This window comes from Phyllobates terribilis, unplaced genomic scaffold (assembly GCF_046119375.1).
Source record: "Phyllobates terribilis strain yellow unplaced genomic scaffold, ASM4611937v1 Scaffold_43__1_contigs__length_10536358, whole genome shotgun sequence".
Taxonomy (NCBI): domain Eukaryota; kingdom Metazoa; phylum Chordata; class Amphibia; order Anura; family Dendrobatidae; genus Phyllobates; species Phyllobates terribilis.
Window position 1 is genome coordinate 4,914,507 of NW_027362803.1, and position 144,179 is coordinate 5,058,685.

Below are 144,179 nucleotides of genomic sequence, written 5' to 3' on the forward strand. Positions count from 1 at the left end.
GTCGCCGTGACGACCATTATGACATCATCGTCGCCATGACGACCATTATGACATCATCGTCGCCATGACGACCATTATGACATCATCGTCGCCATGACGACCATTTTGACATCACCAAAGCCATGACCACCATACTGACATCATCGTCGCCATGACGACCATTCTGACATCACCATTGCCATGACGACCATTATGACATCACCGTCGCCATGACGACCATTATGACATCACCAAAGCCATGACCACCATACTGACATCATCGTCGCCATGACGACCATTATGACATCATCGTCGCCATGACGACCATTATGACATCATCGTCGCCATGACGACCATGATGGCAACACCGTCGCCATGACGACCATTATGACATCATCGTCGGCATGACGACCATTATGACATCTTCGTCACCATGACGACTATTATGACATCACCGTCGCCATGACGACCATTATGACATCATCGTCGCCATGACGACCATTATGACATCACCGTCGCCATGACGACCATTATGACATCACCGTCGCCATGACGACCATTATGACATCATCGTCGCCATGACGACCATTATGGCAACACCGTCGCCATGACGACCATTATGGCAACACCGTCGCCATGACGACCAGTATGATATCATCGTCGCCATGACGACCATTATTACATCATCGTCGCCATGACGACCATTATGACATCACCGTCGCCGTGACGACCATTATGACATCATCGTCGCCATGACGACCATTATGACATCATCGTCACCATGACGACCATTATGACGTCATCGTCGCCATGACGACCATTATGACGTCATCGTCGCCATGACGACCATTATGACATCATCGTCGCCATGACGACCATTATGACATCATCGTCGCCATGACGACCATTATGGCAACACCGTCGCCATGACGACCAGTATGACATCATAGTCGCCATGACGACCATTATGACATCACCGTCGTCATGACGACCATTATGACATCATCGTCGCCGTGACGACCATTATGACATCATCGTCGCCATGACGACCATTATGACATCACCGTCGCCATGACGACCATTATGACATCACCAAAGCCATGACGACCATATTGACATCATCGTCGCCATGACGACCATTATGACATCATCGTCGCCATGACGACCATTTTGACATCACCAAAGCCATGACCACCATACTGACATCATCGTCGCCATGACGACCATTCTGACATCACCATTGCCATGACGACCATTATGACATCACCGTCGCCATGACGACCATTATGACATCACCAAAGCCATGACCACCATACTGACATCATCGTCGCCATGACGACCATTATGACATCATCGTCGCCATGACGACCATTATGACATCATCGTCGCCATGACGACCATTATGGCAACACCGTCGCCATGACGACCATTATGACATCATCGTCGGCATGACGACCATTATGACATCTTCGTCACCATGACGACTATTATGACATCACCGTCGCCATGACGACCATTATGACATCATCGTCGCCATGACGACCATTATGACATCACCGTCGCCATGACGACCATTATGACATCACCGTCGCCATGACGACCATTATGACATCATCGTCGCCATGACGACCATTATGGCAACACCGTCGCCATGACGACCATTATGGCAACACCGTCGCCATGACGACCAGTATGATATCATCGTCGCCATGACGACCATTATTACATCATCGTCGCCATGACGACCATTCTGACATCACCATTGCCATGACGACCATTATGACATCACCGTCGCCATGACGACCATTATGACATCACCAAAGCCATGACCACCATACTGACATCATCGTCGCCATGACGACCATTATGACATCATCGTCGCCATGACGACCATTATGACATCATCGTCGCCATGACGACCATTATGGCAACACCGTCGCCATGACGACCATTATGACATCATCGTCGGCATGACGACCATTATGACATCTTCGTCACCATGACGACTATTATGACATCACCGTCGCCATGACGACCATTATGACATCATCGTCGCCATGACGACCATTATGACATCACCGTCGCCATGACGACCATTATGACATCACCGTCGCCATGACGACCATTATGACATCATCGTCGCCATGACGACCATTATGGCAACACCGTCGCCATGACGACCATTATGGCAACACCGTCGCCATGACGACCAGTATGATATCATCGTCGCCATGACGACCATTATTACATCATCGTCGCCATGACGACCATTATGACATCACCGTCGCCGTGACGACCATTATGACATCATCGTCGCCATGACGACCATTATGACATCATCGTCACCATGACGACCATTATGACGTCATCGTCGCCATGACGACCATTATGACGTCATCGTCGCCATGACGACCATTATGACATCATCGTCGCCATGACGACCATTATGACATCATCGTCGCCATGACGACCATTATGGCAACACCGTCGCCATGACGACCAGTATGACATCATAGTCGCCATGACGACCATTATGACATCACCGTCGTCATGACGACCATTATGACATCATCGTCGCCGTGACGACCATTATGACATCATCGTCGCCATGACGACCATTATGACATCACCGTCGCCATGACGACCATTATGACATCACCAAAGCCATGACGACCATATTGACATCATCGTCGCCATGACGACCATTATGACATCATCGTCGCCATGACGACCATTTTGACATCACCAAAGCCATGACCACCATACTGACATCATCGTCGCCATGACGACCATTCTGACATCACCATTGCCATGACGACCATTATGACATCACCGTCGCCATGACGACCATTATGACATCACCAAAGCCATGACCACCATACTGACATCATCGTCGCCATGACGACCATTATGACATCATCGTCGCCATGACGACCATTATGACATCATCGTCGCCATGACGACCATTTTGACATCACCAAAGCCATGACCACCATACTGACATCATCGTCGCCATGACGACCATTCTGACATCACCATTGCCATGACGACCATTATGACATCACCGTCGCCATGACGACCATTATGACATCACCAAAGCCATGACCACCATACTGACATCATCGTCGCCATGACGACCATTATGACATCATCGTCGCCATGACGACCATTATGACATCATCGTCGCCATGACGACCATTATGGCAACACCGTCGCCATGACGACCATTATGACATCATCGTCGGCATGACGACCATTATGACATCTTCGTCACCATGACGACTATTATGACATCACCGTCGCCATGACGACCATTATGACATCATCGTCGCCATGACGACCATTATGACATCACCGTCGCCATGACGACCATTATGACATCACCGTCGCCATGACGACCATTATGACATCATCGTCGCCATGACGACCATTATGGCAACACCGTCGCCATGACGACCATTATGGCAACACCGTCGCCATGACGACCAGTATGATATCATCGTCGCCATGACGACCATTATTACATCATCGTCGCCATGACGACCATTCTGACATCACCATTGCCATGACGACCATTATGACATCACCGTCGCCATGACGACCATTATGACATCACCAAAGCCATGACCACCATACTGACATCATCGTCGCCATGACGACCATTATGACATCATCGTCGCCATGACGACCATTATGACATCATCGTCGCCATGACGACCATTATGGCAACACCGTCGCCATGACGACCATTATGACATCACCGTCGCCATGACGACCATTATGACATCATCGTCGCCATGACGACCATTATGACATCACCGTCGCCATGACGACCATTATGACATCATCGTCGCCATGACGACCATTATGGCAACACCGTCGCCATGACGACCATTATGGCAACACCGTCGCCATGACGACCAGTATGATATCATCGTCGCCATGACGACCATTATTACATCATCGTCGCCATGACGACCATTATGACATCACCGTCGCCGTGACGACCATTATGACATCATCGTCGCCATGACGACCATTATGACATCATCGTCACCATGACGACCATTATGACGTCATCGTCGCCATGACGACCATTATGACGTCATCGTCGCCATGACGACCATTATGACATCATCGTCGCCATGACGACCATTATGACATCATCGTCGCCATGACGACCATTATGGCAACACCGTCGCCATGACGACCAGTATGACATCATAGTCGCCATGACGACCATTATGACATCACCGTCGTCATGACGACCATTATGACATCATCGTCGCCGTGACGACCATTATGACATCATCGTCGCCATGACGACCATTATGACATCACCGTCGCCATGACGACCATTATGACATCACCAAAGCCATGACGACCATATTGACATCATCGTCGCCATGACGACCATTATGACATCATCGTCGCCATGACGACCATTTTGACATCACCAAAGCCATGACCACCATACTGACATCATCGTCGCCATGACGACCATTCTGACATCACCATTGCCATGACGACCATTATGACATCACCGTCGCCATGACGACCATTATGACATCACCAAAGCCATGACCACCATACTGACATCATCGTCGCCATGACGACCATTATGACATCATCGTCGCCATGACGACCATTATGACATCATCGTCGCCATGACGACCATTTTGACATCACCAAAGCCATGACCACCATACTGACATCATCGTCGCCATGACGACCATTCTGACATCACCATTGCCATGACGACCATTATGACATCACCGTCGCCATGACGACCATTATGACATCACCAAAGCCATGACCACCATACTGACATCATCGTCGCCATGACGACCATTATGACATCATCGTCGCCATGACGACCATTATGACATCATCGTCGCCATGACGACCATTATGGCAACACCGTCGCCATGACGACCATTATGACATCATCGTCGGCATGACGACCATTATGACATCTTCGTCACCATGACGACTATTATGACATCACCGTCGCCATGACGACCATTATGACATCATCGTCGCCATGACGACCATTATGACATCACCGTCGCCATGACGACCATTATGACATCACCGTCGCCATGACGACCATTATGACATCATCGTCGCCATGACGACCATTATGGCAACACCGTCGCCATGACGACCATTATGGCAACACCGTCGCCATGACGACCAGTATGATATCATCGTCGCCATGACGACCATTATTACATCATCGTCGCCATGACGACCATTCTGACATCACCATTGCCATGACGACCATTATGACATCACCGTCGCCATGACGACCATTATGACATCACCAAAGCCATGACCACCATACTGACATCATCGTCGCCATGACGACCATTATGACATCATCGTCGCCATGACGACCATTATGACATCATCGTCGCCATGACGACCATTATGGCAACACCGTCGCCATGACGACCATTATGACATCATCGTCGGCATGACGACCATTATGACATCTTCGTCACCATGACGACTATTATGACATCACCGTCGCCATGACGACCATTATGACATCATCGTCGCCATGACGACCATTATGACATCACCGTCGCCATGACGACCATTATGACATCACCGTCGCCATGACGACCATTATGACATCATCGTCGCCATGACGACCATTATGGCAACACCGTCGCCATGACGACCATTATGGCAACACCGTCGCCATGACCACCATTATGACATCACCGTCGCCATGACAACCATTATGACATCACCAAAGCCATGACCACCATACTGACATCATCGTCGCCATGACGACCATTATGACATCATCGTCGCTATGACGACCATTATGACATCATCGTCGCCATGATGACCATTATGACATCACCAAAGCCATGACCACCATACTGACATCATCGTCGGCATGACTACCATCATGACATCACCGTCGCCATGACGACCATTATGACATCATCGTCGCCATGACGACCATTATGACATCACCGTCGCCATGACGACCATTATGACATCATCGTCGGCATGACGACCATTATGACATCATCGTCGAAATGACGACCATTATGGCAAGACCGTCGCCATGACGACCAGTATGACATCACCATTGCCATGACGACTATTATGACATCACCGACGCCATGACGACCATTATGACATCACCAAAGCCATGAGCACCATACTGACATCATCGTCGCCATGACAACCATTATGACATCATCGTCGCCATGACCACCATTATGACATCATCGTCGCCATGACGACCATTATGGCAACACCGTCGCCATGACGACCATTATGACATCATCGTCGGCATGACGACCATTATGACATCATCGTCACCATGACGACCATTATGGCAACACCGTCGCCATGACGACCAGTATGACATCATCGTCGCCATGACGACCATTATGACATCATCGTCGCCATGACGACCATTATGACGTCATCGTCGCCATGACGACCATTATGACGTCATCGTCGCCATGATGACCATTATGACATCATCGTCGCCATGACGACCATTATGGCAACACCGTCGCCATGACGACAGTATGACATCATCGTCGCCATGACGACAATTATGACATTACCGCCGCCGTGACGACCATTATGACATCATCGTCGCCGTGACGACCATTATGACATCATCGTCGCCGTGACGACCATTATGACATCATCGTCGCCATGACGACCATTATGACATCACCGTCGCCATGATGACCATTATGACATCACCAAAGCCATGACAACCATATTGACATCATCGTCGCCATGACGACCATTATGACATCATCGTCGCCATGACGACCATTATGACATCACCAAAGCCATGACCACCATACTGACATCATCGTCGCCATGATGACCATTCTGACATCACCATTGCCATGACGACCATTATGACATCACCGTCGCTATGACGAACATTATGACATCACCAAAGCCATGACCACCATACTGACATCATCGTCGCCATGACGACCATTATGACATCATCGTCGCCATGACGACCATTATGACATCATCGTCGCCATGACGACCATTATGACATCATCGTCGCCATGACGACCATTATGACGTCATCGTCGCCATGACGACCATTATGGCATCACCGTCGCCATGACGACCATTATGTCATCACCGTCGCCATGACGACCATTATGACATCATCGTCGCCATGACGACCATTATGGCACCACCGTCGCCATGACGACCTTTATGACATTATCGTCGCCATGACGACTATTATGACATCACCGTCGCCATGACGACCATTATGACATCATCGTCGGCATGACGACCATTATGACATCATCGTCGACATGACGACTATTATGACATCACCGTCGACATGACGACCATTATGACATCATCGTCGCCATGACGACCGTTATGACGTCATCGTCGCCATGACGACCATTATGACGTCATCGTCGCCATGACGACCATTATGACATCATCTTCGGAATGACCACCATTATGACATCATCGTCGCCATGACGACCATTATGACATCATCGTCGCCATGACGACCATTATGACGTCATCGTCGCCATGACGACCATTATGGCATCACCGTCGCCATGACGACCATTATGTCATCACCGTCGCCATGACGACCATTATGACATCATCGTCGCCATGACAACCATTATGGCAACACCGTCGCCATGACGAAAAGTATGACATCATCGTCGCCATGACGACCATTATGACATCACCGTCGCCGTGACGACCATTATGACATCATCGTCGCCATTACGACCATTATGACATCATCGTCGCCATGACGACCATTATGGCAACACCGTCGCCATGACCACCATTATGACATCACCGTCGCCATGACAACCATTATGACATCACCAAAGCCATGACCACCATATTGACATCATCGTCGCCATGACGACCATTATGACATCATCGTCGCTATGACGACCATTATGACATCATCGTCGCCATGATGACCATTATGACATCACCAAAGCCATGACCACCATACTGACATCATCGTCGGCATGACTACCATCATGACATCACCGTCGCCATGACGACCATTATGACATCACCGTCGCCATGACGACCATTATGACATCACCGTCGCCATGACGACCATTATGACATCATCGTCGCCATGACGACCATTATGGCAACACCGTCGCCATGACGACCAGTATGATATCATCGTCGCCATGACGACCATTATTACATCATCGTCGCCATGACGACTATTATGACGTCATCGTCGCCATGACGACCATTATGACATCATCGTCGCCATGACGACCATTATGACATCATCGTCGCCATGACGACCATTATGGCAACACCGTCGCCATGACGAAAAGTATGACATCATCGTCGCCATGACGACCATTATGACATCACCGTCGCCGTGACGACCATTATGACATCATCGTCGCCATGACGACCATTATGACATCATCGTCGCCATGACGACCATTATGACATCACCGTCGCCATGACGACCATTATGACATCACCAAAGCCATGACAACCATATTGACATCATCGTCGCCATGACGACCATTATGACATCATCATCGCCATGACGACCATTATGACATCATTGTCGCCATGACGACCATTATGACATCATCGTCGCCATGACGACCATTATGACAACACCGTCGCCATGACGACCATTATGACATCATCGTCGGCTTGAGGACCATTATGACATCATCGACGAAATGACGACCATTATGGCAACACCGTCGCCATGATGACCAGTATGACATCACCATTGCCATGACGACTATTATGACATCACCGTCGCCATGACGACCATTATGACATCACCAAAGCAATGACCACCATACTGACATCATCGTTGCCATGACGACCATTATGACATCATCGTCGCCATGACGACCATTATGACATCATCGTCACCATGACGACCATTATGACATCATCGTCGCCATGACGACCATTATGACATCACCGTCGCCATGACAACCATTATGACATCACCAAAGCCATGACAACCATACTGACATCATCGTCGCCATGACGACCATTATGACATCATCGTCGCCATGACGACCATTATGACAACACCGTCGCCATGACGACCATTATGACATCATCGTCGGCATGAGGACCATTATGACATCATCGACGAAATGACGACCATTATGGCAACACCGTCGCCATGATGACCAGTATGACATCACCATTGCCATGACGACTATTATGACATCACCGTCGCCATGACGACCATTATGACATCACCAAAGCAATGACCACCATACTGACATCATCGTCGCCATGACGACCATTATGACATCATCGTCGCCATGACGACCATTATGACATCATCGTCACCATGACGACCATTATGACATCACCGTCGCCATGACAACCATTATGACATCACCAAAGCCATGACAACCATACTGACATCATCGTCGCCATGACGACCATTATGACATCATCGTCGCTATGACGACCATTATGACATCATCGTCGCCATGATGACCATTATGACATCACCAAAGCCATGACCACCATAATGACATCATCGTCGGCATGACGACCATCATGACATCACCGTCGCCATGACGACCATTGTGACATCACCGTCGCCATGACGACCATTATGACGTCATCGTCGCCATGTCGACCATTATGACATCATCTTCGGAATGACCACCATTATGACATCATCTTCGCCATGACGACCATTATGACATCATCGTCGGTATGACGACCATTATGACATCATCGTCGCCATGACGACCATTATGACATCATCGTCGCCATGACGACCATTATGGCAACACCGTCGCCATGACCACCATTATGACATCACCGTCGCCATGACAACCATTATGACATCACCAAAGCCATGACCACCATACTGACATCATCGTCGCCATGACGACCATTATGACATCATCGTCGCTATGACGACCATTATGACATCATCGTCGCCATGATGACCATTATGACATCACCAAAGCCATGACCACCATACTGACATCATCGTCGGCATGACTACCATCATGACATCACCGTCGCCATGACGACCATTATGACATCATCGTCGCCATGACGACCATTATGACATCACCGTCGCCATGACGACCATTATGACATCATCGTCGGCATGACGACCATTATGACATCATCGTCGAAATGACGACCATTATGGCAAGACCGTCGCCATGACGACCAGTATGACATCACCATTGCCATGACGACTATTATGACATCACCGACGCCATGACGACCATTATGACATCACCAAAGCCATGAGCACCATACTGACATCATCGTCGCCATGACAACCATTATGACATCATCGTCGCCATGACCACCATTATGACATCATCGTCGCCATGACGACCATTATGGCAACACCGTCGCCATGACGACCATTATGACATCATCGTCGGCATGACGACCATTATGACATCATCGTCACCATGACGACCATTATGGCAACACCGTCGCCATGACGACCAGTATGACATCATCGTCGCCATGACGACCATTATGACATCATCGTCGCCATGACGACCATTATGACGTCATCGTCGCCATGACGACCATTATGACGTCATCGTCGCCATGATGACCATTATGACATCATCGTCGCCATGACGACCATTATGGCAACACCGTCGCCATGACGACAGTATGACATCATCGTCGCCATGACGACAATTATGACATTACCGCCGCCGTGACGACCATTATGACATCATCGTCGCCGTGACGACCATTATGACATCATCGTCGCCGTGACGACCATTATGACATCATCGTCGCCATGACGACCATTATGACATCACCGTCGCCATGATGACCATTATGACATCACCAAAGCCATGACAACCATATTGACATCATCGTCGCCATGACGACCATTATGACATCATCGTCGCCATGACGACCATTATGACATCACCAAAGCCATGACCACCATACTGACATCATCGTCGCCATGATGACCATTCTGACATCACCATTGCCATGACGACCATTATGACATCACCGTCGCTATGACGAACATTATGACATCACCAAAGCCATGACCACCATACTGACATCATCGTCGCCATGACGACCATTATGACATCATCGTCGCCATGACGACCATTATGACATCATCGTCGCCATGACGACCATTATGACATCATCGTCGCCATGACGACCATTATGACGTCATCGTCGCCATGACGACCATTATGGCATCACCGTCGCCATGACGACCATTATGTCATCACCGTCGCCATGACGACCATTATGACATCATCGTCGCCATGACGACCATTATGGCACCACCGTCGCCATGACGACCTTTATGACATTATCGTCGCCATGACGACTATTATGACATCACCGTCGCCATGACGACCATTATGACATCATCGTCGGCATGACGACCATTATGACATCATCGTCGACATGACGACTATTATGACATCACCGTCGACATGACGACCATTATGACATCATCGTCGCCATGACGACCGTTATGACGTCATCGTCGCCATGACGACCATTATGACGTCATCGTCGCCATGACGACCATTATGACATCATCTTCGGAATGACCACCATTATGACATCATCGTCGCCATGACGACCATTATGACATCATCGTCGCCATGACGACCATTATGACGTCATCGTCGCCATGACGACCATTATGGCATCACCGTCGCCATGACGACCATTATGTCATCACCGTCGCCATGACGACCATTATGACATCATCGTCGCCATGACAACCATTATGGCAACACCGTCGCCATGACGACCATTATGACATCATCGTCGGCATGACGACCTTTATGACATTATCGTCGCCATGACGACTATTATGACATCACCGTCGCCATGACGACCATTATGACATCATCGTCGGCATGACGACCATTATGACATCATCGTCGCCATGACGACCATTATGACATCACCGTCGACATGACGACCATTATGACATCATCGTCACCATGACGACCGTTATGACGTCATCGTCGCCATGACGACCATTATGACGTCATCGTCGCCATGACGACCATTATGACATCATCTTCGGAATGACCACCATTATGACATCATCTTCGCCATGACGACCATTATGACATCATCGTCGGTATGACGACCATTATGACATCATCGTCGCCATGACGACCATTATGACATCATCGTCGCCATGACGACCATTATGGCAACAGCGTCGCCATGACCACCATTATGACATCACCGTCGCCATGACAACCATTATGACATCACCAAAGCCATGACCACCATACTGACATCATCGTCGCCATGACGACCATTATGACATCATCGTCGCTATGACGACCATTATGACATCATCGTCGCCATGATGACCATTATGACATCACCAAAGCCATGACCACCATACTGACATCATCGTCGGCATGACTACCATCATGACATCACCGTCGCCATGACGACCATTATGACATCACCGTCGCCATGACGACCATTATGACATCACCGTCGCCATGACGACCATTATGACATCATCGTCGCCATGACGACCATTATGGCAACACCGTCGCCATGACGACCAGTATGATATCATCGTCGCCATGACGACCATTATTACATCATCGTCGCCATGACGACCATTATGACGTCATCGTCGCCATGACGACCATTATGACATCATCGTCGCCATGACGACCATTATGACATCATCGTCGCCATGACGACCATTATGGCAACACCGTCGCCATGACGAAAAGTATGACATCATCGTCGCCATGACGACCATTATGACATCACCGTCGCCGTGACGACCATTATGACATCATCGTCGCCATGACGACCATTATGACATCATCGTCGCCATGACGACCATTATGACATCACCGTCGCCATGACGACCATTACGACATCATCGTCGCCATGACGACCATTATGGCAACACCGTCACCATGACGACCAGTATGATATCATCGTCGCCATGACGACCATTATTACATCATCGTCGCCATGACGACTATTATGACGTCATCGTCGCCATGACGACCATTATGACATCATCGTCGCCATGACGACCATTATGACATCATCGTCGCCATGACGACCATTATGACATCATCGTCACCATGACGACCATTATGGCAACACCGTCGCCATGACGACCAGTATGACATCATCGTCGCCATGACGACCATTATGACATCATCGTCGCCATGACGACCATTATGACGTCATCGTCGCCATGACGACCATTATGACGTCATCGTCGCCATGATGACCATTATGACATCATCGTCGCCATGACGACCATTATGGCAACACCGTCGCCATGACGACAGTATGACATCATCGTCGCCATGACGACAATTATGACATTACCGCCGCCGTGACGACCATTATGACATCATCGTCGCCGTGACGACCATTATGACATCATCGTCGCCGTGACGACCATTATGACATCATCGTCGCCATGACGACCATTATGACATCACCGTCGCCATGATGACCATTATGACATCACCAAAGCCATGACAACCATATTGACATCATCGTCGCCATGACGACCATTATGACATCATCGTCGCCATGACGACCATTATGACATCACCAAAGCCATGACCACCATACTGACATCATCGTCGCCATGATGACCATTCTGACATCACCATTGCCATGACGACCATTATGACATCACCGTCGCTATGACGAACATTATGACATCACCAAAGCCATGACCACCATACTGACATCATCGTCGCCATGACGACCATTATGACATCATCGTCGCCATGACGACCATTATGACATCATCGTCGCCATGACGACCATTATGACATCATCGTCGCCATGACGACCATTATGACGTCATCGTCGCCATGACGACCATTATGGCATCACCGTCGCCATGACGACCATTATGTCATCACCGTCGCCATGACGACCATTATGACATCATCGTCGCCATGACGACCATTATGGCACCACCGTCGCCATGACGACCTTTATGACATTATCGTCGCCATGACGACTATTATGACATCACCGTCGCCATGACGACCATTATGACATCATCGTCGGCATGACGACCATTATGACATCATCGTCGACATGACGACTATTATGACATCACCGTCGACATGACGACCATTATGACATCATCGTCGCCATGACGACCGTTATGACGTCATCGTCGCCATGACGACCATTATGACGTCATCGTCGCCATGACGACCATTATGACATCATCTTCGGAATGACCACCATTATGACATCATCGTCGCCATGACGACCATTATGACATCATCGTCGCCATGACGACCATTATGACGTCATCGTCGCCATGACGACCATTATGACATCATCGTCGGCATGACGACCATTATGACATCATCGTCGCCATGACGACCATTATGACATCACCGTCGACATGACGACCATTATGACATCATCGTCACCATGACGACCGTTATGACGTCATCGTCGCCATGACGACCATTATGACGTCATCGTCGCCATGACGACCATTATGACGTCATCGTCGCCATGACGACCATTATGACATCATCTTCGGAATGACCACCATTATGACATCATCTTCGCCATGACGACCATTATGACATCATCGTCGGTATGACGACCATTATGACATCATCGTCGCCATGACGACCATTATGACATCATCGTCGCCATGACGACCATTATGGCAACAGCGTCGCCATGACCACCATTATGACATCACCGTCGCCATGACAACCATTATGACATCACCAAAGCCATGACCACCATACTGACATCATCGTCGCCATGACGACCATTATGACATCATCGTCGCTATGACGACCATTATGACATCATCGTCGCCATGATGACCATTATGACATCACCAAAGCCATGACCACCATACTGACATCATCGTCGGCATGACTACCATCATGACATCACCGTCGCCATGACGACCATTATGACATCACCGTCGCCATGACGACCATTATGACATCACCGTCGCCATGACGACCATTATGACATCATCGTCGCCATGACGACCATTATGGCAACACCGTCGCCATGACGACCAGTATGATATCATCGTCGCCATGACGACCATTATTACATCATCGTCGCCATGACGACCATTATGACGTCATCGTCGCCATGACGACCATTATGACATGATCGTCGCCATGACGACCATTATGACATCATCGTCGCCATGACGACCATTATGGCAACACCGTCGCCATGACGAAAAGTATGACATCATCGTCGCCATGACGACCATTATGACATCACCGTCGCCGTGACGACCATTATGACATCATCGTCGCCATGACGACCATTATGACATCATCGTCGCCATGACGACCATTATGACATCACCGTCGCCATGACGACCATTACGACATCATCGTCGCCATGACGACCATTATGGCAACACCGTCACCATGACGACCAGTATGATATCATCGTCGCCATGACGACCATTATTACATCATCGTCGCCATGACGACTATTATGACGTCATCGTCGCCATGACGACCATTATGACATCATCGTCGCCATGACGACCATTATGACATCATCGTCGCCATGACGACCATTATGGCAACACCGTCGCCATGACGAAAAGTATGACATCATCGTCGCCATGACGACCATTATGACATCACCGTCGCCGTGACGACCATTATGACATCATCGTCGCCATGACGACCATTATGACATCATCTTCGGAATGACCACCATTATGACATCATCTTCGCCATGACGACCATTATGACATCATCGTCGGTATGACGACCATTATGACATCATCGTCGCCATGACGACCATTATGACATCATCGTCGCCATGACGACCATTATGGCAACACCGTCGCCATGACCACCATTATGACATCACCGTCGCCATGACAACCATTATGACATCACCAAAGCCATGACCACCATACTGACATCATCGTCGCCATGACGACCATTATGACATCATCGTCGCTATGACGACCATTATGACATCATCGTCGCCATGATGACCATTATGACATCACCAAAGCCATGACCACCATACTGACATCATCGTCGGCATGACTACCATCATGACATCACCGTCGCCATGACGACCATTATGACATCACCGTCGCCATGACGACCATTATGACATCACCGTCGCCATGACGACCATTATGACATCATCGTCGCCATGACGACCATTATGGCAACACCGTCGCCATGACGACCAGTATGATATCATCGTCGCCATGACGACCATTATTACATCATCGTCGCCATGACGACCATTATGACGTCATCGTCGCCATGACGACCATTATGACATCATCGTCGCCATGACGACCATTATGACATCATCGTCGCCATGACGACCATTATGGCAACACCGTCGCCATGACGAAAAGTATGACATCATCGTCGCCATGACGAGCATTATGACATCACCGTCGCCGTGACGACCATTATGACATCATCGTCGCCATGACGACCATTATGACATCATCGTCGCCATGACGACCATTATGACATCACCGTCGCCATGACGACCATTACGACATCATCGTCGCCATGACGACCATTATGGCAACACCGTCACCATGACGACCAGTATGATATCATCGTCGCCATGACGACCATTATTACATCATCGTCGCCATGACGACTATTATGACGTCATCGTCGCCATGACGACCATTATGACATCATCGTCGCCATGACGACCATTATGACATCATCGTCGCCATGACGACCATTATGGCAACACCGTCGCCATGACGAAAAGTATGACATCATCGTCGCCATGACGACCATTATGACATCACCGTCGCCGTGACGACCATTATGACATCATCGTCGCCATGACGACCATTATGACATCATCGTCGCCATGACGACCATTATGACATCACCGTCGCCATGACGACCATTATGACATCACCAAAGCCATGACGACCATTATGACATCATCGTCGCCATGACGACTATTATGACATCACCGTCGACATGACGACCATTATGACATCATCGTCGCCATGACGACCGTTATGACGTCATCGTCGCCATGACGACCATTATGACGTCATCGTCGCCATGACAACCATTATGACATCATCTTCGGAATGACCACCATTATGACATCATCTTCGCCATGACGACCATTATGACATCATCGTCGGTATGACGACCATTATGACATCATCGTCGCCATTACGACCATTATGACATCATCGTCGCCATGACGACCATTATGGCAACACCGTCGCCATGACCACCATTATGACATCACCGTCGCCATGACAACCATTATGACATCACCAAAGCCATGACCACCACATTGACATCATCGTCGCCATGACGACCATTATGACATCATCGTCGCTATGACGACCATTATGACATCATCGTCGCCATGATGACCATTATGACATCACCAAAGCCATGACCACCATACTGACATCACCGTCGCCATGACGACCATTATGACATCACCGTCGCCATGACGACCATTATGACATCACCGTCGCCATGACGACCATTATGACATCATCGTCGCCATGACGACCATTATGGCAACACCGTCGCCATGACGACCATTATGGCAACACCGTCGCCATGACGACCAGTATGATATCATCGTCGCCATGACGACTATTATTACATCATCGTCGCCATGACGACCATTATGACATCACCGTCGCCGTGACGACCATTATGACATCATCGTCGCCATGACGACCATTATGACATCATCGTCGCCATGACGACCATTATGACATCACCGTCGCCATGACGACCATTATGACATCATCGTCGCCATGACGACCATTATGGCAACACCGTCGCCATGACGACCAGTATGATATCATCGTCGCCATGACGACCATTATTACATCATCGTCGCCATGACGACTATTATGACGTCATCGTCGCCATGACGACCATTATGACATCATCTTCACCATGACGACCATTATGACATCATCGTCGGCATGACGACCAGTATGACATCACCGTCGCCATGACGACCATTATGGCAACACCGTCGCCATGACGACCATTATGACATCATCGTCACCATGACGACCATTATGACGTCATCGTCGCCATGACGACCATTATGACGTCATCGTCGCCATGACGACCATTATGACATCATCGTCGCCATGACGACCATTATGACATCATCGTCGCCATGACGACCATTATGGCAACACCGTCGCCATGACGACCAGTATGACATCATAGTCGCCATGACGACCATTATGACATCACCGTCGTCATGACGACCATTATGACATCATCGTCGCCGTGACGACCATTATGACATCATCGTCGCCATGACGACCATTATGACATCACCGTCGCCATGACGACCATTATGACATCACCAAAGCCATGACGACCATATTGACATCATCGTCGCCATGACGACCATTATGACATCATCGTCGCCATGACGACCATTTTGACATCACCAAAGCCATGACCACCATACTGACATCATCGTCGCCATGACGACCATTCTGACATCACCATTGCCATGACGACCATTATGACATCACCGTCGCCATGACGACCATTATGACATCACCAAAGCCATGACCACCATACTGACATCATCGTCGCCATGACGACCATTATGACATCATCGTCGCCATGACGACCATTATGACATCATCGTCGCCATGACGACCATTATGGCAACACCGTCGCCATGACGACCATTATGACATCATCGTCGGCATGACGACCATTATGACATCTTCGTCACCATGACGACTATTATGACATCACCGTCGCCATGACGACCATTATGACATCATCGTCGCCATGACGACCATTATGACATCACCGTCGCCATGACGACCATTATGACATCACCGTCGCCATGACGACCATTATGACATCATCGTCGCCATGACGACCATTATGGCAACACCGTCGCCATGACGACCATTATGGCAACACCGTCGCCATGACGACCAGTATGATATCATCGTCGCCATGACGACCATTATTACATCATCGTCGCCATGACGACCATTATGACATCACCGTCGCCGTGACGACCATTATGACATCATCGTCGCCATGACGACCATTATGGCAACACCGTCGCCATGACGACCATTATGGCAACACCGTCGCCATGACGACCAGTATGATATCATCGTCGCCATGACGACCATTATTACATCATCGTCGCCATGACGACCATTATGACATCACCGTCGCCGTGACGACCATTATGACATCATCGTCGCCATGACGACCATTATGACATCATCGTCACCATGACGACCATTATGACGTCATCGTCGCCATGACGACCATTATGACGTCATCGTCGCCATGACGACCATTATGACATCATCGTCGCCATGACGACCATTATGACATCATCGTCGCCATGACGACCATTATGGCAACACCGTCGCCATGACGACCAGTATGACATCATAGTCGCCATGACGACCATTATGACATCACCGTCGTCATGACGACCATTATGACATCATCGTCGCCGTGACGACCATTATGACATCATCGTCGCCATGACGACCATTATGACATCACCGTCGCCATGACGACCATTATGACATCACCAAAGCCATGACGACCATATTGACATCATCGTCGCCATGACGACCATTATGACATCATCGTCGCCATGACGACCATTTTGACATCACCAAAGCCATGACCACCATACTGACATCATCGTCGCCATGACGACCATTCTGACATCACCATTGCCATGACGACCATTATGACATCACCGTCGCCATGACGACCATTATGACATCACCAAAGCCATGACCACCATACTGACATCATCGTCGCCATGACGACCATTATGACATCATCGTCGCCATGACGACCATTATGACATCATCGTCGCCATGACGACCATTATGGCAACACCGTCGCCATGACGACCATTATGACATCATCGTCGGCATGACGACCATTATGACATCTTCGTCACCATGACGACTATTATGACATCACCGTCGCCATGACGACCATTATGACATCATCGTCGCCATGACGACCATTATGACATCACCGTCGCCATGACGACCATTATGACATCACCGTCGCCATGACGACCATTATGACATCATCGTCGCCATGACGACCATTATGGCAACACCGTCGCCATGACGACCATTATGGCAACACCGTCGCCATGACGACCAGTATGATATCATCGTCGCCATGACGACCATTATTACATCATCGTCGCCATGACGACCATTATGACATCACCGTCGCCGTGACGACCATTATGACATCATCGTCGCCATGACGACCATTATGACATCATCGTCGCCATGACGACCATTATGACATCATCGTCGCCATGACGACCATTTTGACATCACCAAAGCCATGACCACCATACTGACATCATCGTCGCCATGACGACCATTCTGACATCACCATTGCCATGACGACCATTATGACATCACCGTCGCCATGACGACCATTATGACATCACCAAAGCCATGACCACCATACTGACATCATCGTCGCCATGACGACCATTATGACATCATCGTCGCCATGACGACCATTATGACATCATCGTCGCCATGACGACCATGATGGCAACACCGTCGCCATGACGACCATTATGACATCATCGTCGGCATGACGACCATTATGACATCTTCGTCACCATGACGACTATTATGACATCACCGTCGCCATGACGACCATTATGACATCATCGTCGCCATGACGACCATTATGACATCACCGTCGCCATGACGACCATTATGACATCACCGTCGCCATGACGACCATTATGACATCATCGTCGCCATGACGACCATTATGGCAACACCGTCGCCATGACGACCATTATGGCAACACCGTCGCCATGACGACCAGTATGATATCATCGTCGCCATGACGACCATTATTACATCATCGTCGCCATGACGACCATTATGACATCACCGTCGCCGTGACGACCATTATGACATCATCGTCGCCATGACGACCATTATGACATCATCGTCACCATGACGACCATTATGACGTCATCGTCGCCATGACGACCATTATGACGTCATCGTCGCCATGACGACCATTATGACATCATCGTCGCCATGACGACCATTATGACATCATCGTCGCCATGACGACCATTATGGCAACACCGTCGCCATGACGACCAGTATGACATCATAGTCGCCATGACGACCATTATGACATCACCGTCGTCATGACGACCATTATGACATCATCGTCGCCGTGACGACCATTATGACATCATCGTCGCCATGACGACCATTATGACATCACCGTCGCCATGACGACCATTATGACATCACCAAAGCCATGACGACCATATTGACATCATCGTCGCCATGACGACCATTATGACATCATCGTCGCCATGACGACCATTTTGACATCACCAAAGCCATGACCACCATACTGACATCATCGTCGCCATGACGACCATTCTGACATCACCATTGCCATGACGACCATTATGACATCACCGTCGCCATGACGACCATTATGACATCACCAAAGCCATGACCACCATACTGACATCATCGTCGCCATGACGACCATTATGACATCATCGTCGCCATGACGACCATTATGACATCATCGTCGCCATGACGACCATTATGGCAACACCGTCGCCATGACGACCATTATGACATCATCGTCGGCATGACGACCATTATGACATCTTCGTCACCATGACGACTATTATGACATCACCGTCGCCATGACGACCATTATGACATCATCGTCGCCATGACGACCATTATGACATCACCGTCGCCATGACGACCATTATGACATCACCGTCGCCATGACGACCATTATGACATCATCGTCGCCATGACGACCATTATGGCAACACCGTCGCCATGACGACCATTATGGCAACACCGTCGCCATGACGACCAGTATGATATCATCGTCGCCATGACGACCATTATTACATCATCGTCGCCATGACGACCATTCTGACATCACCATTGCCATGACGACCATTATGACATCACCGTCGCCATGACGACCATTATGACATCACCAAAGCCATGACCACCATACTGACATCATCGTCGCCATGACGACCATTATGACATCATCGTCGCCATGACGACCATTATGACATCATCGTCGCCATGACGACCATTATGGCAACACCGTCGCCATGACGACCATTATGACATCATCGTCGGCATGACGACCATTATGACATCTTCGTCACCATGACGACTATTATGACATCACCGTCGCCATGACGACCATTATGACATCATCGTCGCCATGACGACCATTATGACATCACCGTCGCCATGACGACCATTATGACATCACCGTCGCCATGACGACCATTATGACATCATCGTCGCCATGACGACCATTATGGCAACACCGTCGCCATGACGACCATTATGGCAACACCGTCGCCATGACGACCAGTATGATATCATCGTCGCCATGACGACCATTATTACATCATCGTCGCCATGACGACCATTATGACATCACCGTCGCCGTGACGACCATTATGACATCATCGTCGCCATGACGACCATTATGACATCATCGTCACCATGACGACCATTATGACGTCATCGTCGCCATGACGACCATTATGACGTCATCGTCGCCATGACGACCATTATGACATCATCGTCGCCATGACGACCATTATGACATCATCGTCGCCATGACGACCATTATGGCAACACCGTCGCCATGACGACCAGTATGACATCATAGTCGCCATGACGACCATTATGACATCACCGTCGTCATGACGACCATTATGACATCATCGTCGCCGTGACGACCATTATGACATCATCGTCGCCATGACGACCATTATGACATCACCGTCGCCATGACGACCATTATGACATCACCAAAGCCATGACGACCATATTGACATCATCGTCGCCATGACGACCATTATGACATCATCGTCGCCATGACGACCATTTTGACATCACCAAAGCCATGACCACCATACTGACATCATCGTCGCCATGACGACCATTCTGACATCACCATTGCCATGACGACCATTATGACATCACCGTCGCCATGACGACCATTATGACATCACCAAAGCCATGACCACCATACTGACATCATCGTCGCCATGACGACCATTATGACATCATCGTCGCCATGACGACCATTATGACATCATCGTCGCCATGACGACCATTTTGACATCACCAAAGCCATGACCACCATACTGACATCATCGTCGCCATGACGACCATTCTGACATCACCATTGCCATGACGACCATTATGACATCACCGTCGCCATGACGACCATTATGACATCACCAAAGCCATGACCACCATACTGACATCATCGTCGCCATGACGACCATTATGACATCATCGTCGCCATGACGACCATTATGACATCATCGTCGCCATGACGACCATTATGGCAACACCGTCGCCATGACGACCATTATGACATCATCGTCGGCATGACGACCATTATGACATCTTCGTCACCATGACGACTATTATGACATCACCGTCGCCATGACGACCATTATGACATCATCGTCGCCATGACGACCATTATGACATCACCGTCGCCATGACGACCATTATGACATCACCGTCGCCATGACGACCATTATGACATCATCGTCGCCATGACGACCATTATGGCAACACCGTCGCCATGACGACCATTATGGCAACACCGTCGCCATGACGACCAGTATGATATCATCGTCGCCATGACGACCATTATTACATCATCGTCGCCATGACGACCATTCTGACATCACCATTGCCATGACGACCATTATGACATCACCGTCGCCATGACGACCATTATGACATCACCAAAGCCATGACCACCATACTGACATCATCGTCGCCATGACGACCATTATGACATCATCGTCGCCATGACGACCATTATGACATCATCGTCGCCATGACGACCATTATGGCAACACCGTCGCCATGACGACCATTATGACATCACCGTCGCCATGACGACCATTATGACATCATCGTCGCCATGACGACCATTATGACATCACCGTCGCCATGACGACCATTATGACATCATCGTCGCCATGACGACCATTATGGCAACACCGTCGCCATGACGACCATTATGGCAACACCGTCGCCATGACGACCAGTATGATATCATCGTCGCCATGACGACCATTATTACATCATCGTCGCCATGACGACCATTATGACATCACCGTCGCCGTGACGACCATTATGACATCATCGTCGCCATGACGACCATTATGACATCATCGTCACCATGACGACCATTATGACGTCATCGTCGCCATGACGACCATTATGACGTCATCGTCGCCATGACGACCATTATGACATCATCGTCGCCATGACGACCATTATGACATCATCGTCGCCATGACGACCATTATGGCAACACCGTCGCCATGACGACCAGTATGACATCATAGTCGCCATGACGACCATTATGACATCACCGTCGTCATGACGACCATTATGACATCATCGTCGCCGTGACGACCATTATGACATCATCGTCGCCATGACGACCATTATGACATCACCGTCGCCATGACGACCATTATGACATCACCAAAGCCATGACGACCATATTGACATCATCGTCGCCATGACGACCATTATGACATCATCGTCGCCATGACGACCATTTTGACATCACCAAAGCCATGACCACCATACTGACATCATCGTCGCCATGACGACCATTCTGACATCACCATTGCCATGACGACCATTATGACATCACCGTCGCCATGACGACCATTATGACATCACCAAAGCCATGACCACCATACTGACATCATCGTCGCCATGACGACCATTATGACATCATCGTCGCCATGACGACCATTATGACATCATCGTCGCCATGACGACCATTTTGACATCACCAAAGCCATGACCACCATACTGACATCATCGTCGCCATGACGACCATTCTGACATCACCATTGCCATGACGACCATTATGACATCACCGTCGCCATGACGACCATTATGACATCACCAAAGCCATGACCACCATACTGACATCATCGTCGCCATGACGACCATTATGACATCATCGTCGCCATGACGACCATTATGACATCATCGTCGCCATGACGACCATTATGGCAACACCGTCGCCATGACGACCATTATGACATCATCGTCGGCATGACGACCATTATGACATCTTCGTCACCATGACGACTATTATGACATCACCGTCGCCATGACGACCATTATGACATCATCGTCGCCATGACGACCATTATGACATCACCGTCGCCATGACGACCATTATGACATCACCGTCGCCATGACGACCATTATGACATCATCGTCGCCATGACGACCATTATGGCAACACCGTCGCCATGACGACCATTATGGCAACACCGTCGCCATGACGACCAGTATGATATCATCGTCGCCATGACGACCATTATTACATCATCGTCGCCATGACGACCATTCTGACATCACCATTGCCATGACGACCATTATGACATCACCGTCGCCATGACGACCATTATGACATCACCAAAGCCATGACCACCATACTGACATCATCGTCGCCATGACGACCATTATGACATCATCGTCGCCATGACGACCATTATGACATCATCGTCGCCATGACGACCATTATGGCAACACCGTCGCCATGACGACCATTATGACATCATCGTCGGCATGACGACCATTATGACATCTTCGTCACCATGACGACTATTATGACATCACCGTCGCCATGACGACCATTATGACATCATCGTCGCCATGACGACCATTATGACATCACCGTCGCCATGACGACCATTATGACATCACCGTCGCCATGACGACCATTATGACATCATCGTCGCCATGACGACCATTATGGCAACACCGTCGCCATGACGACCATTATGGCAACACCGTCGCCATGACGACCAGTATGATATCATCGTCGCCATGACGACCATTATTACATCATCGTCGCCATGACGACCATTATGACATCACCAAAGCCATGACCACCATACTGACATCATCGTCGCCATGACGACCATTATGACATCATCGTCGCCATGACGACCATTATGACATCACCAAAGCCATGACCACCATACTGACATCATCGTCGCCATGATGACCATTCTGACATCACCATTGCCATGACGACCATTATGACATCACCGTCGCTATGACGACCATTATGACATCATCTTCACCATGACGACCATTATGACATCATCGTCGGCATGACGACCATTATGACATCACCGTCGCCATGACGACCATTATGGCAGCACCGTCGCCATGACGACAAGTATGACATCATCGTCGCCATGACGACCATTATGACATCATCGTCGCTATGACCACCATTATGACATCATCTTCGCCATGACGACCATTATGACATCATCGTCGGTATGACGACCATTATGACATCATCGTCGCCATGACGACCATTATGACATCATCGTCGCCATGACGACCATTATGGCAACACCGTCGCCATGACCACCATTATGACATCACCGTCGCCATGACAACCATTATGACATCACCAAAGCCATGACCACCATACTGACATCATCGTCGCCATGACGACCATTATGACATCATCGTCGCTATGACGACCATTATGACATCATCGTCGCCATGATGACCATTATGACATCACCAAAGCCATGACCACCATACTGACATCATCGTCGGCATGACTACCATCATGACATCACCGTCGCCATGACGACCATTATGACATCATCGTCGCCATGACGACCATTATGACATCACCGTCGCCATGACGACCATTATGACATCATCGTCGGCATGACGACCATTATGACATCATCGTCGAAATGACGACCATTATGGCAAGACCGTCGCCATGACGACCAGTATGACATCACCATTGCCATGACGACTATTATGACATCACCGACGCCATGACGACCATTATGACATCACCAAAGCCATGAGCACCATACTGACATCATCGTCGCCATGACAACCATTATGACATCATCGTCGCCATGACCACCATTATGACATCATCGTCGCCATGACGACCATTATGGCAACACCGTCGCCATGACGACCATTATGACATCATCGTCGGCATGACGACCATTATGACATCATCGTCACCATGACGACCATTATGGCAACACCGTCGCCATGACGACCAGTATGACATCATCGTCGCCATGACGACCATTATGACATCATCGTCGCCATGACGACCATTATGACGTCATCGTCGCCATGACGACCATTATGACGTCATCGTCGCCATGATGACCATTATGACATCATCGTCGCCATGACGACCATTATGGCAACACCGTCGCCATGACGACAGTATGACATCATCGTCGCCATGACGACAATTATGACATTACCGCCGCCGTGACGACCATTATGACATCATCGTCGCCGTGACGACCATTATGACATCATCGTCGCCGTGACGACCATTATGACATCATCGTCGCCATGACGACCATTATGACATCACCGTCGCCATGATGACCATTATGACATCACCAAAGCCATGACAACCATATTGACATCATCGTCGCCATGACGACCATTATGACATCATCGTCGCCATGACGACCATTATGACATCACCAAAGCCATGACCACCATACTGACATCATCGTCGCCATGATGACCATTCTGACATCACCATTGCCATGACGACCATTATGACATCACCGTCGCTATGACGAACATTATGACATCACCAAAGCCATGACCACCATACTGACATCATCGTCGCCATGACGACCATTATGACATCATCGTCGCCATGACGACCATTATGACATCATCGTCGCCATGACGACCATTATGACATCATCGTCGCCATGACGACCATTATGACGTCATCGTCGCCATGACGACCATTATGGCATCACCGTCGCCATGACGACCATTATGTCATCACCGTCGCCATGACGACCATTATGACATCATCGTCGCCATGACGACCATTATGGCACCACCGTCGCCATGACGACCTTTATGACATTATCGTCGCCATGACGACTATTATGACATCACCGTCGCCATGACGACCATTATGACATCATCGTCGGCATGACGACCATTATGACATCATCGTCGACATGACGACTATTATGACATCACCGTCGACATGACGACCATTATGACATCATCGTCGCCATGACGACCGTTATGACGTCATCGTCGCCATGACGACCATTATGACGTCATCGTCGCCATGACGACCATTATGACATCATCTTCGGAATGACCACCATTATGACATCATCGTCGCCATGACGACCATTATGACATCATCGTCGCCATGACGACCATTATGACGTCATCGTCGCCATGACGACCATTATGGCATCACCGTCGCCATGACGACCATTATGTCATCACCGTCGCCATGACGACCATTATGACATCATCGTCGCCATGACAACCATTATGGCAACACCGTCGCCATGACGACCATTATGACATCATCGTCGGCATGACGACCTTTATGACATTATCGTCGCCATGACGACTATTATGACATCACCGTCGCCATGACGACCATTATGACATCATCGTCGGCATGACGACCATTATGACATCATCGTCGCCATGACGACCATTATGACATCACCGTCGACATGACGACCATTATGACATCATCGTCACCATGACGACCGTTATGACGTCATCGTCGCCATGACGACCATTATGACGTCATCGTCGCCATGACGACCATTATGACATCATCTTCGGAATGACCACCATTATGACATCATCTTCGCCATGACGACCATTATGACATCATCGTCGGTATGACGACCATTATGACATCATCGTCGCCATGACGACCATTATGACATCATCGTCGCCATGACGACCATTATGGCAACACCGTCGCCATGACCACCATTATGACATCACCGTCGCCATGACAACCATTATGACATCACCAAAGCCATGACCACCATACTGACATCATCGTCGCCATGACGACCATTATGACATCATCGTCGCTATGACGACCATTATGACATCATCGTCGCCATGATGACCATTATGACATCACCAAAGCCATGACCACCATACTGACATCATCGTCGGCATGACTACCATCATGACATCACCGTCGCCATGACGACCATTATGACATCACCGTCGCCATGACGACCATTATGACATCACCGTCGCCATGACGACCATTATGACATCACCGTCGCCATGACGACCATTATGACATCATCGTCGCCATGACGACCATTATGGCAACACCGTCGCCATGACGACCAGTATGATATCATCGTCGCCATGACGACCATTATTACATCATCGTCGCCATGACGACCATTATGACGTCATCGTCGCCATGACGACCATTATGACATCATCGTCGCCATGACGACCATTATGACATCATCGTCGCCATGACGACCATTATGGCAACACCGTCGCCATGACGAAAAGTATGACATCATCGTCGCCATGACGATCATTATGACATCACCGTCGCCGTGACGACCATTATGACATCATCGTCGCCATGACGACCATTATGACATCATCGTCGCCATGACGACCATTATGACATCACCGTCGCCATGACGACCATTACGACATCATCGTCGCCATGACGACCATTATGGCAACACCGTCACCATGACGACCAGTATGATATCATCGTCGCCATGACGACCATTATTACATCATCGTCGCCATGACGACTATTATGACGTCATCGTCGCCATGACGACCATTATGACATCATCGTCGCCATGACGACCATTATGACATCATCGTCGCCATGACGACCATTATGGCAACACCGTCGCCATGACGAAAAGTATGACATCATCGTCGCCATGACGACCATTATGACATCACCGTCGCCGTGACGACCATTATGACATCATCGTCGCCATGACGACCATTATGACATCATCTTCGGAATGACCACCATTATGACATCATCTTCGCCATGACGACCATTATGACATCATCGTCGGTATGACGACCATTATGACATCATCGTCGCCATGACGACCATTATGACATCATCGTCGCCATGACGACCATTATGGCAACACCGTCGCCATGACCACCATTATGACATCACCGTCGCCATGACAACCATTATGACATCACCAAAGCCATGACCACCATACTGACATCATCGTCGCCATGACGACCATTATGACATCATCGTCGCTATGACGACCATTATGACATCATCGTCGCCATGATGACCATTATGACATCACCAAAGCCATGACCACCATACTGACATCATCGTCGGCATGACTACCATCATGACATCACCGTCGCCATGACGACCATTATGACATCACCGTCGCCATGACGACCATTATGACATCACCGTCGCCATGACGACCATTATGACATCATCGTCGCCATGACGACCATTATGGCAACACCGTCGCCATGACGACCAGTATGATATCATCGTCGCCATGACGACCATTATTACATCATCGTCGCCATGACGACCATTATGACGTCATCGTCGCCATGACGACCATTATGACATCATCGTCGCCATGACGACCATTATGACATCATCGTCGCCATGACGACCATTATGGCAACACCGTCGCCATGACGAAAAGTATGACATCATCGTCGCCATGACGACCATTATGACATCACCGTCGCCGTGACGACCATTATGACATCATCGTCGCCATGACGACCATTATGACATCATCGTCGCCATGACGACCATTATGACATCACCGTCGCCATGACGACCATTACGACATCATCGTCGCCATGACGACCATTATGGCAACACCGTCACCATGACGACCAGTATGATATCATCGTCGCCATGACGACCATTATTACATCATCGTCGCCATGACGACTATTATGACGTCATCGTCGCCATGACGACCATTATGACATCATCGTCGCCATGACGACCATTATGACATCATCGTCGCCATGACGACCATTATGGCAACACCGTCGCCATGACGAAAAGTATGACATCATCGTCGCCATGACGACCATTATGACATCACCGTCGCCGTGACGACCATTATGACATCATCGTCGCCGTGACGACCATTATGACATCATCGTCGCCATGATGACCATTATGACATCATCGTCGCCATGACGACCATTATGACATCACCGTCGCCATGACGACCATTATGACATCACCAAAGCCATGACGACCATTATGACATCATCGTCGCCATGACGACTATTATGACATCACCGTCGACATGACGACCATTATGACATCATCGTCGCCATGACGACCGTTATGACGTCATCGTCGCCATGACGACCATTATGACGTCATCGTCGCCATGACGACCATTATGACATCATCTTCGGAATGACCACCATTATGACATCATCTTCGCCATGACGACCATTATGACATCATCGTCGGTATGACGACCATTATGACATCATCGTCGCCATTACGACCATTATGACATCATCGTCGCCATGACGACCATTATGGCAACACCGTCGCCATGACCACCATTATGACATCACCGTCGCCATGACAACCAATATGACATCACCAAAGCCATGACCACCATATTGACATCATCGTCGCCATGACGACCATTATGACATCATCGTCGCTATGACGACCATTATGACATCATCGTCGCCATGACGACCATTATGACATCATCGTCGCCATGACGACCATTATGACATCACCGTCGCCATGACGACCATTATGACATCACCAAAGCCATGACCACCATACTGACATCATCGTCGCCATGACGACCATTCTGACATCACCATTGCCATGACGACCATTATGACATCACCGTCGCCATGACGACCATTATGACATCACCAAAGCCATGACCACCATACTGACATCATCGTCGCCATGACGACCATTATAACATCATCGTCGCCATGACGACCATTATGGCAACACCGTTGCCATGACGACCATTATGACATCATCGTCGGCATGACGACCATTATGACATCATCGTCGCCATGACGACCATTATGACATCATCGTCGCCGTGACGACCATTATGACATCATCGTCGCCATGACGACCATTATGACATCACCGTCGCCATGACGACCATTATGACATCACCAAAGCCATGACAACCATATTGACATCATCGTCGCCATGACGACCATTATGACATAATCGTCGCCATGACGACCATTATGACATCATCAAAGCCATGACCACCATACTGACATCATCGTCGCCATGACGACCATTCTGACATCACCATTGCCATGACGACCATTATGACATCACCGTCGCCATGACGACCATTATGACATCACCAAAGCCATGACCACCATACTGACATCATCGTCGCCATGACGACCATTATGACATCATAGTCGCCATGACGACCATTATGACGTCATCGTCGCCATGACGACCATTATGACGTCATCGTCGCCATGACGACCATTATGACATCATCGTCGCCATTACGACCATTATGACATCATTGTCACCATGACGACCATTATGGCAACACCGTCGCCATGACGACCATTCTGGCATCACCATTGCCATGACGACCATTATGACATCACCGTCGCCATGACGACCATTATGACATCACCAAAGCCATGACCACCATACTGACATCCTCGTCGCCATGACGACCATTATGACATCATCGTCGGCATGACGACCATTATGACATCATCGTCGCCATGACGACTATTATGACATCACCGTCGCCATGACGACCATTATGACATCATCGTCGCCATGACGACCATTATGACGTCATCGTCGCCATGACGACCATTATGACATCATCGTCGCCATGACGACCATTATGACATCATCTTCACCATGACGACCATTATGACATCATCGTCGGCATGACGACCATTATGACAACGCCGTCGCCATGACGACAATTATGACATCATCGTCGCCATGACGACCATTATGGCAACACTGTCGCCATGACGACCAGTATGACATCATCGTCGCCATGACGACCATTATGACATCATCGTTGCCATGACTACCATTATGACATCATCGTCGCCATGACGAACTTTATGACAACATTGTTGCTATGGCAACCATTATGACATCACCGTCGCCGTGACGACCATTATGACATCATCGTCGCCGTGACGACCATTATGACATCACCAAAACCATGACAACCATATTGACATCATCGTCGCCATGACGACCATTATGACATCACCAATGCCTTGACTACCATACTGACATAATCGTCGCCATGACGACCATTCTGACATCGTCGCCATGACGACCATTATGACATCATTGTCGCCATGACGACCATTATGACATCATCGTCGCCATGACGACCATTATGGTAACACCGTCGCCATGACGACCATTATGACATCATCGTCGGCATGACGACAATTATGACATCAACGTCGCCATGACGACTATTGTGACATCACCATCACCATGACGACCATTATGACATCACCGTCGACATGACGATCATTATGACGTCATCGTCGCCATGACGATCATTATGACGTCATCGTCGCCATGACGACCATTATGACATCATCGTCGCCATGACGACCATTATGGCAACACCGTCGCCATGACGACCATTATGACATCATCATCGGCATGACGACCATTATGACATCATCGTCGCCATGACGACCATTATGGCAACACCGTCGCCATGACGAACAGTATGACATCATCGTCGCCATGACGACCATTATGACATCATCGTCGCCATGACGACCATTATGACGTCATCGTCGCCATGATGACCATTATGACATCATCGTCGCCATGACGACCATTATGGCAACACCGTCGCCATGACGACAGTATGACATCATCGTCGCCATGACGACAATTATGACAACACTGTCGCCATGACGACCATTATGACATCATTGTCACCATGAAGGCCATTATGACATCACAGTCGCCATGACGACCATTATGACATCACCGTGGGAATGATGACCATGATGACATCATCGTCGGCATGACGACCATTATGACATCATTGTCGCCATGACGACCATTATGACATCATCGTCACCATGACGACCATTATGACATCATCGTCGCCATGACGACCATTATGGCAACTCCGTCGCCATGACAACCAGTATGACATCATCGTCGCCATGACGACCATTATGACGTCATCGTCGCCATGACGACCATTATGACATCATCGTCGCCATGACGACCATTATGACATCATCGTCGCCATGACGACCATTATGGCAACACCGTCGCCATGACGAACAGTGTGACATCATCGTCGCCATGACGACCATTATGGCAACACCGTCGCCATGACGAACAGTGTGACATCATTGTCGCCATGACGACCATTATGACATCACCGTCGCCGTGACGACCATTATGACATCATCGTCGCCGTGACGATCATTATGACTTCATCATCGCCGTGACGACCAATATGACATCATCGTCGCCGTGACGACCATTATGACATCATCGTCGCCATGACGACCATTATGACATCACCGTCGCCGTGACGACCATTATGACATCACCAAAGCCATGACAACCATATTGACATCATCGTCGCCATGACGACCATTATGACATCATTGTCGCCATGATGACCATAAAGACATCATCGTCGGCATGACGACCACTATGACATCATCGTCGCCATGACGACCATTATGACATCATCGTCGGCATGACGACCATTATGACATCATCGTCGAAATGACGACCATTATGGCAACACCGTCGCCATGATGACCATTATGACATCACCAAAGCCATGACAACCATATTGAGATCATCGTCGCCATGACGACCATTATGACATCATCGTCGCCATGACGACCATTATGACATCACCGTCGCCATGATGACCATTATGACATCACCAAAGCCATGACAACCATATTGAGATCATCGTCGCCATGACGACCATTATGACATCATCGTCGCCATGACGACCATTATGACATCACCAAAGCCATGACCACCATACTGACATCATCGTCGCCATGACGACCATTCTGAGATCACGATTGCCATGACGACCATTATGACATCACCGTCGCCATGACGACCATTATGACATCACCGTCGCCATGACCACCATACTGACATCATCGTCGCCATGACGACCATTATGACATCATCGTCGCCATGACGACCATTATGACATCATCGTCGCCATGACGACCATTATGACGTCATCGTCGCCATGACGACCATTATGACATCATCGTCGCCATGACGACCATTATGACATCATCGTCGCCATGACGACCATTATGGCAACACCGTCGCCATGACGACCATTATGGCAACACCGTCGCCATGACGACCATTCTGACATCACCATTGCCATGACGACCATTATGACATCACCGTCGCCATGACGACCATTATGACATCACCAAAGCCATGACCACCATACTGACATAATCGTCGCCATGACGACCATTATCACATCATCGTCGCCATGACGACCATTATGACATCAAAAAAGCCATGACCACCATACTGACATCATCGTCGCCATGACGACCATTCTGACATCACCATTGCCATGACGACCATTATGACATCACCATCGCCATGACGACCATTATGACATCACCAAAGACATGACCACCATACTGACATCATCGTCGCCATGACGACCATTATGACATCATCGTCGCCATGACGACCATTATGACATCATCGTCGCCATGACGACCATTATGACATCATCGTCGGCATGACGACCATTATGACATCATCGTCGAAATGACGACCATTATGGCAACACCGTCGCCATGACGACCAGTATGACATCACCATTGCCATGACGACTATTATGACATCACCGACGCCATGACGACCATTATGACATCACCAAAGCCATGACCACCATACTGACATCATCGTCGCCATGACGACCATTATGACATCATCGTCGCCATGACGACCATTATGGCAACACCGTCGCCATGACGACCATTATGACATCATCGTCGGCATGACGACCATTATGACATCATCGTCGCCATGACGACCATTATGGCAACACCGTCGCCATGACGACCAGTATGACATCATCGTCGCCATGACGACCATTATGGCAACACCGTCGCCATGACGACCAGTATGACATCATCGTCGCCATGACGACCATTATGACATCATCGTCGCCATGACGACCATTATGACGTCATCGTCGCCATGACGACCATTATGACGTCATCGTCGCCATGATGACCATTATGACATCATCGTCACCATGACGACCATTATGGCAACACCGTCGCCATGACGACAGTATGACATCATCGTCGCCATGACGACAATTATGACATTACCGCCGCCGTGACGACCATTATGACATCATCGTCGCCATGACGACCATTATGACATCACCAAAGCCATGACAACCATATTGACATCATCGTCGCCATGACGACCATTATGACATCATCGTCGCCATGATGACCATTATGAAATCACCAAAGCCATGACCACCATACTGACATCATCGTCGCCATGACGACCATTCTGACATCACCATTGCCATGACGACCATTATGACATCACCGTCGCCATGACGACCATTATGACATCACCAAAGCCATGACCACCATACTGACATCATCGTCGCCATGACGACCATTATGACATCATCGTCGCCATGACGACCATTATGAAATCACCAAAGCCATGACCACCATACTGACATCATCGTCGCCATGACGACCATTCTGACATCACCATTGCCATGACGACCATTATGGCAACACCGTCGCCGTGACGACCATTATGACATCATCGTCGGCATGACGACCATTATGACATCATCGTCGCCATGACGACTATTATGACATCACCGTCGCCATGACGACCATTATGACATCATCGTCGCCATGACGACCATTATGACGTCATCGTCGCCATGACGACCATCATGACATCATCGTCGCCATGACGACCATTATGACATCATCGTCGCCATGACGACCATTATGACATCATCGTTGCCATGACTACCATTATGATATCATCGTCGCCATGACGAACTTTATGACAACATTGTTGCTATGGCAACCATTATGACATCACCGTCGCCATGACGACCATTATGACATCATCGTCGCCGTGACGACCATTATGACATCATCGTCGCCATGACGACCATTATGACATCACCGTCGCCATGACGACCATTATGACATCACCAAAACCATGACAACCATATTGACATCATCGTCGCCATGACGACCATTATGACATCATCGTCGCCATGACGACCATTATGACATCATCGTCGCCATGATGACCATTATGACATCACCTTTGCCATGACGACCATTATGACATCACCATTGCCACGACAACCATTTTGACATCATCGTTGCCATGACGACCATTATGACATCATCGTTGCCATGACTACCATTATGACATCATCGTCGCCATGACGACCTTTATGACAACATTGTTGCCATGGCAACCATTATGACATTACCATCGCCATGACGACCATTATGACATTACCATTGCATGACGTCAATTATGACATCATCGTTGCCATGACGACAATTATGACAACACTGTCACCATGACGACCATTATGACATCATTGTCACCATGAAGGCCATTATGACATCACAGTCGCCATGACGACCATTATGACATCACCGTGGGAATGATGACCATGATGACATCATCGTCGGCATGACGACCATTATGACATCATTGTCGCCATGACGACCATTATGACATCATCGTCACCATGACGACCATTATGACATCATCGTCGCCATGACGACCATTATGGCAACTCCGTCGCCATGACAACCAGTATGACATCATCGTCGCCATGACGACCATTATGACATCATCGTCGCCATGACGACCATTATGACGTCATCGTCGCCATGACGACCATTATGACGTCATCGTCGCCATGACGACCATTATGACATCATCGTTGCCATGACGACCATTATGACATCATCGTCGCCATGACGACCATTATGGCAACACCGTCGCCATGACGAACAGTGTGACATCATCGTCGCCATGACGACCATTATGGCAACACCGTCGCCATGACGAACAGTGTGACATCATCGTCGCCATGACGACCATTATGACATCACCGTCGCCGTGACGACCATTATGACATCATCGTCGCCGTGACGATCATTATGACTTCATCATCGCCGTGACGACCATTATGACATCATCGTCGCCGTGACGACCATTATGACATCATCGTCGCCATGACGACCATTATGACATCACCGTCGCCGTGACGACCATTATGACATCACCAAAGCCATGACAACCATATTGACATCATCGTCGCCATGACGACCATTATGACATCATTGTCGCCATGATGACCATAATGACATCATCGTCGGCATGACGACCATTATGACATCATCGTCGGCATGACGACCATTATGACATCATCGTCGCCATGACGACCATTATGACATCATCGTCGCCATGACGACCATTATGGCAACACCGTCGCCATGACGACCATAATGACATCACCGTCGCCATGACGACCATTATGACATCATTGTCGCCATGACGACCATTTTGACATCATCGTCGCCATGACGACCATTATGGCATCATCATCGCCATGACGACCATTATGACATCATCGTCGCCATGACGACCATTATGACATCATCGTTGCCATGATGACCATTCTGACATCACATTTGCCATGACGACCATTCTGACATCACCATTGCCATGACGACCATTCTGACATCACCGTCGCCATGACGACCATTATGACATCATCGTCGCCATGATGACCATTTTGACATCGTCGTCGCCATGACGACCATTATGACTTCATCGTCGCCATGACGAACATTATGACATCATCGTCGCCATGACGACCATTATGACATCATTGTCGCCATGATGACCATTAGGACATCACCGTCGCCATGACGACCATTATGACATCATCGTCACCATGATGACCATTATGACATCACCGTCGCCATGACGACCATTATGACATAACCGTCGTCATGACGACCATTATGACAACATTGTTGCCATGGCAATTATTATGACATCACCTTCGCCATAATGAGCATTATGACATCACTATTGCCGTGACGACGAATATGACTTCATCGTTGCCATGAGACCATTATGACATCATCGTTGCCATGACGACCATAATGACATCATCATCGCCATGACGACCATTATGACATCACCTTCGCCATGACGACCTTTATGACAACATTGTTGCCATGGCAACCATTATGACATCACCGTCGCCATGACGACCATTATGACATCATCGTCGCCATGACGACCATTATGACGTCATCGTCGCCATGACGACCATTATGACATCACCGTCGCCATGATGACCATTATGACATCACCAAAGCCATGACAACCATATTGACATCATCGTCGCCATGACAACCATTATGACATCATCGTCGCCATGACGACCATTATGACATCACCAAAGCCATGACCACCATCCTGACATCATCGTCGCCATGACGACCATTCTGACATCACCATTGCCATGACGACCATTATGACATCACCGTCGCCATGACGACCATTATGACATCACCAAAGCCATGACCACCATACTGACATCATCGTCGCCATGACGACCATTATGACATCATCGTCGCCATGACGACCATTATGACATCATCGTCGCCATGACGACCATTATGACAACACCGTCGCCATGACGACCATTGTGACATCATCGTCGGCATGACGACCATTATGACATCATCGTCGAAATGACGACCAGTATGACATCATCGTCGCCATGAAGACCATTCTGACATCACCATTGCCATGACGACCATTATGACATCACCAAAGCCATGACCACCATATTGACATCATCGTTGCCATGACGACCATTATGACATCATCGTCGCCATGACGACCATTATGACATCATCGTTGCCATGACGACCATTATGACATCACCAAAGCCATGACCACCATACTGACATCATCGTCGGCATGACGACCATTATGACATCACCGTCGCCATGACGACCATTATGACATCATCGTCGCCATGACGACCATTATGGCAACACCGTCGCCATGACGACAAGTATGACATCATCGTCGCCATGACGACCATTATGACATCATCGTCGCCATGACGACCATTATGACGTCATCGTCGCCATGACGACCATTATGACATCATCGTCGCTATGACGACCATTATGACATCATCGTCGCCGTGACGACCATTATGACATCATCGTCGCCATGACGACCATTATGACATCACCGTCGCCATGACAACCATTATGACATCACCAAAGCCATGACAACCATATTGACATCATCGTCGCCATGACGACCATTATGACATCACCAAAGCCATGACCACCATACTGACATCATCGTCGCCATGACGACCATTCTGACATCACCATTGCCATGACGACCATTTTGACATCACCGTCGCCATGACGACCATTATGACATCACCAAAGCCATGACCACCATACTGACATCATCGTCGCAATGACGACCATTATAACATCATCGTCGCCATGACGACCATTATGGCAACACCGTTGCCATGACGACCATTATGACATCATCGTCGGCATGACGACCATTATGACATAATCGTCGCCATGACGACCATTATGACATCATCAAAGCCATGACCACCATTCTGACATCATCGTCGCCATGACGACCATTCTGACATCACCATTGCCATGACGACCATTATGACATCACCGTCGCCATGACGACCATTATGACATCACCAAAGCCATGACCACCATACTGACATCATCGTCGCCATGACGACCATTATGACATCATAGTCGCCATGACGACCATTATGACATCATCGTCGCCATGACGACCATTATGACGTCATCGTCGCCATGACGACCATTATGACATCATCGTCGCCATTACGACCATTATGACATCATCGTCACCATGACGACCATTATGGCAACACCGTCGCCATGACGACCATTCTGGCATCACCATTGCCATGACGACCATTATGACATCACCGTCGCCATGACGACCATTATGACATCACCAAAGCCATGACCACCATACTGACATCCTCGTCGCCATGACGACCATTATGACATCATCGTCGGCATGACGACCATTATGACATCATCGTCGCCATGACGACTATTATGACATCACCGTCGCCATGACGACCATTATGACATCATCGTCGCCATGACGACCATTATGACGTCATCGTCGCCATGACGACCATTATGACATCATCGTCGCCATGACGACCATTATGACATCATCTTCACCATGATGACCATTATGACATCATCGTCGGCATGACGACCATTATGACAACGCCGTCGCCATGACGACAATTATGACATCATCGTCGCCATGACGACCATTATGGCAACACTGTCGCCATGATGACCAGTATGACATCATCGTCGCCATGACGACCATTATGACATCATCGTTGCCATGACTACCATTATGACATCATCGTCGCCATGACGAACTTTATGACAACATTGTTGCTATGGCAACCATTATGACATCACCGTCGCCGTGGCGACCATTATGACATCATCGTCGCCGTGACGACCATTATGACATCATCGTCGCCATGACGACCATTATGACATCACCAAAACCATGACAACCATATTGACATCATCGTCGCCATGACGACCATTATGACATCATCGTCGCCATGACGACCATTATGACATCACCAATGCCTTGACTACCATACTGACATAATAGTCGCCATGACGACCATTCTGACATCGTCGCCATGACGACCATTATGACATCATTGTCGCCATGACGACCATTATGACATCATCGTCGCCATGAAGACCATTATGGTAACACCGTCGCCATGACGACCATTATGACATCATCGTCGGCATGACGACAATTATGACATCAACGTCGCCATGACGACTATTGTGACATCACCATCACCATGACGACCATTATGACATCACCATCACCATGACGACCATTATGAGATCATCGTCGCCGTGACGACCATTATGACATCATATTCGCCATGAAGACTATTATGACATCATCGTCGGCATGACGACCATTATGACATAATCGTCGCCATGACGACCATTATGACATCATCGTCGCCATGACGACCATTATGACATCATCGTCGCCATGACGACCATTATGGCAACACCGTCGCCATGACGACCATTATGACGTCATCGTCGCCATGACAACCATTATGACATCACCGTCGCCGTGACGACCATTATGACATCACCAAAGCCATGACAACCATATTGACATCATCGTCGCCATGACGACCATTATGACATCATTGTCGCCATGATGACTATTATGACATCATCGTCGCCATGACGACCATTATGACATCATCGTTGCCATGATGACCATAATGACATCATCGTCGGCATGACGACCATTATGACATCATTGTCGCCATGATGACTATTATGACATCATCGTCGCCATGACGACCATTATGACATCATCGTTGCCATGATGACCATAATGACATCATGGTCGGCATGACGACCATTATGACATCATTGACGCCATGACGACCATTATGACATCATCGTCGCCATGACGACCATTATGACATCATCGTCGCCATGACGACCATTATGTCAACACCGTCGCCATGACGACCATAATGACATCATCGTCGCCATGACGACCATTATGACATCATTGTCGCCATGACGACCATTTTGACATCATCGTCGCCATGACGACCATTATGACATCATCATCGCCATGACGACCATTATGACATCATCGTCGCCATGACGACCATTATGACATCATTGTCGCCATGATGACCATTCTGACATCACCTTTGCCATGACGACCATTCTGACATCACCATTGCCATGACGACCATTATGACATCACCGTCGCCATGACGACCATTATGACATCACCAAAGCCATGACCACCATACTGACATCATCGTCGCCATGACGACCATTATGACATCATCGTCGCCATGACGACCATTATGACATCATCGTCGCCATGACGACCATTATGACATCACCTTTGCCATGACGACCATTATGACATCACCATTGCCATGACAACCATTTTGACATCATCGTTGCCATGACGACCATTATGACATCATCGTTGCCATGACTACCATTATGACATCATCGTCGCCATGACGACCTTTATGACAACATTGTTGCCATGGCAACCATTATGACTTTACCGTCGCCATGAAGACAATTATGACAACACTGTCGCCATGACGACCATTATGACATCATTGTCACCATGAAGGCCATTATGACATCACAGTCGCCATGACGACCATTATGACATCACCGTGGGAATGATGACCATAATGACATCATCGTCGGCATGACGACCATTATGACATCATTGTCGCCATGACGACCATTATGACATCATCGTCACCATGACGACCATTATGACATCATCGTCGCCATGACGAACATTATGGCAACACCGTCGCCATGACAACCAGTATGACATCATCGTCGCCATGACGACCATTATGACATCATCGTCGCCATGACGACCATTATGACGTCATCGTCGCCATGACGACCATTATGACATCATCGTCGCCATGACGACCATTATGACATCATCGTCGCCATGACGACCATTATGGCAAGACCGTCGCCATGACGAACAGTGTGACATCATCGTCGCCATGACGACCATTATGGCAACACCGTCGCCATGACGAACAGTGTGACATCATCGTCGAAATGACGACCATTATGACATCATCGTCGCCGTGACGACCATTATGACATCATAATCGCCGTGACGACCATTATGACATCATCGTCGCCATGACGACCATTATGACATCACCGTCGCCGTGACGACCATTATGACATCACCAAAGCCATGACAACCATATTGACATCATCGTCGCCATGACGACCATTATGACATCATCGTCGCCATGATGACCATAATGACATCATCGTCGGCATGACGACCATTATGACATCATCGTCGCCATGACGACCATTATGACATCATCGTCGCCATGACGACCATTATGACATCATCGTCGCCATGACGACCATTATGGCAACACCGTCGCCATGGCGACCATTATGACATCATTGTCGCCATGACGACCATTTTGACATCATCGTCGCCATGACGACCATTATGGCATCATCATCGCCATGACGACCATTATGGCATCATCGTCGCCATGACGACCATTATGACATCATCGTCGCCATGATGACCATTCTGACATCACCTTTGCCATGACAACCATTCTGACATCACCATTGCCATGACGACCATTCTGACATCACCGTCGCCATGACGACCATTATGACATCATCGTCGCCATGATGACCATTTTGACATCATCGTCGCCATGACGACCATTATGACTTCATCGTCGCCATGACGAACATTATGACTTCATCGTCGCCATGACGAACATTATGACATCATCGTCGCCATGACGACCATTATGACATCATCGTCGCCATGATGACCATTATGACATCACCGTCGCCATGACGACCATTATGACATCATTGTCGCCATGATGACCATTATGACATCATCGTCGCCATGACGACCAATATGACATCACCGTCGCCATGACGAACATTATGACCTCATCGTCGCCATGACGACCATTATGACATAACCGTCGTCATGACGACCATTATGACAACATTGTTGCCATTGGAATTATTATGACATCACCTTCGCCATGATGAGCATTATGACATCACTATTGCCGTGACGACGAATATGACTTCATCAGTGCCATGATGACCATTATGACATCATCGTTGCCATGACGACCATAATGACATCATCATCGTCATGACGACCATTATGACATCACCTTCGCCATGACGACCTTTATGACAACATTGTTGCCATGGCAACCATTATGACATCACCGTCGCCATGACGACCATTATGACATCATCGTCGCCATGACGACCATTATGACGTCATCGTCGCCATGACGACCATTATGACATCATTGTCGCCATGACGACCATTATGACACCATCGTCGCCATGACGACCATTATGGCAACACCGTCGCCATGACGACCAGTATGACATCATCGTCGCCATGACGACCATTATGACATCACCGTCGCCGTGACGACCATTATGACATCATCGTCGCCGTGACGACCATTATGACATCACCGTCGCCATGATGACCATTATGACATCACCAAAGCCATGACAACCATATTGACATCATCGTCGCCATGACGACCATTATGGCAACACCGTCGCCATGACGACCAGTATGACATCATCGTCGCCATGACGACCATTATGACGTCATCGTCGCCATGACGACCATTATGACATCACCGTCGCCGTGACGACCATTATGACATCACCAAAGCCATGACAACCATATTGACATCATCGTCGCCATGACGACCATTATGACATCATTGTCGCCATGATGACTTTTATGACATCATCGTCGCCATGACGACCATTATGACATCATCGTTGCCATGATGACCATAATGACATCATCGTCGGCATGACGACCATTATGATATCATTGTCGCCATGACGACCATTATGACATCATCGTCGCCATGACGACCATTATGACATCATTGTCGCCATGACGACCATTTTGACATCATCGTCGCCATGACGACCATTATGACATCATCATCGCCATGACGACCATTATGACATCATCGTCGCCATGACGACCATTATGACATCACCGTCGCCATGACGACCATTATGACATCACCAAAGCCATGACCACCATACTGACATCATCGTCGCCATGACGACCATTATGACATCATCGTCGCCATGACGACCATTATGACATCATCGTCGCCATGACGACCATTATGACATCACCTTTGCCATGACGACCATTATGACATCACCATTGCCATGACAACCATTTTGACATCATCGTTGCCATGATGACCATTATGATATCATCGTTGCCATGACTACCATTATGACATCATCGTCGCCATGACGACCTTTATGACAACATTGTTGCCATGGCAACCATTATGCCATTAACGTCGCCATGACGACCATTATGACATCACCATTGCATGACGTCAATTATGACATCATCGTTGCCATGACGACAATTATGACAACACTGTCGCCATGACGACCATTATGACATCATTGTCACCATGAAGGCCATTATGACATCACAGTCGCCATGACGACCATTATGACATCACCGTGGGAATGATGACCATAATGACATCATCGTCGGCATGACGACCATTATGACATCATTGTCGCCATGACGACCATTATGACATCATCGTCACCATGACGACCATTATGACATCATCGTCGCCATGACGACCATTATGGCAACACCGTCGCCATGACAACCAGTATGACATCATCGTCGCCATGACGACCATTATGACATCATCATCGCCATGACGACCATTATGACGTCATCGTCGCCATGACGACCATTATGACATCACCAAAGCCATGACAACCATATTGACATCATCGTCGCCATGACGACCATTATGACATCATTGTCGCCATGAGGACCATAATGACATCATCGTCGGCATGACGACCATTATGACATCATCGTCGCCATGACGACCATTATGACATCATCGTCGCCATGACGACCATTATGACATCATCGTTGCCATGACGACCATTATGGCAACACCGTCTCCATGACGACCATAATGACATCATCGTCGCCATGACGACCATTATGACATCATTGTCGCCATGACGACCATTTTGACATCATCGTCGCCATGACGATCATTATGGCATCATCATCGCCATGACGACCATTATGACATCATCGTCGCCATGACGACCATTATGACATCATCGTCGCCATGATGACCATTCTGACATCACCTTTGCCATGACGACCATTCCGACATCACCATGGCCATGACGACCATTATGACATCACCGTCGCCATGACGACCATTATGACATCATCGTCGCCATGATGACCATTTTGACATCATCGTCACCATGACGACCATTATGACATCATCGTCGCCATGACGAACATTATGACATCATCGTCGCCATGACGACCATTATGACATCATCGTCACCATGATGACCATTATGACATCACCGTCGCCATGACGACCATTATGACATCATTGTCGCCATGATGACCATTATGACATCATCGTCGCCATGACGACCAATATTACATCACCGTCGCCATGACGAACATTATGACCTCATCGTTGCCATGATGACCATAATGACATCATCATCGCCATGACGACCATTATGACATCACCTTTGCCATGACGACCTTTATGACAACATTGTTGCCATGGCAATTATTATGACATCAGCTTCGCCATGATGAGCATTATGACATCACTATTGCCGTGACGACGAATATGACTTTATCGTTGCCATGACGACCATGATGACATCATCGTTGCCATGACGACCATAATGACATCATCGTCGCCGTGACGACCATTATGACATCACCAAAGCCATTCCTACCATATTGACATCATCGTCGCCATGACGACCATTATGACATCATTGTCGCCATGAGGACCATAATGACATCATCATCGGCATGACGACCATTATGACATCATCGTCGCCATGACGACCATTATGACATCACCGTCGCCATGATGACCATTATGACATCATCGTCGCCATGACGACCATTATGACGTCATCGTCGCCATGACGACCATTATGACATCATTGTCGCCATGACGACCATTATGACATCATCGTCGCCATGACGACCATTATGGCAACACCGTCGCCATGACGACCAGTATGACATCATCGTCGCCATGACGACCATTATGACATCACTGTCGCCGTGACGACCATTATGACATCATCGTCGCCATGACGACCATTATGACATCACCGTCGCCATGACAACCATATTGACATCATCGTCGCCATGACGACCATTATGACATCACCAAAGCCATGACCACCATGCTGACATCATCGTCGCCATGACGACCATTCTGACATCACCATTGCCATGACGACCATTATGACATCACCGTCGCCATGACGACCATTATGACATCACCAAAGCCATGACCACCATACTGACATCATCGTCGCCATGACGACCATTATGACATCATCGTCGCCATGACGACCATTATGACATCATCGTCGCCATGACGACCATTATGACAACACCGTTGCCATGACGACCATTATGACATCATCGTCGGCATGACGACCATTATGACATCATCGTCGAAATGAAGACCATTATGGCAACTCCGTCGCCATGACGACCATTATGACGTCATCGTCGCCATGATGACCATTATGACATCATCGTCGCCATGACGAACATTATGACATCATCGTCGCCATGACGACCATTATGGCAACACCGTCGCCATGACGACCAGTATGACATCATCATCGCCATGACGACCATTATGACATCACCAAAGCCATGACAACCATATTGACATCATCGTCACCATGACGACCATTATGACATCATCGTCGCCATGACGACCATTATTACATCACCAAAGCCATGACCACCATACTGACATCATCGTCGCCATGACGACCATTCTGACATCACCATTGCCATGACGACCATTATGACATCACCGTCGCCATGACGACCATTCTGACATCACCAAAGGCATGACCACCATACTGACATCATCGTCGCCATGACGACCATTATGACATCATCGTCGCCATGACGACCATTATGACATCATCGTCGGCATGACGACCATTATGACATCATCATCGCCATGACGACCATTATGGCAACACCGTCGCCATGACGACCAGTATGACATTATCGACGCCATGACGACCATTATGACGTCATCGTCGCCATGACGACCGTTATGACGTCATCGTCGCCATGATGACCATTATGACATCATCGTCGCCATGACGACCATTATGGCAACACCGTCGCCATGACGACAGTATGACATCATCGTCGCCATGACGACCATTATGACATTACCGCCGCCGTGACGACCATTATGACATCATCGTCGCCGTGATGACCATTATGACATCATCGTCGCCATGACGACCATTATTACATCACCGTCGCCATGACGACCATTATGACATCACCAAAGCCATGACAACCATATTGACATCATCGTTGGCATGACGACCATTATGACATCATCGTCGCCATGACGACTATTATAACATCACCGTCACCATGACGACCATTATGACATCATCGTCGCCATGACGACCATTATGACATCATCGTAGCCATGACGACCATTATGACATCATCGTCGCCATGACGACCATTATGACATCACCGTCGCCATGACGACCATTATGACATCATCGTCGCCATGACGACCATTATGACATCACCGTCGCCATGACGACCATTATGACATCATCGTCGCCATGATGACCATTCTGACATCACCATTGCCATGATGACCATTATGACATCATCGTCGCCATGACGACCATTATGGCAACACCGTCGCCATGACGACCATTCTGACATCATCGTCGCCATGACGACCATTCTGACATCACCATTGCCATGACGACCATTTTGACATCACCGTCGCCATGACGACCATTATGACATCACCAAAGCCATGACCACCATACTGACATCATCGTCGCCATGACGACCATTATGACATCATCGTCGGCATGACGACCATTATGACATCACCGTCGCCATGACGACCATAATGACATCATCATCGCCATGACGACCATTATGGCAACACCGTCGCCATGACGACCATTATGACATCATTGTCGCCATGACGACCATTATGACATCATCGTCGCCATGACGACCATTATGACGTCATCGTCGCCATGACGACCATTATGACCTCATCGTCGCTATGACGACCATTATGACATCATCGTCGCCGTGACGACCATTATGACATCATCGTCGCCATGACGACCATTATGACATCACCGTCGCCATGACGACCATTATGACATCACCAAAGCCATGACAACCATATTGATATCATCGTCGCCATGACGACCATTATGACATCATCGTCGCCATGACGACCATTATGACATCACCAAAGCCATGACCACCATACTGACATCATCGTCGCCATGACGACCATTCTGACATCACCGTTGCCATGACGACCATTATGACATCACCGTCGCCATGACGACCATTATGACATCACCAAAGCCATGACCACCATACTGAGATCATCGTCGCCATGACGACCATTATGACATCATCGTCGGCATGACGACCATTATGACATCATCGTCGCCATGACGACCATTATGGCAACACCGTCGCCATGACGACCAGTATGACATTATCGTCGCTATAACGACCATTATGACGTCATCGTCGCCATGACGACCATTATGACATCATCGTCGCCATGACGACCATTATGGCAACACCGTCGCCATGACGACAGTATGACATCATCGTCGCCATGACGACCATTCTGACATCACCATTGCCATGACGACCATTATGACATCACCGTCGCCATGACGACCATTATGACATCACCAAAGCCATGACCACCATACTGACATCATCGTCGCCATGACGACCATTATGACATCATCGTCGCCATGCCGACCATTATGACATCATCGTCGGCATGACGACCATTATGACATCATCGTCGCCATGACGACCATTATGGCAACACCGTCGCCATGACGAACAGTATGACATTATCGTCGCCATGACGACCATTATGACGTCATCGTCGCCATGACGACCATTATGACGTCATCGTCGAAATGACGACCATTATGACGTCATCGTCGCCATGACGACAGTATGACATCATCGTCGCCATGACGACCATTATGACATTACCGCCGCCGTGACGACCATTATGACATCATCGTCGCCGTGACGACCATTATGACATCATCGTCGCCATGACGACCATTATGACATCACCGTCGCCATGACGACCATTATGACATCACCAAAGCCATGACAACCATATTGACAACATCGTTGGCATGACGACCATTATGACATCATCGTCGCCATGACGACTATTATAACATCATCGTCGCCATGACGACCATTATGACATCATCGTAGCCATGACGACCATTATGACATCATCGTCGCCATGACGACCATTATGACATCACCGTCGCCATGACGACCATTATGACATCATCGTCGCCATGACGACCATTCTGACATCACCATTGCCATGAAGAACATTATGACATCATCGTCACCATGACGACCATTATGGCAACACCGTCACCATGACGACCAGTATGACATCATCGTCGCCATGACGACCATTCTGACATCACCATTGCCATGATGACCATTTTGACATCACCGTCGCCATGACGACCATTATGACATCACCAAAGCCATGACCACCATACTGACATCATCGTCGCCATGACGACCATTATGACATCATCGTCGGCATGACGACCATTATGACATCACCGTCGCCATGACGACCATTATGACATCATCGTCGCCATGACGACCATTATGGCAACACCGTCGCCATGACGACCAGTATGACTTCATCGTCGCCATGACGACCATTATGACATCATCGTCGCCATGACGACCATTATGACGTCATCGTCGCCATGACGACCATTATGACGTCATCGTCGCCATGACGACCATTATGACGTCATCGTCGCCATGACGACCATTATGACATCGTCGTCGCTATGACGACCATTATGACATCATCGTCGCCGTGACGACCATTATGACATCATCGTCGCCATGACGACCATTATGACATCACCGTCGCCATGACGACCATTATGACATCACCAAAGCCATGACAACCATATTGACATCATCGTCGCCATGACGACCCTTATGACATCATCGTCGCCATGACGAACATTATGACATCACCAAAGCCATGACCGCCATACTGACATCATCGTCGACATGACGACCATTCTGACATCACCAATGCCATGACGACCATTATGACATCACCGTCGCCATGATGACCATTATGACATCACCAAAGCCATAACCACCATACTGACATCATCGTCGCCATGATGACCATTATGACATCATCGTCGCCATGACGACCATTATGACAACATCGTCGGCATGACGACCATTATCACATCATCGTCGCCATGACGACCATTGTGGCAACACCGTCGCCATGACGACCAGTATGACATTATCGTCGCCATGACGACCATTATGACGTCATCGTCGCCATGACGACCATTATGACGTCATCGTCGCCATGATGACCATTATGACATCATCGTCGCCATGATGACCATTATGGCAACACCGTCGCCATGACGACAGTATGACATCATCGTCGCCATGACGACCATTATGACATTACCGCCGCCGTGACGACCATTATGACATCATCGTCGCTATGATGACCATTATGACATCATCGTCGCCATGACGACCATTATGACATCACCAAAGCCATGACAACCATATTGACATCATCGTTGGCATGACAACCATTATGACATCATCGTCGCCATGACGACTATTATAACAACACCGTCGCCATGACGACCATTATGACATCATCGTCGCCATGACGACCATTATGACATCATCGTAGCCATGACGACCATTATGACATCATCGTCGCCATGACGACCATTATGACATCACCGTCGCCATGACGACCATTATGACATCATCGTCGCCATGACGACCATTCTGACATCACCATTGCCATGATGACCATTATGACATCATCGTCGCCATGACGACCATTATGGCAACACCGTCGCCATGACGACCATTCTGATATCATCGTCGCCATGACGACCATTCTGACATCACCATTGCCATGACGACCATTTTGACATCACCGTCGCCATGACGACCATTATGACATCACCAAAGCCATGACCACCATACTGACATCATCGTTGCCATGACGACCATTATGACATCATCGTCGGCATGACGACCATTATGACATCACCGTCGCCATGACGACCATAATGACATCATCGTCGCCATGACGACCATTATGGCAACACCGTCGCCATGACGACCATTATGACATCATCGTCGCCATGACGACCATTATGACGTCATCGTCGCCATGACGACCATTATGACCTCATCGTCGCTATGACGACCATTATGACATCATCGTCGCCGTGACGACCATTATGACATCATCGTCGCCATGACGACCATTATGACATCATCGTCGCCATGACGACCATTATGACATCACCAAAGCCATGACCACCATACTGACATCATCGTCGCCATGACGACCATTCTGACATCACCATTGCCATGACGACCATTATGACATCACCGTCGCCATGACGACCATTATGACATCACCAAAGCCATGACCACCATACTGAGATCATCGTCGCCATGACGACCATTATGACATCATCGTCGGCATGACGACCATTATGACATCATCGTCGCCATGACGACCATTATGGCAACACCGTCGCCATGACGACCAGTATGACATTATCGTCGCTATAACGACCATTATGACGTCATCGTCGCCATGACGACCATTATGACATCATCGTCGCCATGACGACCATTATGGCAACACCGTCGCCATGACGACAGTATGACATCATCGTTGCCATGACGACCATTCTGACATCACCATTGCCATGACGACCATTATGACATCACCGTCGCCATGACGACCATTATGACATCACCAAAGCCATGACCACCATACTGACATCATCGTCGCCATGACGACCATTATGACATCATCGTCACCATGCCGACCATTATGACATCATCGTCGGCATGACGACCATTATGACATCATCGTCGCCATGACGACCATTATGGCAACACCGTCGCCATGACGACCAGTATGACATTATCGTCGCCATGACGACCATTATGACGTCATCGTCGCCATGACGACCATTATGACGTCATCGTCGCCATGACGACCATTATGACGTCATCGTCGCCATGATGACCATTATGACATCATCGTCGCCATGACGACCATTATGGCAACACCGTCGCCATGACGACAGTATGACATCATCGTCGCCATGACGACCATTATGACATTACCGCCGCCGTGACGACCATTATGACATCATCGTCGCCGTGACGACCATTATGACATCATCGTCGCCATGACGACCATTATGACATCACCGTCGCCATGACGACCATTATGACATCACCAAAGCCATGACAACCATATTGACAACATCGTTGGCATGACGACCATTACGACATCATCGTCGCCATGACGACTATTATCACATCATCGTCGCCATGACGACCATTATGACATCATCGTAGCCATGACGACCATTATGACATCATCGTCGCCATGACGACCATTATGACATCACCGTCGCCATGACGACCATTATGACATCATCGTCGCCATGACGACCATTCTGACATCACCATTGCCATGACGAACATTATGACATCATCGTCACCATGACGACCATTATGGCAACACTGTCGCCATGACGACCAGTATGACATCATCGTCGCCATGACGACCATTCTGACATCACCATTGCCATGACGACCATTTTGACATCACCGTCGCCATGACGACCATTATGACATCACCAAAGCCATGACCACCATACTGACATCATCGTCGCCATGACGACCATTATGACATCATCGTCGGCATGACGACCATTATGACATCACCGTCGCCATGACGACCATTATGACATCATCGTCGCCATGACGACCATTATGGCAACACCGTCGCCATGACGACCAGTATGACATCATCGTCGCCATGACGACCATTATGACATCATCGTTGCTATGACGACCATTATGACATCATCGTCGCCGTGACGACCATTATGACATCATCGTCGCCATGACGACCATTATGACATCACCGTCGCCATGACGAACATTATGACATCACCAAAGCCATGACCACCATACTGACATCATCGTCGCCATGACGACCATTCTGACATCACCAATGCCATGACGACCATTATGACATCACCGTCGCCATGACGACCATAATGACATCACCAAAGCCATGACCACCATACTGACATCATCGTCGCCATGACGACCATTATGACATCATCGTCGCCATGACGACGATTATGACAACATCGTCGGCATGACGACCATTATCACATCATCGTCGCCATGACGACCATTATGGCAACACCGTCGCCATGACGACCAGTATGACATTATCGTCGCCATGACGACCATTATGACGTCATCGTCGCCATGACGACCATTATGACGTCATCGTCGCCATGATGACCATTATGACATCATCGTCGCCATGATGACCATTATGGCAACACCGTCGCCATGACGACAGTATGACATCATCTTCGCCATGACGACCATTATGACATTACCGCTGCCGTGACGACCATTATGACATCATCATCGCCGTGACGACCATTATGACATCATCGTCGCCATGACGACCATTATGACATCACCGTCGCCATGACGACCATTATGACATCACCAAAGCCATGAAAACCATATTGACATCATCGTCGGCATGACGACCATTATGACATCATCGTCGCCATGACGACTATTATAACATCACCGTCGCCATGACGACCATTATGACATCATCGTCGCCATGACGACCTATATGACATCATCGTAGCCATGACGACCATTATGACATCATCGTAGCCATGACGACCATTATGACATCATCGTCGCCATGACGACCATTATGACATCACGGTCGCCATGACGACCATTATGACATCATCGTCGCCATGACGACCATTCTGACATCACCATTGCCATGACGACCATTATGACATCATCGTCGCCATGATGACCATTATGGCAACACCGTCGCCATGACGACCAGTATGACATCATCGTCGCCATGACGACCATTCTGACATCACCATTGCCATGACGACGATTTTAACATCACCGTCGCCATGACGACCATTATGACATCACCAAAGCCATGACCACCATACTGACATCATCGTCGCCATGACGACCATTATGACATCATCGTCGCCATGACGACCATTATGACATCATCGTCACCATGATGACCATTATGACATCACCGTCGCCATGACGACCATTATGACATCATTGTCGCCATGATGACCATTATGACATCATCGTCGCCATGACGACCAATATTACATCACCGTCGCCATGACGAACATTATGACCTCATCGTTGCCATGATGACCATAATGACATCATCATCGCCATGACGACCATTATGACATCACCTTTGCCATGACGACCTTTATGACAACATTGTTGCCATGGCAATTATTATGACATCAGCTTCGCCATGATGAGCATTATGACATCACTATTGCCGTGACGACGAATATGACTTTATCGTTGCCATGACGACCATGATGACATCATCGTTGCCATGACGACCATAATGACATCATCGTCGCCGTGACGACCATTATGACATCACCAAAGCCATTCCTACCATATTGACATCATCGTCGCCATGACGACCATTATGACATCATTGTCGCCATGAGGACCATAATGACATCATCATCGGCATGACGACCATTATGACATCATCGTCGCCATGACGACCATTATGACATCACCGTCGCCATGATGACCATTATGACATCATCGTCGCCATGACGACCATTATGACGTCATCGTCGCCATGACGACCATTATGACATCATTGTCGCCATGACGACCATTATGACATCATCGTCGCCATGACGACCATTATGGCAACACCGTCGCCATGACGACCAGTATGACATCATCGTCGCCATGACGACCATTATGACATCACTGTCGCCGTGACGACCATTATGACATCATCGTCGCCATGACGACCATTATGACATCACCGTCGCCATGACAACCATATTGACATCATCGTCGCCATGACGACCATTATGACATCACCAAAGCCATGACCACCATGCTGACATCATCGTCGCCATGACGACCATTCTGACATCACCATTGCCATGACGACCATTATGACATCACCGTCGCCATGACGACCATTATGACATCACCAAAGCCATGACCACCATACTGACATCATCGTCGCCATGACGACCATTATGACATCATCGTCGCCATGACGACCATTATGACATCATCGTCGCCATGACGACCATTATGACAACACCGTTGCCATGACGACCATTATGACATCATCGTCGGCATGACGACCATTATGACATCATCGTCGAAATGAAGACCATTATGGCAACTCCGTCGCCATGATGACCATTATGACGTCATCGTCGCCATGATGACCATTATGACATCATCGTCGCCATGACGAACATTATGACATCATCGTCGCCATGACGACCATTATGACATCATCGTCGCCATGACGACTATTATAACATCACCGTCGCCATGACGACCATTATGACATCATCGTCGCCATGACGACCTATATGACATCATCGTAGCCATGACGACCATTATGACATCATCGTAGCCATGACGACCATTATGACATCATCGTCGCCATGACGACCATTATGACATCACGGTCGCCATGACGACCATTATGACATCATCGTCGCCATGACGACCATTCTGACATCACCATTGCCATGACGACCATTATGACATCATCGTCGCCATGATGACCATTATGGCAACACCGTCGCCATGACGACCAGTATGACATCATCGTCGCCATGACGACCATTCTGACATCACCATTGCCATGACGACGATTTTAACATCACCGTCGCCATGACGACCATTATGACATCACCAAAGCCATGACCACCATACTGACATCATCGTCGCCATGACGACCATTATGACATCATCGTCGCCATGACGACCATTATGACATCATCGTCACCATGATGACCATTATGACATCACCGTCGCCATGACGACCATTATGACATCATTGTCGCCATGATGACCATTATGACATCATCGTCGCCATGACGACCAATATTACATCACCGTCGCCATGACGAACATTATGACCTCATCGTTGCCATGATGACCATAATGACATCATCATCGCCATGACGACCATTATGACATCACCTTTGCCATGACGACCTTTATGACAACATTGTTGCCATGGCAATTATTATGACATCAGCTTCGCCATGATGAGCATTATGACATCACTATTGCCGTGACGACGAATATGACTTTATCGTTGCCATGACGACCATGATGACATCATCGTTGCCATGACGACCATAATGACATCATCGTCGCCGTGACGACCATTATGACATCACCAAAGCCATTCCTACCATATTGACATCATCGTCGCCATGACGACCATTATGACATCATTGTCGCCATGAGGACCATAATGACATCATCATCGGCATGACGACCATTATGACATCATCGTCGCCATGACGACCATTATGACATCACCGTCGCCATGATGACCATTATGACATCATCGTCGCCATGACGACCATTATGACGTCATCGTCGCCATGACGACCATTATGACATCATTGTCGCCATGACGACCATTATGACATCATCGTCGCCATGACGACCATTATGGCAACACCGTCGCCATGACGACCAGTATGACATCATCGTCGCCATGACGACCATTATGACATCACTGTCGCCGTGACGACCATTATGACATCATCGTCGCCATGACGACCATTATGACATCACCGTCGCCATGACAACCATATTGACATCATCGTCGCCATGACGACCATTATGACATCACCAAAGCCATGACCACCATGCTGACATCATCGTCGCCATGACGACCATTCTGACATCACCATTGCCATGACGACCATTATGACATCACCGTCGCCATGACGACCATTATGACATCACCAAAGCCATGACCACCATACTGACATCATCGTCGCCATGACGACCATTATGACATCATCGTCGCCATGACGACCATTATGACATCATCGTCGCCATGACGACCATTATGACAACACCGTTGCCATGACGACCATTATGACATCATCGTCGGCATGACGACCATTATGACATCATCGTCGAAATGAAGACCATTATGGCAACTCCGTCGCCATGACGACCATTATGACGTCATCGTCGCCATGATGACCATTATGACATCATCGTCGCCATGACGAACATTATGACATCATCGTCGCCATGACGACCATTATGGCAACACCGTCGCCATGACGACCAGTATGACATCATCATCGCCATGACGACCATTATGACATCACCAAAGCCATGACAACCATATTGACATCATCGTCACCATGACGACCATTATGACATCATCGTCGCCATGACGACCATTATTACATCACCAAAGCCATGACCACCATACTGACATCATCGTCGCCATGACGACCATTCTGACATCACCATTGCCATGACGACCATTATGACATCACCGTCGCCATGACGACCATTCTGACATCACCAAAGGCATGACCACCATACTGACATCATCGTCGCCATGACGACCATTATGACATCATCGTCGCCATGACGACCATTATGACATCATCGTCGGCATGACGACCATTATGACATCATCATCGCCATGACGACCATTATGGCAACACCGTCGCCATGACGACCAGTATGACATTATCGACGCCATGACGACCATTATGACGTCATCGTCGCCATGACGACCGTTATGACGTCATCGTCGCCATGATGACCATTATGACATCATCGTCGCCATGACGACCATTATGGCAACACCGTCGCCATGACGACAGTATGACATCATCGTCGCCATGACGACCATTATGACATTACCGCCGCCGTGACGACCATTATGACATCATCGTCGCCGTGATGACCATTATGACATCATCGTCGCCATGACGACCATTATTACATCACCGTCGCCATGACGACCATTATGACATCACCAAAGCCATGACAACCATATTGACATCATCGTTGGCATGACGACCATTATGACATCATCGTCGCCATGACGACTATTATAACATCACCGTCACCATGACGACCATTATGACATCATCGTCGCCATGACGACCATTATGACATCATCGTAGCCATGACGACCATTATGACATCATCGTCGCCATGACGACCATTATGACATCACCGTCGCCATGACGACCATTATGACATCATCGTCGCCATGACGACCATTATGACATCACCGTCGCCATGACGACCATTATGACATCATCGTCGCCATGATGACCATTCTGACATCACCATTGCCATGATGACCATTATGACATCATCGTCGCCATGACGACCATTATGGCAACACCGTCGCCATGACGACCATTCTGACATCATCGTCGCCATGACGACCATTCTGACATCACCATTGCCATGACGACCATTTTGACATCACCGTCGCCATGACGACCATTATGACATCACCAAAGCCATGACCACCATACTGACATCATCGTCGCCATGACGACCATTATGACATCATCGTCGGCATGACGACCATTATGACATCACCGTCGCCATGACGACCATAATGACATCATCATCGCCATGACGACCATTATGGCAACACCGTCGCCATGACGACCATTATGACATCATTGTCGCCATGACGACCATTATGACATCATCGTCGCCATGACGACCATTATGACGTCATCGTCGCCATGACGACCATTATGACCTCATCGTCGCTATGACGACCATTATGACATCATCGTCGCCGTGACGACCATTATGACATCATCGTCGCCATGACGACCATTATGACATCACCGTCGCCATGACGACCATTATGACATCACCAAAGCCATGACAACCATATTGATATCATCGTCGCCATGACGACCATTATGACATCATCGTCGCCATGACGACCATTATGACATCACCAAAGCCATGACCACCATACTGACATCATCGTCGCCATGACGACCATTCTGACATCACCGTTGCCATGACGACCATTATGACATCACCGTCGCCATGACGACCATTATGACATCACCAAAGCCATGACCACCATACTGAGATCATCGTCGCCATGACGACCATTATGACATCATCGTCGGCATGACGACCATTATGACATCATCGTCGCCATGACGACCATTATGGCAACACCGTCGCCATGACGACCAGTATGACATTATCGTCGCTATAACGACCATTATGACGTCATCGTCGCCATGACGACCATTATGACATCATCGTCGCCATGACGACCATTATGGCAACACCGTCGCCATGACGACAGTATGACATCATCGTCGCCATGACGACCATTCTGACATCACCATTGCCATGACGACCATTATGACATCACCGTCGCCATGACGACCATTATGACATCACCAAAGCCATGACCACCATACTGACATCATCGTCGCCATGACGACCATTATGACATCATCGTCGCCATGCCGACCATTATGACATCATCGTCGGCATGACGACCATTATGACATCATCGTCGCCATGACGACCATTATGGCAACACCGTCGCCATGACGAACAGTATGACATTATCGTCGCCATGACGACCATTATGACGTCATCGTCGCCATGACGACCATTATGACGTCATCGTCGAAATGACGACCATTATGACGTCATCGTCGCCATGACGACAGTATGACATCATCGTCGCCATGACGACCATTATGACATTACCGCCGCCGTGACGACCATTATGACATCATCGTCGCCGTGACGACCATTATGACATCATCGTCGCCATGACGACCATTATGACATCACCGTCGCCATGACGACCATTATGACATCACCAAAGCCATGACAACCATATTGACAACATCGTTGGCATGACGACCATTATGACATCATCGTCGCCATGACGACTATTATAACATCATCGTCGCCATGACGACCATTATGACATCATCGTAGCCATGACGACCATTATGACATCATCGTCGCCATGACGACCATTATGACATCACCGTCGCCATGACGACCATTATGACATCATCGTCGCCATGACGACCATTCTGACATCACCATTGCCATGACGAACATTATGACATCATCGTCACCATGACGACCATTATGGCAACACCGTCACCATGACGACCAGTATGACATCATCGTCGCCATGACGACCATTCTGACATCACCATTGCCATGATGACCATTTTGACATCACCGTCGCCATGACGACCATTATGACATCACCAAAGCCATGACCACCATACTGACATCATCGTCGCCATGACGACCATTATGACATCATCGTCGGCATGACGACCATTATGACATCACCGTCGCCATGACGACCATTATGACATCATCGTCGCCATGACGACCATTATGGCAACACCGTCGCCATGACGACCAGTATGACTTCATCGTCGCCATGACGACCATTATGACATCATCGTCGCCATGACGACCATTATGACGTCATCGTCGCCATGACGACCATTATGACGTCATCGTCGCCATGACGACCATTATGACGTCATCGTCGCCATGACGACCATTATGACATCGTCGTCGCTATGACGACCATTATGACATCATCGTCGCCGTGACGACCATTATGACATCATCGTCGCCATGACGACCATTATGACATCACCGTCGCCATGACGACCATTATGACATCACCAAAGCCATGACAACCATATTGACATCATCGTCGCCATGACGACCCTTATGACATCATCGTCGCCATGACGAACATTATGACATCACCAAAGCCATGACCGCCATACTGACATCATCGTCGACATGACGACCATTCTGACATCACCAATGCCATGACGACCATTATGACATCACCGTCGCCATGATGACCATTATGACATCACCAAAGCCATAACCACCATACTGACATCATCGTCGCCATGATGACCATTATGACATCATCGTCGCCATGACGACCATTATGACAACATCGTCGGCATGACGACCATTATCACATCATCGTCGCCATGACGACCATTGTGGCAACACCGTCGCCATGACGACCAGTATGACATTATCGTCGCCATGACGACCATTATGACGTCATCGTCGCCATGACGACCATTATGACGTCATCGTCGCCATGATGACCATTATGACATCATCGTCGCCATGATGACCATTATGGCAACACCGTCGCCATGACGACAGTATGACATCATCGTCGCCATGACGACCATTATGACATTACCGCCGCCGTGACGACCATTATGACATCATCGTCGCTATGATGACCATTATGACATCATCGTCGCCATGACGACCATTATGACATCACCAAAGCCATGACAACCATATTGACATCATCGTTGGCATGACAACCATTATGACATCATCGTCGCCATGACGACTATTATAACAACACCGTCGCCATGACGACCATTATGACATCATCGTCGCCATGACGACCATTATGACATCATCGTAGCCATGACGACCATTATGACATCATCGTCGCCATGACGACCATTATGACATCACCGTCGCCATGACGACCATTATGACATCATCGTCGCCATGACGACCATTCTGACATCACCATTGCCATGATGACCATTATGACATCATCGTCGCCATGACGACCATTATGGCAACACCGTCGCCATGACGACCATTCTGATATCATCGTCGCCATGACGACCATTCTGACATCACCATTGCCATGACGACCATTTTGACATCACCGTCGCCATGACGACCATTATGACATCACCAAAGCCATGACCACCATACTGACATCATCGTTGCCATGACGACCATTATGACATCATCGTCGGCATGACGACCATTATGACATCACCGTCGCCATGACGACCATAATGACATCATCGTCGCCATGACGACCATTATGGCAACACCGTCGCCATGACGACCATTATGACATCATCGTCGCCATGACGACCATTATGACGTCATCGTCGCCATGACGACCATTATGACCTCATCGTCGCTATGACGACCATTATGACATCATCGTCGCCGTGACGACCATTATGACATCATCGTCGCCATGACGACCATTATGACATCATCGTCGCCATGACGACCATTATGACATCACCAAAGCCATGACCACCATACTGACATCATCGTCGCCATGACGACCATTCTGACATCACCATTGCCATGACGACCATTATGACATCACCGTCGCCATGACGACCATTATGACATCACCAAAGCCATGACCACCATACTGAGATCATCGTCGCCATGACGACCATTATGGCAACACCGTCGCCATGACGACCATTATGACATCATCGTCGCCATGACGACCATTATGACGTCATCGTCGCCATGACGACCATTATGACCTCATCGTCGCTATGACGACCATTATGACATCATCGTCGCCGTGACGACCATTATGACATCATCGTCGCCATGACGACCATTATGACATCATCGTCGCCATGACGACCATTATGACATCACCAAAGCCATGACCACCATACTGACATCATCGTCGCCATGACGACCATTCTGACATCACCATTGCCATGACGACCATTATGACATCACCGTCGCCATGACGACCATTATGACATCACCAAAGCCATGACCACCATACTGAGATCATCGTCGCCATGACGACCATTATGACATCATCGTCGGCATGACGACCATTATGACATCATCGTCGCCATGACGACCATTATGGCAACACCGTCGCCATGACGACCAGTATGACATTATCGTCGCTATAACGACCATTATGACGTCATCGTCGCCATGACGACCATTATGACATCATCGTCGCCATGACGACCATTATGGCAACACCGTCGCCATGACGACAGTATGACATCATCGTTGCCATGACGACCATTCTGACATCACCATTGCCATGACGACCATTATGACATCACCGTCGCCATGACGACCATTATGACATCACCAAAGCCATGACCACCATACTGACATCATCGTCGCCATGACGACCATTATGACATCATCGTCACCATGCCGACCATTATGACATCATCGTCGGCATGACGACCATTATGACATCATCGTCGCCATGACGACCATTATGGCAACACCGTCGCCATGACGACCAGTATGACATTATCGTCGCCATGACGACCATTATGACGTCATCGTCGCCATGACGACCATTATGACGTCATCGTCGCCATGACGACCATTATGACGTCATCGTCGCCATGATGACCATTATGACATCATCGTCGCCATGACGACCATTATGGCAACACCGTCGCCATGACGACAGTATGACATCATCGTCGCCATGACGACCATTATGACATTACCGCCGCCGTGACGACCATTATGACATCATCGTCGCCGTGACGACCATTATGACATCATCGTCGCCATGACGACCATTATGACATCACCGTCGCCATGACGACCATTATGACATCACCAAAGCCATGACAACCATATTGACAACATCGTTGGCATGACGACCATTACGACATCATCGTCGCCATGACGACTATTATCACATCATCGTCGCCATGACGACCATTATGACATCATCGTAGCCATGACGACCATTATGACATCATCGTCGCCATGACGACCATTATGACATCACCGTCGCCATGACGACCATTATGACATCATCGTCGCCATGACGACCATTCTGACATCACCATTGCCATGACGAACATTATGACATCATCGTCACCATGACGACCATTATGGCAACACTGTCGCCATGACGACCAGTATGACATCATCGTCGCCATGACGACCATTCTGACATCACCATTGCCATGACGACCATTTTGACATCACCGTCGCCATGACGACCATTATGACATCACCAAAGCCATGACCACCATACTGACATCATCGTCGCCATGACGACCATTATGACATCATCGTCGGCATGACGACCATTATGACATCACCGTCGCCATGACGACCATTATGACATCATCGTCGCCATGACGACCATTATGGCAACACCGTCGCCATGACGACCAGTATGACATCATCGTCGCCATGACGACCATTATGACATCATCGTTGCTATGACGACCATTATGACATCATCGTCGCCGTGACGACCATTATGACATCATCGTCGCCATGACGACCATTATGACATCACCGTCGCCATGACGAACATTATGACATCACCAAAGCCATGACCACCATACTGACATCATCGTCGCCATGACGACCATTCTGACATCACCAATGCCATGACGACCATTATGACATCACCGTCGCCATGACGACCATAATGACATCACCAAAGCCATGACCACCATACTGACATCATCGTCGCCATGACGACCATTATGACATCATCGTCGCCATGACGACGATTATGACAACATCGTCGGCATGACGACCATTATCACATCATCGTCGCCATGACGACCATTATGGCAACACCGTCGCCATGACGACCAGTATGACATTATCGTCGCCATGACGACCATTATGACGTCATCGTCGCCATGACGACCATTATGACGTCATCGTCGCCATGATGACCATTATGACATCATCGTCGCCATGATGACCATTATGGCAACACCGTCGCCATGACGACAGTATGACATCATCTTCGCCATGACGACCATTATGACATTACCGCTGCCGTGACGACCATTATGACATCATCATCGCCGTGACGACCATTATGACATCATCGTCGCCATGACGACCATTATGACATCACCGTCGCCATGACGACCATTATGACATCACCAAAGCCATGAAAACCATATTGACATCATCGTCGGCATGACGACCATTATGACATCATCGTCGCCATGACGACTATTATAACATCACCGTCGCCATGACGACCATTATGACATCATCGTCGCCATGACGACCTATATGACATCATCGTAGCCATGACGACCATTATGACATCATCGTAGCCATGACGACCATTATGACATCATCGTCGCCATGACGACCATTATGACATCACGGTCGCCATGACGACCATTATGACATCATCGTCGCCATGACGACCATTCTGACATCACCATTGCCATGACGACCATTATGACATCATCGTCGCCATGATGACCATTATGGCAACACCGTCGCCATGACGACCAGTATGACATCATCGTCGCCATGACGACCATTCTGACATCACCATTGCCATGACGACGATTTTAACATCACCGTCGCCATGACGACCATTATGACATCACCAAAGCCATGACCACCATACTGACATCATCGTCGCCATGACGACCATTATGACATCATCGTCGCCATGACGACCATTATGACATCATCGTTGCCATGACGACCATTATGACATCACCAAAGACATGACCACCATACTGACATCATCGTCGGCATGACGACCATTATGACATCACCGTCGCCATGACGACCATTATGACATTATCGTCGCCATGACGACCATTATGGCAACACCGTCGCCATGACGACCAGTATGACATCATCGTCGCCATGACGACCATTATGACATCATCGTTGCCATGGCGACCATTATGACGTCATCGTCGCCATGACGACCATTATGACATCATCGTCACCATGACGACCATTATGACATCATCGTCGCCATGACGACCATTATGACATCATCGTCACCATGACGACCATTATGACATCATCGTCGCCATGATGACCATTATGACATCACCGTCGCCATGACGACCATTATGACATCATCGTCGCCGTGACGACCATTATGACATCATCGTCGCCGTGACGACCATTATGACATCACCATCACCATGACGACCATTATGACGTCATCGTCGCCATGACGACCATTATGATGTCATCGTCGCCATGACGACCATTATGACATCATCGTCGCCATGACGACCATTATGACATCACCGTCGCCATGACAACCATTATGACATCACCAAAGCCATGACCACCATACTGACATCATCGTCGCCATGACGACCATTATGACATCAACGTCGCTATGACGACCATTATGACATCATCGTCGCCATGACGACCATTATGACATCACCAAAGCCATGACCACCATACTGACATCATCGTCGGCATGACGACCATTATGACATCACCGTCGCCATGACGACCATTATGACATCATCGTCGTCATGACGACCATTATGGCAACACCGTCGCCATGACAACCAGTATGACATCATCGTCGCCATGACGACCATTATGACATCACCAAAGCCATGACCACCATACTGACATCATCGTCGGCATGACGACCATTATGACATCATCGTCGCCATGACGACCATTATGACATCATCGTCGCCATGACGACCATTATGACATCATCGTCACCATGACGACCATTATGGCAACACCGTCGCCATGACGACCAGTATGACATCATCGTCGCCATGACGACCATTCTGACATCACCATTGCCATGATGACCATTTTGACATCACCGTCGCCATGACGACCATTATGACATCACCAAAGCCATGACCACCATACTGACATCATCGTCGCCATGACGACCATTATGACATCATCGTCGGCATGACGACCATTATGACATCACCGTCGCCATGACGACCATTATGACATCATCGTCGCCATGACGACCATTATGGCAACACCGTCGCCATGACGACCAGTATGACTTCATCGTCGCCATGACGACCATTATGACATCATCGTCGCCATGACGACCATTATGACGTCATCGTCGCCATGACGACCATTATGACGTCATCGTCGCCATGACGACCATTATGACATCGTCGTCGCTATGACGACCATTATGACATCATCGTCGCCGTGACGACCATTATGACATCATCGTCGCCATGACGACCATTATGACATCACCGTCGCCATGACGACCATTATGACATCACCAAAGCCATGACAACCATATTGACATCATCGTCGCCATGACGACCCTTATGACATCATCGTCGCCATGACGAACATTATGACATCACCAAAGCCATGACCACCATACTGACATCATCGTCGACATGACGACCATTCTGACATCACCAATGCCATGACGACCATTATGACATCACCGTCGCCATGATGACCATTATGACATCACCAAAGCCATAACCACCATACTAACATCATCGTCGCCATGATGACCATTATGACATCATCGTCGCCATGACGACCATTATGACAACATCGTCGGCATGACGACCATTATCACATCATCGTCGCCATGACGACCATTGTGGCAACACCGTCGCCATGACGACCAGTATGACATTATCGTCGCCATGACGACCATTATGACGTCATCGTCGCCATGACGACCATTATGACGTCATCGTCGCCATGACGACCATTATGACGTCATCGTCGCCATGATGACCATTATGACATCATCGTCGCCATGATGACCATTATGGCAACACCGTCGCCATGACGACAGTATGACATCATCGTCGCCATGACGACCATTATGACATTACCGCCGCCGTGACGACCATTATGACATCATCGTCGCTATGATGACCATTATGACATCATCGTCGCCATGACGACCATTATGACATCACCAAAGCCATGACAACCATATTGACATCATCGTTGGCATGACGACCATTATGACATCATCGTCGCCATGACGACTATTATAACAACACCGTCGCCATGACGACCATTATGACATCATCGTCGCCATGACGACCATTATGACATCATCGTAGCCATGACGACCATTATGACATCATCGTCGCCATGACGACCATTATGACATCACCGTCGCCATGACGACCATTATGACATCATCGTCGCCATGACGACCATTCTGACATCACCATTGCCATGATGACCATTATGACATCATCGTCGCCATGACGACCATTATGGCAACACCGTCGCCATGACGACCATACTGATATCATCGTCGCCATGACGACCATTCTGACATCACCATTGCCATGACGACCATTTTGACATCACCGTCGCCATGACGACCATTATGACATCACCAAAGCCATGACCACCATACTGACATCATCGTTGCCATGACGACCATTATGACATCATCGTCGGCATGACGACCATTATGACATCACCGTCGCCATGACGACCATAATGACATCATCGTCGCCATGACGACCATTATGGCAACACCGTCGCCATGACGACCATTATGACATCATCGTCGCCATGACGACCATTATGACGTCATCGTCGCCATGACGACCATTATGACCTCATCGTCGCTATGACGACCATTATGACATCATCGTCGCCGTGACGACCATTATGACATCATCGTCGCCATGACGACCATTATGACATCATCGTCGCCATGACGACCATTATGACATCACCAAAGCCATGACCACCATACTGACATCATCGTCGCCATGACGACCATTCTGACATCACCATTGCCATGACGACCATTATGACATCACCGTCGCCATGACGACCATTATGACATCACCAAAGCCATGACCACCATACTGAGATCATCGTCGCCATGACGACCATTATGACATCATCGTCGGCATGAAGACCATTATGACATCATCGTCGCCATGACGACCATTATGGCAACACCGTCGCCATGACGACCAGTATGACATTATCGTCGCTATAACGACCATTATGACGTCATCGTCGCCATGACGACCATTATGACATCATCGTCGCCATGACGACCATTATGGCAACACCGTCGCCATGACGACAGTATGACATCATCGTTGCCATGACGACCATTCTGACATCACCATTGCCATGACGACCATTATGACATCACCGTCGCCATGACGACCATTATGACATCACCAAAGCCATGACCACCATACTGACATCATCGTCGCCATGACGACCATTATGACATCATCGTCACCATGCCGACCATTATGACATCATCGTCGGCATGACGACCATTATGACATCATCGTCGCCATGACGACCATTATGGCAACACCGTCGCCATGACGACCAGTATGACATTATCGTCGCCATGACGACCATTATGACGTCATCGTCGCCATGACGACCATTATGACGTCATCGTCGCCATGACGACCATTATGACGTCATCGTCGCCATGATGACCATTATGACATCATCGTCGCCATGACGACCATTATGGCAACACCGTCGCCATGACGACAGTATGACATCATCGTCGCCATGACGACCATTATGACATTACCGCCGCCGTGACGACCATTATGACATCATCGTCGCCGTGACGACCATTATGACATCATCGTCGCCATGACGACCATTATGACATCACCATCGCCATGACGACCATTATGACATCACCAAAGCCATGACAACCATATTGACAACATCGTTGGCATGACGACCATTACGACATCATCGTCGCCATGACGACTATTATAACATCATCGTCGCCATGACGACCATTATGACATCATCGTAGCCATGACGACCATTATGACATCATCGTCGCCATGACGACCATTATGACATCACCGTCGCCATGACGACCATTATGACATCATCGTCGCCATGACGACCATTCTGACATCACCATTGCCATGACGAACATTATGACATCATCGTCACCATGACGACCATTATGGCAACACTGTCGCCATGACGACCAGTATGACATCATCGTCGCCATGACGACCATTCTGACATCACCATTGCCATGACGACCATTTTGACATCACCGTCGCCATGACGACCATTATGACATCACCAAAGCCATGACCACCATACTGACATCATCGTCGCCATGACGACCATTATGACATCATCGTCGGCATGACGACCATTATGACATCACCGTCGCCATGACGACCATTATGACATCATCGTCGCCATGACGACCATTATGGCAACACCGTCGCCATGACGACCAGTATGACATCATCGTCGCCATGACGACCATTATGACGTCATCGTCGCCATGACGACCATTATGACATCATCGTTGCTATGACGACCATTATGACATCATCGTCGCCGTGACGACCATTATGACATCATCGTCGCCATGACGACCATTATGACATCACCGTCGCCATGACGAACATTATGACATCACCAAAGCCATGACCACCATACTGACATCATCGTCGCCATGACGACCATTCTGACATCACCAATGCCATGACGACCATTATGACATCACCGTCGCCATGACGACCATTATGACATCACCAAAGCCATGACCACCATACTGACATCATCGTCGCCATGACGACCATTATGACATCATCGTCGCCATGATGACCATTATGACAACATCGTCGGCATGACGACCATTATCACATCATCGTCGCCATGACGACCATTATGGCAACACCGTCGCCATGACGACCAGTATGACATTATCGTCGCCATGACGACCATTATGACGTCATCGTCGCCATGACGACCATTATGACGTCATCGTCGCCATGATGACCATTATGACATCATCGTCGCCATGATGACCATTATGGCAACACCGTCGCCATGACGACAGTATGACATCATCTTCGCCATGACGACCATTATGACATTACCGCTGCCGTGACGACCATTATGACATCATCGTCGCCGTGACGACCATTATGACATCATCGTCGCCATGACGACCATTATGACATCACCGTCGCCATGACGACCATTATGACATCACCAAAGCCATGAAAACCATATTGACATCATCGTCGGCATGACGACCATTATGACATCATCGTCGCCATGACGACTATTATAACATCACCGTCGCCATGACGACCATTATGACATCATCGTCGCCATGACGACCTATATGACATCATCGTAGCCATGACGACCATTATGACATCATCGTAGCCATGACGACCATTATGACATCATCGTCGCCATGACGACCATTCTGACATCACGGTCGCCATGACGACCATTATGACATCATCGTCGCCATGACGACCATTCTGACATCACCATTGCCATGACGACCATTATGACATCATCGTCGCCATGATGACCATTATGGCAACACCGTCGCCATGACGACCAGTATGACATCATCGTCGCCATGACGACCATTCTGACATCACCATTGCCATGACGACGATTTTAACATCACCGTCGCCATGACGACCATTATGACATCACCAAAGCCATGACCACCATACTGACATCATCGTCGCCATGACGACCATTATGACATCATCGTCGCCATGACGACCATTATGACATCATCGTTGCCATGACGACCATTATGACATCACCAAAGACATGACCACCATACTGACATCATCGTTGGCATGACGACCATTATGACATCACCGTCGCCATGACGACCATTATGACATTATCGTCGCCATGACGACCATTATGGCAACACCGTCGCCATGACGACCAGTATGACATCATCGTCGCCATGACGACCATTATGACATCATCGTTGCCATGGCGACCATTATGACGTCATCGTCGCCATGACGACCATTATGACATCATCGTCACCATGACGACCATTATGACATCATCGTCGCCATGACGACCATTATGACATCATCGTCACCATGACGACCATTATGACATCATCGTCGCCATGATGACCATTATGACATCACCGTCGCCATGACGACCATTATGACATCATCGTCGCCGTGACGATCATTATGACATCATCGTCGCCGTGACGACCATTATGACATCACCATCACCATGACGACCATTATGACGTCATCGTCGCCATGACGACCATTATGACGTCATCGTCGCCATGACGACCATTATGACATCATCGTCGCCATGACGACCATTATGACATCACCGTCGCCATGACAACCATTATGACATCACCAAAGCCATGACCACCATACTGACATCATCGTCGCCATGACGACCATTATGACATCAACGTCGCTATGACGACCATTATGACATCATCGTCGCCATGACGACCATTATGACATCACCAAAGCCATGACCACCATACTGACATCATCGTCGGCATGACGACCATTATGACATCACCGTCGCCATGACGACCATTATGACATCATCGTCGTCATGACGACCATTATGGCAACACCGTCGCCATGACGACCAGTATGACATCATCGTCGCCATGACGACCATTATGACATCACCAAAGCCATGACCACCATACTGACATCATCGTCGGCATGACGACCATTATGACATCATCGTCGCCATGACGACCATTATGACATCATCGTCGCCATGACGACCATTATGACATCATCGTCACCATGACGACCATTATGGCAACACCGTCGCCATGACGACCAGTATGACATCATCGTCGCCATGACGACCATTCTGACATCACCATTGCCATGATGACCATTTTGACATCACCGTCGCCATGACGACCATTATGACATCACCAAAGCCATGACCACCATACTGACATCATCGTCGCCATGACGACCATTATGACATCATCGTCGGCATGACGACCATTATGACATCACCGTCGCCATGACGACCATTATGACATCATCGTCGCCATGACGACCATTATGGCAACACCGTCGCCATGACGACCAGTATGACTTCATCGTCGCCATGACGACCATTATGACATCATCGTCGCCATGACGACCATTATGACGTCATCGTCGCCATGACGACCATTATGACGTCATCGTCGCCATGACGACCATTATGACATCGTCGTCGCTATGACGACCATTATGACATCATCGTCGCCGTGACGACCATTATGACATCATCGTCGCCATGACGACCATTATGACATCACCGTCGCCATGACGACCATTATGACATCACCAAAGCCATGACAACCATATTGACATCATCGTCGCCATGACGACCCTTATGACATCATCGTCGCCATGACGAACATTATGACATCACCAAAGCCATGACCACCATACTGACATCATCGTCGACATGACGACCATTCTGACATCACCAATGCCATGACGACCATTATGACATCACCGTCGCCATGATGACCATTATGACATCACCAAAGCCATAACCACCATACTAACATCATCGTCGCCATGATGACCATTATGACATCATCGTCGCCATGACGACCATTATGACAACATCGTCGGCATGACGACCATTATCACATCATCGTCGCCATGACGACCATTGTGGCAACACCGTCGCCATGACGACCAGTATGACATTATCGTCGCCATGACGACCATTATGACGTCATCGTCGCCATGACGACCATTATGACGTCATCGTCGCCATGACGACCATTATGACGTCATCGTCGCCATGATGACCATTATGACATCATCGTCGCCATGATGACCATTATGGCAACACCGTCGCCATGACGACAGTATGACATCATCGTCGCCATGACGACCATTATGACATTACCGCCGCCGTGACGACCATTATGACATCATCGTCGCTATGATGACCATTATGACATCATCATCGCCATGACGACCATTATGACATCACCAAAGCCATGACAACCATATTGACATCATCGTTGGCATGACGACCATTATGACATCATCGTCGCCATGACGACTATTATAACAACACCGTCGCCATGACGACCATTATGACATCATCGTCGCCATGACGACCATTATGACATCATCGTAGCCATGACGACCATTATGACATCATCGTCGCCATGACGACCATTATGACATCACCGTCGCCATGACGACCATTATGACATCATCGTCGCCATGACGACCATTCTGACATCACCGTTGCCATGATGACCATTATGACATCATCGTCGCCATGACGACCATTATGGCAACACCGTCGCCATGACGACCATACTGATATCATCGTCGCCATGACGACCATTCTGACATCACCATTGCCATGACGACCATTTTGACATCACCGTCGCCATGACGACCATTATGACATCACCAAAGCCATGACCACCATACTGACATCATCGTTGCCATGACGACCATTATGACATCATCGTCGGCATGACGACCATTATGACATCACCGTCGCCATGACGACCATAATGACATCATCGTCGCCATGACGACCATTATGGCAACACCGTCGCCATGACGACCATTATGACATCATCGTCGCCATGACGACCATTATGACGTCATCGTCGCCATGACGACCATTATGACCTCATCGTCGCTATGACGACCATTATGACATCATCGTCGCCGTGACGACCATTATGACATCATCGTCGCCATGACGACCATTATGACATCATCGTCGCCATGACGACCATTATGACATCACCAAAGCCATGACCACCATACTGACATCATCGTCGCCATGAAGACCATTCTGACATCACCATTGCCATGACGACCATTATGACATCACCGTCGCCATGACGACCATTATGACATCACCAAAGCCATGACCACCATACTGAGATCATCGTCGCCATGACGACCATTATGACATCATCGTCGGCATGACGACCATTATGACATCATCGTCGCCATGACGACCATTATGGCAACACCGTCGCCATGACGACCAGTATGACATTATCGTCGCTATAACGACCATTATGACGTCATCGTCGCCATGACGACCATTATGACATCATCGTCGCCATGACGACCATTATGGCAACACCGTCGCCATGACGACAGTATGACATCATCGTTGCCATGACGACCATTCTGACATCACCATTGCCATGACGACCATTATGACATCACCGTCGCCATGACGACCATTATGACATCACCAAAGCCATGACCACCATACTGACATCATCGTCGCCATGACGACCATTATGACATCATCGTCACCATGCCGACCATTATGACATCATCGTCGGCATGACGACCATTATGACATCATCGTCGCCATGACGACCATTATGGCAACACCGTCGCCATGACGACCAGTATGACATTATCGTCGCCATGACGACCATTATGACGTCATCGTCGCCATGACGACCATTATGACGTCATCGTCGCCATGACGACCATTATGACGTCATCGTCGCCATGATGACCATTATGACATCATCGTCGCCATGACGACCATTATGGCAACACCGTCGCCATGACGACAGTATGACATCATCGTCGCCATGACGACCATTATGACATTACCGCCGCCGTGACGACCATTATGACATCATCGTCGCCGTGACGACCATTATGACATCATCGTCGCCATGACGACCATTATGACATCACCGTCGCCATGACGACCATTATGACATCACCAAAGCCATGACAACCATATTGACAACATCGTTGGCATGACGACCATTACGACATCATCGTCGCCATGACGACTATTATAACATCATCGTCGCCATGACGACCATTATGACATCATCGTAGCCATGACGACCATTATGACATCATCGTCGCCATGACGACCATTATGACATCACCGTCGCCATGACGACCATTATGACATCACCGTCGCCATGACGACCATTATGACATCATCGTCGCCATGACGACCATTCTGACATCACCATTGCCATGACGAACATTATGACATCATCGTCACCATGACGACCATTATGGCAACACTGTCGCCATGACGACCAGTATGACATCATCGTCGCCATGACGACCATTCTGACATCACCATTGCCATGACGACCATTTTGACATCACCGTCGCCATGACGACCATTATGACATCACCAAAGCCATGACCACCATACTGACATCATCGTCGCCATGACGACCATTATGACATCATCGTCGGCATGACGACCATTATGACATCACCGTCGCCATGACGACCATTATGACATCATCGTCGCCATGACGACCATTATGGCAACACCGTCGCCATGACGACCAGTATGACATCATCGTCGCCATGACGACCATTATGACGTCATCGTCGCCATGACGACCATTATGACATCATCGTTGCTATGACGACCATTATGACATCATCGTCGCCGTGACGACCATTATGACATCATCGTCGCCATGACGACCATTATGACATCACCGTCGCCATGACGAACATTATGACATCACCAAAGCCATGACCACCATACTGACATCATCGTCGCCATGACGACCATTCTGACATCACCAATGCCATGACGACCATTATGACATCACCGTCGCCATGACGACCATTATGACATCACCAAAGCCATGACCACCATACTGACATCATCGTCGCCATGACGACCATTATGACATCATCGTCGCCATGACGACCATTATGACAACATCGTCGGCATGACGACCATTATCACATCATCGTCGCCATGACGACCATTATGGCAACACCGTCGCCATGACGACCAGTATGACATTATCGTCGCCATGACGACCATTATGACGTCATCGTCGCCATGACGACCATTATGACGTCATCGTCGCCATGATGACCATTATGACATCATCGTCGCCATGATGACCATTATGGCAACACCGTCGCCATGACGACAGTATGACATCATCTTCGCCATGACGACCATTATGACATTACCGCTGCCGTGACGACCATTATGACATCATCGTCGCCGTGACGACCATTATGACATCATCGTCGCCATGACGACCATTATGACATCACCGTCGCCATGACGACCATTATGACATCACCAAAGCCATGAAAACCATATTGACATCATCGTCGGCATGACGACCATTATGACATCACCATTGCCATGACGACCATTATGACATCACCATCACCATGACGACCATTATGACGTCATCGTCGCCATGACGACCATTATGACGTCATCGTCGCCATGACGACCATTATGACATCATCGTCGCCATGACGACCATTATGACATCACCGTCGCCATGACAACCATTATGACATCACCAAAGCCATGACCACCATACTGACATCATCGTCGCCATGACGACCATTATGACATCAACGTCGCTATGACGACCATTATGACATCATCGTCGCCATGACGACCATTATGACATCACCAAAGCCATGACCACCATACTGACATCATCGTCGGCATGACGACCATTATGACATCACCGTCGCCATGACGACCATTATGACATCATCGTCGTCATGACGACCATTATGGCAACACCGTCGCCATGACGACCAGTATGACATCATCGTCGCCATGACGACCATTATGACATCACCAAAGCCATAACCACCATACTGACATCATCGTCGGCATGACGACCATTATGACATCACCGTCGCCATGACGACCATTATGACATCACCAAAGCCATGACAACCATATTGACATCATCGTCGCCATGACGACCATTATGACATCATCGTCGCCATGACGACCATTATGACATCACCAAAGCCATGACTACCATACTGACATAACCGTCGCCATGACGACCATTCTGACATCATCGTCGCCATGACGACCATTATGACATCATTGTCGCCATGACGACCATTATGACATCATCGTCGCCATGACGACCATTATGGTAACACCGTCGCCATGACGACCATTATGACATCATCGTCGGCATGACGACAATTATGACATCAACGTCGCCATGACGGCTATTATGACATCACCGTCGCCATGACGACCATTATGACGTCATCGTCGCCATGACGACCATTATGACATCATCCTCGCCATGACGACCATTATGACATCATCCTCGCCATGACGACCATTATGACATCATCGTCGCCATGACGACCATTATGACATCATTGTCGCCATGATGACCATTCTGACATCACCTTTGCCATGACGACCATTCTGACATCACCATTGCCATGACGACCATTATGACATCACCGTCGCCATGACGACCATTATGACATCACCAAAGCCATGACCACCATACTGACATCATCGTCACCATGACGACCATTATGACATCATCGTCGCCATGACGACCATTATGACATCATCGTCGCCATGATGACCATTATGACATCACCTTTGCCATGACGACCATTATGACATCACCATTGCCACGACAACCATTTTGACATCATCGTTGCCATGACGACCATTATGACATCATCGTTGCCATGACTACCATTATGACATCATCGTCGCCATGACGACCTTTATGACAACATTGTTGCCATGGCAACCATTATGACATTACCATCGCCATGACGACCATTATGACATCACCATTGCATGACGTCAATTATGACATCATCGTTGCCATGACGACAATTATGACAACACTGTCGCCATGACGACCATTATGACATCATTGTCACCATGAAGGCCATTATGACATCACAGTCGCCATGACGACCATTATGACATCACCGTGGGAATGATGACCATGATGACATCATCGTCGGCATGACGACCATTATGACATCATTGTCGCCATGACGACCATTATGACATCATCGTCACCATGACGACCATTATGACATCATCGTCGCCATGACGACCATTATGGCAACTCCGTCGCCATGACAACCAGTATGACATCATCGTCGCCATGACGACCATTATGACATCATCGTCGCCATGACGACCATTATGACGTCATCGTCGCCATGATGACCATTATGACATCATCGTTGCCATGACGACCATTATGACATCATCGTCGCCATGACGACCATTATGGCAACACCGTCGCCATGACGAACAGTGTGACATCATCGTCGCCATGACGACCATTATGGCAACACCGTCGCCATGACGAACAGTGTGACATCATCGTCGCCATGACGACCATTATGACATCACCGTCGCCGTGACGACCATTATGACATCATCGTCGCCGTGACGATCATTATGACTTCATCATCGCCGTGACGACCATTATGACATCATCGTCGCCGTGACGACCATTATGACATCATCGTCGCCATGACGACCATTATGACATCACCGTCGCCGTGACGACCATTATGACATCACCAAAGCCATGACAACCATATTGACATCATCGTCGCCATGACGACCATTATGACATCATTGTCGCCATGATGACCATAATGACATCATCGTCGGCATGAGGACCATTATGACATCATCGTCGCCATGACGACCATTATGACATCATCGTCGCCATGACGACCATTATGGCAACACCGTCGCCATGACGACCATAATGACATCACCGTCGCCATGACGACCATTATGACATCATTGTCGCCATGACGACCATTTTGACATCATCGTCGCCATGACGACCATTATGGCAACACCGTCGCCATGACGACCATAATGACATCACCGTCGCCATGACGACCATTATGACATCATTGTCGCCATGACGACCATTATGACATCATCGTCGCCATGACGACCATTATGGCAACACCGTCGCCATGACGACCATAATGACATCACCGTCGCCATGACGACCATTATGGCATCATCATCGCCATGACGACCATTATGACATCATCGTCGCCATGACGACCATTATGACATCATCGTCGCCATGATGACCATTCTGACATCACCTTTGCCATGACGACCATTCTGACATCACCATTGCCATGACGACCATTCTGACATCACCGTCGCCATGACGACCATTATGACATCATCGTCGCCATGACGACCATTATGACTTCATCGTCGCCATGACAAACATTATGACATCATCGTCGCCATGACGACCATTATGACATCATCGTCGCCATGATGACCATTAGGACATCACCGTCGCCATGACGACCATTATGACATCATCGTCGCCATGATGACCATTAGGACATCACCGTCGCCATGACGACCATTATGACATCATCGTCACCATGATGACCATTATGACATCACCGTCGCCATGACGACCATTATGACATAGCTGTCGTCATGACGACCATTATGACAACATTGTTGCCATGGCAATTATTATGACATCACCTTCGCCATAATGAGCATTATGACATCACTATTGCCGTGACGACGAATATGACTTCATCGTTGCCATGACGACCATTATGACATCATCGTTGCCATGACGACCATAATGACATCATCATCGCCATGACGACCATTATGACATCACCTTCGCCATGACGACCTTTATGACAACATTGTTGCCATGGCAACCATTATGACATCACCGTCGCCATGACGACCATTATGACATCATCGTCGCCATGACGACCATTATGACGTCATCGTCGCCATGACGACCATTATGACATCACCGTCGCCATGATGACCATTATGACATCACCAAAGCCATGACAACCATATTGACATCATCGTCGCCATGACAACCATTATGACATCATCGTCGCCATGATGACCATTATGACATCACCAAAGCCATGACCACCATCCTGACATCATCGTCGCCATGACGACCATTCTGACATCACCATTGCCATGACGACCATTATGACATCACCGTCGCCATGACGACCATTATGACATCACCAAAGCCATGACCACCATACTGACATCATCGTCGCCATGACGACCATTATGACATCATCGTCGCCATGATGACCATTATGACATCATCGTCGCCATGACGACCATTATGACAACACCGTCGCCATGACGACCATTGTGACATCATCGTCGGCATGACGACCATTATGACATCATCGTCGAAATGACGACCAGTATGACATCATCGTCGCCATGAAGACCATTCTGACATCACCATTGCCATGACGACCATTATGACATCACCAAAGCCATGACCACCATACTGACATCATCGTCGCCATGACGACCATTATGACATCATTGTCGCCATGACGACCATTATGACATCATCGTTGCCATGACGACCATTATGACATCACCAAAGCCATGACCACCATACTGACATCATCGTCGGCATGACGACCATTATGACATCACCGTCGCCATGACGACCATTATGACATCATCGTCGCCATGACGACCATTATGGCAACACCGTCGCCATGACGACCAGTATGACATCATCGTCGCCATGACGACCATTATGACATCATCGTCGCCATGACGACCATTATGACGTCATCGTCGCCATGACGACCATTATGACATCATCGTCGCTATGACGACCATTATGACATCATCGTCGCCATGACGACCATTATGACATCATCGTCGCCATGACGACCATTATGACATCACCGTCGCCATGACGACCATTATGACATCACCAAAGCCATGACAACCATATTGACATCATCGTCGCCATGACGACCATTATGACATCACCAAAGCCATGACCACCATACTGACATCATCGTCGCCATGACGACCATTCTGACATCACCATTGCCATGACGACCATTATGACATCACCGTCGCCATGACGACCATTATGACATCACCAAAGCCATGAACACCATACTGACATCATCGTCGCCATGACGACCATTATAACATCATCGTCGCCATGACGACCATTATGGCAACACCGTTGCCATGACGACCATTATGACATCATCGTCGGCATGACGACCATTATGACATCATCGTCGCCATGACGACCATTATGACATCATCGTCGCCGTGACGACCATTATGACATCATCGTCGCCATGACGACCATTATGACATCACCGTCGCCATGACGACCATTATGACATCACCAAAGCCATGACAACCATATTGACATCATCGTCGCCATGACGACCATTATGACATAATCGTCGCCATGACGACCATTATGACATCATCAAAGCCATGACCACCATACTGACATCATCGTTGCCATGACGACCATTCTGACATCACCATTGCCATGACGACCATTATGACATCACCGTCGCCATGACGACCATTATGACATCACCAAAGCCATGACCACCATACTGACATCATCGTCGCCATGACGACCATTATGACATCATAGTCGCCATGACGACCATTATGACGTCATCGTCGCCATGACGACCATTATGACGTCATCGTCGCCATGACGACCATTATGACATCATCGTCGCCATTACGACCATTATGACATCATCGTCACCATGACGACCATTATGGCAACACCGTCGCCATGACGACCATTCTGGCATCACCATTGCCATGACGACCATTATGACATCACCGTCGCCATGACGACCATTATGACATCACCAAAGCCATGACCACCATACTGACATCCTCGTCGCCATGACGACCATTATGACATCATCGTCGGCATGACGACCATTATGACATCATCGTCGCCATGACGACTATTATGACATCACCGTCGCCATGACGACCATTATGACATCATCGTCGCCATGACGACCATTATGACGTCATCGTCGCCATGACGACCATTATGACATCATCGTCGCCATGACGACCATTATGACATCATCTTCACCATGACGACCATTATGACATCATCGTCGGCATGACGACCATTATGACAACGCCGTCGCCATGACGACAATTATGACATCATCGTCGCCATGACGACCATTATGGCAACACTGTCGCCATGACGACCAGTATGACATCATCGTCGCCATGACGACCATTATGACATCATCGTTGCCATGACTACCATTATGACATCATCGTCGCCATGACGAACTTTATGACAACATTGTTGCTATGGCAACCATTATGACATCACAGTCGCCATGACGACCATTATGACATCATCGTCGCCGTGACGACCATTATGACATCATCGTCGCCATGACGACCATTATGACATCACCAAAACCATGACAACCATATTGACATCATCGTCGCCATGACGACCATTATGACATCACCAATGCCTTGACTACCATACTGACATAATCGTCGCCATGACGACCATTCTGACATCGTCGCCATGACGACCATTATGACATCATTGTCGCCATGACGACCATTATGACATCATCGTCGCCATGACGACCATTATGGTAACACCGTCGCCATGACGACCACTATGACATCATCGTCGGCATGACGACAATTATGACATCAACGTCGCCATGACGACTATTGTGACATCACCATCACCATGACGACCATTATGACATCACCGTCGACATGACGATCATTATGACGTCATCGTCGCCATGACGACCATTATGACATCATCGTCGCCATGACGACCATTATGGCAACACCGTCGCCATGACGACCATTATGACATCATCGTCGGCATGACGACCATTATGACATCATCGTCGCCATGACGACCATTATGGCAACACCGTCGCCATGACGAACAGTATGACATCATCGTCGCCATGACGACCATTATGACATCATCGTCGCCATGACGACCATTATGACGTCATCGTCGCCATGATGACCATTATGACATCATCGTCGCCATGACGACCATTATGGCAACACCGTCGCCATGACGACAGTATGACATCATCGTCGCCATGACGACAATTATGACAACACTGTCGCCATGACGACCATTATGACATCATTGTCACCATGAAGGCCATTATGACATCACAGTCGCCATGACGACCATTATGACATCACCGTGGGAATGATGACCATGATGACATCATCGTCGGCATGACGACCATTATGACATCATTGTCGCCATGACGACCATTATGACATCATCGTCACCATGACGACCATTATGACATCATCGTCGCCATGACGACCATTATGGCAACTCCGTCGCCATGACAACCAGTATGACATCATTGTCGCCATGACGACCATTATGACGTCATCGTCGCCATGACGACCATTATGACATCATCGTCGCCATGACGACCATTATGGCAACACCGTCGCCATGACGAACAGTGTGACATCATCGTCGCCATGACGACCATTATGGCAACACCGTCGCCATGACGAACAGTGTGACATCATCGTCGCCATGACGAAAATTATGACATCACCGTCGCCGTGACGACCATTATGACATCATCGTCGCCGTGACGATCATTATGACTTCATCATCGCCGTGACGACCATTATGACATCATCGTCGCCGTGACGACCATTATGACATCATCGTCGCCATGACGACCATTATGACATCACCGTCGCCGTGACGACCATTATGACATCACCAAAGCCATGACAACCATATTGACATCATCGTCGCCATGACGACCATTATGACATCATTGTCGCCATGATGACCATAAAGACATCATCGTCGGCATGACGACCATTATGACATCATCGTCGCCATGACGACCATTATGACATCATCGTCGGCATGACGACCATTATGACATCATCGTCAAAATGACGACCATTATGGCATCACCGTCGCCATGACGACCAGTATGACATCACCATTGCCATGACGACTATTATGACATCACCGACGCCATGACGACCATTATGACATCACCAAAGCCATGACCACCATACTGACATCATCGTCGCCATGACGACCATTATGACATCATCGTTGCCATGACGACCATTATGACATCATCGTCGCCATGACGACCATTATGACAACACCGTCGCCATGACGACCATTATGACATCATTGTCGGCATGACGACCATTATGACATCATCGTCGCCATGACAACCATTATGGCAACACCGTCGCCATGACGACCAGTATGACATCATCGTCGCCATGAAGACCATTATGACGTCATCGTCGCCATGACGACCATTATGACGTCATCGTCGCCATGATGACCATTATGACATCATCGTCGCCATGACGACCATTATGGCAACACCGTCGCCATGACGACAGTATGACATCATCGTCGCCATGACGACAATTATGACATTACCGCAGCCGTGACGACCATTATGACATCATCGTCGCCGTGACGACCATTATGACATCATCGTCGCCATGACGACCATTATGACATCACCGTCGCCATGATGACCATTATGACATCACCAAAGCCATGACAACCATATTGAGATCATCGTCGCCATGACGACCATTATGACATCATCGTCGCCATGACGACCATTATGACATCACCAAAGCCATGACCACCATACTGACATCATCGTCGCCATGACGACCATTCTGACATCACCATTGCCATGACGACCATTATGACATCACCATCGCCATGACGACCATTATGACATCACCAAAGACATGACCACCATACTGACATCATCGTCGCCATGACGACCATTATGACATCATCGTCGCCATGACGACCATTATGACATCATCGTCGCCATGACGACCATTATGACAACACCGTCGCCATGACGACCATTATGACATCATCGTCGGCATGACGACCATTATGACATCATCGTCGAAATGACGACCATTATGGCAACACCGTCGCCATGACGACCAGTATGACATCATCATTGCCATGACGACTATTATGACATCACCGACGCCATGACGACCATTATGACATCACCAAAGCCATGACCACCATACTGACATCATCGTCGCCATGACGACCATTATGACATCATCGTCGCCATGACGACCATTATGGCAACACCGTCGCCATGACGACCATTATGACATCATCGTCGGCATGACGACCATTATGACATCATCGTCGCCATGACGACCATTATGGCAACACCGTCGCCATGACGATCAGTATGACATCATCGTCGCCATGACGACCATTATGACATCATCGTCGCCATGACGACCATTATGACGTCATCGTCGCCATGATGACCATTATGACGTCATCGTCGCCATGATGACCATTATGACATCATCGTCACCATGACGACCATTATGGCAACACCGTCGCCATGACGACAGTATGACATCATCGTCGCCATGACGACAATTATGACATTACCGCCGCCGTGACGACCATTATGACATCATCGTCGCCATGACGACCATTATGACATCACCAAAGCCATGACAACCATATTGACATCATCGTCGCCATGACGACCATTATGACATCATCGTCGCCATGACGACCATTATGAAATCACCAAAGCCATGACCACCATACTGACATCATCGTCGCCATGACGACCATTCTGACATCACCATTGCCATGACGACCATTATGACATCACCGTCGCCATGACGACCATTATGACATCACCAAAGCCATGACCACCATACTGACATCATCGTCGCCATGACGACCATTATAACATCATCGTCGCCATGACGACCATTATGACATCATCGTCGCCATGACGACCATTATGACGTCATCCTCGCCATGACGACCATTATGACGTCATCGTCGCCATGACGACCATTATGACATCATCGTCGCCATGACGACCATTATGGCAACACCGTCGCCATGACGACCATTCTGACATCACCATTGCCATGATGACCATTATGACATCACCGTCGCCATGACGACCATTATGACATCACCAAAGCCATGACCACCATACTGACATCATCGTCGCCATGAAGACCATTATGACAACATCGTCGTCATGACGACCATTATGGCAACACCGTCGCCGTGACGACCATTATGACATCATCGTCGGCATGACGACCATTATGACATCATCGTCGCCATGACGACTATTATGACATCACCGTCGCCATGACGACCATTATGACATCATCGTCGCCATGACGACCATTATGACGTCATCGTCGCCATGACGACCATCATGACATCATCGTCGCCATGACGACCATTATGACATCATCGTCGCCATGACGACCATTATGACATCATCGTTGCCATGACTACCATTATGATATCATCGTCGCCATGACGAACTTTATGACAACATTGTTGCTATGGCAACCATTATGACATCACCGTCGCCATGACGACCATTATGACATCAACGTCGCCGTGACGACCATTATGACATCATCGTCGCCATGACGACCATTATGACATCATCGTCGCCATGACGACCATTATGACATCACCAAAGCCATGACTACCATACTGACATAACCGTCGCCATGACGACCATTCTGACATCATCGTCGCCATGACGACCATTATGACATCATTGTCGCCATGACGACCATTATGACATCATCGTCGCCATGACGACCATTATGGTAACACCGTCGCCATGACGACCATTATGACATCATCGTCGGCATGACGACAATTATGACATCAACGTCGCCATGACGGCTATTATGACATCACCGTCGCCATGACGACTATTATGACGTCATCGTCGCCATGACGACCATTATGACATCATCGTCGCCATGACGACCATTATGACATCATCTTCGCCATGACGACTATTATGACATCATCTTCGCCATGACGACTATTATGACATCATCGTCGGCATGACGACCATTATGACATAATCGTCGCCATGACGACCATTATGACATTATCGTCGCCATGACGACCATTATGATATCATCGTCACCATGACGACCATTATGGCAACACCGTCGCCATGACGACCAGTATGACATCATCGTCGCCATGACGACCATTATGACGTCATCGTCGCCAAGACGACCATTATGACATCACCGTCATGACCATTATGACATCACCAAAGCCATGACAACCATATTGACATCATCGTCGCCATGACGACCATTATGACATCATTGTCGCCATGATGACCATTATGACATCATCATCGCCATGACGACCATTATGACATCATCGTCGCCATGACGACCATTATGACATCATTGTCGCCATGATGACCATTCTGACATCACCTTTGCCATGACGACCATTCTGACATCACCATTGCCATGACGACCATTATGACATCACCGTCGCCATGACGACCATTATGACATCACCAAAGCCATGACCACCATACTGACATCATCGTCACCATGACGACCATTATGACATCATCGTCGCCATGACGACCATTATGACATCATCGTCGCCATGATGACCATTATGACATCACCTTTGCCATGACGACCATTATGACATCACCATTGCCACGACAACCATTTTGACATCATCGTTGCCATGACGACCATTATGACATCATCGTTGCCATGACTACCATTATGACATCATCGTCGCCATGACGACCTTTATGACAACATTGTTGCCATGGCAACCATTATGACATTACCATCGCCATGACGACCATTATGACATCACCATTGCATGACGTCAATTATGACATCATCGTTGCCATGACGACAATTATGACAACACTGTCGCCATGACGACCATTATGACATCATTGTCACCATGAAGGCCATTATGACATCACAGTCGGCATGACGACCATTATGACATCATTGTCGCCATGACGACCATTATGACATCATCGTCACCATGACGACCATTATGACATCATCGTCGCCATGATGACCATTATGGCAACTCCGTCGCCATGACAACCAGTATGACATCATCGTCGCCATGACGACCATTATGACATCATCGTCGCCATGACGACCATTATGACGTCATCGTCGCCATGACGACCATTATGACATCATCGTTGCCATGACGACCATTATGACATCATCGTCGCCATGACGACCATTATGGCAACACCGTCGCCATGACGAACAGTGTGACATCATCGTCGCCATGACGACCATTATGGCAACACCGTCGCCATGACGAACAGTGTGACATCATCGTCGCCATGACGACCATTATGACATCACCGTCGCCGTGACGACCATTATGACATCATCGTCGCCGTGACGATCATTATGACTTCATCATCGCCGTGACGACCATTATGACATCATCGTCGCCGTGACGACCATTATGACATCATCGTCGCCATGACGACCATTATGACATCACCGTCGCCGTGACGACCATTATGACATCACCAAAGCCATGACAACCATATTGACATCATCGTCGCCATGACGACCATTATGACATCATTGTCGCCATGATGACCATAATGACATCATCGTCGGCATGACGACCATTATGACATCATCGTCGGCATGACGACCATTATGACATCATCGTCGCCATGACGACCATTATGACATCATCGTCGCCATGACGACCATTATGGCAACACCGTCGCCATGACGACCATAATGACATCACCGTCGCCATGACGACCATTATGACATCATTGTCGCCATGACGACCATTTTGACATCATCGTCGCCATGACGACCATTATGGCATCATCATCGCCATGACGACCATTATGACATCATCGTCGCTATGACGACCATTATGACATCATCGTCGCCATGATGACCATTCTGACATCACCTTTGCCATGACGACCATTCTGACATCACCATTGCCATGACGACCATTCTGACATCACCGTCGCCATGACGACCATTATGACATCATCGTCGCCATGATGACCATTTTGACATCATCGTCGCCATAACGACCATTATGACTTCATCGTCGCCATGACGAACATTATGACATCATCGTCGCCATGACGACCATTATGACATCATTGTCGCCATGATGACCATTAGGACATCACCGTCGCCATGACGACCATTATGACATCATCGTCACCATGATAACCATTATGACATCACCGTCGCCATGACGACCATTATGACATAACCGTCGTCATGACGACCATTATGACAACATTGTTGCCATGGCAATTATTATGACATCACCTTCGCCATAATGAGCATTATGACATCACTATTGCCGTGACGACGAATATGACTTCATCGTTGCCATGAGACCATTATGACATCATCGTTGCCATGACGACCATAATGACATCATCATCGCCATGACGACCATTATGACATCACCTTCGCCATGACGACCTTTATGACAACATTGTTGCCATGGCAACCATTATGACATCACCGTCGCCATGACGACCATTATGACATCATCGTCGCCATGACGACCATTATGACGTCATCGTCGCCATGACGACCATTATGACATCACCGTCGCCATGATGACCATTATGACATCACCAAAGCCATGACAACCATATTGACATCATCGTCGCCATGACAACCATTATGACATCATCGTCGCCATGACGACCATTATGACATCACCAAAGCCATGACCACCATCCTGACATCATCGTCGCCATGACGACCATTATGACGTCATCGTCGCCATGACGACCATTATGACATCATCGTCGCTATGACGACCATTATGACATCATCGTCGCCGTGACGACCATTATGACATCATCGTCGCCATGACGACCATTATGACATCACCAAAGCCATGACCACCATACTGACATCATCGTCGCCATGACGACCATTCTGACATCACCATTGCCATGACGACCATTTTGACATCACCGTCGCCATGACGACCATTATGACATCACCAAAGCCATGACCACCATACTGACATCATCGTCGCCATGACGACCATTATAACATCATCGTCGCCATGACGACCATTATGGCAACACCGTTGCCATGACGACCAATATGACATCATCGTCGGCATGACGACCATTATGACATCATCGTCGCCATGACGACCATTATGACATCATCGTCGCCGTGACGACCATTATGACATCATCGTCGCCATGGCGACCATTATGACATCACCGTCGCCATGACGACCATTATGACATCACCAAAGCCATGACAACCATATTGACATCATCGTCGCCATGACGACCATTATGACATAATCGTCGCCATGATGACCATTATGACATCATCAAAGCCATGACCACCATACTGACATCATCGTCGCCATGACGACCATTCTGACATCACCATTGCCATGACGACCATTATGACATCACCGTCGCCATGACGACCATTATGACATCACCAAAGCCATGACCACCATACTGACATCATCGTCGCCATGACGACCATTATGACATCATAGTCGCCATGACGACCATTATGACATCATCGTCGCCATGACGACCATTATGACGTCATCGTCGCCATGACGACCATTATGACATCATCGTCGCCATTACGACCATTATGACATCATCGTCACCATGACGACCATTATGGCAACACCGTCGCCATGACGACCATTCTGGCATCACCATTGCCATGACGACCATTATGACATCACCGTCGCCATGACGACCATTATGACATCACCAAAGCCATGACCACCATACTGACATCCTCGTCGCCATGACGACCATTATGACATCATCGTCGCCATGACGACCATTATGACATCATCGTCGCCATGACGACTATTATGACATCACCGTCGCCATGACGACCATTATGACATCATCGTCGCCATGACGACCATTATGACGTCATCGTCGCCATGACGACCATTATGACATCATCGTCGCCATGACGACCATTATGACATCATCTTCACCATGACGACCATTATGACATCATCGTCGGCATGACGACCATTATGACAACGCCGTCGCCATGACGACAATTATGACATCATCGTCGCCATGACGACCATTATGGCAACACTGTCGCCATGACGACCAGTATGACATCATCGTCGCCATGACGACCATTATGACATCATCGTTGCCATGACTACCATTATGACATCATCGTCGCCATGACGAACTTTATGACAACATTGTTGCTATGGCAACCATTATGACATCACCGTCGCCGTGACGACCATTATGACATCATCGTCGCCGTGACGACCATTATGACATCATCGTCGCCATGACGACCATTATGACATCACCAAAACCATGACAACCATATTGACATCATCGTCGCCATGACGACCATTATGACATCATCGTCGCCATGATGACCATTATGACATCACCAATGCCTTGACTACCATACTGACATAATCGTCGCCATGACGACCATTCTGACATCGTCGCCATGACGACCATTATGACATCATTGTCGCCATGACGACCATTATGACATCATCGTCGCCATGACGACCATTATGGTAACACCGTCGCCATGACGACCATTATGACATCATCGTCGGCATGACGACAATTATGACATCAACGTCGCCATGACGACTATTGTGACATCACCATCACCATGACGACCATTATGACATCACCGTCGACATGACGATCATTATGACGTCATCGTCGCCATGACGACCATTATGACATCATCGTCGCCATGACGACCATTATGACATCATATTCGCCATGACGACTATTATGACATCATCGTCGGCATGACGATCATTATGACATAATCGTCGCCATGACGACCATTATGACATCATCGTCGCCATGACGACCATTATGACATCATCGTCGCCATGACGACCATTATGGCAACACCGTCGCCATGACGACCATTATGACGTCATCGTCGCCATGACGACCATTATGACATCACCGTCGCCGTGACGACCATTATGACATCACCAAAGCCATGACAACCATATTGACATCATCGTCGCCATGACGACCATTATGACATCATTGTCGCCATGATGACTATTATGACATCATCGTCGCCATGACGACCATTATGACATCATCGTTGCCATGATGACCATAATGACATCATCGTCGGCATGACGACCATTATGACATCATTGTCGCCATGATGACTATTATGACATCATCGTCGCCATGACGACCATTATGACATCATCGTTGCCATGATGACCATAATGACATCATCGTCGGCATGACGACCATTATGACATCATTGACGCCATGACGACCATTATGACATCATTGTCGCCATGACAACCATTATGACATCATCGTCGCCATGACGACCATTATGGCAACACCGTCGCCATGACGACCATAATGACATCATCGTCGCCATGACGACCAGTATGACATCATTGTTGCCATGACGACCATTTTGACATCATCGTCGCCATGACGACCATTATGACATCATCATCGCCATGACGACCATTATGACATCATTGTCGCCATGATGACCATTCTGACATCACCTTTGCCATGACGACCATTCTGACATCACCATTGCCATGACGACCATTATGACATCACCGTCGCCATGACGACCATTATGACATCACCAAAGCCATGACCACCATACTGACATCATCGTCGCCATGACGACCATTATGACATCATCGTCGCCATGACGACCATTATGACATCATCGTCGCCATGACGACCATTATGACATCACCTTTGCCATGACGACCATTATGACATCACCATTGTCATGACAACCATTTTGACATCATCGTTGCCATGACGACCATTATGACATCATCGTTGCCATGACTACCATTATGACATCATCGTCGCCATGACGACCTTTATGACAACATTGTTGCCATGGCAACCATTATGACTTTACCGTCGCCATGACGACAATTATGACAACACTGTCGCCATGACGACCATTATGACATCATTGTCACCATGAAGGCCATTATGACATCACAGTCGCCATGACGACCATTATGACATCACCGTGGGAATGATGACCATAATGACATCATCGTTGGCATGACGACCATAATGACATCATCGTTGGCATGACGACCATTATGACATCATCGTCGGCATGACGACCATTATGGCAACACCGTCGCCATGACAACCAGTATGACATCATCGTCGCCATGACGACCATTATGACATCATCGTCGCCATGACGACCATTATGACGTCATCGTCGCCATGACGACCATTATGACATCATCGTTGCCATGACGACCATTATGACATCATCGTCGCCATGACGACCATTATGGCAAGACCGTTGCCATGATGAACAGTGTGACATCATCGTCGCCATGACGACCACTATGGCAACACCGTCGCCATGACGAACAGTGTGACATCATCGTCGCCATGACGACCATTATGACATCATCGTCGCCGTGACGACCATTATGACATCATCGTCGCCGTGACGACCATTATGACATCATCGTCGCCATGACGACCATTATGACATCACCGTCGCCGTGACGACCATTATGACATCACCAAAGCCATGACAACCATATTGACATCATCGTCGCCATGACGACCATTATGACATCATCGTCGCCATGATGACCATAATGACATCATCGTCGGCATGACGACCATTATGACATCATCGTCGCCATGACGACCATTATGGCAACACCGTCGCCATGACGACCATTATGACATCATTGTCGCCATGACGACCATTTTGACATCATCGTCGCCATGACGACCATTATGGCATCATCATCGCCATGACGACCATTATGGCATCATCGTCGCCATGATGACCATTTTGACATCATCGTCGCCATGACGACCATTATGACTTCATCGTCGCCATGACGAACATTATGACTTCATCGTCGCCATGACGACCATTGTGACATCATCGTCGCCATTACGACCATTATGATATCATCGTCACCATGACGACCATTATGGCAACACCAAAGCCATGACCACCATACTGACATCATCGTCGGCATGACGTCCATTATGACATCACCGTCGCCATGACGACCATTATGACATCATCGTCGTCATGACGACCATTATGGCAACAACGTCGCCATGACGACCAGTATGACATCATCTTCGCCATGACGACCATTATGACATCACCAAAGCCATGACCACCATACTGCCATCATCGTCGGCATGACGACCATTATGACATCATCGTCGGCATGACGACCATTATGGCAACACCGTCGCCATGACAACCAGTATGACATCATCGTCGCCATGACGACCATTATGACATCATCGTCGCCATGACGACCATTATGACGTCATCGTCGCCATGACGACCATTATGACATCATCGTTGCCATGACGACCATTATGACATCATCGTCGCCATGACGACCATTATGGCAAGACCGTTGCCATGATGAACAGTGTGACATCATCGTCGCCATGACGACCACTATGGCAACACCGTCGCCATGACGAACAGTGTGACATCATCGTCGCCATGACGACCATTATGACATCATCGTCGCCGTGACGAGCATTATGACATCATCGTCGCCGTGACGACCATTATGACATCATCGTCGCCATGACGACCATTATGACATCACCGTCGCCGTGACGACCATTATGACATCACCAAAGCCATGACAACCATATTGACATCATCGTCGCCATGACGACCATTATGACATCATCGTCGCCATGATGACCATAATGACATCATCGTCGGCATGACGACCATTATGACATCATCGTCGCCATGACGACCATTATGGCAACACCGTCGCCATGACGACCATTATGACATCATTGTCGCCATGACGACCATTTTGACATCATCGTCGCCATGACGACCATTATGGCATCATCATCGCCATGACGACCATTATGGCATCATCGTCGCCATGATGACCATTTTGACATCATCGTCGCCATGACGACCATTATGACTTCATCGTCGCCATGACGAACATTATGACTTCATCGTCGCCATGACGACCATTGTGACATCATCGTCGCCATTACGACCATTATGACATCATCGTCACCATGACGACCATTATGGCAACACCAAAGCCATGACCACCATACTGACATCATCGTCGGCATGACGTCCATTATGACATCACCGTCGCCATGACGACCATTATGACATCATCGTCGTCATGACGACCATTATGGCAACACCGTCGCCATGACGACCAGTATGACATCATCGTCGCCATGACGACCATTATGACATCACCAAAGCCATGACCACCATACTGACATCATCGTCGGCATGACGACCATTATGACATCATCGTCGCCATGACGACCATTATGACATCATCGTCGCCATGACGACCATTATGACATCATCGTCACCATGACGACCATTATGGCAACACCGTCGCCATGACGACCAGTATGACATCATCGTCGCCATGACTACCATTATGACATCACCGTCGCCGTGACGACCATTATGACATCATCGTCGCTGTGACGACCATTATGACATCATCGTCGCCATGACGACCATTATGACATCACCGTCGCCATGACGACCATTATGACATCAGGAAAGCCATGACAACAATATTGACATCATCGTCGCCATGACGACCATTATGACATCATCGTCGCCATGACGACCATTATGACATCACCAAAGCCATGACTACCATACTGACATAACCGTCGCCATGACGACCATTCTGACATCATCGTCGCCATGACGACCATTATGACATCATTGTTGCCATGACGACCATTATGACATCATCGTCGCCATGACGACCATTATGGTAACACCGTCGCCATGACGACCATTATGACATCATCGTCGGCATGACGACAATTATGACATCAACGTCGCCATGACGGCTATTATGACATCACCGTCGCCATGACGACCATTATGACGTCATCGTCGCCATGACGACCATTATGACATCATCGTCGCCATGACGACCATTATGACATCATCTTCGCCATGACGACTATTATGACATCATCTTCGCCATGACGACTATTATGACATCATCGTCGGCATGACGACCATTATGACATAATCGTCGCCATGACGACCATTATGACATTATCGTCGCCAAGACGACCATTATGACATCATCGTCACCATGACGACCATTATGGCAACACCGTCGCCATGACGACCAGTATGACATCATCGTCGCCATGATGACCATTATGACGTCATCGTCGCCAAGACGACCATTATGACATCACCGTCACGACCATTATGACATCACCAAAGCCATGACAACCATATTGACATCATCGTCGCCATGACGACCATTATGACATCATTGTCGCCATGATGACCATTATGACATCATCATCGCCATGACGACCATTATGACATCATCGTCGCCATGACGACCATTATGACATCATTGTCGCCATGATGACCATTCTGACATCACCTTTGCCATGACGACCATTCTGACATCACCATTGCCATGACGACCATTATGACATCACCGTCGCCATGACGACCATTATGACATCACCAAAGCCATGACCACCATACTGACATCATCGTCACCATGACGACCATTATGACATCATCGTCGCCATGATGACCATTATGACATCACCTTTGCCATGACGACCATTATGACATCACCATTGCCACGACAACCATTTTGACATCATCGTTGCCATGACGACCATTATGACATCATCGTTGCCATGACTACCATTATGACATCATCGTCGCCATGACGACCTTTATGACAACATTGTTGCCATGGCAACCATTATGACATTACCATCGCCATGACGACCATTATGACATCACCATTGCATGACGTCAATTATGACATCATCGTTGCCATGACGACAATTATGACAACACTGTCGCCATGACGACCATTATGACATCATTGTCACCATGAAGGCCATTATGACATCACAGTCGCCATGACGACCATTATGACATCACCGTGGGAATGATGACCATGATGACATCATCGTCGGCATGACGACCATTATGACATCATTGTCGCCATGACGACCATTATGACATCATCGTCACCATGACGACCATTATGACATCATCGTCGCCATGACGACCATTATGGCAACTCCGTCGCCATGACAACCAGTATGACATCATCGTCGCCATGACGACCATTATGACATCATCGTCGCCATGACGACCATTATGACGTCATCGTCGCCATGACGACCATTATGACATCATCGTTGCCATGACGACCATTATGACATCATCGTCGCCATGACGACCATTATGGCAACACCGTCGCCATGACGAACAGTGTGACATCATCGTCGCCATGACGACCATTATGGCAACACCGTCGCCATGACGAACAGTGTGACATCATCGTCGCCATGACGACCATTATGACATCACCGTCGCCGTGACGACCATTATGACATCATCGTCGCCGTGACGATCATTATGACTTCATCATCGCCGTGACGACCATTATGACATAATCGTCGCCGTGACGACCATTATGACATCATCGTCGCCATGACGACCATTATGACATCACCGTCGCCGTGACGACCATTATGACATCACCAAAGCAATGACAACCATATTGACATCATCGTCGCCATGACGACCATTATGACATCATTGTCGCCATGATGACCATAATGACATCATCGTCGGCATGACGACCATTATGACATCATCGTCGCCATGACGACCATTATGACATCATCGTCGCCATGACGACCATTATGGCAACACCGTCGCCATGACGACCATAATGACATCACCGTCGCCATGACGACCATTATGACATCATTGTCGCCATGACGACCATTTTGACATCATCGTCGCCATGACGACCATTATGACATCATCGTCGCCATGACGACCATTATGACATCATCGTCGCCATGATGACCATTCTGACATCACCTTTGCCATGACGACCACTCTGACATCACCATTGCCATGACGACCATTCTGACATCACCGTCGCCATGACGACCATTATGACATCATCGTCGCCATGATGACCATTTTGACATCATCGTCGCCATGACGACCATTATGACTTCATCGTCGCCATGACGAACATTATGACATCATCGTCGCCATGACGACCATTATGACATCATCGTCGCCATGATGACCATTAGGACATCACCGTCGCCATGACGACCATTATGACATCATCGTCACCATGATGACCATTATGACATCACCGTCGCCATGACGACCATTATGACATAACCGTCGTCATGACGACCATTATGACAACATTGTTGCCATGGCAATTATTATGACATCACCTTCGCCATAATGAGCATTATGACATCACTATTGCCGTGACGACGAATATGACTTCATCGTTGCCATGACGACCATTATGACATCATCGTTGCCATGACGACCATAATGACATCATCATCGCCATGACGACCATTATGACATCACCTTCGCCATGACGACCTTTATGACAACATTGTTGCCATGGCAACCATTATGACATCACCGTCGCCATGACGACCATTATGACATCATCGTCGCCATGACGACCATTATGACGTCATCGTCGCCATGACGACCATTATGACATCACCGTCGCCATGATGACCATTATGACATCACCAAAGCCATGACAACCCTATTGACATCATCGTCGCCATGACAACCATTATGACATCATCGTCGCCATGACGACCATTATGACATCACCAAAGCCATGACCACCATCCTGACATCATCGTCGCCATGACGACCATTCTGACATCACCATTGCCATGACGACCATTATGACATCACCGTCGCCATGACGACCATTATGACATCACCAAAGCCATGACCACCATACTGACATCATCGTCGCCATGACGACCATTATGACATCATCGTCGCCATGACGACCATTATGACATCATCGTCGCCATGACGACCATTATGACAACACCGTCGCCATGACGACCATTGTGACATCATCGTCGGCATGACGACCATTATGACATCATCGTCGCCGTGACGACCATTATGACATCATCGTCGCCATGACGACCATTATGACATCACCGTCGCCGTGACGACCATTATGACATCACCAAAGCCATGACAACCATATTGACATCATCGTCGCCATGACGACCATTATGACATCATTGTCGCCATGATGACCATAATGACATCATCGTCGGCATGACGACCATTATGACATCATCGTCGCCATGACGACCATTATGACATCATCGTCGCCATGACGACCATTATGACATCATCGTCGCCATGACGACCATTATGGCAACACCGTCGCCATGACGACCATAATGACATCACCGTCGCCATGACGACCATTATGACATCATTGTCGCCATGACGACCATTTTGACATCATCGTCGCCATGACGACCATTATGGCATCATCATCGCCATGACGACCATTATGACATCATCGTCGCCATGACGACCATTATGACATCATCGTCGCCATGATGACCATTCTGACATCACCTTTGCCATGACGACCATTCTGACATCACCATTGCCATGACGACCATTCTGACATCACCGTCGCCATGACGACCATTATGACATCATCGTCGCCATGATGACCATTTTGACATCATCGTCGCCATGACGACCATTATGACTTCATCGTCGCCATGACGAACATTATGACATCATCGTCGCCATGACGACCATTATGACATCATCGTCGCCATGATGACCATTAGGACATCACCGTCGCCATGACGACCATTATGACATCATCGTCACCATGATGACCATTATGACATCACCGTCGCCATGACGACCATTATGACATAACCGTCGTCATGACGACCATTATGACAACATTGTTGCCATGGCAATTATTATGACATCACCTTCGCCATAATGGGCATTATGACATCACTATTGCCGTGACGACGAATATGACTTCATCGTTGCCATGACGACCATTATGACATCATCGTTGCCATGACGACCATAATGACATCATCATCGCCATGACGACCATTATGACATCACCTTCGCCATGACGACCTTTATGACAACATTGTTGCCATGGCAACCATTATGACATCACCGTCGCCATGACGACCATTATGACATCATCGTCGCCATGACGACCATTATGACGTCATCGTCGCCATGACGACCATTATGACATCACCGTCGCCATGATGACCATTATGACATCACCAAAGCCATGACAACCATATTGACATCATCGTCGCCATGACAACCATTATGACATCATCGTCGCCATGACGACCATTATGACATCACCAAAGCCATGACCACCATCCTGACATCATCGTCGCCATGACGACCATTCTGACATCACCATTGCCATGACGACCATTATGACATCACCGTCGCCATGACGACCATTATGACATCACCAAAGCCATGACCACCATACTGACATCATCGTCGCCATGACGACCATTATGACATCATCGTCGCCATGACGACCATTATGACATCATCGTCGCCATGACGACCATTATGACAACACCGTCGCCATGACGACCATTGTGACATCATCGTCGGCATGACGACCATTATGACATCATCGTCGAAATGACGACCAGTATGACATCATCGCCGCCATGAAGACCATTCTGACATCACCATTGCCATGACGACCATTATGACATCACCAAAGCCATGACCACCAAACTGACATCATCGTCGCCATGACGACCATTGTGACATCATCGTCGCCATGACGACCATTATGACATCATCGTTGCCATGACGACCATTATGACATCACCAAAGCCATGACCACCATACTGACATCATCGTCGGCATGACGACCATTATGACATCACCGTCGCCATGACGACCATTATGACATCATCGTCGCCATGACGACCATTATGGCAACACCGTCGCCATGACGACCAGTATGACATCATCGTCGCCATGACGACCATTATGACATCATCGTCGCCATGACGACCATTATGACGTCATCGTCGACATGACGACCATTATGACATCATCGTCGCTGTGACGACCATTATGACATCATCGTCGCCATGACGACCATTATGACATCACCGTCGCCATGACGACCATTATGACATCACCAAAGCCATGACAACCATATTGACATCATCGTCGCCATGACGACCATTATGACATCATCGTCGCCATGACGACCATTATGACATCATCGTCGCCATGACGACCATTATGACATCACCAAAGCCATGACTACCATACTGACATAACCGTCGCCATGACGACCATTCTGACATCATCGTCGCCATGACGACCATTATGACATCATTGTCGCCATGACGACCATTATGACATCATCGTCGCCATGACGACCATTATGGTAACACCGTCGCCATGACGACCATTATGACATCATCGTCGGCATGACGACAATTATGACATCAACGTCGCCATGACGGCTATTATGACATCACCGTCGCCATGACGACCATTATGACGTCATCGTCGCCATGACGACCATTATGACATCATCGTCGCCATGACGACCATTATGACATCATCTTCGCCATGACGACTATTATGACATCATCTTCGCCATGACGACTATTATGACATCATCGTCGGCATGACGACCATTATGACATAATCGTCGCCATGACGACCATTATGACATTATCGTCGCCATGACGACCATTATGACATCATCGTCACCATGACGACCATTATGGCAACACCGTCGCCATGACGACCAGTATGACATCATCGTCGCCATGATGACCATTATGACGTCATCGTCGCCAAGACGACCATTATGACATCACCGTCACGACCATTATGACATCACCAAAGCCATGACAACCATATTGACATCATCGTCGCCATGACGACCATTATGACATCATTGTCGCCATGATGACCATTATGACATCATCATCGCCATGACGACCATTATGACATCATCGTCGCCATGACGACCATTATGACATCATTGTCGCCATGATGACCATTCTGACATCACCTTTGCCATGACGACCATTCTGACATCACCATTGCCATGACGACCATTATGACATCACCGTCGCCATGACGACCATTATGACATCACCAAAGCCATGACCACCATACTGACATCATCGTCACCATGACGACCATTATGACATCATCGTCGCCATGACGACCATTATGACATCATCGTCGCCATGATGACCATTATGACATCACCTTTGCCATGACGACCATTATGACATCACCATTGCCACGACAACCATTTTGACATCATCGTTGCCATGACGACCATTATGACATCATCGTTGCCATGACTACCATTATGACATCATCGTCGCCATGACGACCTTTATGACAACATTGTTGCCATGGCAACCATTATGACATTACCATCGCCATGACGACCATTATGACATCACCATTGCATGACGTCAATTATGACATCATCGTTGCCATGACGACAATTATGACAACACTGTCGCCATGACGACCATTATGACATCATTGTCACCATGAAGGCCATTATGACATCACAGTCGCCATGACGACCATTATGACATCACCGTGGGAATGATGACCATGATGACATCATCGTCGGCATGACGACCATTATGACATCATTGTCGCCATGACGACCATTATGACATCATCGTCACCATGACGACCATTATGACATCATCGTCGCCATGACGACCATTATGGCAACTCCGTCGCCATGACAACCAGTATGACATCATCGTCGCCATGACGACCATTATGACATCATCGTCGCCATGACGACCATTATGACGTCATCGTCGCCATGACGACCATTATGACATCATCGTTGCCATGACGACCATTATGACATCATCGTCGCCATGACGACCATTATGGCAACACCGTCGCCATGACGAACAGTGTGACATCATCGTCGCCATGACGACCATTATGGCAACACCGTCGCCATGACGAACAGTGTGACATCATCGTCGCCATGACGACCATTATGACATCACCGTCGCCGTGACGACCATTATGACATCATCGTCGCCGTGACGATCATTATGACTTCATCATCGCCGTGACGACCATTATGACATAATCGTCGCCGTGACGACCATTATGACATCATCGTCGCCATGACGACCATTATGACATCACCGTCGCCGTGACGACCATTATGACATCACCAAAGCCATGAGAACCATATTGACATCATCGTCGCCATGACGACCATTATGACATCATTGTCGCCATGATGACCATAATGACATCATCGTCGGCATGACGACCATTATGACATCATCGTCGCCATGACGACCATTATGACATCATCGTCGCCATGACGACCATTATGACATCATCGTCGCCATGACGACCATTATGGCAACACCGTCGCCATGACGACCATAATGACATCACCGTCGCCATGACGACCATTATGACATCATTGTCGCCATGACGACCATTTTGACATCATCGTCGCCATGACGACCATTATGGCATCATCATCGCCATGACGACCATTATGACATCATCGTCGCCATGACGACCATTATGACATCATCGTCGCCATGATGACCATTCTGACATCACCTTTGCCATGACGACCATTCTGACATCACCATTGCCATGACGACCATTCTGACATCACCGTCGCCATGACGACCATTATGACATCACCATTGCATGACGTCAATTATGACATCATCGTTGCCATGACGACAATTATGACAACACTGTCGCCATGACGACCATTATGACATCATTGTCACCATGAAGGCCATTATGACATCACAGTCGCCATGACGACCATTATGACATCACCGTGGGAATGATGACCATGATGACATCATCGTCGGCATGACGACCATTATGACATCATTGTCGCCATGACGACCATTATGACATCATCGTCACCATGACGACCATTATGACATCATCGTCGCCATGACGACCATTATGGCAACTCCGTCGCCATGACAACCAGTATGACATCATCGTCGCCATGACGACCATTATGACATCATCGTCGCCATGGCGACCATTATGACGTCATCGTCGCCATGACGACCATTATGACATCATCGTTGCCATGACGACCATTATGACATCATCGTCGCCATGACGACCATTATGGCAACACCGTCGCCATGACGAACAGTGTGACATCATCGTCGCCATGAAGACCATTATGGCAACACCGTCGCCATGACGAACAGTGTGACATCATCGTCGCCATGACGACCATTATGACATCACCGTCGCCGTGACGACCATTATGACATCATCGTCGCCGTGACGATCATTATGACTTCATCATCGCCGTGACGACCATTATGACATAATCGTCGCCGTGACGACCATTATGACATCATCGTCGCCATGACGACCATTATGACATCACCGTCGCCGTGACGACCATTATGACATCACCAAAGCAATGACAACCATATTGACATCATCGTCGCCATGACGACCATTATGACATCATTGTCGCCATGATGACCATAATGACATCATCGTCGGCATGACGACCATTATGACATCATCGTCGCCATGACGACCATTATGACATCATCGTCGCCATGACGACCATTATGGCAACACCGTCGCCATGACGACCATAATGACATCACCGTCGCCATGACGACCATTATGACATCATTGTCGCCATGACGACCATTTTGACATCATCGTCGCCATGACGACCATTATGGCATCATCATCGCCATGACGACCATTATGACATCATCGTCGCCATGACGACCATTATGACATCATCGTCGCCATGATGACCATTCTGACATCACCTTTGCCATGACGACCACTCTGACATCACCATTGCCATGACGACCATTCTGACATCACCGTCGCCATGACGACCATTATGACATCATCGTCGCCATGATGACCATTTTGACATCATCGTCGCCATGACGACCATTATGACTTCATCGTCGCCATGACGAACATTATGACATCATCGTCGCCATGACGACCATTATGACATCATCGTCGCCATGATGACCATTAGGACATCACCGTCGCCATGACGACCATTATGACATCATCGTCACCATGATGACCATTATGACATCACCGTCGCCATGACGACCATTATGACATAACCGTCGTCATGACGACCATTATGACAACATTGTTGCCATGGCAATTATTATGACATCACCTTCGCCATAATGAGCATTATGACATCACTATTGCCGTGACGACGAATATGACTTCATCGTTGCCATGACGACCATTATGACATCATCGTTGCCATGACGACCATAATGACATCATCATCGCCATGACGACCATTATGACATCACCTTCGCCATGACGACCTTTATGACAACATTGTTGCCATGGCAACCATTATGACATCACCGTCGCCATGACGACCATTATGACATCATCGTCGCCATGACGACCATTATGACGTCATCGTCGCCATGACGACCATTATGACATCACCGTCGCCATGATGACCATTATGACATCACCAAAGCCATGACAACCATATTGACATCATCGTCGCCATGACAACCATTATGACATCATCGTCGCCATGACGACCATTATGACATCACCAAAGCCATGACCACCATCCTGACATCATCGTCGCCATGACGACCATTCTGACATCACCATTGCCATGACGACCATTATGACATCACCGTCGCCATGACGACCATTATGACATCACCAAAGCCATGACCACCATACTGACATCATCGTCGCCATGACGACCATTATGACATCATCGTCGCCATGACGACCATTATGACATCATCGTCGCCATGACGACCATTATGACAACACCGTCGCCATGACGACCATTGTGACATCATCGTCGGCATGACGACCATTATGACATCATCGTCGCCGTGACGACCATTATGACATCATCGTCGCCATGACGACCATTATGACATCACCGTCGCCGTGACGACCATTATGACATCACCAAAGCCATGACAACCATATTGACATCATCGTCGCCATGACGACCATTATGACATCATTGTCGCCATGATGACCATAATGACATCATCGTCGGCATGACGACCATTATGACATCATCGTCGCCATGACGACCATTATGACATCATCGTCGCCATGACGACCATTATGACATCATCGTCGCCATGACGACCATTATGGCAACACCGTCGCCATGACGACCATAATGACATCACCGTCGCCATGACGACCATTATGACATCATTGTCGCCATGACGACCATTTTGACATCATCGTCGCCATGACGACCATTATGGCATCATCATCGCCATGACGACCATTATGACATCATCGTCGCCATGACGACCATTATGACATCATCGTCGCCATGATGACCATTCTGACATCACCTTTGCCATGACGACCATTCTGACATCACCATTGCCATGACGACCATTCTGACATCACCGTCGCCATGACGACCATTATGACATCATCGTCGCCATGATGACCATTTTGACATCATCGTCGCCATGACGACCATTATGACTTCATCGTCGCCATGACGAACATTATGACATCATCGTCGCCATGACGACCATTATGACATCATCGTCGCCATGATGACCATTAGGACATCACCGTCGCCATGACGACCATTATGACATCATCGTCACCATGATGACCATTATGACATCACCGTCGCCATGACGACCATTATGACATAACCGTCGTCATGACGACCATTATGACAACATTGTTGCCATGGCAATTATTATGACATCACCTTCGCCATAATGAGCATTATGACATCACTATTGCCGTGACGACGAATATGACTTCATCGTTGCCATGACGACCATTATGACATCATCGTTGCCATGACGACCATAATGACATCATCATCGCCATGACGAACATTATGACATCACCTTCGCCATGACGACCTTTATGACAACATTGTTGCCATGGCAACCATTATGACATCACCGTCGCCATGACGACCATTATGACATCATCGTCGCCATGACGACCATTATGACGTCATCGTCGCCATGACGACCATTATGACATCACCGTCGCCATGATGACCATTATGACATCACCAAAGCCATGACAACCATATTGACATCATCGTCGCCATGACAACCATTATGACATCATCGTCGCCATGACGACCATTATGACATCACCAAAGCCATGACCACCATCCTGACATCATCGTCGCCATGACGACCATTCTGACATCACCATTGCCATGACGACCATTATGACATCACCGTCGCCATGACGACCATTATGACATCACCAAAGCCATGACCACCATACTGACATCATCGTCGCCATGACAACCATTATGACATCATCGTCGCCATGACGACCATTATGACATCATCGTCGCCATGACGACCATTATGACAACACCGTCGCCATGACGACCATTGTGACATCATCGTCGGCATGACGACCATTATGACATCATCGTCGAAATGACGACCAGTATGACATCATCGTCGCCATGAAGACCATTCTGACATCACCATTGCCATGACGACCATTATGACATCACCAAAGCCATGACCACCAAACTGACATCATCGTCGCCATGACGACCATTGTGACATCATCGTCGCCATGACGACCATTATGACATCATCGTTGCCATGACGACCATTATGACATCACCAAAGCCATGACCACCATACTGACATCATCGTCGGCATGACGACCATTATGACATCACCGTCGCCATGACGACCATTATGACATCATCGTCGCCATGACGACCATTATGGCAACACCGTCGCCATGACGACCAGTATGACATCATCGTCGCCATGACGACCATTATGACATCATCGTCGCCATGACGACCATTATGACGTCATCGTCGCCATGACGACCATTATGACATCATCGTCGCTGTGACGACCATTATGACATCATCGTCGCCATGACGACCATTATGACATCACCGTCGCCATGACGACCATTATGACATCACCAAAGCCATGACAACCATATTGACATCATCGTCGCCATGACGACCATTATGACATCATCGTCGCCATGACGACCATTATGACATCACCAAAGCCATGACTACCATACTGACATAACCGTCGCCATGACGACCATTCTGACATCATCGTCGCCATGACGACCATTATGACATCATTGTCGCCATGACGACCATTATGACATCATCGTCGCCATGACGACCATTATGGTAACACCGTCGCCATGACGACCATTATGACATCATCGTCGGCATGACGACAATTATGACATCAACGTCGCCATGACGGCTATTATGACATCACCGTCGCCATGACGACCATTATGACGTCATCGTCGCCATGACGACCATTATGACATCATCGTCGCCATGACGACCATTATGACATCATCTTCGCCATGACGACTATTATGACATCATCTTCGCCATGACGACTATTATGACATCATCGTCGGCATGACGACCATTATGACATAATCGTCGCCATGACGACCATTATGACATTATCGTCGCCATGACGACCATTATGACATCATCGTCACCATGACGACCATTATGGCAACACCGTCGCCATGACGACCAGTATGACATCATCGTCGCCATGATGACCATTATGACGTCATCGTCGCCAAGACGACCATTATGACATCACCGTCACGACCATTATGACATCACCAAAGCCATGACAACCATATTGACATCATCGTCGCCATGACGACCATTATGACATCATTGTCGCCATGATGACCATTATGACATCATCATCGCCATGACGACCATTATGACATCATCGTCGCCATGACGACCATAATGACATCATTGTCGCCATGATGACCATTCTGACATCACCTTTGCCATGACGACCATTCTGACATCACCATTGCCATGACGACCATTATGACATCACCGTCGCCATGACGACCATTATGACATCACCAAAGCCATGACCACCATACTGACATCATCGTCACCATGACGACCATTATGACATCATCGTCGCCATGACGACCATTATGACATCATCGTCGCCATGATGACCATTATGACATCACCTTTGCCATGACGACCATTATGACATCACCATTGCCACGACAACCATTTTGACATCATCGTTGCCATGACGACCATTATGACATCATCGTTGCCATGACTACCATTATGACATCATCGTCGCCATGACGACCTTTATGACAACATTGTTGCCATGGCAACCATTATGACATTACCATCGCCATGACGACCATTATGACATCACCATTGCATGACGTCAATTATGACATCATCGTTGCCATGACGACAATTATGACAACACTGTCGCCATGACGACCATTATGACATCATTGTCACCATGAAGGCCATTATGACATCACAGTCGCCATGACGACCATTATGACATCACCGTGGGAATGATGACCATGATGACATCATCGTCGGCATGACGACCATTATGACATCATTGTCGCCATGACGACCATTATGACATCATCGTCACCATGACGACCATTATGACATCATCGTCGCCATGACGACCATTATGGCAACTCCGTCGCCATGACAACCAGTATGACATCATCGTCGCCATGACGACCATTATGACATCATCGTCGCCATGACGACCACTATGACGTCATCGTCGCCATGACGACCATTATGACATCATCGTTGCCATGACGACCATTATGACATCATCGTCGCCATGACGACCATTATGGCAACACCGTCGCCATGACGAACAGTGTGACATCATCGTCGCCATGACGACCATTATGGCAACACCGTCGCCATGACGAACAGTGTGACATCATCGTCGCCATGACGACCATTATGACATCACCGTCGCCGTGACGACCATTATGACATCATCGTCGCCGTGACGATCATTATGACTTCATCATCGCCGTGACGACCATTATGACATAATCGTCGCCGTGACGACCATTATGACATCATCGTCGCCATGACGACCATTATGACATCACCGTCGCCGTGACGACCATTATGACATCACCAAAGCCATGACAACCATATTGACATCATCGTCGCCATGACGACCATTATGACATCATTGTCGCCATGATGACCATAATGACATCATCGTCGGCATGACGACCATTATGACATCATCGTCGCCATGACGACCATTATGACATCATCGTCGCCATCACGACCATTATGACATCATCGTCGCCATGACGACCATTATGGCAACACCGTCGCCATGACGACCATAATGACATCACCGTCGCCATGACGACCATTATGACATCATTGTCGCCATGACGACCATTTTGACATCATCGTCGCCATGACGACCATTATGGCATCATCATCGCCATGACGACCATTATGACATCATCGTCGCCATGACGACCATTATGACATCATCGTCGCCATGATGACCATTCTGACATCACCTTTGCCATGACGACCATTCTGACATCACCATTGCCATGACGACCATTCTGACATCACCGTCGCCATGACGACCATTATGACATCATCGTCGCCATGATGACCATTTTGACATCATCGTCGCCATGACGACCATTATGACTTCATCGTCGCCATGACGAACATTATGACATCATCGTCGCCATGACGACCATTATGACATCATCGTCGCCATGATGACCATTAGGACATCACCGTCGCCATGACGACCATTATGACATCATCGTCACCATGATGACCATTATGACATCACCGTCGCCATGACGACCATTATGACATAACCGTCGTCATGACGACCATTATGACAACATTGTTGCCATGGCAATTATTATGACATCACCTTCGCCATAATGAGCATTATGACATCACTATTGCCGTGACGACGAATATGACTTCATCGTTGCCATGACGACCATTATGACATCATCGTTGCCATGACGACCATAATGACATCATCATCGCCATGACGACCATTATGACATCACCTTCGCCATGACGACCTTTATGACAACATTGTTGCCATGGCAACCATTATGACATCACCGTCGCCATGACGACCATTATGACATTATCGTCGCCATGACGACCATTATGACGTCATCGTCGCCATGACGACCATTATGACATCACCGTCGCCATGATGACCATTATGACATCACCAAAGCCATGACAACCATATTGACATCATCGTCGCCATGACAACCATTATGACATCATCGTCGCCATGACGACCATTATGACATCACCAAAGCCATGACCACCATCCTGACATCATCGTCGCCATGACGACCATTCTGACATCACCATTGCCATGACGACCATTATGACATCACCGTCGGCATGACGACCATTATGACATCACCAAAGCCATGACCACCATACTGACATCATCGTCGCCATGACGACCATTATGACATCATCGTCGCCATGACGACCATTATGACATCATCGTCACCATGACGACCATTATGACAACACCGTCGCCATGACGACCATTGTGACATCATCGTCGGCATGACGACCATTATGACATCATCGTCGCCGTGACGACCATTATGACATCATCGTCGCCATGACGACCATTATGACATCACCGTCGCCGTGACGACCATTATGACATCACCAAAGCCATGACAACCATATTGACATCATCGTCGCCATGACGACCATTATGACATCATTGTCGCCATGATGACCATAATGACATCATCGTCGGCATGACGACCATTATGACATCATCATCGCCATGACGACCATTATGACATCATCGTCGCCATGACGACCATTATGACATCATCGTCGCCATGACGACCATTATGGCAACACCGTCGCCATGACGACCATAATGACATCACCGTCGCCATGACGACCATTATGACATCATTGTCGCCATGACGACCATTTTGACATCATCGTCGCCATGACGACCATTATGGCATCATCATCGCCATGACGACCATTATGACATCATCGTCGCCATGACGACCATTATGACATCATCGTCGCCATGATGACCATTCTGACATCACCTTTGCCATGACGACCATTCTGACATCACCATTGCCATGACGACCATTCTGACATCACCGTCGCCATGACGACCATTATGACATCATCGTCGCCATGATGACCATTTTGACATCATCGTCGCCATGACGACCATTATGACTTCATCGTCGCCATGACGAACATTATGACATCATCGTCGCCATGACGACCATTATGACATCATCGTCGCCATGATGACCATTAGGACATCACCGTCGCCATGACGACCATTATGACATCATCGTCACCATGATGACCATTATGACATCACCGTCGCCATGACGACCATTATGACATAACCGTCGTCATGACGACCATTATGACAACATTGTTGCCATGGCAATTATTATGACATCACCTTCGCCATAATGAGCATTATGACATCACTATTGCCGTGACGACGAATATGACTTCATCGTTGCCATGACGACCATTATGACATCATCGTTGCCATGACGACCATAATGACATCATCATCGCCATGACGACCATTATGACATCACCTTCGCCATGACGACCTTTATGACAACATTGTTGCCATGGCAACCATTATGACATCACCGTCGCCATGACGACCATTATGACATCATCGTCGCCATGACGACCATTATGACGTCATCGTCGCCATGACGACCATTATGACATCACCGTCGCCATGATGACCATTATGACATCACCAAAGCCATGACAACCATATTGACATCATCGTCGCCATGACAACCATTATGACATCATCGTCGCCATGACGACCATTATGACATCACCAAAGCCATGACCACCATCCTGACATCATCGTCGCCATGACGACCATTCTGACATCACCATTGCCATGACGACCATTATGACATCACCGTCGCCATGACGACCATTATGACATCACCAAAGCCATGACCACCATACTGACATCATCGTCGCCATGACGACCATTATGACATCATCGTCGCCATGACGACCATTATGACATCATCGTCGCCATGACGACCATTATGACAACACCGTCGCCATGACGACCATTGTGACATCATCGTCGGCATGACGACCATTATGACATCATCGTCGAAATGACGACCAGTATGACATCATCGTCGCCATGAAGACCATTCTGACATCACCATTGCCATGACGACCATTATGACATCACCAAAGCCATGACCACCAAACTGACATCATCGTCGCCATGACGACCATTGTGACATCATCGTCGCCATGACGACCATTATGACATCATCGTTGCCATGACGACCATTATGACATCACCAAAGCCATGACCACCATACTGACATCATCGTCGGCATGACGACCATTATGACATCACCGTCGCCATGACGACCATTATGACATCATCGTCGCCATGACGACCATTATGGCAACACCGTCGCCATGACGACCAGTATGACATCATCGTCGCCATGACGACCATTATGACATCATCGTCGCCATGACGACCATTATGACGTCATCGTCGCCATGACGACCATTATGACATCATCGTCGCTGTGACGACCATTATGACATCATCGTCGCCATGACGACCATTATGACATCACCGTCGCCATGACGACCATTATGACATCACCAAAGCCATGACAACCATATTGACATCATCGTCGCCATGACGACCATTATGACATCATCGTCGCCATGACGACCATTATGACATCACCAAAGCCATGACTACCATACTGACATAACCGTCGCCATGACGACCATTCTGACATCATCGTCGCCATGACGACCATTATGACATCATTGTCGCCATGACGACCATTATGACATCATCGTCGCCATGACGACCATTATGGTAACACCGTCGCCATGACGACCATTATGACATCATCGTCGGCATGACGACAATTATGACATCAACGTCGCCATGACGGCTATTATGACATCACCGTCGCCATGACGACCATTATGACGTCATCGTCGCCATGACGACCATTATGACATCATCGTCGCCATGACGACCATTATGACATCATCTTCGCCATGACGACTATTATGACATCATCTTCGCCATGACGACTATTATGACATCATCGTCGGCATGACGACCATTATGACATAATCGTCGCCATGACGACCATTATGACATTATCGTCGCCATGACGACCATTATGACATCATCGTCACCATGACGACCATTATGGCAACACCGTCGCCATGACGACCAGTATGACATCATCGTCGCCATGATGACCATTATGACGTCATCGTCGCCAAGACGACCATTATGACATCACCGTCACGACCATTATGACATCACCAAAGCCATGACAACCATATTGACATCATCGTCGCCATGACTACCATTATGACATCATTGTCGCCATGATGACCATTATGACATCATCATCGCCATGACGACCATTATGACATCATCGTCGCCATGACGACCATAATGACATCATTGTCGCCATGATGACCATTCTGACATCACCTTTGCCATGACGACCATTCTGACATCACCATTGCCATGACGACCATTATGACATCACCGTCGCCATGACGACCATTATGACATCACCAAAGCCATGACCACCATACTGACATCATCGTCACCATGACGACCATTATGACATCATCGTCGCCATGACGACCATTATGACATCATCGTCGCCATGATGACCATTATGACATCACCTTTGCCATGACGACCATTATGACATCACCATTGCCACGACAACCATTTTGACATCATCGTTGCCATGACGACCATTATGACATCATCGTTGCCATGACTACCATTATGACATCATCGTCGCCATGACGACCTTTATGACAACATTGTTGCCATGGCAACCATTATGACATTACCATCGCCATGACGACCATTATGACATCACCATTGCATGACGTCAATTATGACATCATCGTTGCCATGACGACAATTATGACAACACTGTCGCCATGACGACCATTATGACATCATTGTCACCATGAAGGCCATTATGACATCACAGTCGCCATGACGACCATTATGACATCACCGTGGGAATGATGACCATGATGACATCATCGTCGGCATGACGACCATTATGACATCATTGTCGCCATGACGACCATTATGACATCATCGTCACCATGACGACCATTATGACATCATCGTCGCCATGACGACCATTATGGCAACTCCGTCGCCATGACAACCAGTATGACATCATCGTCGCCATGACGACCATTATGACATCATCGTCGCCATGACGACCATTATGACGTCATCGTCGCCATGACGACCATTATGACATCATCGTTGCCATGACGACCATTATGACATCATCGTCGCCATGACGACCATTATGGCAACACCGTCGCCATGACGAACAGTGTGACATCATCGTCGCCATGACGACCATTATGGCAACACCGTCGCCATGACGAACAGTGTGACATCATCGTCGCCATGACGACCATTATGACATCACCGTCGCCGTGACGACCATTATGACATCATCGTCGCCGTGACGATCATTATGACTTCATCATCGCCGTGACGACCATTATGACATAATCGTCGCCGTGACGACCATTATGACATCATCGTCGCCATGACGACCATTATGACATCACCGTCGCCGTGACGACCATTATGACATCACCAAAGCCATGACAACCATATTGACATCATCGTCGCCATGACGACCATTATGACATCATTGTCGCCATGATGACCATAATGACATCATCGTCGGCATGACGACCATTATGACATCATCGTCGCCATGACGACCATTATGACATCATCGTCGCCATGACGACCATTATGACATCATCGTCGCCATGACGACCATTATGGCAACACCGTCGCCATGACGACCATAATGACATCACCGTCGCCATGACGACCATTATGACATCATTGTCGCCATGACGACCATTTTGACATCATCGTCGCCATGACGACCATTATGGCATCATCATCGCCATGACGACCATTATGACATCATCGTCGCCATGACGACCATTATGACATCATCGTCGCCATGATGACCATTCTGACATCACCTTTGCCATGACGACCATTCTGACATCACCATTGCCATGACGACCATTCTGACATCACCGTCGCCATGACGACCATTATGACATCATCGTCGCCATGATGACCATTTTGACATCATCGTCGCCATGACGACCATTATGACTTCATCGTCGCCATGACGAACATTATGACATCATCGTCGCCATGACGACCATTATGACATCATCGTCGCCATGATGACCATTAGGACATCACCGTCGCCATGACGACCATTATGACATCATCGTCACCATGATGACCATTATGACATCACCGTCGCCATGACGACCATTATGACATAACCGTCGTCATGACGACCATTATGACAACATTGTTGCCATGGCAATTATTATGACATCACCTTCGCCATAATGAGCATTATGACATCACTATTGCCGTGACGACGAATATGACTTCATCGTTGCCATGACGACCATTATGACATCATCGTTGCCATGACGACCATAATGACATCATCATCGCCATGACGACCATTATGACATCACCTTCGCCATGACGACCTTTATGACAACATTGTTGCCATGGCAACCATTATGACATCACCGTCGCCATGACGACCATTATGACATCATCGTCGCCATGACGACCATTATGACGTCATCGTCGCCATGACGACCATTATGACATCACCGTCGCCATGATGACCATTATGACATCACCAAAGCCATGACAACCATATTGACATCATCGTCGCCATGACAACCATTATGACATCATCGTCGCCATGACGACCATTATGACATCACCAAAGCCATGACCACCATCCTGACATCATCGTCGCCATGACGACCATTCTGACATCACCATTGCCATGACGACCATTATGACATCACCGTCGCCATGACGACCATTATGACATCACCAAAGCCATGACCACCATACTGACATCATCGTCGCCATGACGACCATTATGACATCATCGTCGCCATGACGACCATTATGACATCATCGTCGCCATGACGACCATTATGACAACACCGTCGCCATGACGACCATTGTGACATCATCGTCGGCATGACGACCATTATGACATCATCGTCGAAATGACGACCAGTATGACATCATCGTCGCCATGAAGACCATTCTGACATCACCATTGCCATGACGACCATTATGACATCACCAAAGCCATGACCACCAAACTGACATCATCGTCGCCATGACGACCATTGTGACATCATCGTCGCCATGACGACCATTATGACATCATCGTTGCCATGACGACCATTATGACATCACCAAAGCCATGACCACCATACTGACATCATCGTCGGCATGACGACCATTATGACATCACCGTCGCCATGACGACCATTATGACATCATCGTCGCCATGACGACCATTATGGCAACACCGTCGCCATGACGACCAGTATGACATCATCGTCGCCATGACGACCATTATGACATCATCGTCGCCATGACGACCATTATGACGTCATCGTCGCCATGACGACCATTATGACATCATCGTCGCTGTGACGACCATTATGACATCATCGTCGCCATGACGACCATTATGACATCACCGTCGCCATGACGACCATTATGACATCACCAAAGCCATGACAACCATATTGACATCATCGTCGCCATGACGACCATTATGACATCATCGTCGCCATGACGACCATTATGACATCACCAAAGCCATGACTACCATACTGACATAACCGTCGCCATGACGACCATTCTGACATCATCGTCGCCATGACGACCATTATGACATCATTGTCGCCATGACGACCATTATGACATCATCGTCGCCATGACGACCATTATGGTAACACCGTCGCCATGACGACCATTATGACATCATCGTCGGCATGACGACAATTATGACATCAACGTCGCCATGACGGCTATTATGACATCACCGTCGCCATGACGACCATTATGACGTCATCGTCGCCATGACGACCATTATGACATCATCGTCGCCATGACGACCATTATGACATCATCTTCGCCATGACGACTATTATGACATCATCTTCGCCATGACGACTATTATGACATCATCGTCGGCATGACGACCATTATGACATAATCGTCGCCATGACGACCATTATGACATTATCGTCGCCATGACGACCATTATGACATCATCGTCACCATGACGACCATTATGGCAACACCGTCGCCATGACGACCAGTATGACATCATCGTCGCCATGATGACCATTATGACGTCATCGTCGCCAAGACGACCATTATGACATCACCGTCACGACCATTATGACATCACCAAAGCCATGACAACCATATTGACATCATCGTCGCCATGACTACCATTATGACATCATTGTCGCCATGATGACCATTATGACATCATCATCGCCATGACGACCATTATGACATCATCGTCGCCATGACGACCATAATGACATCATTGTCGCCATGATGACCATTCTGACATCACCTTTGCCATGACGACCATTCTGACATCACCATTGCCATGACGACCATTATGACATCACCGTCGCCATGACGACCATTATGACATCACCAAAGCCATGACCACCATACTGACATCATCGTCACCATGACGACCATTATGACATCATCGTCGCCATGACGACCATTATGACATCATCGTCGCCATGATGACCATTATGACATCACCTTTGCCATGACGACCATTATGACATCACCATTGCCACGACAACCATTTTGACATCATCGTTGCCATGACGACCATTATGACATCATCGTTGCCATGACTACCATTATGACATCATCGTCGCCATGACGACCTTTATGACAACATTGTTGCCATGGCAACCATTATGACATTACCATCGCCATGACGACCATTATGACATCACCATTGCATGACGTCAATTATGACATCATCGTTGCCATGACGACAATTATGACAACACTGTCGCCATGACGACCATTATGACATCATTGTCACCATGAAGGCCATTATGACATCACAGTCGCCATGACGACCATTATGACATCACCGTGGGAATGATGACCATGATGACATCATCGTCGGCATGACGACCATTATGACATCATTGTCGCCATGACGACCATTATGACATCATCGTCACCATGACGACCATTATGACATCATCGTCGCCATGACGACCATTATGGCAACTCCGTCGCCATGACAACCAGTATGACATCATCGTCGCCATGACGACCATTATGACATCATCGTCGCCATGACGACCATTATGACGTCATCGTCGCCATGACGACCATTATGACATCATCGTTGCCATGACGACCATTATGACATCATCGTCGCCATGACGACCATTATGGCAACACCGTCGCCATGACGAACAGTGTGACATCATCGTCGCCATGACGACCATTATGGCAACACCGTCGCCATGACGAACAGTGTGACATCATCGTCGCCATGACGACCATTATGACATCACCGTCGCCGTGACGACCATTATGACATCATCGTCGCCGTGACGATCATTATGACTTCATCATCGCCGTGACGACCATTATGACATAATCGTCGCCGTGACGACCATTATGACATCATCGTCGCCATGACGACCATTATGACATCACCGTCGCCGTGACGACCATTATGACATCACCAAAGCCATGACAACCATATTGACATCATCGTCGCCATGACGACCATTATGACATCATTGTCGCCATGATGACCATAATGACATCATCGTCGGCATGACGACCATTATGACATCATCGTCGCCATGACGACCATTATGACATCATCGTCGCCATGACGACCATTATGACATCATCGTCGCCATGACGACCATTATGGCAACACCGTCGCCATGACGACCATAATGACATCACCGTCGCCATGACGACCATTATGACATCATTGTCGCCATGACGACCATTTTGACATCATCGTCGCCATGACGACCATTATGGCATCATCATCGCCATGACGACCATTATGACATCATCGTCGCCATGACGACCATTATGACATCATCGTCGCCATGATGACCATTCTGACATCACCTTTGCCATGACGACCATTCTGACATCACCATTGCCATGACGACCATTCTGACATCACCGTCGCCATGACGACCATTATGACATCATCGTCGCCATGATGACCATTTTGACATCATCGTCGCCATGACGACCATTATGACTTCATCGTCGCCATGACGAACATTATGACATCATCGTCGCCATGACGACCATTATGACATCATCATCGCCATGATGACCATTAGGACATCACCGTCGCCATGATGACCATTATGACATCATCGTCACCATGATGACCATTATGACATCACCGTCGCCATGACGACCATTATGACATAACCGTCGTCATGACGACCATTATGACAACATTGTTGCCATGGCAATTATTATGACATCACCTTCGCCATAATGAGCATTATGACATCACTATTGCCGTGACGACGAATATGACTTCATCGTTGCCATGACGACCATTATGACATCATCGTTGCCATGACGACCATAATGACATCATCATCGCCATGACGACCATTATGACATCACCTTCGCCATGACGACCTTTATGACAACATTGTTGCCATGGCAACCATTATGACATCACCGTCGCCATGACGACCATTATGACATCATCGTCGCCATGACGACCATTATGACGTCATCGTCGCCATGACGACCATTATGACATCACCGTCGCCATGATGACCATTATGACATCACCAAAGCCATGACAACCATATTGACATCATCGTCGCCATGACAACCATTATGACATCATCGTCGCCATGACGACCATTATGACATCACCAAAGCCATGACCACCATCCTGACATCATCGTCGCCATGACGACCATTCTGACATCACCATTGCCATGACGACCATTATGACATCACCGTCGCCATGACGACCATTATGACATCACCAAAGCCATGACCACCATACTGACATCATCGTCGCCATGACGACCATTATGACATCATCGTCGCCATGACGACCATTATGACATCATCGTCGCCATGACGACCATTATGACAACACCGTCGCCATGACGACCATTGTGACATCATCGTTGGCATGACGACCATTATGACATCATCGTCGCCGTGACGACCATTATGACATCATCGTCGCCATGACGACCATTATGACATCACCGTCGCCGTGACGACCATTATGACATCACCAAAGCCATGACAACCATATTGACATCATCGTCGCCATGACGACCATTATGACATCATTGTCGCCATGATGACCATAATGACATCATCGTCGGTATGACGACCATTATGACATCATCGTCGCCATGACGACCATTATGACATCATCGTCGCCATGACGACCATTATGACATCATCGTCGCCATGACGACCATTATGGCAACACCGTCGCCATGACGACCATAATGACATCACCGTCGCCATGACGACCATTATGACATCATTGTCGCCATGACGACCATTTTGACATCATCGTCGCCATGACGACCATTATGGCATCATCATCGCCATGACGACCATTATGACATCATCGTCGCCATGACGACCATTATGACATCATCGTCGCCATGATGACCATTCTGACATCACCTTTGCCATGACGACCATTCTGACATCACCATTGCCATGACGACCATTCTGACATCACCGTCGCCATGACGACCATTATGACATCATCGTCGCCATGACGAACATTATGACATCATCGTCGCCATGACGACCATTATGACATCATCGTCGCCATGATGACCATTAGGACATCACCGTCGCCATGACGACCATTATGACATCATCGTCACCATGATGACCATTATGACATCACCGTCGCCATGACGACCATTATGACATAACCGTCGTCATGACGACCATTATGACAACATTGTTGCCATGGCAATTATTATGACATCACCTTCGCCATAATGAGCATTATGACATCACTATTGCCGTGACGACGAATATGACTTCATCGTTGCCATGACGACCATTATGACATCATCGTTGCCATGACGACCATAATGACATCATCATCGCCATGACGACCATTATGACATCACCTTCGCCATGACGACCTTTATGACAACATTGTTGCCATGGCAACCATTATGACATCACCGTCGCCATGACGACCATTATGACATCATCGTCGCCATGACGACCATTATGACGTCATCGTCGCCATGACGACCATTATGACATCACCGTCGCCATGATGACCATTATGACATCACCAAAGCCATGACAACCATATTGACATCATCGTCGCCATGACAACCATTATGACATCATCGTCGCCATGACGACCATTATGACATCACCAAAGCCATGACCACCATACTGACATCATCGTCGCCATGACGACCATTATGACATCATCGTCGCCATGACGACCATTATGACATCATCGTCGCCATGACGACCATTATGACAACACCGTCGCCATGACGACCATTGTGACATCACCATTGCCATGACGACCATTATGACATCACCGTCGCCATGACGACCATTATGACATCACCAAAGCCATGACCACCATACTGACATCATCGTCGCCATGACGACCATTATGACATCATCGTCGCCATGACGACCATTATGACATCATCGTCGCCATGACGACCATTATGACAACACCGTCGCCATGACGACCATTGTGACATCATCGTCGGCATGACGACCATTATGACATCATCGTCGAAATGACGACCAGTATGACATCATCGTCGCCATGAAGACCATTCTGACATCACCATTGCCATGACGACCATTATGACATCACCAAAGCCATGACCACCAAACTGACATCATCGTCGCCATGACGACCATTATGACATCATCGTCGCCATGACGACCATTATGACATCATCGTTGCCATGACGACCATTATGACATCACCAAAGCCATGACCACCATACTGACATCATCGTCGGCATGACGACCATTATGACATCACCGTCGCCATGACGACCATTATGACATCATCGTCGCCATGACGACCATTATGGCAACACCGTCGCCATGACGACCAGTATGACATCATCGTCGCCATGACGACCATTATGACATCATCGTCGCCATGACGACCATTATGACGTCATCGTCGCCATGACGACCATTATGACATCATCGTCGCTATGACGACCATTATGACATCATCGTCGCCATGACGACCATTATGACATCATCGTCGCCATGACGACCATTATGACATCACCGTCGCCATGACGACCATTATGACATCACCAAAGCCATGACAACCATATTGACATCATCGTCACCATGATGACCATTATGACATCACCGTCGCCATGACGACCATTATGACATAACCGTCGTCATGACGACCATTATGACAACATTGTTGCCATGGCAATTATTATGACATCACCTTCGCCATAATGAGCATTATGACATCACTATTGCCGTGACGACGAATATGACTTCATCGTTGCCATGACGACCATTATGACATCATCGTTGCCATGACGACCATAATGACATCATCATCGCCATGACGACCATTATGACATCACCTTCGCCATGACGACCTTTATGACAACATTGTTGCCATGGCAACCATTATGACATCACCGTCGCCATGACGACCATTATGACATCATCGTCGCCATGACGACCATTATGACGTCATCGTCGCCATGACGACCATTATGACATCACCGTCGCCATGATGACCATTATGACATCACCAAAGCCATGACAACCATATTGACATCATCGTCGCCATGACAACCATTATGACATCATCGTCGCCATGACGACCATTATGACATCACCAAAGCCATGACCACCATCCTGACATCATCGTCGCCATGACGACCATTCTGACATCACCATTGCCATGACGACCATTATGACATCACCGTCGCCATGACGACCATTATGACATCACCAAAGCCATGACCACCATACTGACATCATCGTCGCCATGACGACCATTATGACATCATCGTCGCCATGACGACCATTATGACATCATCGTCGCCATGACGACCATTATGACAACACCGTCGCCATGACGACCATTGTGACATCATCGTCGGCATGACGACCATTATGACATCATCGTCGCCGTGACGACCATTATGACATCATCGTCGCCATGACGACCATTATGACATCATCGTCGCCATGACGACCATTATGACATCACCGTCGCCGTGACGACCATTATGACATCACCAAAGCCATGACAACCATATTGACATCATCGTCGCCATGACGACCATTATGACATCATTGTCGCCATGATGACCATAATGACATCATCGTCGGCATGACGACCATTATGACATCATCGTCGCCATGACGACCATTATGACATCATCGTCGCCATGACGACCATTATGACATCATCGTCGCCATGACGACCATTATGGCAACACCGTCGCCATGACGACCATAATGACATCACCGTCGCCATGACGACCATTATGACATAATTGTCGCCATGACGACCATTTTGACATCATCGTCGCCATGACGACCATTATGGCATCATCATCGCCATGACGACCATTATGACATCATCGTCGCCATGACGACCATTATGACATCATCGTCGCCATGATGACCATTCTGACATCACCTTTGCCATGACGACCATTCTGACATCACCATTGCCATGACGACCATTCTGACATCACCGTCGCCATGACGACCATTATGACATCATCGTCGCCATGATGACCATTTTGACATCATCGTCGCCATGACGACCATTATGACTTCATCGTCGCCATGACGAACATTATGACATCATCGTCGCCATGACGACCATTATGACATCATCGTCGCCATGATGACCATTAGGACATCACCGTCGCCATGACGACCATTATGACATCATCGTCACCATGATGACCATTATGACATCACCGTCGCCATGACGACCATTATGACATAACCGTCGTCATGACGACCATTATGACAACATTGTTGCCATGGCAATTATTATGACATCACCTTCGCCATAATGAGCATTATGACATCACTATTGCCGTGACGACGAATATGACTTCATCGTTGCCATGACGACCATTATGACATCATCGTTGCCATGACGACCATAATGACATCATCATCGCCATGACGACCATTATGACATCACCTTCGCCATGACGACCTTTATGACAACATTGTTGCCATGGCAACCATTATGACATCACCGTCGCCATGACGACCATTATGACATCATCGTCGCCATGACGACCATTATGACGTCATCGTCGCCATGACGACCATTATGACATCACCGTCGCCATGATGACCATTATGACATCACCAAAGCCATGACAACCATATTGACATCATCGTCGCCATGACAACCATTATGACATCATCGTCGCCATGACGACCATTATGACATCACCAAAGCCATGACCACCATCCTGACATCATCGTCGCCATGACGACCATTCTGACATCACCATTGCCATGACGACCATTATGACATCACCGTCGCCATGACGACCATTATGACATCACCAAAGCCATGACCACCATACTGACATCATCGTCGCCATGACGACCATTATGACATCATCGTCGCCATGACGACCATTATGACATCATCGTCGCCATGACGACCATTATGACAACACCGTCGCCATGACGACCATTGTGACATCATCGTCGGCATGACGACCATTATGACATCATCGTCGAAATGACGACCAGTATGACATCATCGTCGCCATGAAGACCATTCTGACATCACCATTGCCATGACGACCATTATGACATCACCAAAGCCATGACCACCAAACTGACATCATCGTCGCCATGACGACCATTGTGACATCATCGTCGCCATGACGACCATTATGACATCATCGTTGCCATGACGACCATTATGACATCACCAAAGCCATGACCACCATACTGACATCATCGTCGGCATGACGACCATTATGACATCACCGTCGCCATGACGACCATTATGACATCATCGTCGCCATGACGACCATTATGGCAACACCGTCGCCATGACGACCAGTATGACATCATCGTCGCCATGACGACCATTATGACATCATCGTCGCCATGACGACCATTATGACGTCATCGTCGCCATGACGACCATTATGACATCATCGTCGCTGTGACGACCATTATGACATCATCGTCGCCATGACGACCATTATGACATCACCGTCGCCATGACGACCATTATGACATCACCAAAGCCATGACAACCATATTGACATCATCGTCGCCATGACGACCATTATGACATCATCGTCGCCATGACGACCATTATGACATCACCAAAGCCATGACTACCATACTGACATAACCGTCGCCATGACGACCATTCTGACATCATCGTCGCCATGACGACCATTATGACATCATTGTCGCCATGACGACCATTATGACATCATCGTCGCCATGACGACCATTATGGTAACACCGTCGCCATGACGACCATTATGACATCATCGTCGGCATGACGACAATTATGACATCAACGTCGCCATGACGGCTATTATGACATCACCGTCGCCATGACGACCATTATGACGTCATCGTCGCCATGACGACCATTATGACATCATCGTCGCCATGACGACCATTATGACATCATCTTCGCCATGACGACTATTATGACATCATCTTCGCCATGACGACTATTATGACATCATCGTCGGCATGACGACCATTATGACATAATCGTCGCCATGACGACCATTATGACATTATCGTCGCCATGACGACCATTATGACATCATCGTCACCATGACGACCATTATGGCAACACCGTCGCCATGACGACCAGTATGACATCATCGTCGCCATGATGACCATTATGACGTCATCGTCGCCAAGACGACCATTATGACATCACCGTCACGACCATTATGACATCACCAAAGCCATGACAACCATATTGACATCATCGTCGCCATGACTACCATTATGACATCATTGTCGCCATGATGACCATTATGACATCATCATCGCCATGACGACCATTATGACATCATCGTCGCCATGACGACCATAATGACATCATTGTCGCCATGATGACCATTCTGACATCACCTTTGCCATGACGACCATTCTGACATCACCATTGCCATGACGACCATTATGACATCACCGTCGCCATGACGACCATTATGACATCACCAAAGCCATGACCACCATACTGACATCATCGTCACCATGACGACCATTATGACATCATCGTCGCCATGACGACCATTATGACATCATCGTCGCCATGATGACCATTATGACATCACCTTTGCCATGACGACCATTATGACATCACCATTGCCACGACAACCATTTTGACATCATCGTTGCCATGACGACCATTATGACATCATCGTTGCCATGACTACCATTATGACATCATCGTCGCCATGACGACCTTTATGACAACATTGTTGCCATGGCAACCATTATGACATTACCATCGCCATGACGACCATTATGACATCACCATTGCATGACGTCAATTATGACATCATCGTTGCCATGACGACAATTATGACAACACTGTCGCCATGACGACCATTATGACATCATTGTCACCATGAAGGCCATTATGACATCACAGTCGCCATGACGACCATTATGACATCACCGTGGGAATGATGACCATGATGACATCATCGTCGGCATGACGACCATTATGACATCATTGTCGCCATGACGACCATTATGACATCATCGTCACCATGACGACCATTATGACATCATCGTCGCCATGACGACCATTATGGCAACTCCGTCGCCATGACAACCAGTATGACATCATCGTCGCCATGACGACCATTATGACATCAACGTCGCCATGACGACCATTATGACGTCATCGTCGCCATGACGACCATTATGACATCATCGTTGCCATGACGACCATTATGACATCATCGTCGCCATGACGACCATTATGGCAACACCGTCGCCATGACGAACAGTGTGACATCATCGTCGCCATGACGACCATTATGGCAACACCGTCGCCATGACGAACAGTGTGACATCATCGTCGCCATGACGACCATTATGACATCACCGTCGCCGTGACGACCATTATGACATCATCGTCGCCGTGACGATCATTATGACTTCATCATCGCCGTGACGACCATTATGACATAATCGTCGCCGTGACGACCATTATGACATCATCGTCGCCATGACGACCATTATGACATCACCGTCGCCGTGACGACCATTATGACATCACCAAAGCCATGACAACCATATTGACATCATCGTCGCCATGACGACCATTATGACATCATTGTCGCCATGATGACCATAATGACATCATCGTCGGCATGACGACCATTATGACATCATCGTCGCCATGACGACCATTATGACATCATCGTCGCCATGACGACCATTATGACATCATCGTCGCCATGACGACCATTATGGCAACACCGTCGCCATGACGACCATAATGACATCACCGTCGCCATGACGACCATTATGACATCATTGTCGCCATGACGACCATTTTGACATCATCGTCGCCATGACGACCATTATGGCATCATCATCGCCATGACGACCATTATGACATCATCGTCGCCATGACGACCATTATGACATCATCGTCGCCATGATGACCATTCTGACATCACCTTTGCCATGACGACCATTCTGACATCACCATTGCCATGACGACCATTCTGACATCACCGTCGCCATGACGACCATTATGACATCATCGTCGCCATGATGACCATTTTGACATCATCGTCGCCATGACGACCATTATGACTTCATCGTCGCCATGACGAACATTATGACATCATCGTCGCCATGACGACCATTATGACATCATCGTCGCCATGATGACCATTAGGACATCACCGTCGCCATGATGACCATTATGACATCATCGTCACCATGATGACCATTATGACATCACCGTCGCCATGACGACCATTATGACATAACCGTCGTCATGACGACCATTATGACAACATTGTTGCCATGGCAATTATTATGACATCACCTTCGCCATAATGAGCATTATGACATCACTATTGCCGTGACGACGAATATGACTTCATCGTTGCCATGACGACCATTATGACATCATCGTTGCCATGACGACCATAATGACATCATCATCGCCATGACGACCATTATGACATCACCTTCGCCATGACGACCTTTATGACAACATTGTTGCCATGGCAACCATTATGACATCACCGTCGCCATGACGACCATTATGACATCATCGTCGCCATGACGACCATTATGACGTCATCGTCGCCATGACGACCATTATGACATCACCGTCGCCATGATGACCATTATGACATCACCAAAGCCATGACAACCATATTGACATCATCGTCGCCATGACAACCATTATGACATCATCGTCGCCATGACGACCATTATGACATCACCAAAGCCATGACCACCATCCTGACATCATCGTCGCCATGACGACCATTCTGACATCACCATTGCCATGACGACCATTATGACATCACCGTCGCCATGACGACCATTATGACATCACCAAAGCCATGACCACCATACTGACATCATCGTCGCCATGACGACCATTATGACATCATCGTCGCCATGACGACCATTATGACATCATCGTCGCCATGACGACCATTATGACAACACCGTCGCCATGACGACCATTGTGACATCATCGTCGGCATGACGACCATTATGACATCATCGTCGCCGTGACGACCATTATGACATCATCGTCGCCATGACGACCATTATGACATCACCGTCGCCGTGACGACCATTATGACATCACCAAAGCCATGACAACCATATTGACATCATCGTCGCCATGACGACCATTATGACATCATTGTCGCCATGATGACCATAATGACATCATCGTCGGTATGACGACCATTATGACATCATCGTCGCCATGACGACCATTATGACATCATCGTCGCCATGACGACCATTATGACATCATCGTCGCCATGACGACCATTATGGCAACACCGTCGCCATGACGACCATAATGACATCACCGTCGCCATGACGACCATTATGACATCATTGTCGCCATGACGACCATTTTGACATCATCGTCGCCATGACGACCATTATGGCATCATCATCGCCATGACGACCATTATGACATCATCGTCGCCATGACGACCATTATGACATCATCGTCGCCATGATGACCATTCTGACATCACCTTTGCCATGACGACCATTCTGACATCACCATTGCCATGACGACCATTCTGACATCACCGTCGCCATGACGACCATTTTGACATCATCGTCGCCATGACGAACATTATGACATCATCGTCGCCATGACGACCATTATGACATCATCGTCGCCATGATGACCATTAGGACATCACCGTCGCCATGACGACCATTATGACATCATCGTCACCATGATGACCATTATGACATCACCGTCGCCATGACGACCATTATGACATAACCGTCGTCATGACGACCATTATGACAACATTGTTGCCATGGCAATTATTATGACATCACCTTCGCCATAATGAGCATTATGACATCACTATTGCCGTGACGACGAATATGACTTCATCGTTGCCATGACGACCATTATGACATCATCGTTGCCATGACGACCATAATGACATCATCATCGCCATGACGACCATTATGACATCACCTTCGCCATGACGACCTTTATGACAACATTGTTGCCATGGCAACCATTATGACATCACCGTCGCCATGACGACCATTATGACATCATCGTCGCCATGACGACCATTATGACGTCATCGTCGCCATGACGACCATTATGACATCACCGTCGCCATGATGACCATTATGACATCACCAAAGCCATGACAACCATATTGACATCATCGTCGCCATGACAACCATTATGACATCATCGTCGCCATGACGACCATTATGACATCACCAAAGCCATGACCACCATACTGACATCATCGTCGCCATGACGACCATTATGACATCATCGTCGCCATGACGACCATTATGACATCATCGTCGCCATGACGACCATTATGACAACACCGTCGCCATGACGACCATTGTGACATCACCATTGCCATGACGACCATTATGACATCACCGTCGCCATGACGACCATTATGACATCACCAAAGCCATGACCACCATACTGACATCATCGTCGCCATGACGACCATTATGACATCATCGTCGCCATGACGACCATTATGACATCATCGTCGCCATGACGACCATTATGACAACACCGTCGCCATGACGACCATTGTGACATCATCGTCGGCATGACGACCATTATGACATCATCGTCGAAATGACGACCAGTATGACATCATCGTCGCCATGAAGACCATTCTGACATCACCATTGCCATGACGACCATTATGACATCACCAAAGCCATGACCACCAAACTGACATCATCGTCGCCATGACGACCATTATGACATCATCGTCGCCATGACGACCATTATGACATCATCGTTGCCATGACGACCATTATGACATCACCAAAGCCATGACCACCATACTGACATCATCGTCGGCATGACGACCATTATGACATCACCGTCGCCATGACGACCATTATGACATCATCGTCGCCATGACGACCATTATGGCAACACCGTCGCCATGACGACCAGTATGACATCATCGTCGCCATGACGACCATTATGACATCATCGTCGCCATGACGACCATTATGACGTCATCGTCGCCATGACGACCATTATGACATCATCGTCGCTATGACGACCATTATGACATCATCGTCGCCATGACGACCATTATGACATCATCGTCGCCATGACGACCATTATGACATCACCGTCGCCATGACGACCATTATGACATCACCAAAGCCATGACAACCATATTGACATCATCGTCGCCATGACGACCATTATGACATCACCAAAGCCATGACCACCATACTGACATCATCGTCGCCATGACGACCATTCTGACATCACCATTGCCATGACGACCATTATGACATCACCGTCGCCATGACGACCATTATGACATCACCAAAGCCATGACCACCATACTGACATCATCGTCGCCATGACGACCATTATAACATCATCGTCGCCATGACGACCATTATGGCAACACCGTTGCCATGACGACCATTATGACATCATCGTCGGCATGACGACCATTATGACATCATCATCGCCATGACGACCATTATGACATCATCGTCGCCGTGACGACCATTATGACATCATCGTCGCCATGACGACCATTATGACATCACCGTCGCCATGACGACCATTATGACATCACCAAAGCCATGACAACCATATTGACATCATCGTCGCCATAACGACCATTATGACATAATCGTCGCCATGACGACCATTATGACATCATCAAAGCCATGACCACCATACTGACATCATCGTCGCCATGACGACCATTATGACATCATAGTCGCCATGACGACCATTATGACGTCATCGTCGCCATGACGACCATTATGACGTCATCGTCGCCATGACGACCATTATGACATCATCGTCGCCATTACGACCATTATGACATCATCGTCACCATGACGACCATTATGGCAACACCATCGCCATGACGACCATTCTGGCATCACCATTGCCATGACGACCATTATGACATCACCGTCGCCATGACGACCATTATGACATCACCAAAGCCATGACCACCATACTGACATCCTCGTCGCCATGACGACCATTATGACATCATCGTCGGCATGACGACCATTATGACATCATCGTCGCCATGACGACTATTATGACATCACCGTCGCCATGACGACCATTATGACATCATCGTCGCCATGACGACCATTATGACGTCATCGTCGCCATGACGACCATTATGACATCATCGTCGCCATGACGACCATTATGACATCATCTTCACCATGACGACCATTATGACATCATCGTCGGCATGACGACCATTATGACAACGCCGTCGCCATGACGACAATTATGACATCATCGTCGCCATGACGACCATTATGGCAACACTGTCGCCATGACGACCAGTATGACATCATCGTCGCCATGACGACCATTATGACATCATTGTTGCCATGACTACCATTATGACATCATCGTCGCCATGACGAACTTTATGACAACATTGTTGCTATGGCAACCATTATGACATCACCGTCGCCGTGACGACCATTATGACATCATCGTCGCCGTGACGACCATTATGACATCATCGTCGCCATGACGACCATTATGACATCACCAAAACCATGACAACCATATTGACATCATCGTCGCCATGACGACCATTATGACATCACCAATGCCTTGACTACCATACTGACATAATCGTCGCCATGACGACCATTCTGACATCGTCGCCATGACGACCATTATGACATCATTGTCGCCATGACGACCATTATGACATCATCGTCGCCATGACGACCATTATGGTAACACCGTCGCCATGACGACCATTATGACATCATCGTCGGCATGACGACAATTATGACATCAACGTCGCCATGACGACTATTGTGACATCACCATCACCATGACGACCATTATGACATCACCGTCGACATGACGATCATTATGACGTCATCGTCGCCATGACGATCATTATGACGTCATCGTCGCCATGACGACCATTATGACATCATCGTCGCCATGACGACCATTATGGCAACACCGTCGCCATGACGACCATTATGACATCATCGTCGGCATGACGACCATTATGACATCATCGTCGCCATGACGACCATTATGGCAACACCGTCGCCATGACGAACAGTATGACATCATCATCGCCATGACGACCATTATGACATCATCGTCGCCATGACGACCATTATGACGTCATCGTCGCCATGATGACCATTATGACATCATCGTCGCCATGACGACCATTATGGCAACACCGTCGCCATGACGACAGTATGACATCATCGTCGCCATGACGACAATTATGACAACACTGTCGCCATGACGACCATTATGACATCATTGTCACCATGAAGGCCATTATGACATCACAGTCGCCATGAAGACCATTATGACATCACCGTGGGAATGATGACCATGATGACATCATCGTCGGCATGACGACCATTATGACATCATTGTCGCCATGACGACCATTATGACATCATCGTCACCATGACGACCATTATGACATCATCGTCGCCATGACGACCATTATGGCAACTCCGTCGCCATGACAACCAGTATGACATCATCGTCGCCATGACGACCATTATGACGTCATCGTCGCCATGACGACCATTATGACATCATCGTCGCCATGACGAACAGTGTGACATCATCGTCGCCATAACGACCATTATGGCAACACCGTCGCCATGACGAACAGTGTGACATCATCGTCGCCATGACGACCATTATGACATCACCGTCGCCGTGACGACCATTATGACATCATCGTCGCCGTGACGATCATTATGACTTCATCATCGCCGTGACGACCATTATGACATCATCGTCGCCGTGACGACCATTATGATATCATCGTCGCCATGACGACCATTATGACATCACCGTCGCCGTGACGACCATTATGACATCACCAAAGCCATGACAACCATATTGACATCATCGTCGCCATGACGACCATTATGACATCATTGTCGCCATGATGACCATAAAGACATCATCGTCGGCATGACGACCACTATGACATCATCGTCGCCATGACGACCATTATGACATCATCGTCGGCATGACGACCATTATGACATCATCGTCGAAATGACGACCATTATGGCAACACCGTCGCCATGACGACCAGTATGACATCACAATTGCCATGACGACTATTATGACATCACCGACGCCATGACGACCATTATGACATCACCAAAGCCATGACCACCATACTGACATCATCGTCGCCATGACGACCATTATGACATCATCGTTGCCATGACGACCATTATGACATCATCGTCGCCATGACGACCATTATGACAACACCGTCGCCATGACGACCATTATGACATCATCGTCGGCATGACGACCATTATGACATCATCGTCGCCATGACAACCATTATGGCAACACCGTCGCCATGACGACCAGTATGACATCATCGTCGCCATGAAGACCATTATGACGTCATCGTCGCCATGACGACCATTATGACGTCATCGTCGCCATGATGACCATTATGACATCATCGTCGCCATGACGACCATTATGGCAACACCGTCGCCATGACGACAGTATGACATCATCGTCGCCATGACGACAATTATGACATTACCGCAGCCGTGACGACCATTATGACATCATCGTCGCCGTGACGACCATTATGACATCATCGTCGCCATGACGACCATTATGACATCACCGTCGCCATGATGACCATTATGACATCACCAAAGCCATGACAACCATATTGAGATCATCGTCGCCATGACGACCATTATGACATCATTGTCGCCATGACGACCATTATGACATCACCAAAGCCATGAATACCATACTGACATCATCGTCGCCATGACGACCATTCTGACATCACCATTGCCATGATGACCATTATGACATCACCGTCGCCATGACGACCATTATGACATCACCGTCGCGATGACCACCATACTGACATCATCGTCGCCATGACGACCATTATGACATCATCGTCGCCATGACGACCATTCTGACATCATCGTCGCCATGACGACCATTATGACGTCATCGTCGCCATGACGACCATTATGACATCATCGTCGCCATGACGACCATTATGACATCATCGTCGCCATGACGACCATTATGGCAACACCGTCGCCATGACGACCATTCTGACATCACCATTGCCATGACGACCATTATGACATCACCGTCGCCATGACGACCATTATGACATCACCAAAGCCATGACCACCATACTGACATCATCGTCGCCATGACGACCATTATCACATCATCGTCGCCATGACGACCATTATGACATCAAAAAAGCCATGACCACCATACTGACATCATCGTCGCCATGACGACCATTCTGACATCATCGTCGCCATGACGACCATTATGACATCACCATCGCCATGACGACCATTATGACATCACCAAAGACATGACCACCATACTGACATCATCGTCGCTATGACGACCATTATGACATCATCGTCGCCATTACGACCATTATGACATCATCGTCGCCATGACGACCATTATGACAACACCGTCGCCATGACGACCATTATGACATCATCGTCGGCATGACGACCATTATGACATCATCGTCGAAATGACGACCATTATGGCAACACCGTCGCCATGAAGACCAGTATGACATCACCATTGCCATGACGACTATTATGACATCACCGACGCCATGACGACCATTATGACATCACCAAAGCCATGACCACCATACTGACATCATCGTCGCCATGACGACCATTATGACATCATCGTCGCCATGACGACCATTATGGCAACACCGTCGCCATGACGACCATTATGACATCATCGTCGGCATGACGACCATTATGACATCATCGTCGCCATGACGACCATTATGGCAACACCGTCGCCATGACGATCAGTATGACATCATCGTCGCCATGACGACCATTATGACATCATCGTCGCCATGACGACCATTATGACGTCATCGTCGCCATGACGACCATTATGACGTCATCGTCGCCATGATGACCATTATGACATCATCATCACCATGACGACCATTATGGCAACACCGTCGCCATGACGACAGTATGACATCATCGTCACCATGACGACAATTATGACATTACCGCCGCCGTGACGACCATTATGACATCATCGTCGCCATGACGACCATTATGACATCACCAAAGCCATGACAACCATATTGACATCATCGTCGCCATGACGACCATTATGACATCATTGTCGCCATGACGACCATTATGAAATCACCAAAGCCATGACCACCATACTGACATCATCGTCGCCATGACGACCATTCTGACATCACCATTGCCATGACGACCATTATGACATCACCGTCGCCATGACGACCATTATGACATCACCAAAGCCATGACCACCATACTGACATCATCGTCGCCATGACGACCATTATAACATCATCGTCGCCATGACGACCATTATGACATCATCGTCGCCATGACGACCATTATGACGTCATCGTCGCCATGACGACCATTATGACGTCATCGTCGCCATGACGACCATTATGACATCATCGTCGCCATGACGACCATTATGGCAACACCGTCGCCATGACGACCATTCTGACATCACCATTGCCATGATGACCATTATGACATCACCGTCGCCATGACGACCATTATGACATCACCAAAGCCATGACCACCATACTGACATCATCGTCGCCATGAAGACCATTATGACAACATCGTCGTCATGACGACCATTATGGCAACACCGTCGCCGTGACGACCATTATGACATCATCGTCGGCATGACGACCATTATGACATCATCGTCGCCATGACGACTATTATGACATCACCGTCGCCATGACGACCATTATGACATCATCGTCGCCATGACGACCATTATGACGTCATCGTCGCCATGACGACCATCATGACATCATCGTCGCCATGACGACCATTATGACATCATCGTCGCCATGACGACCATTATGACATCATCGTTGCCATGACTACCATTATGATATCATCGTCGCCATGACGAACTTTATGACAACATTGTTGCTATGGCAACCATTATGACATCACCGTCGCCATGACGACCATTATGACATCATCGTCGCAGTGACGACCATTATGACATCATCGTCGCCATGACGACCATTATGACATCATCGTCGCCATGACGACCATTATGACATCACCAAAGCCATGACTACCATACTGACATAACCGTCGCCATGACGACCATTCTGACATCATCGTCGCCATGACGACCATTATGACATCATTGTCGCCATGACGACCATTATGACATCATCGTCGCCATGACGACCATTATGGTAACACCGTCGCCATGACGACCATTATGACATCATCGTCGGCATGACGACAATTATGACATCAACGTCGCCATGACGGCTATTATGACATCACCGTCGCCATGACGACTATTATGACGTCATCGTCGCCATGACGACCATTATGACATCATCGTCGCCATGACGACCATTATGACATCATCTTCGCCATGACGACTATTATGACATCATCTTCGCCATGACGACTATTATGACATCATCGTCGGCATGACGACCATTATGACATAATCGTCGCCATGACGACCATTATGACATTATCGTCGCCATGACGACCATTATGATATCATCGTCACCATGACGACCATTATGGCAACACCGTCGCCATGACGACCAGTATGACATCATCGTCGCCATGACGACCATTATGACGTCATCGTCGCCAAGACGACCATTATGACATCACCGTCACGACCATTATGACATCACCAAAGCCATGACAACCATATTGACATCATCGTCGCCATGACGACCATTATGACATCATTGTCGCCATGATGACCATTATGACATCATCATCGCCATGACGACCATTATGACATCATCGTCGCCATGACGACCATTATGACATCATTGTCGCCATGATGACCATTCTGACATCACCTTTGCCATGACGACCATTCTGACATCACCATTGCCATGACGACCATTATGACATCACCGTCGCCATGACGATCATTATGACATCACCAAAGCCATGACCACCATACTGACATCATCGTCACCATGACGACCATTATGACATCATCGTCGCCATGACGACCATTATGACATCATCGTCGCCATGATGACCATTATGACATCACCTTTGCCATGACGACCATTATGACATCACCATTGCCACGACAACCATTTTGACATCATCGTTGCCATGACGACCATTATGACATCATCGTTGCCATGACTACCATTATGACATCATCGTCGCCATGACGACCTTTATGACAACATTGTTGCCATGGCAACCATTATGACATTACCATCGCCATGACGACCATTATGACATCACCATTGCATGACGTCAATTATGACATCATCGTTGCCATGACGACAATTATGACAACACTGTCGCCATGACGACCATTATGACATCATTGTCACCATGAAGGCCATTATGACATCACAGTCGCCATGACGACCATTATGACATCACCGTGGGAATGATGACCATGATGACATCATCGTCGGCATGACGACCATTATGACATCATTGTCGCCATGACGACCATTATGACATCATCGTCACCATGACGACCATTATGACATCATCGTCGCCATGACGACCATTATGACGTCATCGTCGCCATGACGACCATTATGACATCATCGTTGCCATGACGACCATTATGACATCATCGTCGCCATGACGACCATTATGGCAACACCGTCGCCATGACGAACAGTGTGACATCATCGTCGCCATGACGACCATTATGGCAACACCGTCGCCATGACGAACAGTGTGACATCATCGTCGCCATGACGACCATTATGACATCACCGTCGCCGTGACGACCATTATGACATCATCGTCGCCGTGACGATCATTATGACTTCATCATCGCCGTGACGACCATTATGACATCATCGTCGCCGTGACGACCATTATGACATCATCGTCGCCATGACGACCATTATGACATCACCGTCGCCGTAACGACCATTATGACATCACCAAAGCCATGACAACCATATTGACATCATCGTCGCCATGACGACCATTATGACATCATTGTCGCCATGATGACCATAATGACATCATCGTCGGCATGACGACCATTATGACATCATCGTCGGCATGACGACCATTATGACATCATCGTCGCCATGACGACCATTATGACATCATCGTCGCCATGACGACCATTATGGCAACACCGTCGCCATGACGACCATAATGACATCACCGTCGCCATGACGACCATTATGACATCATTGTCGCCATGACGACCATTTTGACATCATCGTCGCCATGACGACCATTATGGCATCATCATCGCCATGACGACCATTATGACATCATCGTCGCCATGACGACCATTATGACATCATCGTCGCCATGATGACCATTCTGACATCACCTTTGCCATGACGACCATTCTGACATCACCATTGCCATGACGACCATTCTGACATCATCGTCGAAATGACGACCATTATGGCAACACCGTCGCCATGACGACCAGTATGACATCACAATTGCCATGACGACTATTATGACATCACCGACGCCATGACGACCATTATGACATCACCAAAGCCATGACCACCATACTGACATCATCGTCGCCATGACGACCATTATGACATCATCGTTGCCATGACGACCATTATGACATCATCGTCGCCATGACGACCATTATGACAACACCGTCGCCATGACGACCATTATGGCATCATCGTCGGCATGACGACCATTATGACATCATCGTCGCCATGACAACCATTATGGCAACACCGTCGCCATGACGACCAGTATGACATCATCGTCGCCATGAAGACCATTATGACGTCATCGTCGCCATGACGACCATTATGACGTCATCGTCGCCATGATGACCATTATGACATCATCGTCGCCATGACGACCATTATGGCAACACCGTCGCCATGACGACAGTATGACATCATCGTCGCCATGACGACAATTATGACATTACCGCAGCCGTGACGACCATTATGACATCATCGTCGCCGTGACGACCATTATGACATCATCGTCGCCATGACGACCATTATGACATCACCGTCGCCATGATGACCATTATGACATCACCAAAGCCATGACAACCATATTGAGATCATCGTCGCCATGACGACCATTATGACATCATTGTCGCCATGACGACCATTATGACATCACCAAAGCCATGAATACCATACTGACATCATCGTCGCCATGACGACCATTCTGACATCACCATTGCCATGATGACCATTATGACATCACCGTCGCCATGACGACCATTATGACATCACCGTCGCGATGACCACCATACTGACATCATCGTCGCCATGACGACTATTATGACATCATCGTCGCCATGACGACCATTCTGACATCATCGTCGCCATGACGACCATTATGACGTCATCGTCGCCATGACGACCATTATGACATCATCGTCGCCATGACGACCATTATGACATCATCGTCGCCATGACGACCATTATGGCAACACCGTCGCCATGACGACCATTCTGACATCACCATTGCCATGACGACCATTATGACATCACCGTCGCCATGACGACCATTATGACATCACCAAAGCCATGACCACCATACTGACATCATCGTCGCCATGACGACCATTATCACATCATCGTCGCCATGACGACCATTATGACATCAAAAAAGCCATGACCACCATACTGACATCATCGTCGCCATGACGACCATTCTGACATCATCGTCGCCATGACGACCATTATGACATCACCATCGCCATGACGACCATTATGACATCACCAAAGACATGACCACCATACTGACATCATCGTCGCTATGACGACCATTATGACATCATCGTCGCCATTACGACCATTATGACATCATCGTCGCCATGACGACCATTATGACAACACCGTCGCCATGACGACCATTATGACATCATCGTCGGCATGACGACCATTATGACATCATCGTCGAAATGACGACCATTATGGCAACACCGTCGCCATGAAGACCAGTATGACATCACCATTGCCATGACGACTATTATGACATCACCGACGCCATGACGACCATTATGACATCACCAAAGCCATGACCACCATACTGACATCATCGTCGCCATGACGACCATTATGACATCATCGTCGCCATGACGACCATTATGGCAACACCGTCGCCATGACGACCATTATGACATCATCGTCGGCATGACGACCATTATGACATCATCGTCGCCATGACGACCATTATGGCAACACCGTCGCCATGACGATCAGTATGACATCATCGTCGCCATGACGACCATTATGACATCATCGTCGCCATGACGACCATTATGACGTCATCGTCGCCATGACGACCATTATGACGTCATCGTCGCCATGATGACCATTATGACATCATCATCACCATGACGACCATTATGGCAACACCGTCGCCATGACGACAGTATGACATCATCGTCACCATGACGACAATTATGACATTACCGCCGCCGTGACGACCATTATGACATCATCGTCGCCATGACGACCATTATGACATCACCAAAGCCATGACAACCATATTGACATCATCGTCGCCATGACGACCATTATGACATCATTGTCGCCATGACGACCAT